Genomic DNA, 112,369 nt, shown 5'->3' on the forward strand with positions numbered 1-112,369 from the left:
AAACACGCACCCATGGCGGATCATAGCAATGGTGACGGTGGAGAAGAAGGGGTTGATCGTCCGGAGGACGAGGGAGGACCCACGGAGGCCATTACAGGAGATCAGGCGCAGGCGGAGACGACTGCTGGTACTGGCACGACAACCACAGGCGGCGGCGATGGAGTTCAGGGCCGCGAAGAGGAGGCGGTTGGCGATGAGAATCGTCGCGCGACGCAGTCAGACCGTCACGCGACAGTGGAGGTCGGGGCCGCGAGCCCTGGAGTCGTGCAATTGGACCCGAGTGAGGCCGTGAGTGGCTCGGTAGTAGTTGGCGGCACTCTCGAGGGTGTAAGCAGTGGAGGTACCGAGGGTGGTGGCGATGGGCCAAGCGAGACTCCGCCAAGGGATCCGGCGAAGGGTAAGGGCGTGGCGGCCGAGGAGAAGGAAGCCACGGAGATTCCTGAGGAGGAGGTACTGTTTCGGCCGGGGGCCACGTCATCGGGCCACAGGCCGATCACGAGACAGGATCTTGCGGAGTTCCTGAGTGACGAGAGATTAGCCCGGCTTCTAGAAGAGGATCCCATGATTGGGGCTGCCGTGTTGGAGGCTCGAGAGGAGCGAAAGCGGGAGATAGCCGCTTCAGAGGCTACGGCGAGGGCCGAGAGGGCGAGGGCCGCCGAGGAGGAGGTTTTGAGGGACGCGGAGGCCGAGGAGCGGGTTGGAGCGAGGGGGCAGGGACCCAGAGTGACAGCAGTGTCAGAGGCGGAGGGCTTGACTCGTGCTCCGTTTTCAGCAGAGGGATACAGGTCACCGGTTCCACACCTGTTTGTGCCGTCAGGTTTTGCGGCATACAAGCCACGGCAAGCGGAGTACGACCCCGAGCTCGTTCTGAGAGACCCCGACACCCACATTTCGAGCAGTTGGGCTAAGGTAAATTTCTGAAAATCCCTCATTTACTTTTGTGATTGCCATTTTAATACAACGCATGCCGCTTACGTACCGAGAAACATAGGATGATCCTTTGAAGTAGATACAAATAGTGACACTATAGTTTCACGTTGGATGCCATGCATGAGACATAATAACTTGAACCAACCATCTGCTGCCAAGTTGTATTGATTACCTAGAACTTGAGAATGAAAGCCTCGCATGCTGATATATTTCCTGTTGCTTGTTTCCGTGTCTAATGCAGGATAGAGCGAGACAGAGGGACATCCGGGGTTTCGGAGGCGCCTGTAGCTCCTTGGCGTTGTACCAGGGTTTGCCGGAGAGGGTGAGGCAATTGGTGGATATGGCAGGCTTTGGGGAGTTCATACAGACCTTGACCCGGGCCAGAAACGACCACGCGATCTTGGTTGCGCTTGCAGAGAGATGGAGAGATGCCACCAACACTTTCCACCTACCGCTCGGGGAGATGACAGTGACGCCTACTGACTTCGCGGCGATTACTGGTTTGAGGGTTGGAGGCGACCCTATCCCGTTTGACTCGGGCATTCAGGAGGACGAGGCGGCCCTGGAGTGGTTCTTGGGAGAGGTGCCCAAGGTTGAGGAGGGGATGGCGAGATATGGGCAGTTTACCCGGTACCTTGCAAAGGAGGTGGCGACAGAGCAAGAGGCGGAGCAGATGGCTCGGGCTTACTTGCTGTACCTTTTTGGTGCCACCCTGTATCCAAACAGGCGAAGCAAGGTCCACCTATCGTACCTGCCTGCACTGAGGGATCTGAGGACGGCCTCACGTTTTGACTGGGGAGGAGCTGCGCTTGGCGCGGCCTATGGTTTCATGGGAGACTCGTCGAGGACCGAGATGAGCACAGCTGAATACTGGCGGATTTGGGAGGTATGATCAAAATTGAGTAAAGCACATTTTCCATTATGTACTTATCTGTTTGAATACATAAACTGCTTAAATATATTCCTGCATTGTACTAATGATTTGAACCTTGATAACTGCGCAGCTCTGGGCCTATGAAGTTCTGAACATGTGCCGTCCAGTGACAAAGAGCCTGGACCTGGGGATCCTCCCACGTGCTCATATCTGGAGCAAAAAGAATATGGGAGAGAAAAGAGGGCGAGGCGACCTGAACGGCTTCAGGGTATACCTAGACGAACTCCGACCCTCACAGGTATGACACGACTTCATCAAATATAAATATGCGTCCCCTATATTGCTTTAATGCTGTCGCTGACCGACGTTTGCATTGCTTGCTTGCGCAGGTAGAGTGGGATCCTTGGAAAGTGGCAGAGTCAGAGCCTGAGTACTTGGCCAGGAGCAGGGCCGTGACGGCGAGCAGAGTGCTGCTGGAGTCGGCTTTTGGTTGGCAGTGGTACTTGGGTGACCGAGTGACACGCCAGTCGCTTGGCCACGCAGGGTTCCAGGTGCCCGGACCGCTTCCACCACGGGCCTCACACACAGGGGAGTACACGTTGGCCGAGCTAGAGATCCTCACACGGCCCGACACTGACTTGACACGCTATCTGCGTCCCGGCATGGACTACGCAGTTTACCAGAGAGAGCGCTTGGCGGGGCCGTTGAGAGTACGAGAGTTCAGGGAGGTCCGGAGTCAGGCCCGGGGAGCTGCTGAGGAGAGGAGGGCCGTCGCTGCGAGGCAGAGCAGTGGCGAGAGTCACGCGAGGCGGGGTCCGAGTGGACCTGTGAGAGGTGGGCCACCAGAGTTGACATGGCGTATAGCCGTGGTGGATTCTCAGGGCAATCCGGCCGAGCTACACCTAGTTCCTGCCAAAGTTGAGCCAGCGCCCGTCACTGTGTCGGTAAGGCATTGTACCCTTCATTATTGTACTTCCATAAAGCCTTGAGATATTGTTCCATTACTTATGCTCAAGTTATTCTTGCAGGTGCCCAATGAGTGGGCGAACGAGGCCGTTCGGCGTATGCTTGCACTGGAGAACGTGATAAGGCGGGCGGCAAGTGGCCTGCCTTTGGACTTGCACTATCCATCACCGGCAGCTCAGAGATCTCAGGTATATACCCTTCAGAGAAACGATACATTCCTGCATTCGATACTTGACATATGCATGCTTTGCTCGATACATAATGTACTTTAATTGCCGTCAACTTTGAAATAGATTGTACCTGCTTGCAAACATACAACATATAGAATGTATACTAAATGTGCAAAATTTTTACAATGTAGACACAGGGACAGGCGGCTCCTAGGAGGAAGAGCGCGAGAGAGCCTCCACAGAAGAAGCTAGCAAGCAGGACTCCCGCTCCTCCACCTACTACTAGACCACAGACGCGGGGCGTACAGCCACCCGTCGCGAGTGAGGAGGCGGCCCGAGAGGCTGTGGCGCGCGCAGAGGAGAGGTATCAGTTGAAGATGCGCTAGAGGCCCTCGCAAGATGAGCCGGTCCGCAAGAAGCGGCTGATCCTGCCCGAGGATTCCGAGGAAGAAGAGGAGGAGGAGGGAGAAGAAGAAGAGGAGGACGAGGAGGCGCCTGACAGCAGTGGTTCAGACGACTCGGCCGATGACCCTGGTTTTAGACAAGATCCTAGAGAGGGAGACGACGACGACGACGACGACGGGGATGGTGACTGGTTCGGGGAGGACTGAGGGCTACTAAGAAGCTTCACTTGTCTCTCCGCATCTTTGATTTTTGCTTTTGGGCCTGCGTGTCCGCGTAGATAGATGAAAGGCCGGAGTGCCTTAGTTGATACATGATACATGTTTTTGGGGCCTGGGTGCCTTTTTGATTTGATGGGCGAGTATGCCCGAGCTGACATGATGACTTTTGACCGGCCGAAGCGCCGCATGCACAGTAGTATTCCTTGTTTCGACATGGATAGATATGGATTAGCTATAAAATTTGCATTTTCAGTTCATTTTACTCTTGCAATGATCTTAGAATAAATAAACGCTTGCCACTAATACCATGCTTGCATTGATAATGTACCGAGACTGTTCACAAACGCACACACACGCACACACATGATTGACTCGGAGAAAAACAAAAATGTACCCCAGGATACGGTTAGGATACGAGGATACGAAATATTGGACATTCAAAAGCCAAAACCCAGAATATTCTAACTTGGATAAAAGAACACCTTCATGAGGTCATGAATACACAAAATGACCCAAGAGAGCCGAGGGACTCGAGGAATACCTCCCGAAATGCAAAATTGCCCAAAATCCTTACGAAGGACACAAAAGGGACACGAGATGGGAAAACAAGACTCTATTATGCCCCGGACTGAAACCGACACCTCCGTACAGTCACAAAAGGTCACCATGACCTGTACGGCCTGAGAGAAAAGGACACGACCCTCCGGAACGAGTTTCGACCTTCCGAAACACACATTTGGCCTTGAAACGAGCCACCGAGGGTTCAAAAACCTCGTTAAACGTGATATCTCGAACCCGATGCTTGGATATGGTTGCATATGCTCACATTGACTTTCCGGAACCACAAAAGTTGCAAAAGTACCCTTGGAATAGGATGCGACCAAAATTGGACAGTAGCTGGTGAAATCTGTCAAAATGCAAGCTGAACCATCGCGCGAGGGAGTGAGAATGTCGCGCGATGGTGTGGATGGTGCTCTCTCGCGCGATGGACTGAGACCATCGCGCGATGGTTGGGCCGTGTCAGGCCACCTTTATTTGACCATCACAGACTTTTGGACGTCCAAGCCTCGTCATCAACCTTTAACTGCTCAGAGTACTTCAGGGGGGGGCAATGCAGAGATGCCCTCACTTTGGAGAAGAAAACGCCACATGGCATGGACGTTTATACTGGGAAGAGACGACACTCTATGCATTCTGCCTATAAAGAGGCCAATATTCTGCAAATGAAAGGCATTCCTCCCATAGTTTGAAAGTCCCACAAGGAAGCAGAATGGCAAATAATCTTCCGGCCTTGATTAGCCCTTGGCTCACGGCCTTTGTCGCTGGAGATTGGTTGTCATTTCGGTTTCACGGGCTGGCCGCATTCCGTTTCCTTCGCAATGTGAGGGTCCGTCCAGAGTTTCTGAGGGCAGCCCTACAATTCTGGGACCCAGAGGTTCACGTATTCAGGTTTGGGATTAACGAGCTGTGCCCAACCGTGGAGGAATTCCAAGCATACCTCCAAGGAGTTGCCTCGAGCGTGATTGTCGTGCCGCCTTATAGGAAGAGCATGTCAAAGCTGTTACAGTCAAGTCTTGATATTACTAGAGGGGCGGCCGAAAGTTTGCTAACTGGAGGGCAAATCAACATCATGCGCCTAATGGAGTGGTATGGGCCAGAAGGGGACGTAGAGAACATAACCGCGCAGGCTTGACGTCGATTTGCCCTGGCAATTGGCGTGCTGGCTGCTTATTTACTGGTGTCTCCAAATGGGCAAGTCAACCCCATGTTGGTGAGCGTCGCCGCTCAAATGGGTGCTCGGAGAAATGTGGTACCACTGGTTCTGGCAGAGACACTCATAGGTTTGGATTTGGTTTCTTCAGGCCAAACAGACGTGTTCGGCGGTAGTCCACTACTACTACAGGTTAGCTAAGTTCTCACTCAGCTCTCCTTTTTTCGGCTTTCACACGTTCTGTTTTTACCTCATCTCTCAGCTAAGGCTATATCGAAGCTCCTTACTTGTCTTTTCTCTCAAGCTTTATGTGACTTCTCACTTGTTTTTCCACTCATGCAGCTCTGGTTATCTGACAAATTGGGATTGCTCACAGCACCGGAAGCAAATTGGCCTCATCTGCCCGGCTGAATGCACCAACGGGGTATGATCTATCCGGAAATGTCTGTGAACCAATGGTGCGCATTTATGAGAGAAATGCGGCCGAACGAGGTCACATGGCAGCATGAAGCTTTAAACATTCCGGACATGGCGCTGAGTTCTGCAGGGTTCGAGAGAGTAGTGATAGCTGGGCTGACCGCTTTCACATTCTACATCCCCGGACGCATCCTTCGTCAGCTAGGAATGAGCCAAGGACTCCACCGAGCTGGGACTGAAGATTTCCAAGTCCCTGCTTTCACTGCCCAGAATCTGAGAGGGTATGAGCACGACTGGGGCCTGCGGCAACTCATAGGAGCTGACCCAGACTTCAGCACGGAACTTACGCACCGATATCAAACATGGCTAAGAAGGGAAATCGCAAGCAGGCAAAACAACAATTGACTTCTGACGAATCCTGATGATCTAGAATAAACCGTGAGCCTGTTAAGGCCTCGAGCACTTTATTCTATTTTTATGCTTTAATCTTTTTAAGACTGCTCAGCCTGTGTAATAGAAGTTATAATTTGAATAAAGATGAAAGTTCGAGAGTTGTCCCCTTTTGATCCAAGTGTTGAACCGCCGTGTCCCCCAAGTATCGGGTCGATTCCTGGTAATGGGAAACCATGGATCAAGTTGAAGGATTGTGACCGAATCTCACGGAGAGATTGCCTACGTATCCCTTTTCAGGGAATCAGGTCAGCACGTAGTTCCAGCCAAGGTTCACTCGAGTATTTTAACTCTCCTTTTGCGCTCTAAATTTTGCCTAGTGCTGCCACTTCGGGTTTTCAGCCTAGCGAGCTTTGATTGATGCCTATTTATTTTTGCCTAAACCGCCTTCTCAGGTTTTCGGTCTAGCAGGCTTGCTCTAATTTTTGCTTGGAACCGCCCACCCTTGTGGTTTTCGGCCCAACGAGCTTCTCTCAGGGATAGTATCGTTTGAGTTGATCCAGGTTAACCAGAGAGCTGAATTCGTTGCCGTCAAGATCAATGAGCTGAGCTGCTCCCCCAGAAAGGATGGTTTTGATGATGTAAGGTCCGGAACGTTTGGGCCGAAACTTGCCACGGGGGTCAAAAACTGGTGCCCGAATCTCTTTCGTAACCATGTCCCCTTCGACCAAGTCTCTAGACTTCACTTTTTTGTTGAACGCCCGGGCAATTCTCCGCTGATACCCCTGAACGTGATACAGGGCCCGAAGCCTCCTTTCATCAAAAAGCATGAGTTCAACGAATCTCCCACTGAGCCATTCAGATTCCGAAAGTTCCGATTCTACCATAATCCTTTAAGATGGCACCTCAAGCTCTATAGGGAGAACTGCTTCCATCCCGTAGACCAAGGAATAGGGGGTTGCCCCCGTTGATGTTCGAATCGATGTTCGATAACCCCAAAGAGCTAAAGGCAGTTGCTCGTGCCAGTCCCTGGCGGACTCTGCAGACTTCTTGATGATTGTCTCGACATTTTTGTTGGCCGCTTCAACCGCACCATTTGTTTGGGGACGATAGACCGTTGAGTGATGGACTTGGATCTTGAATTCTTCGAAGAGCTCCAGGACCCTGCCTTTGAAATGACTCCCATTGTCTGATACGAACGCTTGCGGAACCCCATATCGGTAGATGATGTTTTTCCTGATGAAGTGAGCGACTTGAACAGCCGTTAGGCTCTTATAAGATTCGGCCTCCACCCATTTGGTAAAATAATCTATGGCCACGAGGATGAACCTATGACCATTTGATGCGGACGGTCTAACCATGCCGATGACGTCGATACCCCACACAGAGAAAGGCCAAGGCGAAGCCATGCCAAATAGGTTAGAGGGTGGAATATGCATTAGATTAGCATGAATTTGGCATTTGTGACATCGCCGCACATAATCTACACACTGAGATTCCAAGGTAGACCAGAAATAACCCTGGCGCAAGATTTTCCTAGCCAGCATGACGCCGCTCATGTGAGGGCCACAGACCCCCTCGTGGATCTCTTCCATGATTCTGACGGCCTCGGCCCCGTTGACACGGAGCTTGTGCATTCCGCAATGAGACCTTCTATATAACTTTCCTCCACAAATGATGTACTGGGCGGCTATCCTTCGCAATGCAGTCTGATCCTTCTTGGAGGCCTCAGCCGGATACGTGCCATTCTCGACGAAGTTCCATATGTCATGGTACCAGGGTAGGCCATCATCGACATCATCGATGGCGTTGACATATTGATAAGCGGGGCGGTCCCGTTGTTCGATTAAGACTGGGCGGAGTTTGACCCCGAAGGGTAGTTCGACCATGGAAGCCAAGGTTGCGAGGGCATCGGCAAACTGGTTCTTCAAGCGGGTGATGTGGGTGAAAGTCACTTTGTTAAAGCGAGGAATTAGCCCCTCCAAATCTTGATGATAAGGTTTCAACCCCTCTTCACGCACCTTCCAGTCCCCATTGGCTTGAGATACAACGAGATTGGAGTCCCCGATGACTTCGAGTCGTTCAACGCCGAGCGTGAGTGCAGCCTCCATACCCACGATACAGGCCTCATATTCAGCTTGGTTGTTTGTAACATCGAAGTTAAGTTTGAATGCAAGCGGAATATGAGAACCATCGGGGGCGATTAGCAAGACCCCGATCCCAAATCCTTTCTGATTGGCCGCCCCATCGAAGTACAGAGTCCAGACGTCCTCGACAACTGTTAGCACCTCCTCATCTGGGAACACGAAATCTGCATCTTCCGGTCCATCCACAGGGTGATCAGCCAAAAACTCAGCGATGGCTCGCCCCTTTACCGACTTCCTCGTGACGTATTCGAGGTCGAATTCTGCCAGAAGAAGCAACCAGCGTGCTAACTTACCAGTGAGAGCCGGTTTCTCAAACAGATACTTGAGTGGATCCATTCGAGAAATCAATTTCACTGGGTAAGCCAGCATGTAGTGTCTCAACTTCTTAGAAGCCCAAACCAAAGCCTAACATGTTTTTTCCAAGGCGGTGTAGCGCTCTTCAGACCCAACCATTTTCTTACTCAAGTAATAAACGGACTTCTCAACTCCCTGGTCACCCTCTTGAGCTAGCAAGCATCCCATGGATGTAGAACTCACAGATAAGTATAGAATCAAGGGCTTTCCGGGCACCGGCGGCATCAAGACAGGCGGGTTTTGCAGATAGTTCTGAATGGACATGAAGGCAGCCTGACATTTGTCCGACCATACGAACGGGGTGTCCTTCTTAAGTAGACGAAACATCGGCTCGCAAGTTAAGGTTAACTTGGCGATGAATCTGCTGATGAACTGAACCTTCCCTAAAAAGCTTCGCACTCCCTTTTCAGTCTCTGGTGGCTTCATTTCAAGTACCGCTTTGATCTTGGATGGATCGACCTCAATCCCACGCGAAGTGATCATGAAACCGAGCATCTTACCTGCTGTGACCCCAAAGGTGCATTTCTGTGGATTGAGACGCATGCGGAACTTTTGGAGCCTCTCGAAAAACTTCCTCAATACAGGAACATGCCCTTCCCGAGTTTTTGACTTAGCAATCATGTCGTCCACGTAGACCTCAACTTCTTTGTGCATCATGTCGTGCAGAATGGTCGTAGCGGCTCTCTGGTAGGTGGGACCAGCATTTTTCAAACCAAACGGCATGACCAAGTAACAATAAGTCCCCCATTCAGTGATGAAAGTCGTCTTCTCACGGTCTTCTGGCGCCATAAGAATCTGGTTATATCCGGAGAAACCATCCATGAACGAAAGCAGGGCATGGCCCGCCGTATTAGCAACCAGTACATCGATATGAGGCAGGGGAAAATCGTCCTTGGGGCTTGCCTTGTTCAAATCCCTGAAGTCCACGCACACTCGAATTTGCCCATTCTTTTTAGGAACTGGAACAATGTTGGCAACCCACGTAGGGTATTGAGAAACCATGAGAAAACCGGCGTCGATCTGCTTAGTGACCTCTTCCTTGATCCTCTGCACCCAATCTGGCCTCATCCGCCTCAACTTCTGCTTCACAGGTTTGGCATTTGGTAGTAAGGGGATTCGATGCTCCACTATTTCTGGGTCGATGCCGGGCATGTCTTGATGAGACCACGCGAAGATGTCACTGAATTCTGAGAGCAGCTCTTTGAAATCGTGATGTTCCTCTGGAGATAAAGTGGAGCCCACCTGAACCATTCGGGGATCATTCTCGTCGTTCAAGTTTATTAAAACTATTTCTTCTTTTAACGGCTGAGCATGCCTTTCGTCTTCCCTTTCGATGAGGGCACAGATTTCCTTGGGAATGTCCCCATCGAAATCTATCCCTTCATCGTCGGGGTCGACACAGTTTATATAAAGATCATTCAAGTAGTCAGAAGAGGATTCCTTCATTTCATAAGGCCCTGCAGGGTCGCCAAGTACAAGGGAATCAAACTCAAAGTAAAAGCCATGACGTGGAGGGCCAAGAGGCACAAATTCCGACTCAGAGCTAGACTTAGACTCAGACGACTCAACAGACTCAGTGTCAGACTCTGATACATCATCAATGCAAGTAAGGCGTGGTTTGAAAATGCAATTTTTAAGGCTACCCTTTGCTTCTGTGATGAGGGAGAGGGGATCCTTGAGGTCATCGGAACCGAGCATGAACACCTCGGCCTCTTCAGCTTCCTTGGCCAAACCCACCTGGGAGAATTCATAAAATAACTGCTCCAAGCTCCCTTGATCAAAAGACATTAGCCAATCAGTCTTCGGCTTAGGCTGGCTAAGCTTCCTTTTGAACTCCGCCCTTGCTGGCTCTTCATCACTAGAGGACCAAGTGTCATCAGCGAAAACCTCAAACCCAGGCAGCAAATCCCCAGTGACTGAATCGATAAAAGGCTCAGGCTGTCCGATGTAGACGTCATTCCCCACTTTGCGCACAAAGTAGCTGTCGGGTTCACCATAGAGAGATCGCGGTTTTCCCATGCATTTCCTTCTTTTGGCATCCTTGGTAGAGGAATAGTACCCCAAACCAAAGCGGCCCTCGCAGGAAGGAAAGGCAGGGAACTCCGGGATCCCTTGTTGGTGAATCCCAAGACCAAGACCAGGCAAATAGGACATCCTCCTCATGATGTCTAAGGCGACAGAGCTTATGATGAAGTCCCCATCCACGTTGATAGCCAAAATCGAACCAGAAGTGTCGAAAGAGAAACCCCCGAGATCAACGTCTTCCTCGCCGTGTGCAATCCCCAAAACAGGCGTGCCATCTTCCTTAAGCGGGCGAATGCCCGGGTCCCCGCAAATAGTCAAAGTTCCAGTAGGCAGTCCCAACATAACCTTTTGGTGAAGAGTAGACGGTACAGCCATGATGTCAGATCGGTGAAGCCACGGCCTTCCCAGCAGAAGATTAAAGGTGGCGGGGATGTCGACCACATGGAACTCAACATCCATCTCAAATCCTTCAGTGTCAAGTTTGAGCACGAGCGTGCCTTCGACCACACGACGAGTGCTGTCGTATGCCTTAACAGCCAGATTGGAAGGTGCAAAGTCTTTCTTGGCTAGTCCCAAGCGGTAAGCCACCCTTAATGGGCAAACATTGATCGCCGATCCGTTGTCGATCAAAACAGTTGGAATCCAGAGTCCCTTACACTTAACAGTGATGTGCAAGGGGCGATTGTGATCAACCCCTTCAATTGGTAGATCCTTGTCAGTGAAGACCACGGTGTGCTTCGAAGTAGGCGGGAGAATTATGGATATCATGGCTTCAGGCGTGACATCGGGTTGGATCTCAAGGCGAGAGAGAGTATGGCAAAACTTTTGACGATGCTCGCGGGAGGAACAGATTAGTCCCCAGAGTGATATAGCAGCAGGAATCCGCTCTAGCTGCCTCTGAATCATGTCATCATTCGGGGAGCTAGGAGGTGCCTCAAACGGTGCAGACCTTGAGAATGCAGAAGGTTCGTTCCTTTTGTTAGAAGAATTGGACGAGCTCCCAGCCTGAAGATTGGAAGGCTGAAAAATTCATCCACTCCTCGTAACATTGTGAACGTTCTCTAAAGAGGGTATCGCTTGAAGGTCTTGACGGTCATCCCAAAGATCAGCAGGGACCTCCCCCAATTTGCGTTTTCCTTTGTCAGAAGGCAGTGGGGCTACAGGTGCTTCCATGCCTAGATCGAGGTCTTGAGCTGAATCGTTCCACAGCAGCGACTCCCAGAAATCTGGCTCCTTAACAGCTACAGCCTCCCCAATGGGCTCCGTGTTAGCAATAAACGGGACGTCCCAGAGTCCCCCATCGGCAAGAGAGCGGTTGACAGTCCAGACCTCGGACCCAACTTGGATATTAACTACATCATCAACATCCCAGAGGTCTGCTGGTGGAACCAGGTCCGTAACCATAATGCTGTGATCTTCCTCGGTCGGATAAGGCGGTGTGGGGCGCGAGAGTTCCTCGCTAATGATGTAGAATGTAGGGTCGTACTCAGTGTTAGTTACAGAGCCAACCAGCCTGTCAAGAGTAGAAGGGAGAAAGCATTCCCCCAATACGCGAGTTTCCTCCTGAACGAGACCCTCCTCTATGAATTGAATCTCGTGATCGGGCAGAGCATATCCTTGAAGAGGATTAAGGTCGAACTCTAATGGAAACTGCCACGCGGGCTCGGGATCCCAATAGTACTCCTCTTCAGGCAGAACGGGCTCAGGCTGTTGAAAAAGCATGTTCAAAGAGAATCCATCCAAAGGGTCCAGCATGCCTGCCTCATAATTAGCCATCCAGGCGTCATACCAAGCATGGTTAAATGGGACATATTCGGGGTTCTGGGGGAAACCGTCCATCTCTAGCTCCGTCCATTCATTGATTATGGGGGCTGCATAATCATCATTATCGGCGATAGCCCATCCTACTGCTTGCATATCAACCTGCCGTTCCGGTAGAAAAGGGACAGCAGACCTAAAGCGGCTTATCAAATTCGGAGAGGAGTTTGGATCCGTCACATCGAAATACGGATTGTCCAAGGAAGAAGCAGAGTTGAGCTGCACGGAAGGAATGGACTGGTGAAACAGTTCGCTGATGGAGGCATTGAACACGAACGTTCCATTTTGCAGGCGTGCGAGAGGCACATCGGGATTGGACGACTGTCCCTCTTCAAGATGGATGTAGGAAATCTCGGCTTCGGGCTGAGAAGGGATAGGCACGACCGGCCTGGGTTGGTTTGTTGAGGTTATATGGTCAGTGGGGTTGAATATAGTGGAGCTAGGGTTGATATGAGTGGAGCTGATGGATATTTGGTTGATGCGGGGAGCAGCATTGTGCTTTGGCAGGGAGTTGGAAAGGATGTTTGGTTTTTGGGTTGGTGGAGGTGGAGCATGGAGAGTTCCTTCATCTATGAGATCCTGGATCGCATGTCGGAGGCGGAAACAGGAGTCCGTAAGATGTCCAACCCCTTGGTGGTAGGCACAATAAAGGTTAGCTTTGAAGTTGGGTGAAGGGTTCTTAGGCAGAGGAGTCGGGTCAAGGGGTTTCAGATGCCCTGACTGGATTAACTTTTCCATGACAGATGACAGTGGAGCTTCAAACGCAGAGAAACTGCGGGACTGACCGCGGGGCCGGTTATTTTGTGGGGTTTGCACCTGGTTAATCTCAGCGACGCGATTGGTTGTATTGGAAGAGGAAGCATTAGCGCCGCTAGTTGCTGTGTTGGAAGATGTCCCACTGCCAAACAACGCATTGGTGTTTCCTGAGTAGACCCGAGGCTTTGGTTTCGAAGGGTTAGAAGACTCCCCTCTTGACAGGATCCCGCTTTGTAGCCCATCCTCGATGGCCAACCCAGATTCGAAGAAAGTATCGAAGTTGGAGGAAGCTTGGACAAGAACCAAATGCCTAGCATAATCAAGCTGAAGATTGCGAGAGATGATTCGGAGCTGATCTCTCTCACTCGGGCGATCGGTCATCTGAGCAGCCTTCGTCCTCCATCTTTTGACAAAATCCGCAAAGGATTCCTTAGCTTCCATTTTCGTGGACTCAAGCTCTCGGGTTGTCATTTTGAGCTGGGAGTTGTAACTATACTGCGAAATAAACGCAGCACCGATATCCTCCCACGTCCTTCTTTTAGCGATGTTGAGCGACAAAAACCAGTGAAAAGCGGGTCCTGAGAGAGTCTGAGGGAATAGCTGTGACATGGCTTCGGGTTCAACAGCCAAGAGTTTCATGGCGGCATGGTAGCCGTAGAGATGAGTCTTCGGGTCGCCACTCCCATCAAACTTGGCGAGATCAGGCATTTTGAACTTGTCGGGGAGCTTAGCATTAGGATACAAGCAGAGGCGATCTAAATCAATTCCCCCGGCGCTGATCTTTTCAGATTTGGACACAGATTCCTCCAGCTTGACGATCTTTGCCATGAGAGCAGTCATGTTAGGATCCAGAACGGGTCTTGCCACAGCGAGATTCAGATTCGCAGCCTCCGGGTGAGCCTCTCTCGGGTTGGGCTGAATTATGATCCGCCCCGCATGGTTAGGGTCTTCAACAAAAATCGGTTCCGCATGGTCGTCCTCATCGACCTCGCCTCCCACTTCTGCAACTGGCGGAAGACGAGTGTTGATAAGGTCATTGAGCCTAGTGAGATTTGCATCGGTCTGAGCACCCCTTTGCTGCATGATGGTGATGCTGTTCTGGATGTTCATGAGCATGGTTTCGAGACTCAATGGTTGCGGATGATCTGCCATAATGGGGGTCCCGGATGAGCTTGACGAGGATGGGGAGGTTGGTGACGCCGGAGATTCAATTTCCTGGAGAACTGACGGTGATCCTGATCGCAAAGCGGCCAAAAGGGAACACGGAGAGTCTTCCGTTGTGACTGACTGAGCTTGCAACCTTACTAGCCTTTGAACGGAATTCTGATGCAGACGTTCCTAAGTGGGTTTGGCTTTCTGCCTCGATACTTTCCTTGGCGGCGCAATGGTTCAGAATCCTGCTTTGCTTTGCTGCTGTAAGAAAGGGTTCGATAAGGGCCCTGTAGCAACCTTACTCTAAGCAAAAGACTTTAAAGTGATAAAGCAGCCATCGTCGTCAGTGTCGCCCTTAGACTCTAAGACTACAGACGAGTCTGTCTCATGATGTTCGGACACTGCCAAAATCCTCGGATTTCTTTTTGAGAGCGTGTCCTCATTTGAATCGAATAATACTAAGAGATGTCAAAAATAGCCTAAGCCTCTGACTTTTCCGTTCTTGAAGTTTCAACTTTGAACTTGGAATAACTCGGGGTGAATGACGTGGCACCTTAACCGGGGCGGCGTAGGCAGCACAGTGCCATAGCCTGAGCGGTGTACGTGCTGTGCACGATAACCAGGGTGGTGTGAGCATCACGGCATTCTCTTCGTCGTTCCTTGTTTTCTGTTTGAGACTTCAATCGGGATATGGCCAAGGACTTAGAAAGTTTTGATTTCCCAAAGTCTTGTTGATCCTAGGACTTTTGAAAATCTAACAACATGCACCACGAAGATGCATGACTCTTCATCGGACCTAGCAGCGTCCTAATAAACATAAGACAGACTCGAAAGAGAGACAACCTAGAAGCCGCCCTAAATATGCCCCTACGCAAAACGGTATGTATGTACAGTGCATGCAATAGGGAAAGCAGTAACACGTAGACAGTATATGGGGGTTAGATGCAAGTAGATCTTACCCTGCAGATACCTGTCCTAGTTTGGAGAGTTCTAGTGCTTTGTATATGCAAATGCTGGTTTTGGCTTGTAACGGGTTCCTCGGACTAGAGCCAAGATATACCTCCCACTGCCCGCGTAATCGCAGAGCAACAGTCGAACGGTAGAATGACTCATCATCGTCGAAGGTTGTTGGTCATTCGGGGTCCCCGGGCTCCGGTAAACCGTGCCGGATTGCCAAAACGATCCAACGGGGCTTATCCCACATCGATGCAAATGAAGATGCTAAAGAAGTTGATTAATGAAAATAGAATCGCAAATTCGCAAACGCCTTTTTCAAATTTGGCTCACTTTATTTAGTCAATGCTTAGAAGAAACTACACGAGAGAATGATCGGAAAAGTCCCAGATTGGATTGGCCGGACACGAGGTCCCGTTAAATCACCATTCCAACCTTCGGCAGCGCGAAGCTCACCGTTTTGACAAACTTTTGTGGGATCGTTCTTCAAGTGTATTGAAATCTAAACATAGACCAATATTGGTTCGATCCCCAGCAGAGTCGCCACTGTGGGCATGCGTGCCCGTTTTCGAAATTTTCGGATTCCGAGACGCGAGGCAAGGGGGCCCGGGTCGAGGGAGCGCGAGCAGGGAAGCAAGCGCTCGCAAAATACAGAGTCGCCACTCGGGTTTTGAAGGTTCGACACCCGAGGAACCGTATTTCGAAGCACTTGCCGCGCTGTTTGATTTGAAAAAGTTAAGGAACTGATCCGTCATAACCATATCTGGGTTCGGGAGCCAGGTTACGAGAGGGGAAGGGTTTTATGGCACCCCTCTCGCCCAATCCGGAGATCGGTCTCTACTTAGGCATTTGCGAAAGATGTTTGTTTGCGATTCTGTTTCATTAATCAATTTTTAGCCATTTAGGGCGGGGGAACAGTTTAAGGGGATTAAAACTGTAACATGTTTGCAGGATGTGATAAGATATGGCATGGGTTAGTGAGATGACAAGCAATAAATGGAATGAAGTTCAAAACGTTGATCATATATCAAAACAGCGCTGTGTATGATTTTGGCACAAACGAACAGCCAGCTTGCATGCGTGAGTTCATCCGCATGCAAGCAAACCATCGCGCGACATAACCATATACTCGCGCGAGTATTGACGCTTTACCAATAGTTTGAATTTCACCCCCTTCTGGGCTCTGGAAGGACCAGTGCTCACCCAGGTGCAAACCAAGCAGTTTATGGGTACTTGAAAGTAAACAATATTACAGCCAACGGATGAAAATATTATGAAAATGCAACCCCTAAACAGTGGGGGTGTCTAAACAGAGGTCAAGGCCAGGTTGCTCATGCAAGGGCAGTCCCTGAAAGACAGAGAACCATCGCGCGACAGAGTGAGACAGCCGCGCGATTGTTCAGACTGGACTTCCAGGAATTGCTTTGCATACTTAGGGCTCTGAGACACATTCAGGGGCATCCTAAGAGCATTCCAAACCAAAAGGAGCTTTAAACTAAGCTAAAGAATGATTTTCAACATGCAAAACAGTGAGCTGATACTTTTTGAAAGACTTGAAAAATGAACAAAAAACACAACAAGTAACTCAAAGACCAGGATCCCTTCCCCACGTGGTCCAATCTCATGCAGACAGAATTGTCGCGCGAGCATACGGGACCATCGCGCGAGGGTTTCCCAGCTAACAGTTCTTGAAACTCTGCCGGCTTTAGGGCCAGAACTGGTATCGATTACCAGCCTTGACCCTGCCAGCCCCCCTCAGGGGTTCGAACAGTGAGCAGAAAGATATTATACCTTTGCTTGAGTGTCTTGAAGATGGCTTGAATGATGAGATGGTGAGATTTGGAGGGTGATTATGTGGGAGTGAGTGGTGTGAGATGTTTGTGCTTGAGTTTGCCTTCTTCTTTCTTGGAGAGAGCTTGGTAACCCTTTGCAAGGATGCATGGGGGGGGGGGGGGGGGGTATTTATAGAAAGAAGGGGTTAGTGGATGGCTAACCAAGGCCTTGTAACCAGCCAACAATGCTGGTTACAAATGCTTGGTGGAGGAGTGGGTGGCAAAGGTGATGGGAGAATGGGGGGTGAGGTGGTGCAAGGGGAGCCCCCCCAGAACGCTGTTCAGCCGAGAAAACGGGGTCACATAGGCCTGTAGCCCCCTGACCACCACGCAATCTGGGTGAAAATGACAGGTGTTGACCATCGCGCGATGAAGTGAGAGCATCGCGCGAGGGTCCAGCCAACCCCGCGATGGTCAATGGTCAAAGCTTTGACTTTGACCACCACCTGGCAAATGAACCATCGCGCGAGGGTTCCAGTATGTCGCGCGACATTCAAACCAAGGTCCAGGTTCTGATTAAAGGTTTTAGGGCTAAGGATGGGTTCCTCACATGCCAAACTCAAGCCATTCCAAGTTCTCGAGACTGTTTTCGACCTGATTCATCATCGGGGAATCAAGAAACCGAAGAACAAAGTAAAACGATCGGAAAGTCAGATCGGGGTGTCTACAGCTGCAAGGTCATTTCTCACAACACGATCGACTCCTTAATTGGATGATTGCAGGACGGCGGCTGACATGGTGCTGGAGAGGTGGTGGTTGTGAGCTTGGGTGGGTCAGACCAGGCCATGGAAGGAGGAGGATTGGGATTCGAGGAAAGAGGTCTTGGGTTTGGAGGAGAGAGGAAAAGAGGGTTGACTTCATGGTTGCCATTGATGATGACAATGAACGGTGATGAATAATTGTTGTTGATTTTGAAAGTCACAGACCATGAATTCCCGTCGGTACGGTAAAATAACCACGCAATTTTACCAAAAAACCCTCAAGCCCATCTCCACTACAGGACAAAATAGTATACAAAAACCGCCCAACACCACTACAGGACAAAATAGTATACAAAAAACCAGACACAGAAGGAAAACCTCAAAAGTCCGATAACCCATTAAAGTAATTCAGGAATAACCTAAATATTGTCTATGACCCACCACGTTTAAGCGTGAAATTACTGAAACACCCAAAACCAAGGACGAGTAGCTCAAGCCTGAATGGCCGAAGCCAGGGGCATTTTTGTCCAAAAATGGCAACATGTAAGCCACACTTTTGTGCAAGCTTCCTTTATAGGCACTTGTGGAAATGATAAATTGCAAGGATAAAAACAAAATAGAACCTCTGTTCCTAAAAAATAGGTATCTTGGTAGTCGATTATGATTTTTTTTTTCCCCTATCAATCAGTACGCAAATTGCCCATTATCAACATTATGCTTTGGACAGTCTAGCATTGGCCATGGGCACTTTAGTATTTTACAAATAGATGGATTGGATGAGTAAATTTAGAGTTTCATCATGAAATGTATCAAAGTTATGGTTTTTGGAGTGCATTTATAAAATAAATAAATAAAAAAAGGGAGTGTAAAAATTCTTTTTCATTGGCAAACACTACTCAATGTCACCAACTGACCGACAGCCCTTTTTTTTTACCATTTGATGCTACAGAATTGCAACATTTATTTAATTAGTGATTCAGAAATTAGATACTCCAATCCCCTGAAAACTCCCATCACCAACGCAAGCACTCACACACTTGTCTTTCGCAGCCGGAGCATAGCCGACTATAGCACCTACAGACTACCCAATGGATCCATACTGCATCTGAAATTCATACCTGAATGGAACGATACATGTCATTTCACTTAAATACCTTTATATGATGTGAAATTTTTGAATAGTTAATATCAAAGTATCTTAAAAGTTCATTTCTATTATAGCAACCTTTTAATGAAACATCAATGCAGTCCCCAAATTTTGGTAGATTCACATGACAAAACGATGCGGCCCCAATGACTAACATTTCTTGGTTGCTATTGTGGCCAAATGAAAAGGAACAAAAATAAAATAATAAACAGAACTTTTGTATCACAAAAAAACGTTACCATACCTTAATGCAACCTACATTTTGGTTGATGAAAATAACATGAGGTTAATTACTTCTTTAAAAGTAGAAAAGTTATGTTAGATGAGAAACCCTGGCTTACCCACAATTTTCAGGAAGACAAAGCTTTTGACAATTGAACCACGAGTCCCTCGTCTTTACAATTACTGTAGTGTCTCCACCTAGCAAGTCATGTTGATGAGTTTGTCTTAATATAACATGAAGAAGAAAACAATATAGGCAAGATAGATTAACAGCCCTTAGGATAGCACTTGATTCATCTACTTAGAAGCAACCAAACAAACAGGCCATGAATCTATCTCAAATCCAAACCTAAAAAGTCATATTAACCAGGACATTGCTAATCAAATCCTTTCTAGTTGTCAATCGTAGAATGGAGATGGAAAACAGAAAGAAACCAAAAAATTTAAATTGACAACCTTATATGCTTCCTATTCATAAGAAAAGGCTGGGCAAGTCAAATTAGCAAGTTAATCAAACATATTGGGCCAGACAAATTAGGTCAAGCAATCTGTCCCAATTCTCATCTCGCAGAATGCCCACATGTTTTGGTATACTATAAAGCATACCTTTAAAAATGTCCATGAAGGTTAACCATCATATGCTAAGTAAAGCACAAAGAGTTGTATTTGGATCAAGGTTTTGTCTAGGGATTTTTCTGAAAGGCAGGTAAAATTAAATAAACTATATGTGAAGCGAAATCCCATATCGCCTAGGTACCAAAGTAATATGAAGTGAGGGCACCATCACTTCAAGAGCTAGCTTTTGGGGTTGAATTCTACCCAAGATCGTGGAACATGGTATCAGAGCTAGGATTTCGAAAAACTTGTTCCCCTTAGTTTATGCCATAGTTGCACTTTGTTTCATTGTGATCTGTGTGTTCCGAATCCTTTGTTGACCTCTCCACGTGTGAGTCAGGGGTCGCACATGGGGGGAGTGTTGGACATTGTCTCACATCATTTAATTAGAGTTAGGTCTTGGGTGGCCTCACCTCTCGTGGGAAAGTCTCTGTCATCTCCGTCTCCCGAGTCAATCACTTAGCTCCTGGTCTCCTGATGTGTCCCCTCCACGTGCATCATGTGAGGGGGAGTGTTAGACTTGTCGGCTTGTCATACATCACTCATCTAAGCCACCCAGGCTTGGTTAATAAAATCTAGAAGCTACTCCACCTATTGCCAATTGATTTTGAGTTGAATACTTTAACATGGTATCAAAACTAGGGTTTCGGAGAACTTGTCCCCCCTTGTTTGTGCCATAAGTGCACCATTATTTGTTGTGATCCAAGTGTTATGAATTGTTGTTTACCTTTTCACATGCGAGTCAGGGGTTGTAACATGGTATCACAGCTAGGTACCAGGGATAGGGTGCGTGTCTTTGGCCTGCATGCGACAGGCGCTGCCAAATGAGCAAAATGCATGTGAGGGAGAGAATGTGAAGCGAAATTCCATATTGCCTGGGTACCAAAGTAATATGAAGTATATAAGCGTGGGGGCACCTTTACTTCAAGAGCTAGCTTTTAGGATTGAATTCTACCCAAGACCGTGTAACACTATATTTCATATATTTAAATAGTGGTACCTTTGCATTTTCTTTGACCTTAATAAGACACCATTTGCACGAAACTTTTGGAAAGAAGAAAAACCGATAAAAAGGAAATACACAGCTGTGTCACATTTCTTCGCTTATCTAAATCTACTTCAAAAGTATGTTGACTCTAAGAGGTTCATTATTCTCTCGCTTCAGAGCAATGCCAGGAGGGACAAATATTCAACGATAATTCTCATAAGCTGTGTTGTTCTTCAGCTTCTTGGCCAAAGCAGTCAAGAAGTCTAGCATGAAAACCCAACCCAATGAAGTCCCATTAACAATAGTCGCGCGGTTGGGCTGCACTATCACAGATTTCTCTTTCTTGATCAGCAAAGAATATCCGACCAAGCTGTAATCGTTGAAGATGGGACCCACAAAGATGTAAGCATCGACAAATTCAACAACCTCGCCGCAATAGCTGGTGCTCACAGGGTTTTGTAATGGAACATTTGAAGACCATAAAATAGAGAATGCATAAAACATAAGGGTTGACAGTACTCTTTTTGCAGTAGTCAGTGATTTGGGAATAAACTTTTGCATAAATATATTGAATAATGTGTCCACATATCTAGAAGTAGCAAGACCAGCAAATGGGTTGTTATCGTGGTGTAATGGACCTTTCAGTGATCTAAATGTTTTTGTGCAAAGCACTCAGTAAATCGTGCTCTTGCTTTATTGGCAAGGACACAATATAAGACACTCATAATGTACCGAGGATCATTTACATTCAAACTCCCATAAAAATAAGCCCAACTACAAAGAGAAGAATGTGCATTCTGGTTTCAAACCTAAACCTATATTCTTAACCAGATACCGTAACAGTAGAAATTCCAGTGCTTTTTAATCAACACTAACAATTTGTGGAGACGAACACCTACATCCATTATTCTTAGAACAACACACATGCACAAATAGACAACCTATAAAAAAGATAAGATAAGAGGCATAAGCACTTCCACTCCATTATCTAACGGAGTTTATATTCCCAACTAAAATTAGGAAAATAAGATATCCCGGTAACTCTCATCGCATAACAATCAGATATGCAAATTTGGTCCACATTCTAAATTTAAAATGAAATGATGAAACATAATTAAAGATAATTGAAGTTACTATTCACATATAATTGAAAGTTACTATTCTACCAACACTTAATTCACCCTTTCTAAAAAGGAATGACTATTACTATTCTACAGTACAAGCCAATAATTTACACCACATAAAAGAGACAGCTGGCAAGAGCACATGTTTGTTATTCTGGATTATCTGAACCACTACTTCCAGAATAGTCTTCAGTTTTGTCAGTCAAGTAATACTGTTCGAAAAGATAGCGGATATTTTGGCGACATTCTTCTAGATAAGTATCATTGAATTTTCAATTTACAAACACAAAGTAGGTTAGGATCAAAGAGAAACACAAAACACAGGATATTATTATGAAACTGACTGACTTGATTACTTGCTTCTTACAATGGAGTGAACCCTCCTTTTATAGGCATAAGGAGGGTAATACAGACACGATAAGACACTGCTCCTAGTCTTCATATTACAGACCTACAACACACCTACGTATTATGTGGTACGTATAATTGAAAGTTACTATTCACATATAATTGAAAGTTACTATTCTACCAACCAAAACCATGGGATAATACCTTTAAATAAATGGAGAAATGTGAACGGAAAGGGAAAGTAAAAAAATGACACTATAACGAAGCATGAAACAAACAAGGACTATGAATGGCAAGACAAAAGTGCGTGTATGGAACATACCATATAAATATACATACATACATACATACATACCTATATATAAACATATACGGTGGGTGTGTGTGTGTGTGTGTGTGTGAGAGAGAGAGAGAGAGAATTTGACCTTGATAATTAAGTAACCATACATCCGCACACATAAAATCTGAAGAAGAAAGTTATGAGTGCACGAAAAAACTTAAAATCCCAATTAGATGGTGGAACCAAGGAATCTTCCGGCCCTTTTTTCGTCAGATTCAATCAACAAATATGAAATTGAAATAGAAAACTTGTCCGAGTAAGGTGGATATTTAGTATTTACCAATCTATGGCCATTTGAACCTCATCCATCTTCGATCAAGGGCCAGACAACACAAAAAGATTCAAGTGAACCGAAGAAAGTCGGGAACAAAAACCCTAATATGCTTTCGGACTGTCTCTGGGTCGGGCCCCAACCGTCTGTGGGGCCAAGAAGCAAATACGTAGGGGGCAGCCTCAGTTCGTCCCAGCACTTAAGGATCTTAACCTGTCGCATGAAATCTCGCGATCAAAGCCGTCCAATCTGGGCCTTGGTTCTAGCCCACCGCATTTCTCTTTCGGTGATGCGAAACCTTCGATTCAGGGTTTGGGTCAAGGATAGCTTCGAAGTGGAGAAGAAGTGTGGCTGAAATTACTATTATGTCCAACCAGACAACACTGCACGTCATGTCACCCAATTAGGGGGTGAAATTGGAAAAACTGGGCCAAAAGTGGCAACCCATCCGATTGCCGAAGTGTTCCCTTTTTTTTATTTATTTAAGGGGAGGATATGAATTATGGAAGGAGTTTTAAGGGGAGGATACGAATTATGGAAGGACAAAATTTCTCCACATCTTTTGGTAAGATATATCTCCCAGTACTACCTGCTCACCACATAAATTATAAACAAATTTACGAGTAAGGTAAACTTCAACAATAGCTTGTTGGTAGCTCTTTGGAGAGACACTTTGTATCGTCAACCTATTGAAGAACTCCAAAACCTAAAAATGCACACAACAGGTTAAATAATTGCGTAGAGGAATTATCCGCACTCATAAAAACAAAAAAGAAAAACAAGAAAGGACCACTTCTTTTCCTTTTCAAAATACTACCTTTGGCAAGGAAAGCACTTGAGTTGCCTATATAGATACATCTAGAAGAATCAAATACCTGAAAATCTTTACAATTTCTCAAGTAATAGGACTATCATAGCAAAACTTTTACTTCAGAACGAAGAAATAAATCTCAAATTCCATATTTTTGTACCAATACAAAACTCTTTTGTGATTATCAACCATCTAGAAAAAAAAAAACCTCTCATGATTTGAATGGATTGTGTAGACCATGTTTGGGGCACTTGAAAAAACTCTCCACGAATGGCTACATAAGTAGACAACAATTCAAAATCTGTGTGCCAATAATTTAGAATGGAATGAAATATTAATTGTCTTCATTTGTGAGAGAAGAGAAAGATTGATTACATAACCCGGATACAGAACTCTTGTAACAGTCAATTACCTAGATGCTCCAGGATTGTATTCAATTGGAGGATTTCCAATCCATGTCCCTGCACTAAAAATGGTGACAACCAAGTTAATTAGTATTTGATAGTAGAGATGCTACAAAGTTAGAGCCATGCTTTTTGGGCAGACAACCTAATTAGTAATTATCATCAATCATCATATTCATCGGATGAATCTCATTGCTTTAAACTACAGGGACAACAAACTATTAGTTGCATCTAATACGGCCAACCACAGTTGATCAATTTTGAAATCTACAGACGACACAAAAATCCAACCAGTCACCAATGGAAACCCAATTTCAAAGTAAAGAAATCGCAGTAATCAATAGCAAAGTTTTCAAAGGCGAAAGCGCAAGGTGAGGCGCTTGACCCTCCATGGGGCAAGGCGTAAACCCGGGGCATTGAGACGTAAGCCTTTTGATTTTTTGTTTTTAAATAATTAAATAAATTAAAAATAACTCTAAAAAATACAAAAATTACGGATAAAATTAATAAAATCAACCAAAAAAAAAAGCAGGTCACAAAGTTAACATTGAGTCAATGATCAGTCAATGACTTCCTAATTTATTATTGCTTTATCAGTAAATGGAGAAACCCGATAAGGCTATAACATCATTTATTAGTTATTAACTTATTATTTTATTGACTTATTACTTTGTTAGTTACTAAAAAAGTAGCGCAAGTGTTCGTAGAAAACAGAGCACACTTGTTGAAAACATAGCACAACTGTTGTTTAGAAACAGACCACAGTATGGTAGAAGATGAAGATCGACTACAACAACACAACTGTGAGAGAGAGAGAGAGAGAGAGAGAGACCTAAAGTGGTAGAAGATGAAAATCGACTACAACAACACAGCTATGTGTGAGAGAGAGAGAGAGAGATAGACTTGAAGGTTGAAGATGAGGAAGAACGAAGAACCCGAAAACCCTAGGTCTGACGTCTGATGTCAACTGCTTTCTCTTGCCAGGTATTTATAGGGTTCGGTGAAATTTTAATTAAGAAACTACTGAAATTAGATTACGAAACTTTCACCCCTGAGGCGTACACTTCTTCAGTCGAGGTGTGAAAGGCGCTCGAGGCGTACGCCTAGTTGGTTCAAAGTCCAAATTTCAACGCCTCAAGGCGTTTTGGCTACACCCCGACGCCCCGGGCGGGCCTCAAAAACGCCTTTGAAAACTTTGATCAATAGGAATATCAAGGAAAGAGAAAGCCCTAGCTTTTGAGATAAATAAAAATCAAACCCCATTCTAATTTGTGTTGTTGCTGCTGCATACATATATTCGAGATGAAATCAAAAGGGAAAGTGAAGACTTGAAATTTACAGCCATCGTCAATCTGAAGCAAAAATTCTTTTGGCCTTGTTCATTTTGGGATCTCAAAACTCAAAACGATCCCCAATAAATTGTCTCTATCTACCTCTCTCCACTTATTACTCTTAAAAACCTCCCTCCAAACCCAAACCGAATAGGGCCTACCTAATTTCAATTGTTCATGAGCATTTGAAGCAAATGAGAGAGAGAGAGAGAGAAGCTGTACCAATTTGGAGTAGTTCCGAAGAGGTGTTTGAGAAGTTCCGGAGAAGATGGGTTACTTTTCTCTGATCCAGCGCCGCGAGATGGTCTGAGAGTACATTTCCTCACAAAGCACAGAAAAGGAAGGGTCTTGAGAAAGCAATCAGGCACAGAGTGATTTAGGAAAATCTGCAAAGTCCCATAAGTGAAGCACTAACCAAGACTAAGGATAAAAACGGAAAAAATGTTCGTGGTCTGGCTTGCCACTCTTCTTCCTTTATATACACCAGTGTCACTTTTCGTGCATTGCACGAATACACATGCTCAGTTTAATGCTTCGAATTTGAGTTTTTACTACGTGGTTTGTTTTGGATTGTATAGTCGCGGGAGAAATTTAGTCCCTCTTTTCTTTAAGTTTTTTTTTATGAAGTAATGGCATCACAATGAGAGTATAGAATAGATCTACATTTGCAATATTTTTCTCATATTAAGTATTAGAATTTATTGCATAAATCCAGTTATGCATATAACATTCAACAATTTGGGGAAGAAAGTGATGGCTCGACTAATGAAAGAAGGGCAGAAAGAGAGGGGGTTATGCAAAACAATGAAAGACCACAACGATGGGAAGAGTGCATTGTCTGTGCTCCACAAATTCCAAAGAGTATGGTGTGTAGGTTAATATTTCGGAGTTTGATGCTGATATGGAACCTGAAGCATTTTTGGATTGGGTAGATAGCATTGAAAGCTATTTTGATTGGAAAGATGTGCCAGCTGAAAGGAAAGTGAAATTGGTTGGGGCACAACTAAAGGGTCCAGCTTCTACGCGGTAGAAGCACTTTCAAAATGACCGAGAAATACAGGGAAAAGGAAAAATTAGAAGATGGGATAAAATGAAAGAGAAGCTGAAAGCTCAATTCTTGCCTCGAGACTGTGAATAAACTTTATATCAGAGGGTACAAAACTTAAGGCAACGAGAGAAGACCGTGAAAGAGTATACTCGAGTTCCATAGGCTATCCTTAAGAAGTAATTTGGCTGAATCAGAGAGCCAAAGGATTACCCGGTATCTAAATGGTCTTCAAACGGGCATCCAGGACCAAGTGAGCTTGCAACGACTTTACAAAGTGAGTGATGCCTATCAGCTAGCACTGACAGTTGAAGCATAATTAGCTCATAACACATCAAAGAGGCCAAGAAATGATTACCACCATGGTCCATCCAGTAGTCAATCAAATAACTCTATTTGAGGTGGGCGAACAGCAGCTCCAACGCACCTATATCAGCAAACAAGCCCTGGAAATGGGAAAGGAATCCAAACACAGCAGAGTACACACGGTCAAACCAATATCAAGTGTTATTGATGCTTCGAAGTCGGGCATAAGTCAATTGAGTGTCCGAAGAGAGCTAATGTGCTTGTTAATCTTGTCGAGGATGATGAAGCTCTTGACGAAAGTTTTGCTGGTCGTGATGATGGAAATCAATACCTCGAAGAAAATGAAGTTGATGAGGATGAGGAAGAAGGAATTGATGGTGATCTTGTTGGTGAAACACTAGTGAAGATTCCTTAAACTGGGATGAGTAAGAAGTGTGAAAATTCAAAAGAACAAATTTCATCCAATAGACAATAGGTCAAAAAACAGACTGAGTGTACAATGATAACTATAAACCTACCACAAAATGTAAAAATCATTCAACAATCCTCCCCAAACTATACAATATTAGCCACTCCCAATTCAGATATCTCAATCCCACACAAAAACCAAAAAATCGATAGAAATAAAAATAAGACTTGGGTACTTGGTTAAGGCTCGGGTGGAAGAGATTGTGTATGCAATGAAGATAATTGAAACAAAGCTAAACAAAACAAAACAAAACATGGAACCAAAAAAAACTATGAAACAAACAAAATCTAAGAAATCACCATAGCAAAAAAGGAGAGAGAGAATACAAATGAAATCCCAAACTGGGTTTAGTTTGGGAAGCAACCTCTGAAACAAATAACTGACCTGAACCATACTCATAATTGCACTGAGCAACTGTACACACATGCATATAAACATATGTGTGTGTGTGTGTATTACTGTTACACATACCTACATACACGTATGGCAAGAAAAGAAAAAAAACACAACGCCATATATGCAATTTTCCTAAAGTTAACATTGGCACCTGAATACTTAATCTTTTATGTTGTTAATGGGCCCTATTAGGTAATGACTTTAGTATAAATTCATCTTGTACATATTCTTGTTGATGGAAATTGACCTGATGGTTTTATGCGCTCTTCTAAAGCTCGAAAAGGATCTTAATAGGTTACGCTCTCCAAAGCGAAGACGAGTTCATAACTTATTTCAACTAGCTTTGATAACCAACTGGGGGTAGCTTACTTTTCAAAAAATCTTTCCCGAATCCAACCTGATCCTTGAATCCTTGAATCTTCAATCCAGGAGTTTTGTGGAAAATAAAAACCTTTATCGAATTTGAACCAATGACGCTCGCCGTATACCTACCTATTACTAGGAAAATAGGAAAAAAATTGCTAACAAAATTTAATGAAATTCAACCAAAAAATTACGAAAAATGAAGCCTTAAAAATATCTGTGGGGATTGACGAAAATTTGGTCCTCAATGGCAGTGGTTTTGGTTGGCCAAGAAAATAGTCATCATGGATTGGGTAGGATATGGGTGTAGGTATATAGTTCAGGGATCAGATAAGGTTTGTGAAAAACTCGAGTTGAGCACCCCCGTTGCATCCATAGAGAGTTAGACGCACCAGCAATATTCAAAAAATCTAAAAAATGCATGTCTACTTATAATAAACCAAAAATGCAAGAGGGTTGGGGGAGACTTGAAATAGTAAAAGAAGAAAATGAAACCATTTTAAGGATAAAAAAAAACGTTAGGCCAAAATGTTGATTACACATTTCACATTTTGTCATTAACTATTTTTTCATGTACCTTCAATGCTTTCAGTGAGCTTTTTATTCACCACCAAATACGTAGTGGTTAACATTCCAGACATATTGTATAGAAAAACATCAAACTGATCAAAGTACATAAAAAAAACATCCACCACAAAAGCTTGTCCACCATCACCAACTGTTGAACACCTCCTCCCTATACCGAACAATCTCGAGCTGGAAACATGAACCACCAAATCTCCACTGCAAGGCAATCTCTAACCCTGTCATAAGAGCACCGATCCCATCTCCGCCAACCTTTACCTTTTATCTTCCTGTCAAAAAACCTCCATTATAAACCCCACTGTAAAAGCCATCCCACAAGTCCACAGCCACGAACCCACACTACCTCCATCATGCAACAACCATCCACATAGCCACTTCCCAATGCGTAAAATGCCCAAGAACCACCAGCCACCATTCAAAAAAGAGGGATATACGAAAGGAAGAAGAAGGAGTCGTGCCACGCAACTGCCTAATTCACCAATCCTCCGCGACTCTCATATGGCCTTCCGTAAACCTCTATTGAGTGATTGAAGTAGAGTTCCTTAACCACTAAACCCTAAACAATTAATCAAGAAGAACCTTGAAACAATTTAGGCGACAAAGATGGACCCATGGTAATTAGGAATAGGATCTTAAAATAGATATTGCAGGGGCAATGAACTAAAAAATAAGTCAACCATAAAGCTTTAGTCCGATATGTTAAACTTTGTATAGTTAGGTCCACCATTGATTATATTTACTATTTAGCCCTAAGTTAGCATGATTTAGTAGACTATGCCTATAAATACAAGTCACATCAAGCGCGGACAGGTGCTTGTGCTGGAGTATGAGCGCGAAAGCGTCTTTCAAAAACCTTTTAAACAACTAAAATTCTTGAGTGCGAGGATTGAGAGCATGAGCTCAAAGCAAGGATTGAGAGCGACAACGAAAGCCACTTTGAAGGACTAACTGAGTAAGTGACTAAGATTGTACAACGCTACAGGCAAAATCATCAAAGAACGTCTAGTAGGCTAAAGGGAATTTAAATGCATAAAAAAAGGTTATATTTTGTTTCGTAACAACCTTTGCTACTTCAAAAGTTATCAAAGAGGAAGAGGAAATCAAGGTCATAAATTGTGAAGGACACAAACAACTCGCCATTGGTGTTGGATGAGTAGGGCTTCATAAAGAAAAAAGCTTCATAGTTACGTGTGTATGCACCTCTATATCTAAGCACCAAAACATGGCTAGTAGCTAAAGTAAATGACAAATCTATGTTGCAACTAAACATCCTGCAAAAGCAGGCATTCTCAGTAGCAAGTAAGAACTCAAACATGGCTAGTAGCTAAAGTAAATGACAAATCTATATTGCAACTAAACATCCTGCAAAAACAGGCATTCTCAGTAGCAAGTAAGAACTCCCCTGGTGCATCATGCTAAAGTATCCAATTCCAAAACCAATACGCTATGAATTGAGAGACCCCCAGGCTCATATACAAGCTTTGGAAGTGATATTTAACCGTTGTGGAATGAGATTTAACACTCCCCGTCACGTGCGACCCGACTCGCACGTGGAGAGGTAAACAAAGGATCCAACACATAGTGATCACAAACAAAATAAAGTGCTCTTAAGGCACAAACAAAAGGGGAATCAATCGCTAACGAAACATAGTCTTGCACAAATTCCTCCAAGAACCAAGCTATTATACCCAACCATAAGTTTATGAATCCTAACTAGTCTTTTATGCATACCAACCAATCCTTTGATAATTACGTAATTTCTCATTTGCTTAAAAGGTCGTAGATTCCATACCAAGTATATAGCTAGCAACAACTCATGAGTGGCTTATCATCCTTGCAGTCTAAAGACACCTGTAAAAGGTAATGCAATTCAAATTATACCAGCTATGCCATAATGAAGAAGAAGAAGAAACTAATACCTTGGTCATCTTGAGTACAGTAAGATCAATGATAGTCAATTCATGAGGTTTATGTCAAGTGTCATTGCCGTTGTATAAACCAATGTAATGCGGTACCCAATCCCAACGGGGACCAAACAAAAATCATAGGAACCATTGAACAAAATAATATGTACCCTATGGACAACATTCAAAACCTATACATGTTTACTATTTTCTAATTTTGATAACCAAAATTGAAAATTAGAAAGAACTACTCTCATCCAAAAGAAAATGAGAAAGAAACTTTCAAAAAAGTATGCAAATCTATAACAAAATTTAAAAGAGAAGAATCAAAAGATTCAAACAAACCAAAACTATCTATACTAGTAAAGGATCAACAAACAATTTTAACATAAAAATACTCAACAAACCACACACACACACACACACACACAAAAAAAAAAAAAACTAACTTGGCACATAGTTACAGCTGACATGGAAGAGATTGTGTATGCAATGAAGATGATGGCCACACTATGGCAAAGTTCGGTCTTAACCTATGGTGGTCAATTTGAAACATAGACGCATAAATAATTAAAAGAGAACAAAAAAAAAAAGCTAGCGGCATAGAGTGTTAGCTTTCATATTTACCCACATAGAATATGCAAAATCCCTTCCAAAAACTAAGCTAATTTCAAGGTGAAACCTACGAGTAAATATGGTCAAATCCTTTGAAGCATGAAAACGAAAACCTAAAGGCCCATCGACTCTTCAGTTTAGGGTGCCAGACATGTGTCGACAAGACACTAACACAATTTGTGTCAGGAGAAGAAGAAGAAGAGATATATTTGGCCAAAGGCTAAATAATGCAAACGGATATCATTAACTGATGGTAACTAACAAGAGAAAAATACTAGTGTTCATATGTGATTAATGTATCTTGGGCGAGTGTGAGAAACATTAAAAATACCATTTACGTTTGAAGTAAAGTATCAACAAAGGAATTCTTAAAGTAATTTGACAACATAAAAATATTTTACCTCTACCCATTTGTTTTCTTGAGATAGGTCTCTGATATGATGCAATAGCACCTTTTTGGTTTTCCTGGTCTTGATTAAATAGGAGATTTCTAATATTACACATCCGCTGACATCTAAAAACAAGGTATATCTATAATATAAAAACAAAAGCAATGGCAAAAAAGGAATGAACAAGTGATAGAAGAAATGAAACCATAACGAGGACCAAAAAGTTAACACGAAGCTAAAGCGCCTATTGGTAAGTACCATGTTAACACAAGAAGTTCTCGTTTCTCTCTCTCAACATCAAGAACAAAGAACAATTACCAGTAACAATGAACAAGACTCTCCCTCGGAACATCAAGAACAAAGAACAAACATATAGTTTATTGAAGGATAAATAGTTGTGTAAACGGAACCCAATGACCATAACACAATAAGCTCGTACCCAAAATGAGAAGCAAATAAAATCCACCAAACTAGAGAAACATTGACAAGAACAACAAAACACTTCTAGAATACTACAACTTGGATAGCAAAAGAGGCTAACAAATAGGAGAACCCACTCATTCCTTAAAATAACCCCAAAATCTTCAACAATAGACAACAATCTATAAAGCTATAGCCATGAAGCCATCCTATCTCCACAAGTCCATAGTACAAACAAAGTTAAATACATTGGAAAACAAAGGCTAAGACAAATTAAGCAGTAGACACAAGTCCATAGTGTTGTACAATTTGCAATCTAGGGACAAACCACAAGCATGAGTTATTTAAGAGCGATAAAAAAAAAATATCATTCAGTTTTTGAAGACCACTATATACAACATAATACCAGTTATTAGACCACCCATCCCTTCTTTAGGACTGAACAATATATGTGATGCACAGATGTACATATATATTTTATTTGTAAGTTGCAAATTTGAAATGTTGCAATACATCCGTCTCTCTTATGATGCCCTAATGAAAGAACCTCAAACCAAGTGAACACAAGCATGGCAATCATGAAATTTAAGAAAAGAGAAAAGGGCACATAATATACTTAGACAACTCCTATTGAATCATTAAGAAAATAGTTAAAAGCATATATGTGATTTCCTAAAGTTCAAAAACAAATAACAAAAGCAAATAATAATAATAATAATAATTACCAGCTGAATATAGCACATAGATTTGGATTACATATCACCTAATTTTGGTTTATAAGTTTGGACATCTTATCTTTGTGATTCTACAATCACACAACCACTCTTTGATTGTATTTTGGATTCCTTGTTAAACCTTTTTCCCCTTTGCTTTGTTTGGATGAAAAAGAGAAACCGAAGATTTTCAACTGAGGTATATTTCCAACTTCAATATCTTTCAGACAGATTTTAAGCCTAAAGAAAAAAAAAATACTCTTGTTTTTAGTTTCGATGCAAAGGAAGAAACAAGAAAATACGAAACTTCAACTCTAGTTCAGCTTGTTTTGTAACTTCAATAAGACCAGAGATGACACAATGTTTCTTCCTCACTTGGCCACAGCTTTTCAACTCTAATACCGTGAAAAACAAAAAAACAAAAACAAAACAAAAAAAAAACCAGAGGTGAAGGTTAACCAAAATATTTCTTATTTTGATCCAAACAAATTTGATTCCTCGTACTCTTCTTTATAATTCTGGCCCAATTTTATTGTGTGAAAGGAAAAGAAAACACCTTTTATAATGAACATGATAGTCAAAGAGCACCCACAAGATTATACTAAAAAATTAATATGACAAAAAAAGTCCATAATTAGCTAGTGTCTCTGTGAGCCCAAACTTTCAACCATATAAGAACAGCAAAAAGAAGCAAAAAAGAAAAAGAAAGATAGCTCACCTTCTGTTCTAGAGAGGGGATTATTCCTTTTGGTGATTTCATAGTGAGCCTGAGAGAAGTGCATGAGAAATGAGAACCTAAAACAAAAGACAAAATAGAGAGACCCTTTCGAACCTTGACTTCACAAAAGCAAGGAGATAGAAAGCAAGTAACCGGAGCACACGCTCCCAAATATTTGCACACCCGCTCTCACAAAAAACGATTCACCCACCAACATGCACACCCACCAATTAGGCGATTAGCAAACCCATAGTGTCACACAAATGGCAAAGGAGCCTAGAGGCAGCAGTGTCCAGGAGGGTTGTGCAGAAAGCGATCGTCGTGGTCGTGGCATGGATAGGGCTCGGAAGAGGTGGATCAGGAATGAAGAGTAGCGAGAAGAGTACAAAGAGGAGAGAGAACATTTGAGATGGAGATGTCATCGTAACAAGAAGGCTGTGCAACCTGCATTAATAAAGGCAAAATGCAAACATCATTGCAAAGATTGGGTTCAAATATGTTGGCATCACATAAGATGTTCCCTATACCTCCACCAAAAAGAATGAGGTTTAGTTATTTAAACCAGCATTAAGTAAAGATGTTACAGTAGGAAAAAAGCAAGTAATAGGAACGTGTAACCAAAGAGGAGAGAAAACAATTGTGCGAGACCTTTTAAAAGGAGAATACAAAAAACAAGTAAATACGAACACGAGTAACCAAAGAGAAGAGAAAATAATTGTGCGATACCTTTTAAAAGGAGAATAAAAAAAACAGGAGCAAGCAATCTAAAAGAAGTAATCAATTCAAAGTTCAACATGCACTGATTTTGTTTCTATGCTACTGCTTTCAAAACAGCCCTTATTATGCCATTTGGTATTAATTCTACTGTCCAAAAATTTCAAGGGGGGATTAACCGATGAAGACAACCTTTCAAAAACCTTAACGAAGTATACTAAGATTCTAGTACAAGTACCCACAGACATTGATATCAAATTAACAAACATCTTCTCCACACATGACCTCTTCAATATATGCATCAAAATATGCACCACTTGTAGAACAACTTTAAATTAGGATATGTAACAGCATTTTGTATGATAATGGATAAACTTATTTCTCGAATAATTTCTTCAATCCCTTCTTGTATGCTCACTACAAGGTCCAACGTATAGCCAACAACCTTACACGGTAATGAAGGCCAACCAACCCCAGCAGAAATAGGTAAGACACAAAGTGAACAACTAAAGTAACCTCAAGAAAACAAGCATTAAAAAAGGTCTCCACAAGAAGCTGCTAAATAAACACTAACGCATTCGGCAAAGACAAGCAGATTGGTACCGAATAATAACAGAAAACATAATCGACTAAAGAAAAAAGCACCTAAACTAAATATTCCCGAAGAACAAAGATACATCTCGGAAATTACAAAATGAAGAAAGTACCCAGCAATTCCTAATATAGCAGTAGCAGAGGCATTGTAGAGCAAGAAACAAGCAACTTTCTGTACTTTGTTTTGTGCTTTTATTCTGTAGATAGATGCATAGAAAAATTCAATCAATAAAGGACACTCAGATCATATATTCATGGAAGAGGAAGGCAATAAGCATTACAGGCAATCCATAAGTTCATGGATACCAAAAAAACCTATGCTAATAAATTGACTTCCCTCACAATTAATCGATCATAGATTCCTCACCAGGATTTCAACCAAACAACTCCTCATGAGTGACTTATCATAGATTCCTCACCAGGATTTCAACCAAACTCCTCATGAGTGACTCATCATCCATATAGTGCAATGGGACGTGCAAAAGGTAGAACATATCAAACTGGCAAGGGCTAATCAACATTATAAACTAATGAAACCGTACTTCATCCAAACTCATCCAATCAATCAACCGTTACTGAAAAGATGACAAGTTTTCCTTTCTTTTCCCATGTTTACCGCCATATGTTATTTAAAAAAAAAAAAAAGGAGAGGAGCAGTTCCAAACAATAAAGCAATACCCTCTGTTGCCAGTTGGATTATAATCAATTCAAGTGATTTCTGTCCAGTGTCATTGCCCTGTATTATCATCTCCAATGTTGTCCCAAATTAATTAGATTACTAGCAGCAAAATAAACATTATAAAACCGTGCAATCAAATGATGTGTATAAGAGGAACAATTTCGGAAACCTGTATATGTTAAAATCCATTCAGTTTTAACAACCACTGTTTTTATCACTTGGTGACTTATGTCACAAATCTGTACAACTTTGTCACAAAAATAAGGGCAAAAAGAAGACATTGATGAAACAAAACAGGAGTAAAGCTTAGAAGGAAAGTTATTCCACATTATCTATAAAAGAATCTCATTTATTCCACAATATATATAAAAAAAAAGTCATCAAGGAAAACCACGCAAAGTCAAGGGCTCCGAGGCCTTTTAAAGAAGATTTTGTTTTTCAAATTACAATGCCCCAAACGGTAAGAAGTGAAGATCCTCCAGAAGGAAAGATATCCCATAAATGTGACGTGCCCACACACAACCTAGGTATAATGGTGCATATCCTTTTCTATCATTTTTGTCAAGAAAAGCAGGGTATGAAATATAGAAGCTGTAAATAGACCCCGGGTATCCTCACAAGGGGTTCCTTGTCATACACAAAAAAAATAAAAAAACAAGTTAATTGTTCCCAAAGAATAGCAAGTTTATTTTTCAAAAGAGACACCAATATTGTCAACTACAAATTTAAAAAGGAAGAAGTCAAGAAGAATAGTGCTCCGGGGCTAACGGGTTACTTTTAGCAGGGCACAAAACTCTCTTTTGCCTCTCCTCCCCATTCCATTATGATTGATTCAATTTTTCCTTCATGAAACTAAGTCACCAATAGAAAAGGAATTGAAAAAGAAAAAGATGCAAGATTGAGAAAGGTGTCATTCATTGTGTTTGTGTGCGTTTACCGAGATTTCTTCAGTCTTTCACTTTCCCCCCTTTCGGCATTATCCAATACGAACCGGTGGAGAGTGTGGGCAAGGGGACAATGGTTTTGTGTAGGGTGTGGATGAGGTGTTGCTGACAGGGGCTGGGGAGGGGCCTTAGGCCCTTGGCTGAGGCAGGGGAGGCAAGAAAGTGATGCAAACCAAATCAAATGATAAATTTCATAAGAGAGAGAAATCCCTGAAAGGAGGGATACAAATATTCTTTAATCAATACATCAAACAACTACCTAATGAAAACTCAAGACTCCAATTTATAGACTCAACAAACCCTACTAATATTAAAGACATTAAAATGACAAAAATACCCTCAAATTGTTCTCCCAAAAAATATTTTTAGGAGCGTAAGCACCATCTTTTTCAATATGATTCTGGTGTTACACTGATTCTTCAAACAGTCGAATAATGCTAGATATGATGTTCATCGCTTGAAAAGCACATAATTTAAGTATGATGCAAAATGTCCGAAAAATGAATATACAAGCTTTGATGCATAATCAAACTATGCTGAAAACAGGCTTAAGAGAAGAACGGTAGCCAATGGCCATAGCTCATTTACGTCAGAAGTTAATAGGAGTAGGAGTAGATAAGAGAATTATGTCCCAAATAGTAGTAGATACTTTTAATTGAAGGCAAAGAGTTTCTCTCCTTTCTCTCTTCTTTTTCCCCTTTTTTTGTGTGCTTCAATTAATCATCAACAATAACAAAAATATATGTCGCAATTATTCAGGAAATGGATGTCAAAAGATTAAGTTAAGATTGCAAGGGATTAGATAGGTCCATCAACAAGGTCCAAATATTAAAAGCACAAAGGCTACATTGACAAAAACTAACCGCAGCAAGGTGAATTATCGTCAATTGTCATGTAGTAAAACATCGAATCAGGAAGGGCTACACACCAAATACTGGAGTACAATACTCACCTTGTTCATTCTAAGATTCTTAAACGCTTTTTTTTTTTTTTTTTGATAGGCAATTCTTCATTAAACGTTGAACACATAAAAAGCAAAAAAAAAGTAGATAATAGACCAAATCTTTTTCATGGGAGGAAAAGTGAAAAATAAGTAAAGAGTAACAATGAATTCGAGCAATGGAAAAATCTTGAAAAACAAAACATAAAATGGTGAGGGAAAGAAAACACAAAATTAAGATGTACATGTATCCAAACAAACATAAAATCGTGAGGGAAAAAAACCACACAAAATTAACATGAACATGTATCCAAACAAATCATACCGAAGATAAATACAATACTTTCCTGGTTGGGAAGGGACTTCTTTTCGCTTTCGTTCCCTATGGTACGGAGTGGGAAAGAAGGAAGCATCAATTGGAACAACCCGTTCCACAATTCCTTGCGTCGTAGAATCGTTTTTGTTTTTTTCCATATTTTATTAGTAAATAGAGACTTGTTAGTAAATAGAAACTTATTAGTAAATTGGAACCCTGTCAATAGTTCTAAAGCTAATAGGGCTACTGGGAAACCATATATTTGCACCTATAATTGCAACAAGCGAAACCATTCTACGTAATTTCTTAATATGACCCAATTATAACTTCCCAGAATATACCCATTAGTTACTCTTCTTAATCACTAGACATAAATATATTTTCTTTTCTTTGGCTCCCTATGAAATGAGGAAAATCTAGTAACTTTTGGAGATTTATGCTCCTTCGTAATTTCTACACAACTTTCCCGAGCTCAGACAGCAATAGAAAATAGCAGCCCATCTTAGAACAAGACACGTATTAGGAGCTAGAAAGATCTTACTCCGTCCATCAAATTATGGTGAAAAGCATCCAGAAAATTTAGGAGTTTCAATCCACTACCCAGTTACGCTTGCAATTGATTGTAGCAGTGCCTTTACCCTGAAGAATAAAAGTAAGTTAAGCAACATAAATCATAGTTTTGAAATATTAGGCACTGACCCTTCATTTCCATGTTGCAGTGTAGTGGTATATACTACCTCAATCCCAAAATTTTAGTCCTTGTGAAATACCAACTTTTTAGGAGACATGTATTTAATGCACTTTTAAGTCAAAAGGTATTTTTACTAAAAACAACGGACACATTTGAAGCCAAAAAAAGGAGAGGCAATTTTGGAGTTTATATATCAAAGGGTCGAAATAGAGAGACAATTTGAAGTTTAATGGCACTTCTTCCCAAAAGTACTTGAGAGATGTAATCATCATGCCCAATAAGACCTACTAATGATAAACAAAAGACCTCTGATAATGTTAACCCAATCATGCTCGGATCACTATTAGAACTAACACTTCTGCAGTTACCAACTTCACCAATATCCCCTCAGCCAAAAGCCTGTAAAAACATCGTAGGAGCATGTTGAATTACCTGCAGAAAAAATTCTTGTTGCTATTTCCTTAACAAACAAAGGATATACTTGAATGTCTCCATTGATCTGGTGTTTTCCTTCTATTGTGCTAGACACGAATGGATTCTCTTCCTGCCATTTCCTTCTTGTTATTCATACATATGCCAGTAGTGGTACCAGCAACTTTTGTCTCAATAGATAGCTCTTCTCCCAAAAATCAGCCTCATTGACAGAAACTGCTTTGTTAGCATAAAAGAATATCTATAAAAAAGGAGAATATTGAAGTGATCTGAGAAGGAAAAACATTAACAAAAAGAATTCTAGGAGCAGAACTGTTGATGGTACTAGTTCGAGGGCCAAACACATGTTCAGGTACAAACAGATACTAACGATGCAGAGATGTAAAACTCCTATACTCAATTTAGCATGCATAGATGACCACAAAGAATTTCCTCAATTACCCTACAACAAAAGAGTTACTTCAATCATACAACAAACCAAAGACAGGTTCAGGCCCTTAAATAGGATACAAAATCTCAGCAGCCACAGAGAATGAAAACAAAAAGGTATACAGAAAAACAGATGCATAAGCAGGAGATCCTTACTACGTGAGAAAGCTGAATGCTAGAATTAAAAAGACAAAAATATCTTCTCTCTACACCTCAACCATGGAAGACTCCTTGGCCTATATTAGGTAACTTACAATTTCTCAAACAGTGAAAAATTTTGCAAGCTAACTGCAGAAACCTTGATAAAGAACTTGCCAAACCCTAGCAAGTTGGAAAAGTTTCACCGTCGGAGTTGCATATATTCCAAAGCTACATCTCATAATCTCTACTCCAAAAACAAGAAAGTTCGCAAAGAGAATTCAAAGACCTCGCTAAAGCACTAAAAATGGGAATTACAAAAAAAATATTTAAACAATGAGTCAAATATACCTTAAGCCAAGCTGAAACAGAGCATGAAAATGCCCTCAAAGTAGCTGACAGTAACCTGACAATTGTCTCCACCTTAATGACTACCACTCCTACCCATCTTAAACATGATGCCATTAATTGATTGATAGCATCAGAAATAGCCTTGTAGATCCATATCATCGGAAATATAGCAGGATATTCGTCATTATACAAACATGATCACCAATAGAAACATAAACACGCATAATCGATAGCAGCAACTTCGCATCAAAAATAGGAACACATCAGTATCGGTTGATATCACCACCAAACAGTTCAAGCAGCCAAATAGAAACCAATTGAAAGGACCATGTGAAAACGATAAGAATGGGAAGTAAGCATACACAAAGAACCACAGAGACCAAAAAAAGCCCTAATTTCTAACAAACAATGCAGAATCGAATAGAGCAAAAAAGTTCTAATTTCTAATAAACAATGCAAAATCACAAACCCCAAAAATCAAACCCTCAAAACGCTTAATCGTACCTATATGTCAGTCAAATACCTAACATTTTTGTTTTCGAGCTGGCTAGGATTGTGCATGTCGAAAGCATCTCACTCTCAAACTAGTCTGTGTTTCTTTCTTCATTTTGTTTTGATAAAATGCTATGGTTCAACCTGATGGTTGATGGCAAGAGAGAGGGAGAGAGAGAGAGGAACAAACCTGGTGCTCACGATTGAAACCCTAAAATAACCATAACTGATCCACTAGCTAGCAACACCAGTTCGCATGAAATGATTACGAGATCTGGCACCTAAGATTTTGGTGGAACGGATTAGAATTTTCAGCAACCCGGAACCAAATTAGAAGTATTTGGCATAAATCCTCTGAGCGGGAGAGTGAAAAATTTTGGACACCTTTTTTTCCTCCTTTGGAACGCTACTGAAAGGTAAAGTAAACGCTATAGAAGAAGGGGGGGGGGGGGGGGGTGTTTAAGTGAAACACTGTTGAAGTGGAAAACAAACGCACGGAAGCCTACCTATTATAGCGTAGACGGAAAAACGTTATAAAGTTATTCTATAGTAGGCCTTATTTGTTGTGGTGAAAGGTTCGCCAAACATTTTTAACTTAAAAAATTCAACGAACCACACAAAAACTAACGTGGGTACATAGTTAGAGCTCACATGGAAGAGATTGTGCACGCAATGAACATGATGGAAACAACTAAGTCATAGGCATTAAGAATAAAAACAACAAAATCCTAATAAACAGTACGAACTTTGAAGCGTGAAAAGCTAAAATCAAAAGTCATATTTACATCGACTCTTCAGTTTAGGGTGTTGTACCCAACTCGACATGACATTGACACGATTTGTGTTGGACACTAGTTGATGTTCGGGAGGAGAAGAAGAAGAAGAGATACATTTGGCCAAAGGCTAAATGGTGCAACACATATCAATAACTGATGGTAGCAAACAAGAAAAATCCTAGCGGTATATAAGTGATTAAATGTATCATGGCGAGTATTAGAAACATTGAAAGTACCATTTACATTCTCACGTGGCCAATTTTTTAGCCGCACCCTTATATCCTATAATAATTAACAAAATTAGCGAGTCCAACATCTAGACAGTTGTCTAGTCCGACACCCGTATCCAAGTGCGGGTAACAAAGCTAAAGGCATAGATTTTATCATAACAGACAAATGTGAACTGAAAAAAACATAAAAATAACAAAGTAGGGAATATAAAATTAGAGGCAGCATAGGCCAATTCTTTACAAAACCTATATAGAAATATTTAATCAGGAAAAACATATTCCAACAATAGGAAACAGATATAGGAAACAAACCTGAGAACACAAATATCATTTGGAAGAAGGAATTGCAAGTCATCAAGTAGGAAGAAAGTGACAATGAGATAAATGCAAGAGGAGTGTTCCAACTCCTGATCCAACTGCTAAGTAATACTATTATGCTGGTTTCCTATTTCGCAAAGTAAACATACTATTATGCTGGTTTACTATTTAATATGTTTACTATTTCGCAAAGTAAACATATTCGAGGAAGAAAATAAATAATACTATTATGCTGGTTTTTGTAAGATGGTTTTTGTAAGATCAAACTGCTGATCCAACTCCTGCCAAAGCAAAAGTGGGCCATGCTTCCACATTTATTGCTATCACAGCAGAACCTATTCCAAAAACCCCAAATATGCAATCCTTAGTTCTGAATTAACAAATACTTTCGAAGTAAAGTATCAACAGAAAAAAAAGCTGAAAGTATTTGACATCATAAAAAAAGATATTTTACCTGTACACATTTGTTTTCTTCATATAGGTCTTTAATATGATAGTGGATTACATCACCCCGATTCGCACCCAGTTTTCTCTCTCGGACATGGAGAAAACTCCAAGGATTAACCCCTTTTGACGACTTTGCACCTTTTTGGTTTTCCTGATCTTCATCATACAAAATGAGCTTTTTAAAATTACACATGGTATCTAGAAATGAGTTATATCGATAATATAACAATAAAAGCAAGGGCAAAAAGGCATGAACAAGTGATAGAAGAATAAAAACCATAATGAGGACCAAAAAACATAACTTGAAGTTAAAAAGCGCCTATTGGCAAGAGACCTTAACAGAAAGAAGTTCTTCTTTCTTTGTCAACATAAAGAACAAAGAACAATCATCAGTAAGAATTAACAAAAACATCGTAGCAAAGTACTACCTGAAAAATTATAGTTGGTTCACGATAGTTGCCCAATCCTTTCAGCCACATCATGTGATTCCTAATGCCGACAGCCTCTCTTGCTTCCAACTTGCTCAAGACCTTTTAGCAAGCATGGCAACTCTAACTTATATAGGAAAAATTACATCCTTTCAAAGGAGATCTATGTTCAACAGTGGGCCCAACCTGATAGAAAACAATAATGAAGACAAATATTTACTAATCAAGCTACCTAGAGATCACAAAATTCAACACTTGGAAAAAAATATATGGATAACTGAAGAGAAAGATCAGTTTAGTCCTCGGTTTTCTTTGACCATCACAACCAAAGCAATGAAGCAGTAAGATAAACATTGTTGCCAACTAACCTAGCTATGTTATAGATACCGTATACACACATAAAGAGACAAATAAATACATGCAACATGATCAACTCAAACATCTATGGGCAATTCTGGTTGCTGCTACTGTAGAAAGTCCTTCACTCTCCTCCGAAATCGCAGTGTGGACTCGATCTTCAAAGGACAATGAAAAATCAAATAATTAAAAATCAGGTTTTATCACACAGCTTTAAAGGCCTAAAAGTTGTACATAATTCAACTTGTTGGCTTTTCACTTGGGATGCTATTGCTACAACTTATATTCTACCAAGCAATAAACTCATCTCCATTTCCCAGCAAAAGTGAGAAAGAAAAACACATTCCACATGGACCAAAGAGAGACATAGAATCCTAAAAACCAAAAAACTTTGAAATAAAACTCCAATATATTATCAGCATTCCCTGAATGGAATTCTATTTCATGGCACAAAGGGAAAAAATGAGTGACGAAACACAATCAAAGAGCCGAAGATGTGACTATCAATTCAAATTAGCCAACACAGAACAAAGAGGCTGCTCCAGTTCCCTTCATCATTGAACAAACTAATTTTATTCTACACCATTAAAACCAAAAAGAAAATCTTATTTACAGAGCCTCTGTAGCTCAATCTCAGCCATCCAAAAGTGTTTTGGACGATCCAAATTAAAAACAATCTATTAGCGGTAATAGATATCTATTACCGGTCAAAATTTAAAAACAAATCTCAACTGAAACTGACAGGTGTGATCACGCGGCTCCATGAATAACCTATTCACGGAGCCTCCGTGAATAAGTCAATCTCAAAATCAAATATGATAGAAGAAATTGCAAAAGAAGAAAAACTTACCTAAATTAAATACCAATCATAAAGGCTTGACGTTGCTTTCGTAGCCAGCACTCTAGAAGACACCATTGGATGGTTTCCACTACAGAAGTGCCAAAAAAAAATGCTCAAAATTACAAGGGTTCTCTCTCGAAGCCCTCATTAAAGTATCTAATAACCGAAACGCAAAGAATAAAGGTGTCGGCTACCTAGATTTTTTAGGGAATATGGCAGCAATGGCCAAGGATTATTAGAAAAGCTGCTGACTATGGCTCCGTTGAGTAGTTCAAATAGTGTGATTAAAGATTACTACCGACCATTAATCTATTGTTCAAACAACATATAGATAAAAGTGACTTTGCCAAAACAATTTTTGGCTTGTTATAGTGTCCCAAAAAAAAAAAAAAAAACACAAATGCTGCTAAGCCTGCTATACCAATTTGGTCATTTTGGTGTCATTCTGGCACAATCTCACATCTAGATATGGGAGATTTGGCAAAATCAAAGTCGGTGCCAAATTTGACGCCGCACTAAAGATGGCTTTGTAGCAAAAGATAGAAACGCGTGTACTTAGATTTTGCCAACTGCCTAGTCATGGCTTTGGCAACCTAAATGACTCGTGAGTGGACTTGCTTTAAGTGTGATATTTCTAATTGACTGGTCCAAATGAATAACAAAAGCTGGCAAAAGTGAGGTTTTAGAGGGGTCAAGTGACTTCAAGCAATACTTCGTCTGGAATAAATCTGCGTTTTGATGCTAACAAAAAGGTCTTGACCTAGCACAATCACAAGTGTTATCCAACGGTTCCAACCCTAGGGTTGTCACGTGAGTTAGTCTCTCAAGAATTAGCCTCTCCATAAAAGTGGGGTAAGGCTGCCTTGTGTACTGGTTTGGCCTTGTAATCCATATGCATGGACACAAGCTCCATTCACTGTGCCCCTTTTTAGTTCCACACGAAGTCAAGAAACTCAGACATACCTAGGATTAGGATTGCCTCTCACCACTTTCTGCAGCTTCTGCTCATATTTACGCCATCAATAGCGGTCATCAAGAAAATCAACCTCACTCTTAGTTTGAACAACTACACGTGGTTCACGAATTGGTTTAACTACTGATGTGATATCAGAACCGATACTGTCAAACTTCCTGAGAAAAAATTTGGACAGTTCAATCGAAGTTAGTACAAGGACAATTTTTTTTTTTTTTTCTAATACAAGGACAGTTGAACACAGCTATTAACACATAGACAAACACTCTACAGCCTCACTTACACATCATCATCTCCTCTTTGAAAATGGGTCATCATCATCAACCCTATCGTTTGTGCTATTCAATTGGGGAGCTGCACCTTCGACAATATCATCATTTGTTCCAAGAGCAGATAGCTTAGGGGTCCCATCTGGTTCAATGTGAGAATATATCTGAGCACTTACGCCAGATTAGTCTTCAAAGAACCAACAAGGAATCACTTCAGTACACAATAAATTTTTAAAACAGAGAAAACACAGGAAAGTCTTTTTATTTACCTTCTTCAGCTGTTAAAGATGAAACCTTATCAATTTTCTCTTGGTTGGACATAATAGCACCCACAGAAGATCGACGGGCAGGTTGAGGTTTAGGATGATAATGTGTACCCTTCACAATCTCCTTGATTTGCCCATCGAAAGAGCGTTTGAAAATCTTCTTCACCTCACAGTTAGGATGTGTACATTTGCAATAGCTTCGTGGAAATTCACATCCTTTGACAAGTTTCTGCCCATATTTACGCCAGTTATATCCATCATCAGATGACCTATCAGCAGAGACTCGAGGCCCCATATATCTTTATGATTAGATTGTGATGCTTGTTCCCCTGAATTTAGGGGCAATCCCTCCTTAAACTCATCTTAATCAACTCCAGCAGGTGCCGTCGATGTTTGTTGAAGCATACATATGAACCGGTGTATTTTAACTTCTTTTGAGGATGATGCCATCGCACTTTTCACAGAAGTAAGTGATGCAAATGGTTGAGATTGGCATTGAGCTTGAAATTGTCACAGGTGTATGTAGCGTAGCTTCACTTGTCATGCCTGTAGTCTGTAAGAAAAATGTAAAGCAACGAGTACACTGTGCCAAAAATCAGTTCAAGGATAGTCACAGACGCATCAAACTAAAACCTACAAATATATATAGTCATGATTCTTCTTTTGATTAAAACTAAGGCATTTTATTTATCTTTCTATTAAAAACACAAAAGGTAGTCATCAAAGAAACATGCAGTATTAGCTGTCAGGATAAGCTGTATACAGGAAAACACTCATTATGCAGCACTTGTGCCTTTGTAACAAGCATTCTAGTACTCTAAATAGATCTGAAATATAATTTCACTGCAGCATCTTAATTCTAAATGTGGCCTTGGAATGCACAAAATGAATGCCAACCTAAAAATATCTAAGTTTCTGTGAACGAATTATTAACAAAACACATGGGTTACGAAAGGACAAAAGTACCTGTTGACAAAAGTTTCATGGGTTTTAATATCCAGAAAATAGATGAATGGTCTAAATCCTATATTGAAGAAGAAACTTGGAAACAATATTTCATTTCTTGCTTAGTCCATAGTCAAACGAAAGAAATAGATTTTTGTCCTTAATTTCTTCCCTTTTCTAAAAAAACGCTTTCACTTTGTTCTCTCGTCTTTTTTTCACTTACTATGTACTCCGTATGCCTTATATCTCTTCCACTCCAAAAACCCAAACAGTGTTATGCTCATGGGTATCACCGTATCACACACATGATTCAACGTGTTTCTCACGGGGACCTAGACCCTCAAAAGTCTAAAACAAAATAAGGCTTCTGTTAAATTACACAAGCATCCAAAAAGAAAATGTCCAACAAAATAAGAATATGGAGAAACTTATAGATCTCCTTAAACTTCTCGTTCAATACCTAATTGGCTAATTCCCGTTCTTGCCCTAGTGTTTGCGCTGCTTATACCCCCTACAAGATCAATGCGATATCATAAATAATCAATGATGAGAAAAGTAACAAATGACAGTCCCCATTAACAGATAATATTGAACGAGACTTCATTCTAGGTCAACAGGAAAACAGCTCTTTATCCATTAACTTCGTAACTATTTCCAAAGGTAATGAAACAAGACTCTAAATCCCCAACCAAAACCCTATCATAATCTAGATGAGGAGTACATCAACAACAAAAAAAATTGGGAAGAGAATATGCACAAATCAAAAAACTGAGAAAAGGCATGTGTTCGCACAAACACACGATGCAAATTTTCAAATCTAATACCTTAGAAAATTGAAACCATTGCTTGCAGAAACATTCTAGTTCACAACTTAGAGAGAGAGAGAGAGAAATCCAAAATTTCAGCCAAAATTAACGTGAACATAGTGACCTGAGAACACGATTTTACCCAAAAAAACCTCTAACCCAACACCACAAAAGGACAAAATAGTATGTAAAAAAGAGGACACAAAGGAAAAACCTCGAAAGTCCTAAAACCCATTAAAGCAATCTGTAAATAACCTAAATAATGGCTATGGCCCACCACTCTAAAGAGGGAAATTACTAAAACGCCGAGAACCAAGAAGAGTTGGATTAAGCCCCCTAGTTTCCAAACTAAGGGGTCATCCGGCCATGCCAAAGTGTAAGTCACAACTTGGAAAGGTATTCCTTTATAGGCGCTTGTGGATGTTACTTACCTCATCCCCAAATCAAAATTCCAGATTCCTGAGTGTTAAAACAGATCTCCCGTTTCTTCCGCTCTCAAGGAATCCAATTTTCATTTGTTTTCGTATAAAAGGCTTGTCAATTTGTTCACAAAAATGACAAGCAGCTATTAACACCACCAATAATGAAACAGAATGTGAACGAAATCATGATCAAGCTGCGTAGAAAGCAACTTTGCTTTAGTACTGCAAATCAGTGTCTCATGTAGCAGTTATTAAAAAGGTCCAAAGAGTCGACAACAATCAGTGAAGTTATTTTTCATGTTTAACAAACAGGAACAGTGTTACTGAAGCGAAACAGCTACCCTGATTGCAGCCTGCAACGGGATGTGACACTAACATACTACAAAGCCAGCAAATATATTCTACAAAGACCATCCTTGATTACCACACAGAACAAGAAGACGAAAACAAAAAAAATCAAAATAGGTGAGAATGCGTAGATCTAAATACCAATCCTCATTCTTTTTACCAGGATCTCTTAGCATTTTGAAATGTTTTTCTTTTTCCAACATTTCAGTAAGTAGGAGCGAAGACCCAAAAAACGGCTTTCCTTCACATTTCAACATTCCTTTCCTTTTCCTTTTCCCCTACCCGGCGGCTACCCCTACCCCACCAAATTCGAGTTCTTAGCAATGTCTACCTAATTTATGTCTCAGGTTTTGAAGGCACTGTTGGCAATGTTCGAGCTCTCAAGGGACACAATTTTGAAGACACTGTTGGCAATATTTGAACTCTCAAGGGATACTTCTTAGCTCCATACCATGATGCCCACTTAGGAAAAAGGAAAAATCATTACAAAAGCTCACAGAAGGATACCTAGAATGTTATTTACAGTAATATGAACTCGTTCTGCGCATTTTAGGTTAAGATGAGCACCCCTTCCAGCACTGCACCGGTAATGATCCTGAAAATTAGCAATATATCCACTCTTTATTCAAAATTTTAATCCAAATTAAAAATAGTAAATCCAAAGTAAAAAAAGTTAAGAAAACATCCAAAAACCTTTCACCGATTCTTCAACCCTAAACAGCACCGAATAATAGTTGCAATCGCATTTTAGGTTAAGATGAGCACCCCTTCCAGCACCGTACCGGTAATGATCCTGAAAATTAGCAACACATCCACTCCTGATTCAAAATTTTAATCCAAATTAAAAATAGTAAAGAAAACATCCAAAAACCTTTCACCGATTCTTCAACCCAAAACAATACCGAATAATAGTTCCATTGCAACAACAAACATAGTAAAGGATGTAATTATTTGGAGCAAAAATCCTCATAATTACTACAAATTGCAATAAATGAGAATTAATATCGTCACAACTTAGAAATCATAAAAGTATAGAAAACAGAGCATAGGGATTTCAGAGCTCAGTGGTGAAGATCTCATGTGATAATATGGAATATCCCATATTATTACCATTGAAAATCTGTTATACAAACTCAAGTATAAAGTACAGCAACCACATGCCATCATCTAACAAACACTAGCAACCGAAACAGAGCACATGCACAACGAACACAAGTTAACAGGCCACCATCTCTAAAAAAACACACGAAGCACATGCATACATAAAATCACAACTACAAACAAGTTACAGAACCACAATAGCAACTGCCACGCCAGTTTCTCAAAAAAGACAACTGATTGTTTACATTATTCTTTCTTTTTAGAAGTGGAGTTTTTGCGCAAAGAAATCCACAGGTCCTTCTATAGTGCAACCTCGAAAAATCCCTTTCAGCTTTGACAAAAGAACTAATTTTGTCTGGTAGGAACGAAAAACCCAAATACCCTACAAGAGTTATTCGGTGGCAAAAATGATTGAAACAAAGCAATAATTTTTTCTTCTTTTAGCGCTGCATTTTTCATGTCAAAACAACAACGGACACTCAACAAAGGAGCAGACCTAAATCCCTTGCCCAAATGTCCCCCAACAAAGAAAACAATTATTTGTACACTCTAACGCAAACACCACCCAACAAAGGCATAAACACCAAGCTGATCATTACCTTAACGCACGCATAACGCAACAGAATAGCTTGGGAGCCTTGACGAAAGCAGAAGAGAAGCTTGCCACCATTGGCAAGGCAACATTATAGCAGCTTAGCGTGAGCTGAGAATACAACAGATGATGTTCACTCAACATAGCAGATAATGAAAAAAAAAAGTGTCCTCCTGAATTAGAGACCCAATCGATCACTCAAAGTGATATGCAAAAAGAACAAACAGGAAAATCTCTCACATACATACTCGCACCCCACAAACAAGAGTCCATAAAAGATCATAAAAATTGAATAAAAAACAAAATAGAACAAATATATGACACACTTCCAAAGCTACTTCTGCAAGGGTCCACAAGCAATCCCAAGTCCCAAGCCAAATCAATCATGTCAGTTGCAGTAGAGTACCTAACACATGCATAGATACATCAACAATTTCCATACACATACAGATCGTAGGAAAAAAGATATTACACTTCAAAAATATTTTTACTGAGCTAAACCTACATCAAAGATATTAAAATGAAAGAAGCACAACATAACAGAATAATGAAACCAGATACATTGCTACATTGCTTGCAACTTAAACTCATTCAGCTTCCAACAAGTGAGCATATGAGAATTTTAAATGACCATAAGGCCTAGATTGGTGGAAATAACTTTATCACCTCAACAACTTCCTATGAGCACATCTCTTTAGTACTCCAATTATTCATCAAAGGATTGATATCCTATCGTATCAGCATCATAATGCAATGAGTTCAAGCCTCCATGGTAGAAGTTAGAACGGAAGAGTCAAGAAAGGACAGTTTCACAAGATCATATGTGAATACAACCATTCAAGATATTAGAAAAACCTCATAAATTATTTTGATATCTGAAGTAATCTTCCCAAGGACCCAAAATGGCAACAAAAAAAAAAATTTGTTCAGAGAATTGGAATCAGCTCCAGGAATTTAAGCAAGGGCTGCCATCAAATTGAAGGTTAACTTAAATGCTAAATTCCAACATAAGCTTAAACATCAAAGTCGATGAATACTTTGAGAAATAAATTTTTAGACAAACAATCGACTTCCAACAGTAAAACTTGCCATTATGGTAAAGTGGGATCACTTTAAGCAATGCAATGGAAACCAAGATGCAAGTGAAATGAATCTGATTGCAAGCATATCTATCTCAGTCAAACGTGAAGAATCCAAATTTGCAGCTATAAAATAAAATTTGAGGATCACTAACTGATGATCCAAATGCAAACAAACTCAAATTCTTGTTGGGTTACAGCATAATCCATTTGAAACACAAGGAGAGTGATGATTACATAGAAGAACTCCCTTCCCTCAGATCATAAAAAATGCCTCACCTATTGCTGGAGCTCCACCTACCAAACACAACAAAACAGCCCCACAAAAACAAATTAAGAAACCAGAAAATAATCAGAAATCATGTAGTTGTCACTGCAAGAGAATCACAAGGCGAGACCCAGTACTGAACAGGCCAAAAACCCAATATGAGAAGAAGGAATAAAACCCCATAGAAAATCAGAGCCCCGACAAAAATTCAAAAAGAACCATAATAAATAATGTTAAAAAAAAGCCAAAAAACATATAGGGATTCGTTAAAACTCCAAAAAAAAAAAAAAAAAAAAAAGAGGCAATACGTCCATAAGTTAACGGATAGGCAGATTCATATGTGCATGTGGGCGTATAAAATGTAGGGTGAGGTTGAGATCTACTTGAATCAGGCCAAGGACCTTGACTCCGTCATGGCTGCAATGAGCCCCGCCAATAAACGAGTCTGTCCTCAGAACTTGATTTTAACCCTGCAAAATTAATCATCACAGCTTCTTTGAACAACAGTTGTTAATGGGTTCATGGTCCAGCTTGCTGTTCCTAACGATGGAGAGAGAAATATCATGAACAAGAAACCAGAAGCCAAGCAAAAAGGGTTGGATATGATCCAAACCCCATTCTCTCTCCTCAAATACAAGTATACATACACATGTGTATATATAAATATCGATCTAAACAGGCTTTACCTATTCAACTCTTCTAGAGAGTTGAGATCGATAAGTTGAATCATCATAGCATCCAAAACGTAAGCAAGAAAGAGCTGGGTGGGCGGCCATGGTGCAGTGAAGAATCGCAGATGGACAAGAGAGGGAGAGCGAGGGGGGAGGGGGGGGGGCATATTGCTTTCTCCAAGGCCTACTACATGGCTAGACGGGAACCACAAGGAAAATATACAGCTGAAATGAGAACTCATATAAGGCTGAGATGAGAACCCAACACAAGAAGTCCAATGACAATTACGGACAACCGGCCAAGAAAACATCGCCAACAATTGAGGGGCAAAATCGTCCAAATATGGCAAGCCATCTAATTGCCAAAGTGTTTCTTTTTATATATGGTTATATGCCAATTTCGAAATCATATGAGATCAATATACATGCCAATTTCAAATATCCTCTTTAAAACTTTCAAGGAAGGGAAAAAAGCTAAATTTTAGTCTAAAGACTCTAAACAACAAAAAAAAGAAATACAACGAACCGATCTAATGGAGACAACCATTTACCTAAGATTACCAACTAGTCAACGGGAAAAGAAAAAAATGCAGCTTAAAAATATACCATTGAAAACTTCCAAGTTTGAAGCAAGCCCTATACCTGGGTTTTCTTCCTTCTATTATCCTTGGCTTGCCTCACCCATCCTCCCCACCATTTTTCTCATTAAATAAGAAAGACAACAAATGAGCATCAGGTGAAAGAGAAGCAACTCAATTATGATGGACAAAGCGCAAGATAAAAGAGACAACGAAAGAGGTCCAATTTAGATGAGAAAATGCGGGTTTGACCCATACCATGAACTTGCAAAAGGGAAGACGTGCCTAAATTCAACACGCAAATGAGATAAAAGGTGAAGCAAGGTGAAGCGAAATAGAACACAAACTACAAGGCCTGATAAAGCTAATAGAGCATGTTAAACTCATTAAAAATAACACCCTAACAATAGTTGTTTCCGATAAGAGATTCAGAACTTTCAAAGAAAATGGTTTTCCTTCACATTTCAACGTTCCTCTCCTTTTGCTTTTCCCTTTGCCTTTCCTTTTCCCCTACCCCCACCCCCACCAAATTCGATTCTAAGCAAAGTTTACATAATTTATGTCTCAGGTTTTGAAGACATTGTTGGCAATGTTAGAACTCTCAAGAATGCTAGGTACAAAGAAAACTAACCCCAAAAGTACCCTGAAAAAAGCAATCAGTGGTTGAGAATCACATTGATGATTGGGTCATACACATCAAAGTGAATCTCAACCATTAGTTGCTCTTTTCGGGGTACTTTCGGGATAAGTTTTCTTTGTCCCTAGCATTCTTTACTCAAATGCAACTCTGTTCCTTACCCAAAAAATAACTCTGGTCCTTTAATTTCAATTTTAATCAACACCCTAAACTTACCATCTAATTACAATGCCAACCTTCTATGCATTTCCATTACATGCACCAATGGAGAGCCTATGGATCCCTTGAATGTGGCGCCCCACATTGTCGGGCCCCTTTAGGCCCCGCTTATCCGGTTCGCCAATAGGCCCAACACGAAGAGGCTCCTTTAGTCATGCCCAAGGAGGGTTGTCATGCGTTGGTTGCCCCCTCCTACCCCTTTTTCTTAGCAAAAAAAAATGATTTAAGTGCATAGGAGAAAAGTGTATTCAAACCACATTCTTCAGTTCCATTTTTGCTCCTCATCCTTTTGGAGTGGACATTGAGGCCTTAGAAATATCCTACACTCTTGAAATCTAGCAAGTGAAGAGTAGGATACATATACTACTTGGATGAACACCCACGATAAAACAAACCAACTGAATGTCATCTGAAGACCAGCAACCCTTCTTGGTTATCTTCATTGTGCTTTCAAGTTGCAGCACCTTTTGATATAGTGCATGTGCTTCAAAACTGCAAAAGCATGAGTGCCTGCCACCTCAAATGCACAGCGCCTATGGACTCAAAAATGTTGATATCTAATAAAAGATAGACTCTATGCAAAATAGTGAAATCGTAAGAGGAGGAGGCTAAACAACCATAAAGGTATCATTCCTCAGTCTAGATTCCATCCAACCAGAAAACAATGGGTGCAAGAGCTAAAAAATATCAAGATGCTAAAAGACAGACAGATTAAGAGGGGCCGGTGGGGGAAACGTCAATGTAAGGCAACAGCGAGATGCCAGCTTCAAACTTACAAGCCAGAGCTCAAATGTTAAAAATCCATGAACTTACTAAGGGAAAACCTTTATACCAGCTTGTAAAAAATGCAACACTGGTTATGTCAAACACTCCATATGTTGGATAGATAATGCTTTTAGAGCATCATACATTAGCTAGGAATTATAATGCAAAGAGAAAAACAACAGAACATGCACATTATTAGTTCTCCAATCAGGCATGGCCCCAACCCAATTTGTGCATGCCAAACAATGGCATCAAGTCTTCAGAGTCACAAACCTACACCAATCCCTATCTTCCAGCAGATTGAAATCTGTTTCAAGATGCAAACTTGCAATTGGATGCTGTTGGAAAAATTCATTACATAAAGTGCTTCTTAGCATTAGTCTTTTTAGAAATACTGTCAATAGCCTCAAGACGGATGATGATCATTGTCTCCTATCTAATGACACTTGGCTATTTGCATCAAACCACCAAACTTCATCACTTGGCAGGTATAACATGACGCTCTCTATATGCAAGATAGGTATGTCCACAGCACCTTCCAAGATAGACTGTAGTAACTAAAGCTAATTAGCCTTATACTCCCGGTAGTGTCTACACAGCTTTAAGCCCAACATTTAGCATGTTCTAGGAGAACATAGTTTCTAAGTTCGCTTACGTTTAAAGAATATGGAGGTTTATGAAAACGTACTGCCTTAGTGATTTACCTCATCTACCAAGACAAGATCAGTTACCTCACATGAAAAAATTTCTAAACAAGGTGCTCAAGAAATATTCCAGCAGATATAGCGCAAACGGTAGAAATCAATTGTAGCTTTCATTACTTGACATTTAAGTCATATGCAAATAAGATGCGTATAGAAATAGCAAGATATTACGTCATATCAGTCCACTTTGGTAAACATATTGAAAGAAGAACCATCCGAAAGAACCATACACTAAGGTATTCTTTACTAAGTCATGAAAGGTGGCAATCCATATTGAAAGAAAAAAAAGTGTCCCAAATCCCAACTTCCAATGGAACCAATCATATATGGTTATAAGAGGCAAGTGGCAAGGAAATTACTAATTAGGCAGCACACATGGGGCTCAAATAATCCAGTTGGAAGCAAGTCCAAAGAAATTCTTTTGAACCATGTTCACATGGATAGAACATATATATGGAATGAGGCAAGTAAATTAGGTTATGCACATGAGGATCATAGCATTGAGATGAAAACAAATTAAAACGAAATATTATAAATCCATCTTCACTTAAAAGCAATTTAGTTTTTTGTGGTGTTGGCCACCCACTTGGTGCTTTTAAGCTTTTTATATGAACACGTGCCTTCTGTGAAATAGTACTACAGATTGAATGAATGCATCAAAAGTATTAGTACAGTAGCCATTTATCTGAAATTTGCTACCAATTAATCCCAGTCATATTCAGTATTGAAAACCTAGTCTACTAATCAATAAAACCTGTAGTAGCCAATAAGAAAGTCAACTTAAAAACTTTGGAGCCAAATCCATTGCAATAGTTTCCCTCCATTAAAACACACACACAAAAACTTTAAACATCAAGGCAAAATAGAACTTCACAATCAAGTTACTAAAACTATCAGTACGAGTCACGACATGATAATTCACTATGAATACACGTACTTTCAGTATAACTGAATGAAAAAATCTAGGAAAAAGGTATCGGTATCCGGCATCGAAACAAAATCAACTCTGGTAAAAAATGGAAGCATCGAGCATCTTTTTTTCCGTCAAACAATGCATTAGTCACACATTCTGATTTGAAATTAGACTCTTTTACCTCGTATTTTCATTGTTTCATTTCACAACATATTTTTTATAGTAAAAACTATATGTATGCATTAAGCTAATTACATTTGAAAAAGAAAACAGGACTCACAATTCCAAATGGTGAAAAGTCAACACAAATGAAGAACAATACCATTTAAAGATCCAAAATCTAGGACATAAAGCAAAAGAAAACAAGGAAACAATAAACATGGAAATAGTTTTCAATTTTTAATATTCAAGTAAGATTAAAATTTATAACAAAGATTAGACCAACCTCCATCATCAATGTAAAAGTTTGTGTACTTTCTTTTTGTTCATCTCATTCAAAGCCTCAAGAACTTCCCTCTCGGTCATGGCAATTGTATGTGACAAAGTTACAAAGCATGCTTCTCGGTCATGGCAATGTATACTTAAATATGCCACTCTGTGAGCTTTATATAATGCACATCAATCCATGCCAGTCCAGACCACTAGCATGATAGAAGAATTCATTTGATCAGGTCACAAGTAACTGAAACCAAAAATCACATATTCCCCTGGTTTGGACCCTTTTAGAAGCCCCTAACCATTCATAAGAAATCATTAATAAACGATGCAAACAACCATACTTCTTTTCCACAATCTCGTGTTGCAAAGAGCTATTAAAAGCCTCTATAATTGCCGCAAGAGCCTTCTCTCTCGTGGAACCCCTCTGACAACAAAAATTTTTAAAAAAAGAAGACAACATTTGTGGCAATTAAGACATGCATTTGTGGAATTTTGATTTGGAAAGATGTAAAAAAATTAAAACAAATCACAGCACTATTGATGTTTGCTATGTGTGAGTCTGAGAGATAGGCAGCACAGTAAAATGCTTCATCAAGTTTAAATGTCTTGCTTCGTAAACCAGATCATGGACCAATCACATGCAACATGTTTCTTTGAAACTTAATTGGCTAACTCCACCACATTAGTGCTTTACACCATAACCACAACAATTCAACCTAAAAGAACGTATTTTCATATTTTTAAATGAAACCCAACATCATAAAAGCATAAAGTATGGGTAACTCTTAAATCGTACCTTTTTTGTGCTAGAACCAGTCAATGAAAGGAAAATAACACTAACTGACTGCATTAGGGCCGCTAAGTTGCATTCTCTTGCTTCATCCATTTCAGCTCAACCATCAGATCACATTGGCATAGAAGATTGAATGTTGGGTTATGTTCTAATGCATCGTTCAGAAGTTTATTGCCAATAGTTGTAGATTTTAGAAACCAAACCAATTCAGTGACCTCATCCCTAAGGCGTTCATAACACTGCGGATGTTCATTGTTAACAGATGACTCCGATTGTGGTGTTTTCTTCACTGCCGTAACAGGAATGGGGGATGCATGTGATTCTTCTACCCATTCAATATTATAGCTTGCAGCAATGGCCATGAATGTGCTTTTACTTTTTAACTTTGTCCTCTTGATTTGAATTTTCCTAGTAGGCTTAGATATTAGGGTAAATTCATAAAACAAAAACCAATCACATAACAACAAAAAATACCGTGAAAGTGTATGAGGGAGGAGAGAGAATTGACTCAAATGCGTTCATTGTAACCCAGGAAGTCCAAAGTTGAGTTGTATCGAGCGGAGACGGGCGGCGGGAGACGAATGCGAAAAACCCTAGCCTCTTCGGATGGCAGAGTTGTAGGATTTTGAGGGACACAAGGCCTGCAATACATATATTCGGTTGTTCACTGTCAAAATCAACGAAATGAGCAGAAAATATGAATGCACACACATAAGGGTACATGCAGTGATTTCAAAATATAGATATGCACACACATACAGAGAGCGAAAGACTGAGAGAGTGCCCGAGGAAGAACACTAGAGCTCTTGATTGGAGGTCGTTTAGGTTTCGAGTTGAGAACGAAGGCCACAAGTAAACACTAAACAATTCACAATCAAAACGAAAAAAATCAAGAAGGACTATTTAGTGAACTATAATTCTTTCATAGCAAAACGACATGTATGGAAATACGTGTTTATATCTACATGTATGTAGAGACTGTAGAGACAGAGACCCTATGAAATCTCGCATATCTACCCTGTAACGTAAGGGTCTGACCCGTTGGAACCTACTAGCCTTCCTAAACAGTACATATGCATTCCTAAATTAAACACATACGCATCTTTGTCATACAAAAAAATCCGCAACAGACTGACAAGTCCACGTCAAATCAAAGAGAGAACGTTAACCCTTACGGATTCGGGCGACATTGGGGTCCTCGAACTGAATCTCGTCAGCGGCCAGCAAGATCAGGTCGATGTTGGTCTCCCGGGTGAGCGACGGCGGAACGGAGCTGGCGATGCCAATCGGCGCCCTCTCGTGGCCGCCGCGGCCGTCGTGCCGGAGCTTCTCCCTCCGCAGCGTCGCCCGCACCACCCACTCCCAGTTTTTGGAGGGCCTCACCATCTCCGAACCCCCAGAATTTCGCACCCGGGAAAAATGGTTAGATTTTCTCGAAACCCTAACTCCTGTCCGAATACAAAACGGTAAGATTTTCTGGAAACCCTGTGGGGCTTTGAGAGATTTTATCGTACAGTTGACGTTCACCGAGGAGAGAGAAAGAGAGAGGAGCGAGGGGAGAAGAGAGAGAGAGGGGTCGATGGTGTTGTCGAAGGAGGGGTCGCCGTGGACGTAAGGGCGGCCGGCCGGAGAGATAACGACGGGGGTCTCTCTCTAGATACTCTTTTGTTTCTCTGAAGTCTGAATAGCAGCGATGAGCATGTGGGTTTGGGTAGTACAGTATATACACTTATTTATATATTTATATACTGTATATTATTGTGAGTTATTATTTGAAAATCTTGAGGTTGTTAAGGAATCTTTTGAGATCTTTTCGTATCAAAAGGAGTAAATGATTTTTGAAATAGAACGTTGGATTTGTGGAGTCATTTTTCCCTTATTTATTAAGTACTTCCGAAGCAAGAAAGCTAAATTTGCAATAAAGAAAATTTAGGAAAGAAAAATACATACTCGGTAAAAATCCACTCATTGGCAGTAAATCATCTTTAGAGATAAGTGTTATTAGGTCATCCACGGTAGTATAATCAAAAATGAATAATTAAAAATTGACAAATCAGTTTTTGATTATTCACTTAAGAGGTTGCTAAGTTTAACAATGTTGAGTTTCACGATGGTCACTTCTAGTCCATAACCAAAATAAGGGGTCTACTACAATTTCACTCTCTCTCCCCCTCTGTTTTCCGCCATTCACTTCCCTACATTTACGGGGTTTTTTTTAGCAAAAATTTATTGATTCCCTCTTTTAATTTTGGGGAAAAATCGGTGACTTTCTTCCCTTCTATTATAAAATTTTTTTGAGGGAAAAAATAGAAACGAGAAAGAAGAGTGAAATATCTTAATCCGGCGATGATGGGTTGAATTGTAGATGATCGAAGATATAAGATTCACTTTTGGAGGGAAAGAAAGAGAAATAGTTTTATGAGTGAAGAAGATATAGAGTCGGCGAAGAAGAGAAGAAGAAAATATCAATTGAAACACTCGTGTATACAATTTTTGAAACTAGTTAACTTATGTGGTATGGGGTCATTTGATAATTGAAAAAGGTTGCTAGTTTTGATTATCCAAAATCCAAAATTTGATTATTTCCAAGGATGTTGCTAAGTTTGATAATACAAGTCATTTTTTGCACCAACATTTTTTATTTTAAAAACAATTGACTTTTGATTATACCACGGTGGATGGCCTTACAATAGAAGTCAATATATGGTCTTTGTTGCAGCGTAATTTAAGGAAATATTGTTACAGCTAGAGTTAAAAAAAAAAAAACGGAATTGAAAGCGTATTCCCAAAACACAAACGTAATTTTTTTTTTTTATTGGCGACAACCCTAATTTAGAGATGGCAATTCAACCCATCTTGCCCCGATTGGGACTGGTTTTTTGTTTAAAATTTGGGTATCAGATTAGGGAAAGATTGAAGTAAGTCGATCGGGTCGGATATGCATTACCTCGTCCTGAAATTGATTTATGCATAATTTTTTTTATTCTTGTATTTTTTTCCTTACAAATTAAATACCACATGAAATCCATTTTTTCAATTTCTCAAAAATGGAAAATATTGGATCGAGCACCTAAACATATTGGATTAAGCTGATTTTTTACAGGCCCACTCGATTTTTTTTTAAAATTATTGAATGGCTCAAATTATTCACATGGGGTCGGAGTGGGCCCCACATAGCATGCAGCAGCCGGCCACCGCATTTTGGTGTGGTGGCTAACCGGCTATAACATGACTGTAATCCAACCCAAGTTAATTTTTATTTTTAATAATTTCACAGAAAAAAAATTTGAACTACTCTAAAAAACTTAACACCACGACCCCCTAAAACATTAAGCGGGATCACACACACTCTCTTTCTTTCAATTCTAAACTCGATCAAAATGAACCCGTTGAGTCAAGGAAAACCTTATTTTACCTCTTCTTTTTTTTGAATATTATTTTACCTCATTCAAATCCTTCAATTACAGACTACATTAATTTTTTTTAGAGAAGTGCTAGCCGTACCGACCAATTTCAAACCGAAACCGTACCGACGGCCGCTCCGGGCTGTCTCCGGCCACCGGACGGCCGATCCAAGCCGTTCAAAAATTCTAAAAAAAAAAACCGAGTGGCCCTAAGCGAGAATAAACGGCATCCGATGTGTGTAGGGTGGTTAGATCGAGTACCCTATTTTTCGCGTATACATATATACACGAGTATACACGAAAAATAGGGTACTCGATCTAACCACCCTACACACATCGGATGCCGTTTATTCCCGCGTAGGGCCACTCGGTTTTTTTTTTTAGAATTTTTGAACGGCTCGGATCGGCCGTCCGGTGGCCGGAGACAGCCCGGAGCGGCCGTCGGTACGGTTTCGGTTTGAAATTGGTCGGTACGGCTAGGATTTCTGTTTTTTTTAAAGAAAAATTACCGACCAAATTGGTTCTCTTCTCTCCATTCAATTAGGGTTTTGTCTAGTTTCATTTGTTTTCTATTAAAAAAAAATGGGGTTTTGTTTACATTGAAGGTGAATTAGACTTATTAATTGCTTTCCCCTAAGAAATTGGGGACTTTGTCTTGGTTTTTTTAGTTTTCCCTAGATAATAAAATAAAAGACAATGGGCTTTGTTTTTTATTTACATGAAAGTCAATCGACATTTAATTTCGATGTTCAGATTAGCTAGGGGTATGAATTAGGCACAATTTTGCAAAACTAGAAGCTATTATACGAAGTCAAAAGAGCAGCATAAGATGAAGAGATCTTCATAAGTGGGTTTTGAATTGAAGAAGGGAAAAGTTTTCGGTGGGATATTTTTTTCACGTTCAGTGGGGTTCAAAAAGCGAGAAGGAATAGAGGAGAGAGAGTACTAGCAGATTTTGAGAGACAATTTGTTGACAGAGGATGCCAATCTTTATTTTAGATCCCGTTCCGCTTAACTTTTATCACTTTCAGCACTTTTTGTCCTTATTCAAAAAAAATTCGCGTTTGTTAATTTTACAAATTATTGATTCTTCTAGTCGAAAAAGTGAAAAAGTGAAAAAAAAATCAAGGCCAATTCTTTTCTGGGCATTCAAGACATCAACGCCACACTGACCATACTAAACTTTCTTGCTTACTCAGAGATTACTCTCACGGTCTCACCGATGGAACATTGATACGGCTAAAAGATTTGAATAAGAGGTGGCACTTTTCGATGAAAGTCAACAATTAAATGATACACATAGGTTGTAATAATACGAAGGGAAATTGTATAATAAAATTATCCTTTGTCTTGAGGTTTTTTTTTTTTTTTTCATTTTTGTAAAGAACAAAGGCTTCATTCAACTATTTACGGTCTTTACATAAAAATCGTTGAGATATTATTAATTATATGATTCGAATCATTTATCTTTTCAATTGCTATTTTTTCATTGTGGGTGCATATGTAAAATTAAGTTGTTTGAGTACTGATAAGTACCAAATGGACTTTTATTAATGTAAAATAATTTCATTTTTCGGAAACCTGGGGTGGCATGTGCTACATCCAACCCCCCATACCTCCGCACCTGTTAACATACTTGGTGAGAAAAAAAATAGAGAAGAGATTCTCATGTTTAGATAAATTAGTGACAAATGTGTGAAATACAATAGTTATTTTGTTTCTCACCCTTTCTTCAAAAAATGATGAGATTTGGTGAGAACCATAACCCTTTCTTTTCTCATCAAATCACACAATCGAAATGGGCCCTAAAAGAGAATACAATATCAACATTGAGCATTGAATCCGTTTTAAAGATCTTTTATGTATTTTGATATAGATAAAGCGTTTGTTTGTAACTTATGAAAAAGTATGTATGGCAATAGGGCGGGGCGGAGTTGGATTTAGCGTCCACCAAATCCAATCTATATCGGATCGGACGGAGCGGGAGAAATCAGGGAGATGCCGGGGTCGAAGAATAATCGGGTCCCCATTCACTGTAATAATTTGAGAATACAATACCAGCATTGAGCATTGAATACGTTTTAAAGCGTTTGTTTGTAACTTATGAAAAAAGTATGGATGGAAATAGGGCAGGGCGAAGTTGGATTTAACGTTCCCCAAATCCATTCTATATTGGATCGGAGTCGGAGCGGGAGAAATCGGGGAGGTGCAGGGGTCGGAGAATAATCGGGTCTCCATTCACTATAATAATTTCACTGCTTTTGTTCTTTTTAAAGTATTTTGACAATAAAATAAGATATTGATGATTGATGAGAGTTTTAAAAAATAGAAATAAAGAAACAAAGACATAAACTAGTGTTTTATTAATTGGTATATTGCTTTTATTATATCAAAACAATGAAACTTATTTAGACATATACATACAAAAATATAAGAGTGTTGCTACAGGTACCGAAATTGGGGGACCGAAATCGGACCGACGGCCGCCGGCGGGCCGTCTCCGGCCACCGGACGGCCGATCCGAGCCGTCCAAAAATTCTAAAAAAAAAAACCGAGGGGGCCCACGCGGGAATCAACGTCATCCGAGGTGTGTAGGGTGCTTGATCGGAGCACCCCTTTTCGTGTGTATATGTAACCGGCGGCCGTCGGTCCGATTTCGGTCCCCCAATTTCGGTACCTGTAGCATTTTTGAAAATATAAATATCTATAATCAGAGTCGGATCTGGTTAAAACAAGGCGGGAGAAGCAAATGTCATCCCTGCCCCATTTGCTTATCAAATTGGGGAACTCGCCCGGGTCAGGAATGTCGGAGGCGGGGACGGGTCACAGGTAATTGCCATCCCTACAGAAAAAGAACTGTTCCAAAAAAAATTTGTTAAAAAAAAAAAACTTATGACAAAAAAAGGAAAGGTAGAGAAATTTATTTTCTCCTACTTGGTTTTAGAGGAACGAAAGAGAAAAACAATATGCGGATCAAAAAAAAAAAAAAAAGAGAAAAACAATAAAATAAATAAGCGCATTAATTTTTTTTTCTACGCTCTCCTTAAAGTTTTTTCTTTTTTTCCTTTTTTCCCCCCAAATTAGAATTTAATTTCAAACCAGTTGACAATTAACACACTCCAAAACCAATTCCTGACGTCCAAAATCCAATAGAAAAACCCTAAACACAAACACCACCCCCCCCCCCCCCCCCCCCCCCCCCATTTCCGTCGACAACAACCCAAAAAATCCCGATGTCGAACGATCGCGCCGGCGACGGGAAGGACAACGACAAGGACAGGGCCGTCGCGAAGACGGCGGGGTTTGTGGTATTTTCCGGCATCGCAATGAGTATCCTCAAAGCCCTAAACCCTCTCAACAAGCCCAACCTCCAATGCACCCACAACAACACCAACAACGGCGATCAAACCGAACCGGTCGGCGGCGATTCGACTCAGACGGATCATAAACACCAGTCTTTCTCTCTCCAAGAACCCACCATCAAGGTAAACCCCATTTCAAACTCACCCATCAATGACATATTAAGTGTATTTGGATGTTTAAGAAGTTCTCTTTTTCTGTTCTTTTTTGGGTTAAACTATTTCAAACTCGTCCATCAAATTTTACTTTTCTAGTTCCGACGAGAGTAACCGTGGAAGTTAAAACCATCGGAAATAAAATTTGTATGACGGATGCATGGCCAACTTACGCACACCTCGAGTCCCCGAATTCTGGGGTCTAAAGTTAACGATTGAGCAAACACTTCCAGTGGCCCCAAGGTTGGCCTCTGTGGTATTGAACATGCGACCTCATGGAAGACAACTATACAAACACACACTTGTTTTCTCATGTCCACTCGGTCAAACCCTTGGGGTTCTATAAAGAATCCATTTTGGGGGAAAATCACTAATATTTATACGTGTGTATGTATAACTAAGCTTTTGGCTAATTTATGGTCAGTCTATTGTTTCACATTTGATTGTGATTTTTATACTTTTTCGATTCATCTAACGGAGGCGAACCAAAAAGTGGAAACAATTAACTAGAAGCTGCAGAAGTTTGTCTGGGTTTTTAGACTTGCTTTTTGGGCATTTCAAACACAGCCTTGTATATTTATTGAGCTTGGGGTCTTTGTTTGTTTTGGTAGAAACCCATTACTTCTGTGGAGCAAAATGTGCCGGGATCATTGCTGAGGAAGGTGGAGATTGTAAAGGGAGATACCCTTTGGGGCCTTTCTAGAAAATATGGGGTATAACTCCTTTACTTTATTTCTTTCTACTAATGTATATTTGGAAGATTGGCTGTTTGATTAAACAAAATATAAGAGGTAATTTATTGGGACCAGTGGACATCTGGGATCCTTATCATGAAGGATATGAAACCAATCTTATTAATTTGTTATTTGAATTATCATGAAACAGCTCTCATACTCACTTCTTCTTTTTTTTTGAACAGTGAAAAAAGGAAATTTATTAATCTTTGGAATGAAATTAAAGACCAAAAGGCAACAAGGAAAAAAGCAACAAGTGCCTATCCGAGACCTAATCCCTTGATGGGCAAGATGCTAACCAAGGAGATACCCCAAGGGCCAAAGCCCAGCACCTAAGAGGCCTAAAAGCCCAGATAAAACAATAAGCACGAGTGGGACGCAGCCCAAACACCCAAAAAAGGCCTGAAAGACCGAATGCACATATAAGCCCAAAAAACCAATACCCTAGCCCAACTACAGCCGCACTCCCCAGCCGCTGACCAAAACCCGCCAGCCAGCCACAACCCCAGGCATCCACAACCCAACCAGAAATTCACCAGCACACCCAACCGCACTGGGAGAAACAAAACACACCAGATCCGAAAACAGGAGAGCTATGCCACCGCGAAACTCTCATACTCACTATTGACATTTTGTTGCACATTATAAAATTTGAATTCTCGTTTTATTATAGTGTTCAAATTCATTGGTTCCATTTCCATAAATATCCAAATTAGGCCTTAGTGTTCTGATGTTTGCTTTTGGGTACTAGTTTGAATGTGGTATAGTGTTCAAATTCATTGGTTCCATTTCTATAAATATCCAAATTAGGCCTTAGTGTTCTGATGTTTGCTTTTGGGTACTAGTTTGAATGTTGTTTAATTATCTTTCTTTTATTTTTTTCTCATTCTGGCGGATTTAGGTATCTATCGAGGCAATTAAAGAAGCTAATGGGCTTACAGGGGACACTATCTATGCTGGCAAGAAACTTATTATACCCTGATGTGACATATTTGTACTTGTTGTTTGTCTGTAATTTTTTCTTGATGTTAGGCTGTCAGATTAGGTCTTATGAGGGGTAAAAAAGACTTTGTCGGATTTGGAATATTGCTTTTTTTCAACCCACTGTGTTGTCCTCGAACTCATATGATGTGGCAAAGGAAATTTGTGAACAGAGAAATGGCCCTCATTTTGTCTGGCATTGAGAGCAAGGCGTGATGTGACATACGAGCCCAAACGCTTTGTTTTCTTGGACCTATGAATGGGGATATTCCTGAACGATTGTGGTCTACATCTTATTCTGAATGATTCTGTTTTTGTGTTGGTTGGAGTTTTGCACTGTTTTATAAGGAATGCACTTGAATTTCATAGGTTATCTTTGTATACCTTACACATGTTGTCATGGTATGGGTGTTCTGATTTTTCAACTTTACGTATATAGGCTGCTCGTATCACTTCTTCTTTGTTTGATCTTCCGTGTTAGTTATTTCTTTGTATTGGATATTCAAACCAAGCAACCTTATTGTTAGGACGTGTCACTCTTAATTTTAGGGGGTTTTGTCGAAGAATAGGGAGGAGTTCCCTCCTATGGATATGGGCGAGAAGGTAGGAGAAAGCAATAGAGGCCTAGAACAGAATGGAAAATATGAGATTTAGAAAGGCAGCCATCAATTTGGCCCCAAAAAAGGGACAAACAAAAGCGAGTCTTTTCCCATTGCCACTGGTGGATACGTATCCGGTCTCCGACTGCAGATTAGTAAAAGTTATGACTATGCCTGTGTATTGAAAAGGAGAATGATCAAGAACATGCGAATTGGCATTTCTGGTGTCATTAGTTCTTCTTGCTTTCACGGCTCAAGAAAGATTTTGTTATCAACCTCGAAAACTCACCTATATTTATATATCCTTATCTAGTCTATGCAGCTTCTAGTATAGCTATATGTACTGCTATATTAGTGTGAAGTTTTTCATGAGCATCTCATGTTATCATTGCTTTTGTCGGTTTGACTGCATTGCCTGTACTCCAAGTGAACATAGAGTTTATGTCCCCTCATTATCATCATCAAATGTTAGGTTGTTTGTGGTGTGTGAATACGAGTATTGCATATCAACAAAAGAGATGGTTTCATCCTTTTGTTGAGCGTTTAGTTACTTCAACATTTTGGTACAATTTCTGGATTGGATTTGTCTGATAAGAGTAGGAAACTCTACAAGTGATAACAATTCTCTTATTATTGTTATAGCGTGTACTTTGGATAGACTAGCAGTGCCGAGCAATTCTCTTACTATTGTTTTGCCGAGTAGCAAAGTTGAATAAGATGTTTTTTCTTGATATACAGTTTAGAGTTAGACCGGTTGGTTTTCCGGTTAAGTCGTGTAGCTATCTAGACATGTTTATTCTGCTAGACTCACACTTTCAGTGATGGTTCAATAGAACCAAGAATGCAGTCTGATGCATTTTGTAGCTGAAAAATATCTGGCCTGTTTTGTATTGGTTTCGAAAAGTTTTGAGGGTATTTCTTGCAGAAAGTAAAATAACTCGAGGAGTCTTGGGAATTAGGAATGTGTTTCAAGGTTGGGTATTTCCCTTTGTGCCTCTGTTGTTCTTGGTTGATTACCTACATGTTTTCCTATGTTGGTAGTTTCAGTTGCTGATTTTCCTTTTCCCTTTATGGGAAAAATTATTTGCCTTCACAGCTTTCCTTTCATTTTTATTGCAAAATCAAACTAAGGAAACCTACTGCCCTACAATTTCTCTGGCTTATCTTCTTTCTTTTTCTGCCCCAAAAGTACCAAGCACCTCCTTCAACTGATTGGCGTTCTGAAATGCGACTATGAAGAGCTTGAAGAAGCTTCCTATTCGATTTGGGTTTTGAGGGTAATGAATGGAGAAAGAGAGAATTTATTAGGGACCGTGCACAAAGATTTTGAGACCCACAACAAACTTGGGAAAATGACGGCCCATGACGTCTTTTGATAATTAATATCTGCCGAGGACATGCTAAGAACATTTGTTAATGCTGAAAATGTCCTTGGCGGGTATTAATTATTAAAACACGCCCTTAGCAGTCATTTCCCCGACAAACTTTTGAGACCCACAACAAACAAGGCCGCTGTTTCAGAATGGCTTCTTTCTTCTTTATATGTGGATATTAGAACTTGTACCGGTAGATTAAGTGACGTTCATATTTGCAAGGTGATGGCACTCCAATGCAAGAGGCTCATGCCCTTGCCCAGCGGTATCAGGATAACTCCTGGTAGGGCTATATCTGGTTTTTTCCTAATATTAATGATATGCTCGTGTAACATCCTCAAAAAAAACTTTCTATCATTAACACAAACTGATCAAGGCCACGAAACAAACCAGCTAATCCAGAAAGACAGGTGAATAGCGAATATCAGGCACCAAAACACTACCCAACTGCTAGTTGATACTACAGAAAACTTGCTCTAAACCAAAAATCCTTGAGCTCAACTTTTTTCGCTCTGATAGCAGATTCGCATGGCAATTTTGGGGATACCAACAAGAAGATTGAAAATTTAAAGTCTTCAAAGACGAAAAGCTATTGGTCTCAACATCCATTCTGGCAAGAACTACTAATAACTGGCTCAAACACGTAAACAAGCAAATAGTACAACTGAACATAGATCAGAAAGAACATTGAAAATAGTATTATCTCCCAGTCTACTAAAAAAGTCAGCACAACTTCCCAAAATTGAAAACTTCGAAGCTCAAAACAGCTTTTTGATACTCAAGACCAAATTAACCAGTAATATTCTGGGACTTGTTCAGGATCACACCCTCGTACTTGACCTGGAACCACTTCATTGCATCGTCCTTGGTGACCCTGTGCTGAATTCCAACACGCGCCTTGCACCTACGGCGACGCCCAACACGATAGCCAGGGCGCTCCAACACAACATAGAAATCCATACCATAAATGCCAGTGGAAGGATCATACCTGAAAACACAAAGATAAGAAGGCAGTGAAAAACAGGAAACCAAAAGCCAAAAGGTACCACCAAGTTCCACACACCCCAATTTTCTACCCAACGATAAACGGCTAAACGCATGTGTACTCGAAAAAACTCTTATCTGAGTAGAGTGAATTAAATTCTCACAAATATCAATCATGTCACTTAGCAAAAGAGAACTTCAAATATGCTTACGAAAACAGATGAGTTACCCGAGTAACTTAGGCATCACAAATTCTCAATACCCATCAAAGAAATATGTTAAGCATCGTTATGCAAACCATTTCCAACAGCAGGAAATTTGGGTACAGTCTATGTAAACTTATTACTAGATAAATTCAAAAAGTTTCCAGCCCACCTAACAACTTTACTAGGAGGTAAACAACTATCCAATAAACGCTTTTAAAATACATAAACCATAAACCGCCACAAAAACAGGAAGATAAATGAAAAACATCGTCATGGACGTAAAGCATATAAATAGCATTTGCATTTTCTGAGGAACCGCATTGAATAAATGAGATGTAGGTACACAGTACATGCTATTAAATGTTAGTAATAGGTAGTCCATTGACAAAGTGAAAACTGCGTAGACCTAGAACATTTCATGACCATATGATGTAGATAAAACTAGTGCATCTTTACTTTCACTTCCCCCCGGCCACATTCCGCAAAGGGTGCTATAAGCTTACAAGGATTAAACATACATTTTATTAGACAAGACAGGCAGATATTGCCCCAATATGAAACTTGAAGACGAGATTTTTTCAGCATCCGAGCCACGGATAGGCTCAAAATATAATACAACGGTTGGATGGTCTCCACATAGATATTAACTTCATTAGCGTAGAGGGATTCAAATAAACAACTTGATAACACAAACAGCACACAGAAAAATGATCTAATCTGGATACAAAGTTAGAATTTAATGGTGAGCTAGTCCAAATATGTTCAACAGGTTCTATACATCTGTATCCCTAGTAGATACACCCGAAAATAAAATGGGAAGGGTAAGCCACAAATGGCTAGTCCTCAATGTGCAAATACAGGTTAATAATAAATTAAATAGAGAACATGACCAACCCAAGATTCACCTTACAAGACATAAGACTCACAACCTCAAAATAAATAAACAAGAGACAATACAACATCCCCAGAATCAATTATCAGGTTAACCCCCTCCCCTTGTACGACAACAAAGCCATCCAGTTAACATAACCAAAAAAACTTACAGAAGCCTCATATCCGAAGATACCTGTCTTTAAATTATTCTCATATGATGAGAATGTATAAAGAAACAATGCCTTTGAAAACATCAAATAAAGTCACAGGAATTGCTATGCTTACTTAATTCCAAGATCAATGTGTTCCTGAATACCAAAGCCAAAACAGCCGGTATCACTGAAGTTCCTTCGCAGCAGCTCATATTCCTTGACCTTTAATCCACTCTCCAGAAGCTGCATTGCTTTCTCACCTCTGACGGTGACATAGCATGCAATCTTCTCATTACGCCTGATCCCAAAGGACCGAACAGTATACCTCGCTGCCAACCAGAGGGAACCACATTGAAATATCAAGGGAAGAAGTTCTAGTAACACAGAAAATTAAATGAAGAATGACCTACTGAATGGAAAGAGCAAACAATTATAGCCCATTCAAGTTAGTAGCCTATACCACATAAGCTCCAGTTTCTAGTTGACTAGCATTCAATAATACAATTCAAAAACTATAGGCAACAACAAAAGAGGATTAAGTCTTCTCTTATTTTGTTTTTACTATTCTTAAACAATAAGAATACAGATAAGCTGAACATTGTATACATTATAATGGAAACCTCTTGAGAGCATTTATTTGGATATTACATTTTCCAACCAAATAAAGAGAATACGAGCTTTTTATTCAGCAAATAATATTACAATAATTTTCGGGAAAAAAAGTATAAATAGGTGTATAGTTGCATCAACTTGATTGTTATGCAGAAGATTATTTTGCCAGGAATGTTCTACTAAGGAGAAAAAAACCAATCCGTTCGGCTCCATATTTCAAAGCACCTTGCCAAAACCAAGACTGAATCGTGCAATTTATCGATCAATTTCAGACAAAAACACTTGGGGGATTTCCCTAACAAAATTATACGTCATCCAAGTTATAACAGCTTGTTCATCACAACAACTAATGTAATAACAAAAAGAAATAAAAAGGTCACTTCAGTACAGAACAACTAATGTAATAACAACTAATGTAAATCCTACGCGCGTGATTTCCCAAATTCCCTGCGAATTGTTTTACCATTTGGAGTTCTACTATATGCTAGTTCACTTCAGTACAGAACTAGATGCGCGTCAAAAAACTGATTGTATATCTTCCAAGCACATTTGCAGTTCATTTCTTTCCAAACACGTGACAAAATTAAGTGCCAATGATCACCGGATCAAGCTGACTTTTTCCATCCATTATCTACACACAGGGACCAAAAATCGAAGGCCGATTATCCAAATGGGCCTGGATGATTATCCAATACATCTTAAAGAAAACATTACTATTTTCTTTTGATAGATGGTTTTTAGGCAACCAAACAAAACACAACATGATATTTGTGAGTAGTACCTTTGGAGAAAACAGGGGTTTGTCCACTGAGTTGCTCCAAGACCTGTGGATCAGTGTAAGACGATTAAAAACCAATTATTACTATTAACGAAAAAAATGAGGGAAATAAATTTCAACTGTTAACAGAAGTAAACCTTAGAGGCTCTTGTGAGTCGATCTCCGCTTTCACCGACAGAGATGTTGAGGACCAGCTTCTGGACCTTGATCTCTCTCATCGGGTTCGATAGCTTCTTCTCCGAGGCCTGGTTTTGGACAGATACGTATACATAAAATTAGAGCAGTGTAAAATCGTGGGGGAGAGAGAGAGAGAGAGAGAGAGAGAGAGAGAGAGAGAAACCATGGCTGTCGGTGGGTTGATGCAGCGGCGGCAGGTAGTTCGACGGGTGGGAGAAAATGAGGAAAAGGGAAGCGAAGAAACCCTAATATGGGAGAGGGACCGAGGGAGTGAACTAGGGTTTTGATCTGCTTGCTTGGTACCTAAATGACAACAATGCCCTTCTGGTTGAGTACTTTTTATCAACAAAAAAAAAAAAAAAATTACTGCTAAGAGCATCTCAACCCCTTACTCAAATTTTGACTTAAACTCAAATTTGAATAAAAATTACCCAAATCCTTCTACACTCCTTACCCAAACCTATACCAAATTTAAGCTCATATTTGGTTAGACTCAAACTCTTACTTAAATTTTTTAAGGCAAATTTCACAAATTTAAGTTTTTTTTGTAAAATGATTTTGGAACAAATAATTTTCGTGTAAAATATTTTTCAATGTTTGGTTCACAAATAAATTTACAATAACAAAACACAACAAAAGAAATAGGATAAGAGATGAAAAGGGAGGAACGAGAAGATATCTAATGATCTCTGTCTATACACTTCAGATGTATGTATACATATGCTCATGATTGATGAAAGGATAAAAACTAAAAAAAATTATATTTACAAAAGAGAATATCATGGTCATGGATACTACCAGGAGCTATAGGCCGTAGATTAATTGCCATGTTTCCCTCCCTCCCTCTCTCTTTTCATTCAAGGTTAATAACCTCTCTAGAGTTTAATTTACAAGAGTGTATGAGCGAAGAAAGCGAGAGAAAAGATCGGCGTCTTATTAAAGACATTAAAGAATGACTTGTAGGCAATTTGAGAGGAAAATATTTTCAATCATATAGGGTAAAATATTTTAATTGGGGAAATATTTTATTCCGTACATTATTTTTGCCCACCCAAATAACAAAAAATGAGTAAAATATTTTACTGAAAAACATTTTACTCATATCAAAACAAACGGGGCTTAAGAAAATCACTGTTGTTGTTGGAGAGAGGAGATATTTTGTCGAAGAAGAGATATGAAGCATAGAGCCATAGATTCTTAATATCAACTTCGCTTTCAAACCTTTGAATACCGTTAGGTGATAGAGCCACAAGTAAAAAAAGAAAGAAAAAGAAAAAGAAAAAGAAGAGGATCTCTACTTGGCCCATTTGGCTAAATAAGAGAGGAAAGTTTCATTTTATAGGCTTGCATCAGCATCTGCTTGGCTTCAAATTGCCATTGCAAACAATGCCTCGTCTTTTCCGACGTGGTACTAATATTAGGCATGGCAATCGGACCCGCTCCGCTCTGAATGCGCCCCGCCTCAAACGGGGCGGATTTTCCACCTCATTTTCGGGTATAGGGTCGTGGTTAAAATCCTAAAACCTGATTGGATTCGGGTAGGGTTCGGGGTGAAAGTACCCCACCGTGATTTTACCCGCCCAAAATGTATTTATATATAAAATTATACTTTTATCCTAATCTAATTATCATTATACTTAAAATTTTAATATTTTTACCCTAATATTATTATCATTATAGTAAAAAACTAGTAATAATCTTACCTTGATATTTCACCAACTAAACTACCACTTGATTTATAACTATTATTTTATTTTACTTTTCTCGTAACATTTTTTTTAATTTCTTACGGAGCGGGACGGGTAAACCCGTTTGAGGTACCCAAAAAATACCCGAGCAGAATCGGGGCGGGACTGGGTAATAATTTTCAGGCCGGAATCGGGGTACGCCAAAACCCTCCCCGCCCCGTTGTCATTCCTAGGTACTATTCACACGCGGCTACTGATTTCTTAATTAGTCCAAATGGAACAAGCCATGATCTTCACTTCATTCTTTTAACAGTTCTCCTAATTTTAAATGGATCAATTTTTTACTTTTTAGATTACTCTTGTCATGACGATCAATAATGCCCAAAAAATTGAAGAAAAACTAACAAATACGAAAAAAAATTGAATAAAAACAAAAAATAAGTCAATTGGCTTATTTAGTCGAACAGAGCCTTAAATAAAAATAGTTATCCTTTAAGGCTCCGTTTATTTGGACATAAAATATTTTATTTATTTTTCAGTGTTTAGTTGTTAAAATTGTCGAAAAATAATTTTTGAGGGAAAATATTTTACACCCTTGAGGTAAAATAATTTACCATGGGAAACCCGGTAAGTTGTTTTCCCTATTCCATACTGTTCTCCCACTCCGCGAGGACAACGACCGCTCCTAAGAGCATTTCCAATCCACCTCTATTTCTCCAAAATAGAGGATGTATGTGACACATTGAGTGGAGATTTTGTAATTTATTTCATTTTTTCTTCACTTTTTGTATTTTTTGGGAGAATCTTTGAGGGACCCACCGTCCTTTTTAGAGTTTGGTCCTCCAAAAGTAAATTTGGAGTACAAAATTCCTCCAAACTCTAAAAAGGACGGTGGGTTCCTCAAAAATTCTCCCAAAAAAAGTACAAAAAGTGAAGAAAAAGTGAAATAAATTACAAAATCTTCCCTTAATGTGTTACATCTATCCTCTATTTTGGATGGATTGGAGATGCTCTAACAGCGGCGCGCTACATACTACTCCTACGAAGTCGTCATTGATTGACTGCATTTGTTTACCAAATCTAAAATTAACAGAACAGATAAGACGACATTATTAATTAAATAAATCAAACCCTCAAATCCCGATTAGATTGCGTACCGATATTACCAGCCTACCCTTCTACAAACAGCCGGCGTATCACTAGCAGCCAAAATCCAAGGGCACCACCGTAATATCAACACAACCAAAGCAGACGTCAGTCATATTCTTGTTTTCTCAGACTTCCCAAGACATCGTCGTTGTAATCCGTTATACGGAAGTAACAACAACAATTTGCACACCATTTCACTTCCTCCAAATTCTCTCTCTCTCTCTCTCTCTCTTCTCTCTCTCTAACCAAAACCATGGCGGTTCGAACGGCGTTGTTGTCGAGGCGACAAGTGATGATGATGATGATGATGAGGTCGTTGGGAGCGCGATCCATGTCTTCTCCATCCTCGTGGTGGCGAAGCGTTGAGCCAGCCGCCAAAGACCCAATCCTGGGCGTGACTGAAGCTTTTCTCGCTGATCCCACCCCTACCAAAGTCAATGTCGGAGTGGTAATTAATTCACTACCTCTCTATTTTCATTTTCATAATTCAGAACCGTCAAGCTTACGCGCACCCCAACTAATCAATCCCACCATCTACTGGCGGGCTACATCCCCTATATTGTCCTCCTTAAAGGGAGAAATTATTCAATGCCCTGGGGCTGTTTTCGGAAGAGAACTCATTTTGTAGGAATTTTTCTTTGAAGATGTTTCTGTTGAAAATGGAGAAGTGATCCGGATTTTGTGATTTGAAAAACATGTTTTGTGGAACAGTTTCCAGAAATTTGTTTAGTTGACTGTTTTCTTAACTTGTTTTCTTCTTTCGTGTAGGAAAAGAACTCACTTTTTTAGGAATTGTTTTCCTCCTCCTGATTTTGGAAAAGCTATTTCTGTTGAAAAATGAATAAGTTTCTTCTGTACTTCTCTCGCTCTTTGAAATTGATCTGGGTTTGGGATTTTTGAAAGGGTGCATATCGTGATGACAACGGGAAGCCAGTGGTGCTTGAGTGTGTCAGGGAAGCAGAAAGGAGGATCGCCGGAAACAAGAACATGTGAGTGTGCCCTGTCCATTTTCGATTGCCTTTTGCTCTGTTTTGGTTGCTGAGTGTTAGATAGCTCATAGCTTAATACATGTGGTTGGGCCCATTTTCCAATAGCTTAAACTTTTGAGACAATTGGTAGCTTGACACTGAGAAAACAAATGAAAGGTCAAGAAATGTGAACTCTGAATCTGAAAGCTGAATGAATTGCTCTGATTTCTGGTTTCTTGTCAAGGGTTGTCTGCTGAATGCATTAGACAATTTGATATGTTTTAGTTTGTCTTCCTTCTGAAACTTTCTTAGCAACCAAATGGGATTTCACTTGTTCCAATCTTTGTTGCCAATTTTACATTTTGCTTTTTCATGTGCTGTATTTTGTGCGGGAAATTTGTTGTCTTTGGGTTGGGTATAGTCATGTATTCATGGGTCCTTTTCGGCTTGCAATTTGCCAATTGCTACAGTGGTCACACTTAATTCTGCCTTTTTTGTCCTGCACTCGCCAATTTGATTCTTTCTTTTGTTATGCCTTACTTTGTGTCTCTTTACGCTTTTGCTTTATGTTTCCAAGTTCCAGTTTTGCTTTTCTGGGTTGTGGATCCAGATTCCTTATGTTCTGTGACTTCTGTCTGTTTTGATTTAATTTATGGTAAGTATGTAAGTATGTATTTGTTTCGACACCAGGAGAACGTTAGTTCGGGGCTTCAGGGTGACAGTTAGTCTTTAAGTTCCACTTTTGTGATCCTGAGGCTCAATGAAGGTGCATGATAATATATCTACAGACTTTTAGGTGATATATGTTTGTGGGGGGAGACGAATTGGCCAAAAGAATACCCTCAAAGTATATCCTGGAAGTGCTAAGGTTGAACTAAATTCTCCATAATTGGTCATTTTGTGTTGAAAAAAGTCTATCTAGCAATACCATTTAAAGAAATTTACCCTCTGAAAAGTTCTCCGTAAAAATGAACGGTGTCCTGTAAGGTCTCCACTCTCCAGTTGAAGATATAAATCATGCCTTTGTTGTTCCATCTAGATCAACAAACAAAATATAAGAAAGTAGGAAGATTTCTAATGCTTTGGGTTCTCCATTGGCTTAAGCCTTAAGTATGTGTAACAAGGATAGGTTTAGAGAATCCTAGCTAGTAAGTGGTAAAAGTTGACTGCTAAGCAAAAATGGTAAAAGTTGACTAGGTCCCTATTGTCAGTAAGTGCCTATCATAAAAACCTTCACTGTACTGGTTTTGGTTAAGGTGAAGCGTTGATGCTGTTTTGGAAAAAAACAAAGACATCTGACAGGTATGCAGTTTAAAAGAAGGGGTTTGGTTTTGTGTGTGAGTGTGTGTGTGTGGTAAAACTGTAGTCAGTTGAAAGTGGTAAGTGCTAGCACAAGCTTTAACACTGTTTTTGGTCTTTAAATTGACCAAATATGCCCTTGGTTTTTTTGCAGGGAATATCTTCCCATGGGAGGGAGTTTAAAGATGATTGAGGAAACAGTGAAGCTTGCGTATGGAGAGGATTCTGATTTGATTAACGATAAGCGTATAGCGGCAGTGCAGGCTCTTTCTGGGACTGGTGCTTGCAGACTTTTTGCGGACTTTCAGAAGCGTTTTTGCCCTGATTCTCAAGTCTACATTCCAGTCCCTACCTGGTCCAAGTGAGTGTGAAGGTTTTAAGTTGATCTGTTATTTGGTGTCTTGTACGGAAAAAATGGTCAGAAAAACAGATCTATCGTTTCCTGTGGTGTATTTCTCTTCGTTTTGTTTAAGCTTCTAACATAATGTTTCCACAGTCATCATAACATCTGGAGAGATGCCCATGTCCCTCAAAGAACATACCATTATTATCATCCAGAGTCGAGAGGGTTGGATTTTTCTGCACTGATGGACGATATTAAGGTATCTAAGGAACATTAAGGCCTTCCTAGTTTAATCTCTTGCATAAATTGAGGCGCTGTCATTCTGCCCTTGCTGACTCATGTTCTACTTTCTCCATTCCTTGCTCGCTTTACCTCCATATTCTATGCATAGAATGCTCCAAATGGTTCATTCTTTCTGCTTCACGCTTGTGCTCATAATCCTACTGGAGTCGACCCTACCGAGGAGCAATGGAGAGAGATTTCCTACCAGTTCAAGGTACAGTTCTCGACAGACTTTTCTTTCTACTCTCACTTCTGTTATCCTTAAAAATTAATGTAGGCATTTTCAGGTCAAAGGTCATCTTGCATTCTTTGATATGGCATATCAAGGTTTTGCTAGTGGTGATACAGAGAGGGATGCAAAGTCTATTAGGATTTTCCTTGAGGATGGTCACTTAATTGGATGTGCTCAATCATATGCAAAAAATATGGGGCTCTATGGCCAAAGAGTTGGATGCCTCAGGTACGTCACTTTTAGCTTCTCTTCGTTTCAGTTTCCTTCGACAAAATAGTTTCCCCGAGAGATACTATTGTCCTTCGACTCCTTCCATCTTGGGTTGTGATCTGACATGGGATTGATTAATTGATGGAATCTAGCGGGATCTTTTGGTAGCTTTTTCCCCGAGTGATGTACCATTGTCCTTATGATGCAGAAGTGCCAGGGAAAATAAGACAGCCCAAGAATTTAGTGTCATGTTTGATTGGTTGACTCTTTTTATTTTACTTGATTATGATGTATGAGTAGTCAAGTCAAAGTTTGAGTTCTAGAATGTGTGTAAATTTCTTTTCTTCTTTGTTCTTTCCTGTGTTTTCTTTTGGTTCAGTATCATATCAAGATTCTTATTAGTGCGTTAGGAGTCCTTCCTTGGGCTGCAATGGTTTCACGCATTAGCGTAGATAGTAGCCAAGGGGGAGGACACTGGCGCACACTTCACCAAGAAAAAGTTACGATGAAATAATTTCCCTTCTTCAAAACTGAGCCTAGAAAATGAAGTTATGCAGATGTTGTCTCATGTGGATATGAACTCATTTGGTTCTTGATAAAATGAAACTTTTATTAGTGCCAAGATGAATGGGTGTCAAAAACTAGGAGAAGGTATACTTATTCAAAGTTCAGTGGTTCGGAAATGTAGTAAATATCAGTGATGTCTACATAGAACGACTCCTCTATGCTATCTCAAAGTTCCTTAGCATTGAACCTATTGGTTCAAGCATATGTCATCATTGAATTAAAATTCTACTGTGAGATGGCTGCGGCCTTACAAAGTGCAGAATAGGGAAGCGTATGACCCTTGAAACTGTCAGATTAACACTCTTCAAAGTGATGTGGTCAACTTTTCTAGTGTCACAATTCTTTCAACTGTGGCCAAGTAGAAATTCTACTTCTAATAATGCCTCTTCTAGTCCCCGCATATTACCATCTATTGCTCTTGGGGTAAAGACTGCATTGTTTAGCTTTTCTGAATTCATTACTTGCTTTGTCTTTGCCTGTTCAATCTAGAAGCACGAACTTTGTTGCTCTTCTTTTTTTTCCTGATGCCTTTATTTACTGAATGCAGCGTGGTCTGTGAAGATGAAAAACAGGCAATAGCTGTGAAAAGTCAGTTGCAGCAGCTTGCCAGACCCATGTACAGTAATCCACCCGTGCATGGTGCCCTCATTGTTTCAACTATACTTGATGATCCTGACCTCAAGAAGTTGTGGCTCAAGGAAGTTAAGGTACTTTACTGTTGTTGGTCAATGCTTCGGTTATATGCTTCTCAAAATCTTTGTTCCATCCAACTTAGTGACTTTGCGTAATTGGTTAATGCTTTGGTTATATTCTTCTGAAAATCTTTGTTTTATCCAACTTTAGTAACTTAATTAAATGGTTGCATTAGTCAGCCAAGTGGTCATGACACGAATACATTTTAAAGGGAAGGTATTATCTGGCTTTGGTCCATGCCGTGTGCTATGGTGATAGTAGGTTAGAGTCATGCTTTGAGGTGAAACCTCAGGTAATTTCATTGTCTATGAGACATGTCTAACAAACACGAAGCTATTTTTAGATTCACTTTTGGCTAAAATTTTCTTTTCTGTAAGAGTTCGGTGCATTGACTTCACACATGTACTCTAAGAAGGACAGTTTGTTTGGCTTACATTTCGCTTCCCCCATCTCATTTTCTCTCTCTGAAATTGAATTTGATGGGAATAATATGTAATATGTCCATAGGTTATGTTGGTACACATTCTATTAGTTTACCTGTAATTTTGCGACTTCTAAAGTGTTTGATCTGTGGAATTTTTTTATAGGGCATGGCTGATCGGATAATTGGAATGCGAACAGCTCTGCGAGAAAACCTTGAAAAGTTGGGGTCACCACTATCATGGGAGCACATAACTAAACAGGTATCTTATTTGTAAAATTCTCAACCATTTGGGTCACTACTCTATTGTCATTAGTTTATTTTTGAAGTTTACTGATTCTACTGGATACTGCAAACAGATTGGCATGTTCTGCTTTAGCGGGATGACACCTGAACAAGTTGATCGCTTGACTAGTGAATTCCATATTTACTTGACGCGCAATGGTCGTATCAGGTAAATCTGTACCTACTATCTATCTGTAGATACGTTCACATATGTATGTATTTGTGTTTCCTTTCCCGTGATTTAAAAGCTAATTGCGAATAATATGATACAGCATGGCAGGAATTACTACAGGGAATGTGGGATACTTGGCTAATGCCATCCATGAGGTGACAAAATCTACTTAGGTAGTCAATACAAGAATACATAGAGCTCAGTGTAATAATTTAAGGGTCAGCATCTTGACTATCTCGAGAATTTTTCACCTTGCTTGGATTGACATTTTGGGAGTAACTTTTAACTCTCGGCACAGTTTTCAATAAATTTTTCTCTCTATCTCTCTCCACTCATTACCACTCCAACTCTCAAAAATAACTTTCTAAAATCTAAACCAAACAAAGTGAAAAGTTTTGGTCCTTTTAATCCAACTGAGATCAGGCAGCAGTTGTGCTCGTGCTCTGCTGCTGCTTGCCCGATCAAACAAGATATGTACTTTTTGAGGGTGGTGTTATACTTAAACATGCCTTAGATTTGTAGCAATAATTTGCTCCCTCCAAAATTGTTTTTTTCCGGAGTTCGAGGGTTTCTTGTTGTATAAGAGGATTAAAATGATGTTGAGAATATTAGTTTTGTTGCCATTTTTTTAGTAAGTTGGTAATCTTGGAATTGATGGTGGAGCCCTAGTTCTTTATGTATTATTGTGGGGTAAGCATTTTTATATTTGTTCAGGGCAATTAAAACACAGATTTGCCCATTGTGAAAGCACAAGAATGGATTGGTTGTTTCAAAACCTGCAAGCGAAAAGTTCAAATTATGCCCAATTTGCTTTTCCTTACTTTTTTTCTCTCATGATAAGCAACCCCTCAAATCTGCATCAGGAGGGTGTTAAAAAGTTATGCTAAAACATACGAGAATATCGTCCCGTCCCGGGATCCCGGCGGTGTGAGAATTTCTACCAGTTCTTAGTTGCGTCTTCTTTCATGGTTTTTCACTGGCTGAATTAAACATCAAAGACAATTGGTATAGGGCCAAACTTCAGTTTTCCAAGCTTTTTCAACAACGTTTTCTTTGGATTGAACTTGAAGAAGGGTATACAAAGGGATGACAAAATGGCAGAGAAACGAAGAAATACTCTGCTTGGTTTTCTTTACTGTTTCCTAACTGCAGAAATTCCTACATAAAGCCTCAAATATACCAATGCAGCCAAAATAAACCAACAGTCTGGTTAAAATGTATATGAGACCTGCCAAGTAAATACAAGAACCCATGAGAAACAGGAAACTAACATTCAGAAGCAATTTATAACTGCGGCCGCAAGGGACTAGATAACACAAGGAGAAGCAACGCCAGATTTTAAAAAGTACAATACTACAAAAGAGCCCTTAGCTCTCCTGTTGTTCTTCAGACAACTGCCTAGCTAGACATTTGTACTCACTAGCTTTCAGAAAGCTTTGCGATCAAAACAATTTACAGCAGTGGGGAAACGAATTCCTTTTAAGCTAACATGACATAAATAGACAGAAGAATAGCCCAATTACCGGCTATGTCAAACACACGGTACCATTTTGTTGGGCAAGAAAGGGCCGGTTATGCCAAAACCCGACTATATAACCCCGCATAGGCTCCTTTTAATTGATACGCATCAACTAGCTCAAGGTTTGATTCAACTTCATGTCAATTTTTTGTTCACGTCCCAGCTGGATGCGGGAAGCTCAGACCGCTTTGTCGTCTGACATGCTCTGGTATCAGCCTGTTGATCAACTCAGGTGAAGCTCCGGTTAACTGCAGCCAGATGGGGGAATGAATGGATGAAAATCATGAACAATTACCCTATAGACATAGATAACATATTTGCATTGCAAGAAGGATGCAAATAACATCGTCCTAGAATCTGCCGGGTGGCTTGGGCTTGTTTTTTCCAATTGACTATACCATATAATTGAATGAAGAGGCCACTGTGGAACTTGCTTGAACAGAAAGAATTCTGTGTTCAAACTGAAATTATTTGAATCTACATTTCACGGAGTAACTACCACAAACTAAAAACTCCCTCAATCTTTCCTACTGTGGGTATGCAAATGACACTTTTTATCCAGAGCAAGGTCTAATCTTTACGGAGTCCCTCTCCCTAAACAGGTGGGTTGTTTGTCTTTCCAAGTTTTAGTACCAATTATATTCCCTCGGACATCATTGTGGAAGAACATAACCAACACTGGAATTGAATCCTTGCAATAGGGGGCTTGCTAGATCTTTTTAATTCAAATGACACGTCATGGCAGGTGAAGTGAGTAAAAACATAATGCGTGAGGACAGCAAACATACGACAGCTAATTACATAGTTAGGTCCCATACTTCCTGTTTAAAGTTGAAAAGAGGAGGCAAAGGGCGACCATTTGGTAGACGAGCATTGGGCTCCCGAAGCTCATCAAAAAAGGAATGCGTACATGCTTCCAACTGCAGCAAGAATAATAGCCAGTCAATGAACAGAATAGCCAATGGTAAGAGTCATGGGACCAGAATTACAGGAAGAGTAGTACAATTTGCAACAGCAATAGAAGATAACAATAGGAGATGTTTATAGTGTGTAAACTTCAATCCTCAGTGGTTTTGCTGCAATAATGTGCTACTTGGAAATAAGACTCCAAAACAAGAAGGGAAAAACAAACTTACAGCAGTGCAACGAAGACTTGGTGAGTATTGAAGGAGCCGTGAAGCAAGATCAATTGCTTCAGGAGGCATTCGTTTGTGGAAAACCTGGAACAATGAACTAAATGATCAATTTCACAAACTCAAGCCAATTAGGCAAGAACTAAGACCCAATGTACCACATAGTAGATATGAAAGTTGCACACCTTGTGCCAAGGATGTGCTTTAATCTGAGGAAACCTAAAATCCGTGTAGTTTGGGTTCATGCATCGGATTTCTTCTCGAGTTGGAGTACCAAGAACCTGTAAGAAAGTCACAGAATCTATTAAATGCTCACCAGATTAACAAAGTTGATATCCACAGAAATTCCGCTGAGACAATGAAACATCACACATTACCTTGATAATCTCTACAAGTTGGTCCACCGCACTTTCTCCAGGAAACAAGGGCTACAAGGAATTTTTGAAGAATGGGAAGTGAGAAAAAAATACAGAAAGATAACTCAGGCAGACTGCACCCAGATGCTAAGGAAGTGACAGACCTGCCCCAAAAGAAGCTCAGCAAGGACACAACCAGCTGACCAAATATCAATTGATGTTGTGTACTCTGTTGCCCCAAATATGAGTTCAGGGGCGCGGTAGTAACGAGAACATATGTACGATATGTTTGCTTCGCCCTTTACCTGATCACAATATAAATCTTGGTGAAATGAAAAGAAACAAGAATACCAAGAAAAAGGGGAAGAAAATGAAGTAAAGGAACAAACTGCCGAAAATAAGCCAGAGGACAAAGGATCATGATGGAGCATATTTTTAGCGCAGGCACAGACAGACTGAATCAAGCATGCCTCAACATATAATGCATAAAGTTAATCTACACTAGATGACTCCCCTGCTCAGCAAACTGAAACAATACAATAGCTGAGGACCTAGTTTACATGGACTTGGCTAGTACAAGTAGGTGTTAAAGTGTCTGATTACTCTGATTCATCTGCTTCACATCTCAAGGATTCGGAGACACTACAATATTCTTGTGTCCATTTATTCTATTTTCTAAAGTAAACTGTGTTCACAAGGTGCCATAGACCATTCCATGCATGATATGAAAGTTTCATATTGCCCTAGTTCTGCAATAACCTTGACTATTAAAAATGTGTTCCAGGTGTAAATCTACCAGCAAATGGCAAGACACAGGTTCCATTTACTCCCTCTGTTCCTTATCGTTGGTCCTTCCAACTTCTTGAGGGAGTAAACATTACATGCACCTCTACTTAGAAAGTGAGCATTGATTTCCCATATTGCCCAGTATTTTTCACTCTTAAGAATATTTTAATTATTTAGTAGGGCCAGTCTTCGGAAATAAACACCTTTTTACTTGATTTCAAAGAGTACTAATATTTAGGACATCCTATAATGGAATAGAGGACTAACATTAAGGTATGGAGAGAATAGTTTGCTTCAACGGTATAAAGTACTGTGTCTGACTCAGACATAGAGGCACTCCAAAGCAAAAGAGGAAAACATGGTCAAAGAACAGTAGGGGATGTTGTTTTCAAAGAACAGAAGAAATGAAACAAAACAAAGACAAGGAACCTAGAACTATTGCAGCCAGTTGAATATAAGTTATTTTTAGTTAGCAAAAGAGGAAAATTATCCTGCCAGCTTATTAAGACACCGGCCATTCATGAGAAACATATTCTAAAAACTGCCAAAACAGGCCAACCTTTTTACAGAATTTTCAATTTTTTACAAAGCTACTATAAGATCCAAAATTCTCAAAGAAAATATGAGTTCTTCAAACAAAATTTAAAAGAAAAAAGGAGGATTTAACACACATAACAACCCTATCACATTGGTTTCGATTCAAGATTGGGGAAGAAAAACAAAAGAAGAAATGCAAATATAAACATTTGTTCCCTATACTCGGGAAACCTGCCGCTGCGCCACCCTCAGACGCAAACCCGTAACTGCAATGTTATTATAAATGAAAAGGCTATATACAAAGCTAAGAAGATGTGACATCATGTACCTCTATAGTCATCAAACAATGTAGACTTGGTAACAGATACCAAAAAATGTACAAGAGAGCAAGAAGAGGACGAGCAAGCAAACTAGTCGTATACCACACCACAATTTCCCTAATAGTCATAAAAGCAAAGAACAAGCACATTAATCTCACTAGAGGCCGAAAAGCCTGTGCTTAATGTGAGCGAAAACAATCAGTACACTCAGATTTTCTCAAATTCATTAAACTAAACAATTGCATGTATGATTATAATGTCTTACAAGTGAACAGTGACCCATAGGAGAAAGAAGAAGAATAAAAAAACTCATCTCCACAGTTAAAAACATGTGGACAATCCACATGTAAAACGTTAATTGACAAGGCAATGGTTATAAGCTTACCAGAACTTTTGCACTTCCAAAGTCACAAAGCTTAACCTGGTGGGTAAGAGGATCAACCTACAGGACATAGAATACAGATTTAGATAAGACTCCAACTTAGTCAAGAACAGCAAATAAGGGATGAGTGATGAGTGATGAATGATGAATGGCGGAATTACATACCAGAAGGTTTTGAGGTTTCACATCCCTATGGCAAACCCCAGGAACAGTATGAATATAGGCCAAACCCCTAAATATCTGACAAGCAATTTAACTAACATCAAGTTCGAGGAAAATAAAAGAGAAGCAACATCAAAAACAAGAAGAAGAAGAATCTTGAACCTGATACGTATAAAGTTTGACATAGATGAGTGGCATCCTTTGATTTGCATTGGTGTAATGCTTCAGAACGCGGTACATAGTCTCCGGGACGTATTCCATGACCAAATTCAAGAATAGTTCGTCTCTACTTGTTGTAGAAAAGAAACAGTGCTTCAGAGAAACCACATTCGGGTGATCCATCAAGCGCATTAGCTGAAGCTCGCGATTTTTATAACGCCTGTCCTGCAATACCTTCTTTATGGCCACAGACTCTCCAGTTTCCAAGCATTTTGCCTGGATGAGTCACATTAATTCAATCAACCACTAAAAAGGAAACAACTACAAGATCTTAAAAAATAATAAATCCTAGACTGCAGTACCTGAAAGACAATTCCAAATGATCCTGTACCCACTACACGCTCGGCCATGTAAGTGATGGTCTGTAAGAAGGCATTATAAATTACTATTTTAGCTTTCAAAACGAAGATAATTAATCAAAACAAATAAATAACTCCTGAGTTTGGCATTCACATTTGCGATCACGCTACACAAGAAACGTTTCGATGTTGCAATGGTAAGGACTATTAACAAAAAAACACAAAAAAACAGCAACAGAACAAGAGTAAAAAAGATATTTAGCCCTTACGCGTTTAGGTTCTCCATTTTTACCCCCAATTGTAGTGGAAATGATGTGACCAGTTACTTGATCATTGCCCTCGACAACCGTAGATGTCATTTCCTGCAGTATGAACCAATTGTAGGATTATGAGATTGAAGGACAATAGCTAATCACCAATACTATAATTAGCTGCTAGGCATCAACACTTGCACATGATAACCATAATTGAGTAGATTGTTCCAGAGTTAACCAGCCTTTTTGGAGAGATGAGTTTGAAGAAGAATGCCAATGGAAAGCAATATGATATAAGCATAGCTTTCAAGAAAGCATCACATGGCACAGAGCTTGAATTTGAAACAAGAGACTGTGCAGAGAGAATCAAATGTTGCTCCCAGTTTGAAGAAAACAGTAGACAAATAAAATCAACCAAAAGGCAAAGATGGGAGGAGGAAAGTTCAAAACCATTACAGGCAGCTGGCTTCATAAAGAAATCCCTAACTGTGTGAAACTCAGAGAACAAAAAAGAGCATAGAAGATTCCAAGTATGGGATTACAAGAAGACCCAAATGAAGATCAAAAACCTAACTGATGAAATTATTGAGAGCAAGAGATCAACAACAGTACATCAACATTATATAAGCATTCAAATTACCGGATAGCATTACAAAAACACTACTAAGCTAAGAAAGCTAAATGCAACTTGAAGGTAAAAAAATGAAAAGTGAAGAAAATTAATCCCCAAGGAAAGTACACATAAAAAACGGATCCCTCCTTTCCTCCCTCTACAATTCAAAACTCCAAAGGCAAGTCGTAACCTTAGTCACATCCTTCAGTAGGACCATTCACTCGTGCTCTCAATCCTCGCTCTAGGGAATATTCTTACTTTAGGATGTTTTTGAAAGACTTTTTCACCCAAGCTCACACGCATTATGTGACTAAGATCATAACTACGCCAGCATTGAGATCAAACGCTGACCAACCCTAAATAAACGTTAAACAAGCATTTGTTTTCTCAACAGCTAGCGCCAGAAAGGCACCTCTACAAAGCTAAGAAAATTTTAAAACAAAATAGAGAAATGAAAATTTGAAACGAAACTAATTCAAGCCCTAAGCAAGGCCCGGAACAAAAACAGCTCTCTCTTTCACTCTACAGTACACAACTCAAACTCTCAAATTCAAGTCGAGAAACAACTTAAAAGCAACAACTAACAGCAGGAACAGCTTAAACAGCCACAAAACCCTCCGATCTCCGGAAAATACTCCGGACATTACTTCCGGCGGCGTCGTTCTGACTTCCGTTGACAGAAAGAGCACGAACAGACTCCGCCAACAGGAAGATCGGGGAGAAATTGAAGGGTTATAGCTAGATCGAAGACGAATTGCACAAAACTGAGCTCAAATTTGCTCCACAGAGCAAAACACAACACAGTGAGGCATATATGAAGAGCGAGAGAAAGTTGAGTTAGCAAGAGAGATAAAGATACAGAGAGAGAGAGAGAGACAGGAGAGGAGAGAGAGTAACCTTGTCAGAGTCCATGTCCGGCTGGCGGCGAGGAGGAGGAGGAGGGGCGAGGTTTGAGGGGTCAAGGTGGTGGTTGTCTGGGGGGTGGTGAGGTCCCAGTGGCAGCGAGGCCATGTGCTGAAGTACAGCTCTCTCTCTCTCTCTCTCTCTCTCTCTCTCTCCTCTTTGTGTCTCTGTAATGTTTGTTTTTTCTATGTACAATTATTTTTATATTCGGTCAGCATATGAGTGGGATTATCCGTCCAACTATAACTAATAATTGGATTAAGAAGCGGTCACATCGTCAATCTTATAAACTAGTAGTAGTATATAAAGTATAGTAGTATATAAAGTATACTTGTTTAATTCCATTAATAGACAATTAAAAATTATCCATTTTATGTGTTCCGTTTTTTGTTAATTTTTTAAAGGTTTTTAGTCGTACTATTTTACTTCTCGTATCTCATTCTTTAAGACGACAAAATATTTAGTGGGAATATGATAAGATTTTTTTTTATCTAATCGTAATAAAAAGTCAATGACGATAATAACGATTTTTTTTTGTCCAAGCACACTTGAAGATAAAAAAACAACAAACTAAAGCCTTGGCCACTTTTAAGTCATATTATTATCTTTTTTTATTTTTACCGAAATTGATAAACTTTTGCTTTTCAGAAAAAATAAGAGATCCCATTCTATATGTAAAAAAAGAAAAGAAAGAGATCTCATTTTTAAAATATAAAAAGGACAATTTGAAGTTTCCTAGTGTTTCATATGTCATTCTCCCTCTATAATGTGTTTTTCCTATCTACAACTTATTCGGTCAGTAAATAAGTGGAATATATTATCTTCTGATTCCAACTAATAATGGGATTAAGAAGTGGTCGCACCAATGTTATAAAGTATACCTGGTTAGTTCCATTGAAAAAAAATGTAAAATTATCAATATGATTGTTGTTTTTAGTTAATTTTTTAATATTTTTAGTCGTTGTTTTTACTTTTCATATCCCCTTCTTTAAGACAACAGGATATTTGATGTGAATCTGATAGAATTTTTTAACAATAATAATAATAAGTCAATATGACAATAATAAAGAATTTTTTTGTCCAAACACACTAGAAGATAAATAAAATAGAATTACGGTCCTGACCATTTAAAGTCATGTTTAGTGTCTTTTTGAAAATTTTCTGATTAATTATTATAAGTATAATTGGTTAGTTCCATTGAAAACAGTAATATATCAATTTGATTGCCGTTTTTAGTTAATTTTTAAGGTTTTTAGTCGATGTTTTACTTTTCATATCTCGTTTTTTAAGACGACAAGATATTTGATGTGAATCTGATAGGATATCTTAATAAAAAGTCAATGACAATAATAAGGAATTTTTTTGTCCAAACACACTCGAAGATAAATAAAGTAGAAACTAAAGTCCTAGTCAATTAAAATCATGTTTAGTGTCTTTTTTGGAAAATTTTCGATTGCATTTTAGGGGAGTGATTTTTGCACTCACTTTTTTTATATTCACAATTTTTTTTTTTTATAGTGTTGAAAGTATATACTTTTTCACTAAAAGACAAAAAAGAGAGTATGGATATTAAAAAAGGGAGTGTAAAAATAATTTCCCTTTTTCTATCAAAGAGATTAATAAATTTTCACTGACCTGAATTGAATTTTTTGTTTCAAAAAACTAAGCACATTTAAAAAAAATAAAACAATATAATTTTCCTAGTTATTAATGGAGTACTAGAATTCTTTCAACAACATGATTCACATTTATCTTCCTTTTGTTCTTTATCTTTAGCCAACATAATTAAATAGTCTTAACAAAAAAAAACAAAATTTCCACGAACACTAAGAAGTTTTTGGAAAATAAATGTGACTTTTAAACATTCGGAAAGAGGCCAATAATAGCTTGTTACTTTGGGTTTCCATTTAATTAAACTTTTCTTTTATCATTTTCCCTGCCCTCGATGAAATCCCCCGTAAATTCACAGGTCATGAATGCTGAACAGGACTTCTTGTTTTTGAACGTCTGCTAAACATGACTTTGACCATATCACGAATCAAACTACAGTATTAATTAACCTTTTTCATTTGAGAGCCATAGATTACTTATGACCTAGCTAGGGGCTGTTTTCGGAGCGTATTTATATTTGAACACTTCGATTGCATTCGTAGCTCCAAATTCACCTTTCCCACGGTAATATTTTGGTGATTGCATGTGGTGACCGTTATTTTTAAGCACCGTGTGACTAAATTTTCGAAATTATGGAAAAAGAATCGTGGTTGGTTGTGTCACTCCACTATGTTCTCCTCCTGTCCAACCCGATCAAAATCCGATCGACAAGTGTAATCAGAGCCGTCCATTGCGTCCGTTTTCGGGTCGGGTCGGGTCCATGGACAACCCTATTAAGTAGAGTGATATCGCTTATCTCACCTTGATGATCGGCGTAGCCGTTCGTTTTGAACTTTTTTGCAAAATTTAAGCTCAGTTGGACCCTCTCTTTCGAGTTCAAAATGAATAAAACATTCGTGTTGGTGAAATTTTATTGAGTTGCTCAACAAATGTTGACGTTATATTCTACTGTATGTATTTTTAAGAAATAGGGATAACGACATTGCCAATTATACTGTTACTAATAGTTTTATCAGGAGTAATTTGGTGGGATAGTTTCTCTCTCTCAAGAACTCGAGAAACTGTACTAAAAATCGAAAAGCAATGGCCCTACAAAAAGCAAGATGATGACTATTATTCTCTTGTCGAAGTTATCATCCTCCGTTTTGGAGCGATAATGCAAAGAAAACAACGGTATGGAGAAGGAAATTGATTTTCACACTTTCCTTTTTATAATTTATTTACACTCCTCTTTTTTTTTTTTTCACTTGAATTTACTATCTTACCATTTATTCAATACACTTCTTCACACATGCGAGGACAATATTGTAATTTCATGTAGATAAAAAACAAAAAAGGGAGTTTAAATGGCTGAAAGGTAAGTGTGGAAATTATTTTTCAATGAAGAATATAGTGAGTAACAGAATTTAATGAAAATGTTCCTTTTTGACCCATATTTTAAATGTGGTAATTAAAAGGGTGTCTTTGTCATCAAAGTCATGCATAGGTAGTAAGATCCCAGTTTGCCTGCTGGCGGGTGAAGTGCAAAATTTAGAGAATGATGTTAGCAGTGACATAGATCCTACCGACATCGATGCTTGTTTGGTTTCGGTACGACTAATACGATGATTACGATCTAGGCCCCAATCGTATTTTGATATCTCCTTTAGATGTTTGAAAAATTCGAGCGAGGTTACTATTAATAACCGGTTGAGGAGCGACGACATTTTTGAAAAGTCTAAATAGTTAGTTTGACTTCTTCCCACCTAATCGGTCTAGATACGGCTACATTTGTAATCGAAAGATTACTCTCCATAACTATTATTTTTTCATAGTTACTACAAAGTCACCGTTAGAACATATAGCGTTTATGATTTCGTAATGACTATTCAAATCTAGGCAACCTTGAGTCTGAATCCGTGGATACGACTTCAAACCAATTCCTATATATAAAAGATAGATTAAGATTTGGATAAACGTCAAAATATGAGTCCTAGTTTAGTCAATCCCTATAAGTTAAGAATGTTAAGGAAATAGAATCTCACATTGCTTGAGAGTGGAATGGGTGATCACTTAATAACATCTGTGACCTCTCCACTCATTGCCAATTGATTTTGAGATGGATATAAAGTTTCTACATGGTATCAGAGCGGGGCCCGTTCCACCCCACATTTTAAAAAAATTCACAATCCACACTCCGCAATGACAGACCAGCGAAAAGGCTGCACGATGATAGGACCCAAAAGTGGCTACACGCGGCTGCACGTGAGGGGGATGTTAAGGAAATAGAATCCCACATTGCTTGGGAGTGGAATGGGTGATCACTTAATAACATTTGAGACGTCTCCACTCATAGCCAATTGGTTTTGAGATAAATATAAAGTTTCCACAAAGAATTTGTATTGTTATTTTTTTTATTATTATTATCTCAAGGCCTTGAATTTTAACATCTCTACGGTCCGCTCGAATAGTAGCATTCATTCTTTGTAGGATAAAGGGCTTGAAGTCAACTTGAATTAAACTATATATGCATGTACATATATATGAGGCCTATGCCTAACAAAGTCAAACTTTCTCTTTTAATTTTCTCGTCTCCAAATTGAAATTCCAACTAAGGCCATCCACAGTAGCATAATCAAAAATGAATAATCAAAAGTTGACACATCAGCTTTTGATTATCCATTTAAGAGGTTGCTAAGCTTAACAATGTTGAGGTCTACAATGGTCACTTCTAGTCCATAACTAAAATAAGGGATACACTACAATTACATTCTCTCTCCCCTTGTGTTTTCCACCACTGATCACTTCCCTCCATTACACTTTTTTTTTGGCAAAAATATATCGATTTTCTCCTTTAATTTTGGGAAAAAAATTGGTGACTTCCTTCCATTTTCCTCCATTGCATTTGATGAAAGCCTTACGTTTTCCACCATTGATCACTTCCCTCCATTACATTTGGTGACTTTCATCCCTCATATTATGAATTTGGGAAAAAAATCATGTACTCAAAAAAAAAAAAAAACAGATGTGTTCTTGAATTTGTAAAAAAATGTAAGGTTCTTTATGTACTCAACCACAGGGAGAGGAACGAAAAAAGAATAAAATAAAAACGGAAAAAAAAAGTGAAATACCTTAATGCGGCGACAAATGTTTTCCACCATTGATCACTTCTCTCCATTACGATTTTTTTTGGGCAAAAATATATCGATTTTCTTTCTTAATTTTGGAGGGAAAGAAAAAGAAAGAGTTTGTGGCTGAAGAAAATGAGATATAGAGCAGGCGAAGAAAATACCATTTGAAACACGCGTGTACATAAATTTTAGAACCAGTTAACTTATGTGGTGTGAGATCCACAAATTTTGATTATTGAAAAAGGTTGCTAGTTTTGGTTATCCAAAGCCCAAAATTTGATTATTTCTAAGAATATTGTTAAGTTTGATTATACCATTGTGAGCCATCTTTTACCCCAATATTGTTAACTTTAAAAATAATTTGCTTTTGATTATGCCACTGTGGATGACCTAAGGGAAACAAACAAGCCATCCTTCTAAGTGTTTTTGAGTTGGTTCCCTCACGGAAGGTTATGGGTTTGGTCCTTGACATTTGAGAGCTTGTCTGGGTGGGAGGTTTGATGCTAAAATGGGTTCGCCATATCACCACTCAGCCAATATAGGAGTCCGTTCAGTAGCTTCTACGACGTTGAGAGGACCCCTTCCCCAAGACTGGGTTAATTTGCTGTGACCCCTCCTCTTGTGTCTATCTTCAGTTTAGATTTCTCATTGTATGTTGCTTTTCTGTCGCCCTTTTGGAGGATTAAAAAAGGAAAAAAAGAAAAAAGACCAAGGGCATGTACAACAATGTCTAGCTAAAATTGCTTGTCAAAACTCCTAAACATTATTTTACCTAGTCAATTTCCCTTAAAAGACTGTAAGAGCATCTCCATCAACCACGCCAAATTTTTAGCCATTTAAGCAAGGAAAAGTACAATTTCTCTCCTTTAACTAGCCATTCAATACATGGGTACCCAATAGCCTAAGCAAAATCAAAGCCATTTGTACCAAATCAATCCTCTCCCTCTCTCAAATCTACAACAGCAGCAACACAAAACCCAGCAAAACCCTATTTGAGGCCTTCCACAAGAAATCAAACCAAACCCAATTGATTCAACGGAGAAAACAAAACCAGTGGACAAAGAACAATGTACAACAATGTCTAGCTAAAATTGCTAGTCAAAACTCCTAAACGTTATTTTACCTAGTCAATTTCCCTTCAAAGACTGTAATAGACCAGAGCTAGCTATTTCGATTATCCTTCTTTAAAATATGTCTAATCTTCCTCATCGATATCAGCAAGAAGAAATATGGGAGACCATCGGACTTGGTTTTGAAGGAGAAATTGATTACATGGCGATTACCCAATTTCCCTAGATTGGGGAAACCCAAAATTCGCTATTGCACATAATTAATGAATCATCCGTATCTGTCTAACGAATCCTATGCATTCACCTCCAAACTGTTCATCTCCACCACGTACAAACCTACCCACTCACACACATGTTTCGTTGGCACGGTATCTTCTGTTCGACTACCCACTCCTCAAACAATGACACGTGTAGGTCACACCAAAAATCAAAAGGCTAAACTACACCCAATCTTTTTCTCTACAGTCGAACCCTTGTCGACGCAACACAATTTTCTCTCTTCAGCATAACACCTCCTCTGTCATCAATAGCATCCTCATCTTTCGCCGCCACCGGCGGCTAGCCATCACACCCTTACTTTGATCTCACCCAGCCCCCACAAGGCAAGAATCAAGAGAAACCAAAATTCTTATTTTGCATGAAATTGAAAACCTAATCACTATAACCCCGTTTTTGATTCCCCAAAACCCGAGAGTGAATCGCTAAAGATTTGGGCAGTAGAACATTACTAAAAGGATCTAATCAGGCCGGATTGATTAATATTGTTTTTTTTTTATTGAGGAAAAAAAAAATTCTAACTTACCCCTTTTAGTGTTATTTATAAAAAACAGGGGGGGGGGGGGGGGGGAGTATATATATGTGTATATTGTAGTGGGCCGAAATATCCGAAGGTTCAAAAGGGTCATAGGGGTGATGTCACTCTGGATTCATCGTTCAGTTGTCTCTGTTCATCTGTTGGTCAGAACGAATCTTGACATTTCACATCTCAAGTTTTCCGAACGATAAGCGAGGCAATGAGCGTTTTACCGAGCTTGATAAGTACAATCGGACGTTTGATACAACCTCTGCTCGGGAAATATTTCCATTTGCTCGGCGAGATCCTTTTACTCGGTAAACTCTTCATTGCTCGGGTAATCGTTCGGTACCGACTTTGTGAAATCTTCTAGAAGCTTCTGATGATATGTGACAAGTCTTCTTTGATAACTGAGGTGACCTCTCTGATTGATGTGACTTGTCTGACACTGACAAACGCGGCTCTGCAATCTCCTAGAAGCGACGTTTAATAAATGCTCCTAACATGTGACGTCATCCGAACATAACAAAACACGTGGGTTGCAGAACCAGCCTGTGCAGCACTCTACATCTTTGCCTATAAATACAAGACCACCTCCTCAAGTGAGAGGGTCGGAAAAAATTCACTATTACTCTATTTTCTCACCTAGCATACATTCTGATTAAAACTTCTCTTTCCTCCTCCACTTATTGACTTGTTCGTCGGAGATTCTTCCCGGAGGAACACCCCCCTCTGGTTCTGCATGTATACAAGATCAATTCAGCACTTTCACAATCCATAGAAGAAAGAAGAAGGTTCAACAAGGTCACGAAGAATTCAGCCCCCCCATATATATATATATATATATATATATATATATATATATATATATATATAATGTAGAGAGAAAGATCACCAAAAAAATGATTGTGCTGCAAACCAACCAGATCAATTTGGCCGGACGTTAAAAAGGGAGAAGACAGAGCTGTTTAACGAAAAGGGGGAGAATACAAAGGTGAGATTGTGTGTGGCTTAGCCTTTTGATTTTTGGTATGACCTACATGTGTCATTGTTTGAGGAGTGGGACAGAGGGTTGAGGAGTGGGACAGAAGAATGGGACAGGAAAGTCGAACAAAAGATCCCATGCCTGTTTCGTTATGTATAGCTATCCTAAGCTTTAATTACCTCCACACTTTGCAAAATTGCAATGTAACATCAAATATTGGCCACCAGTTCCAGACTTATCAGATTGAAGATAAATGCATCGGTCAAACTCAGTTGCAGAAACACCACCTAGACTGTCCACCAAACTGAGCTGTGTTTTGTATTCTCTCCCACTAGAACAAAGAATTTTTTCAAGAGTAGAAACTCTTTTGAAAGAAGAAGTTTGTATTTGCTCGATGTGTTTGAAACAAAAGACTTGAGTGCCTTTTATAAGCCAATGGGATAGACAGAGTTTAGCTTGAGGGACCAAATACAGTTGAAGGAATAGTTGGGCAATTGAATTAGAGCTGTTGGTAAGGAACATCCTTCAATGAACCTAGTAAGAATCAGCTCTCACCCAATCATATTGCTTGTATATAATTGAAGCTACTAATGTGTGCGACAATCACAATTCAGGGTGAGTTTGGATTTAAAAGTTAAGTAACTTTTTTTTTTTTTGGTCTTTATTTGAATTTTTTTGGGAGACTTAAAGAATAGTCTTCGGGTTCAACTCTTTGTAAGTTTTCATCCGACATTTTTTAAACAGTTATGTTTTCATTCTTTTAGATGGTGAATTACATATATTACCCTTTTAATATAGATATTCATACGTAGGTGTATATTTCCTTCCTAAATTAGTGGGATTCTAGTAATTATAGTTATCTAAAATCATGGATTGATTGATGGATATAAATGGGGGGAATTTTCAATTTTTAAAATCCTTAATGGATATATTCTAAACCATTCTCTCTCCTTATTTTCGTAAATTTTCAAATTCTTAATTTTCGTGAATTTTAGTAAATTGATCGTATTATATTATAAACTTATGTGAATATGGTTCGAGCAATTTCACAAAAATTCATGATTTATTTAAAAAATATGAATACACCATATTTTATTCATAAGTTATAAAAAATTGACACAAAATTAACAAATGTAATTTTTTTTGAATAAAAAAAAAAGAGTTAGTATTTGACTTATCAATCCAAATCCATCCTCCCAAGTAAGGTAGCCCATTTTCAATACAAGCTTTAGGCCCATCAAGCCTAAGCCCAACCAAAGCCCAAGTTTAATATTTAGAAATTTTGGACCCAAACCCCAAAATTAGTTCCAAACTATCCCAAACCAAACGACAGACCTATGGTCCCCATAGGCTGCGGCCCCACAAATTCTCAGTCCCGATCCCGGCCTCGTCTAGGTGTTTAGTGACGGCGAGCGCGCACATCCTCCATTAAATAAAACTTGGCCTTTTCAATTCCAAATGAGACAATTCTCATTCATCCTTGCAATGATTTTTGTTCATATTTAGGCTCACCAAAATATTCTAACAATTCTTCCATTTTTCCAACACTTGGTTCTTGTTGAGAAATTTTTACTGTGTTAGAGAAGAGGGGTTTTGGTATTATGAAACTCTATTTTTGTCCATTGAAGGAGAGGAAAGGGGGGAGAGAGATTTTCTCGCCAAGTTTATTATTTAGAAATTTTGTTGCCTTGATGGGTCAAATTTGTTCAATAAATTGCCATTAAAAAAATTGTTCAATAAATTGCCATTAAAAAAAATTGTTCAATAAATTTCAAACTTACATTAATTACGAATTTTCCAAAATAGTCAATGCGGGGTCAGGAATCAGTCAGTTGGTCCTGCCGTTGCTTCCTTGCAATAGGCTCATTGGCATACGTTTTTTTCTCCGGGAAAAACTATTTCACATAGCTTTTTGTGAATAGTGGTTTACTGAGGTGAATCATTATAACGCCTCGATTTTTCAAAGAATTTTGGAAGCATTAACCCTAAAATACACTGAATTTGATAAACTATTAGGTCCCTATTTGTCGTTATACAAAATCTACATAAAAAAAATATATACAAAAAAGAATTTAACATTTTATTTGAAAATCTTCAGAGCGACTCTAGTGTTGATACAGATCTCAAGCATCCTCGGTCTTCGCCCTTGATATTCCTCCTGTGTCAAACAGCTCCACCATTGAACCCAGCACCCTCTGGCAAATTGATCGCCGAAACAAACGATTTACCAGGATACAAACGTATCCGTGAGTGATAATTCACCCAGAAGAATAATCCCAATCCTACCAACCTCTTACTCTACAATTAGCAGATCAACAATATAGCAATTCACATGAGGTACAGAATAATAGCTCATCGCCATTTTCTTTACTATCCATTATCTTACATGAAATCTAAGAATCCTCTCCACAAGATCCTTTCCTCCCACATCCACCAACTTTAACCGTCCCATAGAATAACTCTCCCTTTATTTGTCCTGCATCAGGGTTCTAAGTGAATACTACTAAATTATGTATCTAGTCTAGATTCGCTTATAACTATAATAAAGAAACAGCTCACATGACAACTCAGCATTAGAGGTCGCACTATCTCATTGTCAGGATCTTTTACCGTCTCCCAACTCTACACACTGGGTACTTTACCATACCCCTAATCTACACACTAGAAACTATACCGTATTCAAGGATCCTTTACCGTTTTCCAAAATACTATACCCGGAGTCCTTTACCGTCCTCCACACACACACTGGGTACTGTACCGTATTTAGGATCCTTTATCGTATCCCAAATACTGTACCCGGAGTCCTTTACCGTCCTCCACACACACACTAGGTACTGTAACGTATTTAAGATCCTTTACCGTTTCCCAAAATACTGTACCCGGAGTTCTTTACCGTCCCCCCCCCCCCCCCCACACACTGGGTACTGTACCGTATTTAGGATCCTTTACCGTTTCCCAAAATACTGTACCCGGAGTCCTTTACCGTCCTCCACACACACTGGGTACTGTACCGTATTTAGGATCCTTTACCGCTTTCCAAAATACTGTACCCGGAGTCCTTTACCGTCCTCCACACACACACTGGGTACTGTACTGTATTTAGGATCCTTTACCGTTTTTCAAAATACTATACCCAAAGTCCTTTACTGTCCTCCACACACACACTGGGTACTGTACCGTATTTAGGATCTTTACCGTATCTCAAATACTGTACCTGGAGTCCTTTACCGTACTCGGGGTCTTTTACCGTTCCCCAACTCAACTAAAGGTACTTTATCGTACCAGGGTCCTTTACCGGCACCCAACATCCTCAACCAACTTTACCATTTTATCATTTACTTAATCACGTCTATTTGTTCATTACTCGAAACCACTCATGAACTCGAGTCCATTCTAGCACGTTCAACATGATACAATCAATCAACAGCTCAAACATGATACATTTCAGTGAGACAACAATATAACAATTGATATGTGTAAATAATTAAACACATAAGAGATTTGGATTGGGTCGATGGCCTTGGAGTTACTTATAATTTTTATTGAACAGTTATGTTCTTTGATTATGTTTTAAATTTGTGGTTTATATAGTCATATCGTAAGCATTAGAGTATTTTAGAAATTCGATATTCGCCTAGGATTCAGTGATTGATAACTTTATGTGACCTATGTATATGAAAACTTTAGTAGGGGTTTAAGTGTAATTTCATTAACTTAACTAATATTAGTATCACTTTAAGTAATAATTAAAAGAAAATTTGAAAGTTCTAAGTAGATCAGTAGCATTCGTTTATATTATTTTTATAATTTAGTTTACAACAAGTTACATGATTTCTTATTTTATAAGTTAGGCTACTATACTAAAAAGTTTCTAATCATTCTACTATTTTATAACTTATAAGGCGATACTTTCGTAGTCACTTGTAATGTCATCTCACCCTCTTTTCTTTTCACTATCATGGTTTCTAAGGTGTATTATTAATAAGCGAAACTCCTAAAATTAGGTCCTTGTTATACTTCTTCTTCTTAACGGTTGATAAGTTCAATTTTTTTTTTATACCAACATAGATAGATTGACTTAGGTTTTATACTGTCTATATATGCTTAAGTAAATAAATGCATTCATTATATATATATATATATATATATATATATATATATATATATATCTTTCAAGGGACTAAATTAACATTTAGTTAACATTTATAATTATCGGCATTATGTAATTAACATTTGCAAACATTCAAAGTTTGTTCACCATAACAAGACAAACATACACAATGGCGTCGTAGAAAACCATGTTTGGGGTTAACTTGCAAAAACAACAAACCATTTGGGATTAATTCAGGAAGCATACAAATTCCAGGGTTAATAGTGTAATAACAACATAAAATCTCAGAAACAAAAAAAAGCAGAATATGCATGCAGGAGGAAAAGAAAAACAGCGTGTCGGGGTTCTGTTCGGTTTCAACATAGGATTTGATTTTTATCACCACCTCTAAATATTAAAACTAACACATATAAGTACAAATATATTTTGGAGAAAAGTAGGGAAGTGATTATTCTACCTTAAATCCGGCTGAAAAAGCGGGTACTAGATTGCGGACGATTTCGGTAAATTGAAAAAGACGGCGGCGGCAACAGGGGACTCGAGGCTGATTGGAAGGTGGTTTGTGGATGTTTGGTGATGTAGTGGTTGATTGGGAACCTGAATATGATGTGCGGAGGGATTTTATGTAAAAATGTGTCTCTCTATCTCTCTCTCCCTCTCTCTCTCTCTCTCTCTCTCTATCTCTATTCTAGACTCAATAATAGAATTGGGAGTGAAAATAATATACTGGTGTTCAATTTTCGAATTTATGTGGGTATGTATAATGAGAGAGAATAAGGTAGTGAGAAGGTGAGGGGATAAGTGTGGAAGTGGTGAAATGGGGAAGGAGAGTGATACTGATAATGATAAGAGGGATAGGGGACAAGTGCCACATTTGGTGGGATTTTCTTTAATTCTAATGTACGTGGACGCGTGTATGTAAGGGGTGAGAATGTATGTGGACGCGTGTATGTATAGGATGAGAATGTATGTGGACGCGTGTACGTATAGGATGAGAGAGAAAGAAGTGGAGAGTTAGTTTGAATAGAGTTCTAGTTAGAATTTAGATAGGAAAGATAAGAGATGAATATGAATCCTTAATTCCCTGTATATCTAAAGTTTAAATATATATCTTATACAATAATGCAAATAATATCAATTGTACACATAATAATATATTTTAATTATTCAATCTAATTAATTATTGAATTAGAAATTTAACAATATAAAATTGTATTAAAAAAAATTAGGTCAAAAATCCGGATCGTTACAATTATGCTCGTTCAAAGTGTATTGGACGGTTCGGATTTTAATAAAACTTTTTTGGGAAAGAGTTACATTTTTCCCAGAAAAATTTCATTAAAATCCGGACCGTCCAATGCACAAATGAACGGCTGAGATCAAGTAGCCCTGTAATTACCTCTTTACAGCGGTTCTGTGAATAAGCCATACTCTTTTTTATGGCACGGGAACTTAAAGCTTCTTTCATGTGTACAATTTCAACTAGACCGCATTGTTGGAAGTTGTACTCCACCATAGCCTCACCGCACCCAGCTAGCAGTCCGTAGTTGGCAAGTGAACTGTTTGGTTCAATGGTCATCTAAGGTCATTACCCACCAAACAAACCATATCTTGATTTAGTGATTCTATTCGACAAGTCTAAGTCATCTTATCAGCACATTGACTAATCTTGGAGCCTATTTGATTTTAGAAGGTGCTGCTTGCTGATCATTCGTCTTTCAAAAAAGAAAAATAGCATGCATCAGCTTAAAAATGGTAATATAAAGAGGTCACCTTATGTGGCAAAGTGAATTATTAGTCGCAGTCATCTTCCAAGTGTTTTTACAGAAGTACTAGGACTTATTCTTTTCAAGGAAATTTTAGATAATATAAAAAAGTTTACGCAACAGGGTTTCCAAAAGTAGACCACGCTGTCGCAAAGGACCACGTGGGAAAGGGAGTATATAAATTCCAAATGAAATTGTAATCCATGTCTCTCTTCGCTTATATGACTGTAAAAATATAATTTGAACCGTGGTAATCCTACGCGGAAATGCATAGACTATGTTATATATACTGAAAAGAAATTGGCTGGCAGCTGACGCTTCATCCTTCCTTTTGCTTTTTTCCCTCTCTTTGTTTTTTTCACATATGGGTGATTAATGTGGGAAGTTTTTTTTTTTTTTTAAATCAAATGTGGGAAGTTGTTTGGTCACTTTTGTCATTTGAAATACTCCTTGTTCACTTCTTTCTTCCGATGAAAATCAGTAATATTTGTATTTTAAAAATAAATAGTAGAACCATTATGTACTGAAAAGCAAATCAAAATCGACTAATTAGGACGATTTCTTCTGGAGTTGGTGCCTTCCTTATACTCTTATTCATGTGGGCAGAGTTTAATTCCCATAAGCACTTATTCTCCTCCCTCAAATCTCCTAGAATAGAGTAAATTGACATTAACAAATAACAAAAAAAGAAAAAACGTTGGTGTTCCAGTCTATTCGGCTGGACACCCTAATTAAATTGAAATTGTCAATCATGTGAGGAAGACAGAAAGAAAGAAAGAGAAGAAAACATAATTCTTGAAACTTCGAGGGCTACCTGCTCTGCTAGGTCAATTTTGCTAGCATCGGGCCACAGTCCTCATCATTGAAAAAACGAGCTATACTAGGGCACAGGGCTGGGTTGGGCTTGGGCCCAGAATTTTAAAAATCGAGTGAGTCCGGGCTAATTTTTTTGCTATTTTGATGGGCTAGGACAGTGCTAGCCCGATCATTTGCTGGCTGGGCGGGGCAAATTTGTACCCCCTCCACAAGCTCCGTTCCCTTTCCCCTAGAATAGGATTTGCCTCCCGGAGGTTCAAAAATACTCCGTAAATAAAATCTGCCTTCCCACCATAGGAAGGAAAAAAAAACAGAAAAAAAATAAATCCGACTCCCCATGATCTCACCTCTTGAAGAGTTACGTCATAAAAATCTAGGCGTTTGGAACGTGTGGAAAGAAGTGGAAAGGAAAATAAAATTTCAAAAAATCCTTTCTCTTACTATTTGGTTCTTATTGCAAGAGAAAAGGAAAATTTCAAAAAAAACAAATGCAACGTCATTTTCCTTATTTCTCATTTCATTCTTAATTAGTGTCCTTTATTTCGATTTGCTGCAAACAGAGCCTTAGTTCCAAACGGAGCCCTAGTTTAGGATAAGCGCTACGAACGAACTTCGTTCTTCGCAACAAAAAGCAGAGAAGAAAGAACCCTGGTAATACAGTACTCCAGTTATCACCATCAGGCTTCTCCGACCGACCGACCGACCGACTAGAGAAGAAAGAAGAAATACTGGGGTTTGTGGGGATTCAGATTGACGAGATACACCCTACGAAAGGTAAGCCAAAACGCTCTTTCTTTCTTTCTGCCTCTAATTTCTGCGCAAAACCCTAGAAATGTCGGACCACCTTCTTCCTCAAGACGTTCTGATCGACATCTTCGCGCGACTACCCACCGAGACTCTGGTCCGACTCACCTCCGTTTGCAAGTCATGGTACTCTGTCATCGCCAGCCCCAAGTTCATCTCCGACCACCTCGATCGAAACGCCAATGACCGCCTCCTCCTCGTTCGCCACCGTACCGATAAGCCCAAGACTGATCACTACTCCCTCGCGCTTGACGGTAACAAGTCTTTCCGTCTACTCAAAGCCCTCGTTGTACCTTTCGACTCTGTGGGTTACTCTATTGTCGGCAGCGTCAATGGGGTTATCTGCCTTTCTAACGATCTCGAATATGGTTACCTGAATGATATTTTTCTGTGGAATCCCTCTATTAGGAAATTTGTTTCTTTGCCTAAATATAGTGTCACGTTTCACTCACACGGTCCATTTAGCCACTCTCTGGGCTTTGGATTTGATCCGGTCACAAACAACTTTAAGGTCGTTAGAGTAGTGCAACCCGGGCTGTGACCGGATTCCGCCTTTGGTTGAGCTGTACACGCACAAGACTGGTTGTTGGCGGTATATTAGTGAGAGAGCGCTTCCGATGATGGTTACGGAGCGATGTCGACAGGCCTATGTTAATGGTGCTGCAAATTGGATGGCATTTCATCGGGGCCCTTTTCGCAACACGATCTTGTCATTCAACATGAGTGAGGAGGTTTTTAGCGAGATATTGGTTCCAGAGAGTATTACCAACGATGATTGCAGGATGATACTTGTTGTATTTAAGGAATCTCTTTGTTTGATCCAGCAGCGTGTATATGGTGCTGAACCGCATTGTGTGGTTTGGATTATGAAGGAGTACGGTGTGCCAACTTCTTGGTCTAGACTATTCAGAATCGATCTTTCTGGAGGTTTGAGGAGGCCCCTTGGGTTGAGAGAAAACGGTGAAGTTATATTCGCGACTCATGATGGGAATTTGGTTTCCTGCGATCACCAGAGCAGACGTATTACTTATCTTGGAGTACGTGGCACATTGGGCGATGGGTACTCGCATTGGCACACATTTTACACGGATACTTATACAGAGAGCCTGGAATTGCTAAAAAGGCGCTAAAAAGGCTGGAAAGTCCTGAAAATCTTGTTGTGAAGAAGAGCAGCAGTATGGAGGAGGAGGAGGAGGGGAAGCTAAATGAAGCAGGTAGTTGATAATGTCTCACTCTACATGCGGTTTTTTTTTGTAACTTATTGAATTTTCACTTGCCAAGGGGAGTTGAAAAGAGGAAGGTAGAAAAGAAAAATATTTTGTATAGCTATGGTCAGTTTTTCAGGGTATTTCAAATGACGTAGTTGGCTTTCATATTTGCTGTAGAGTATGTATTGGAAATTGAGCCCTTTTCTCTAACTGTTTAGTGCCTTATATGGAAAGAAGCTGAGTCTCTCATATATGAGGTTTGACCCATTATTTCTCTCCTAACTTTTGGGGGGCTTTATGTTGTTCTGCATAGTTTAAGTAGACAAAACATCGACGTGTTTATTGAAGTAGCTAGGAAAGAGAAGGTTGAGAGGTTTGACCCAATATTGCTCTCCTAACTTTTGGGGGGCTTTATGTTTTTATGCATAGTTAAAGCAGACAAGCGGTTTTTGGTTGGTTTTTAATGTAAATTATCTAAAGCACATTTGTTGCCGAGCATCACATTTACTCCCCATTTCAAACATTTATTTTCACTAAGCTTTTTTGCTATAAAGGAAACAAGAGAAAACATCGACATGCTTGTTGAAGTAGCTACGAAAGAGAAGGTTGAGAGGAAGATGGATTTAATTTTTCAGCGTTATATGAATAGATAATGTTTCCAGAACTTTTACTCCATTTTACACGGATGCTTATGCAGAGCGCCTGGGAATGCTAAACATGTTGGAAAGTCCTGAAAATCCAGTTGTTAGTGGCCAGAAGAAGAAAAACAAGAACAAGAAAGAAGAACAAGAAAAAGGAGCAAGATGAATCAGGTAGTCCTTAGTGATCACTCTACATGAGCTTTTTTTTTTCATGTGTTTGAGTTTTCACTTGCCAAGGAAGGGCTTAGTTTGTTATGTCATGGAAATAGGAGAAGAAAACTATTTTGCATTAGTATGGTCAGTTTTCAGAATATTTCAAATGATGTAGTTGGCTTTCGTATTTGCCTGAGAGTATATATTGGAAATTGAGAGCAAATCACTTTTTCCCTAACTTTATACATATCTGTTTACTGCCTTATATGGAAAGAAGCAGAGTCTCTCATATATGAGGTTTGACCCATTATTTCTCTCCTAACTTTTGCTGGGCCTTATGTTTTTCTGCATAGTTTTAGTAGACTAGCGGTTTTTGGTCATTTTTTAGTGTTAATTATCTAAGCATGTTTGTTGCTAAGCATCACATTTACTCCCTATTCCAAACGTTTATTTTTATTATCTTGCTGTAAAGGAAACACGACAAAACATCGACATGTTCTTTGAAGTAGCCAGGAAAGAGGATGTTGAAGAAGATGGATTTAATTTTTCAGCGTTGTACGAAAATAGTTATCGTTTCCAGAGCTTTTACTCCATTTTACATGGATACTTATGCAGAGAGCCTGGTAATGCTAAACAAGTTGGAAAGTCCTGAAAATGCAGTTGTTAGTGGCCAGAAGAAGAAGAAAAAGAAGAACAAGAAGAAGAAGAAAGAGGAGGAGAAGGAGCAAAAGAGGAAGCAGGGAGTACATAGTGTCTCACTTTACATGAGCTTTTTTGTAACGTGTTGAGTTTTCACTTGCCAAGGAAGGGCTTAGTTTGTTAGGTCATGGAAATAGGAAAAGAAAACTAATTTGCGTTAGTATGGTCAGTTTTTAAGTAGTGGCGTTTATATTCTTGGAGAATGTGTAGGAAATTTAGAGCAAGTAACTTTTCTCTAACTTAATACATATTTCTTTTTTGGTGCCTCAAATTGGAAAGAAGGTTTATGAGGTTTGATCCATTATTTCTCTCTCGACTTGTTTTGGGGCTTTATGCTCTCCATAATTTAACCAGACGAGGTTATTTCTTGGTTTTTTAATGTTGAGAATTGAGATTATCTGAAGCGTGTTTGTTGCTGTGCATCAACATTTCAGACATTTTATTTTCACTAAGTTTTCTTGCTATGAAGAAAACACAACATAACATAGACATGCACATGCTTATTTAAGTTGCGAGGAAAGAAGCTCGAGCACATGACGTATTTAATTTTTCAGCATGATCTAAAATGGGATGAAGAACAGAATGCATCTTTGTCATGTTTCCAGAACTTACTCCTTTTCATCTCAAAATGTTTGGGAATAGCTTTTGAAACTGCTGAATCAAACTATTATCAATCTTAGGGTCCTTTTGTTTGTCAAAGATGAAAAATAAGAAGAAATAGTAGGAGAAAAGGAGCTAGTACAAACTCTTGACATGTATTTAGTTGTTTTGGTTTCTGGACAACCTTAACCTTCTTGGTTGGTGGAGACTGGGGGCTGGTTATTGACAACTCCGCAAAGTTATGGTGGCACTGAGAGGGAGGGAGGGAGTTGGAAAATGGAGTCTCTGGACTTGTCGAAGGAGCAGAGGATTATGAGTGCAATTTTGAACATTAACCCCTTCTTATTGGTTGAAATGGTGTGGATTTTATCACAAAGTGATGTCATGCTTACCATGCAATACACTTTATGGTGGGGTTCACATTATTTCAACCAATAGGAATGAGTGTAATGTTCACTCTCTTAAGTGGAGGGTGAACAAAACTCAACTCGAGGATTATTCTATGAAAGCACGAGCATGGTACGTTTTCTTGTTATTTAGCAGGTGGTTCCCTCTATTAGACCTAGGGGTGTGCAAAAAATCTGAGCCTCGACCCGACCCGAAGGGTTTCGGGCGGGGCCGAACATGTGGTTCGGTCGGGTACGGGTTCATTTTTTGAAAAAATTCAGTTTTCGGTTCGGGGCTCGGGGGTGCTGTTTTTCTTACCCGACCCGACCAAAACCCGTCCAATTCATATAGATTACTTCGGTTTTGGTCCGACCCGACCAAAAAAATCGGGCAGGAGGACAGTTATTCCCCCTCCTTCGGTTCGGGTTCGGGGCCCAAAAATTCAATACCCGACCAGTCGGGTTCGGGGCCGAACCCGACTCGTCCGACCCGTGCACACCCCTAAATTTAGACCAATTAAGTTTTATGTCTGTGTCTAGTGAGGGCCAAAAGGGGATTTTTTTTTTTCACGGTGACCTCTCTATTGTTACCACTTACCACTGATCCAAAAGTTTCGGTCTGGTCCAAGGGCCACGAAGTTGCTTGAGTGCATCATGATTTTCATTTTTGTCGATTGTTTCCTCTCTTAGTCATGTGCTCTGAATATTCAGTGTTGAGGTTGTTTCTTTTTGCTCCAACCTGCGTGAATAATATGTTGCTAGATTGTTGGCTTCAGAACCATCTGGTGTGGTGGCCGCTTTTGTGGTTGGTAGTAGATCTTTATCAATTCTATGCTGTTTGATCATGCTTGGGTGTCCATTGGAAATTATATTCTCCATTATACGTATCAATGTATGTACTTGTATTTTTTTTTTTGTTGAGGAACCATTGTACATGTATTTGATATGCCTAGCTCTTGGAAGTTGGAACTGCTAATGTATATATTTCTTCTCTTTGTAAAATGCATTTTGTCGTCTTCTAGTTATATAATACAGTATTGATGAAGGAAATCTGCTATTTGTTATTGATAAAGAAATTAAATACTCTTTTACGGCTCAATTTTCCATTGAACCAACTTTAACAGAAGGGCCATAACTACGCAACATATAGTGTACACTATTAATTAAGGTGGAAACACTATCTTCTGTACTTTGTTTCCTTCTCATGGGTAATAAGACGGGTCTTTTTTGCGTAATTTTTTTGAACAGCCTGTTGGGGAGTCAGATGCTATCTCCTGAGTCCTGACGGTGATGCCTCTGGGCATCCCCTATTTGCACTGCTTTCCAGCTTGCCATAGGCCAAATAGCTACCTTCCTTCTTAATTTCTGAACAGGCCGCCAAATATAGCTGCTCATGGATTACCTGTTGCTCCACCACTTGAGTCTACTGTTTTTATTTAGAATGAGAGAATTAGGTACATTGGCTGAAGGAGATTCGAATGACTCTTGGATCTCTATGGTATAAGATGCGATATTTCTAATACTTGGGCATTTGGAGTCGACATTTTCTAAACTAAAATTTTGTTCTCTTGAATTTATGTCTTTCCAGATTTGCGAGGTGATGCTAGCAAAGAAGGTACGTCAACAAAGATAACCATGTTAACCATGTTTTTTGGTTGGGTTGTGAATCAACTATCGAGTACTAGGGTTAATCTAAAAGCAGCCCTGATTGAGTGACAGATTAAAATGACGTGGATGGAACTGGCTTTTGAGATTGGTGCTAAGGGTTCCCTAGAGCCAGTGATTTTCTTTTCCCCCGCCAGGAAGGCAAGCCATGTTTCTTAATCCTTGTTGCATACTCTTATAAGATGCTCCAGTTGTTCCATGTTTGAATTCTCTGTAGGACAATTTCCAATTTCTAGTTGGGATGGTGCCTCTAGATGCTCTGTGTTGATCAGTGGGAAGTATACCTAGTAGAACCCTCCCCGAATAAAGCCCATGATTTTTCTCTCGAGTATCCCATAAGCAGTTCCAACCAGAGAGATACTATTCCCGGAGTTGCAATACCGTAGGCACCAGTGGTAGTGAAGTTTCCCCGGGTAAATTGAGATGGATGGCTAGGATGACGCACTACAGTCCTGTAATGCACTCCTGGACTAGAGGGGCTTGGGTTCCGGAGAAAAACACTAGAGATGACTTCAGGATTGTTTGAAAGATGTTGACAAATGTGCGACTGGGAGATTTGGTGTTCCTCAATATGTAGGAAGCAATCGAAAACTTGAGAGGATAAATTCGTCAAATTAGTAGTTTAGGGACGAAGTAGAAAAAATGTGGATACGGTAGGAGATAAAAGAAAAAAAAAGAACTCATCTTTTAACAAAGTGAGTTTTACAGCTTTTGTTGCCTTGTTGGGTCAAATTTGTTCAATAAATTGCCGTAAAAAAAATTGTTCAATAAATTTCAAACTGACATTAATTATGAATTTTCTCAAATATTCAGGCTCCATTCCGCTTTCTTTCTAAACCTTGTTTTTCAAAAAGAAGAAAATTTCAAACTCAAATATAATTGGAAAATAATTTTTTGATTTTTTTTTTGCACCGTTTAAAAGATTTGAATGAGATCTATCAAACATGATTCATATTGGTAAAAAAATTATTTGTGTAAATACATAAGTTTTGAACTTAAAATTACATTCTTTTTTAAAAAGAAGATTATAAAAGAAAGTGGAACACCCCCTCAATGGGGTCTGAGGAATCGCTATCAGTTGGTCCTGCCCTTGCTTGCTTGCAATAGCTTTTTGGATTTGGTTTCTCTGCCGGTCAGGTTTGGACTGCAAACGGTGGATTCAGGTGATCGCAACTGTCGAATTGTATTTTTAACTAGCGTATGCCCGTGCCTGAAGGCACGCCTCGAACAATCAGCGCACGGAAATAAATACTGAACTTGCGTGTAATATACAGCTCAAATAATCACCACACACAAATTAATACTAAACTTGCTTGCAATATACAAACTCGTGTCCAACAGATTCAACTATGCGATAAACAATAACGCAATATATCCATTGATAAACATCACAATCTTAATGAAAAGGAAATATGGGTAGCAAATATACAAAGAATGATTGAAGAACTCAAGAACTCACCTCAGTGGTTTCAGTGAAGTAGATTTTGGTGGTATTGAACTTCTCAAGAGAGAGAGAGAAGGGGGGGGGGGGGGGGGGGGGGGGGGGGCGGGGGTGGTGTTTCTGTAAAGAAAGTAAAGAAGAAATATGTGAAAATGATATGAACGATGTATAGAAAATTTTATTTTCAGTGATTTTCGTGATATACGTTTGACAGCTTAGAAATAGAAAAAAGAATGTTGACTTTGATTTTGGTGATCTCGGTGGTTTTGATTTCGATTTTGTACAAAGGTTATATATGACTTTGATTTTCATTTGAATAATGCCTTAATGGGTGGTTTTAAATACAATGCCTTGCTGGAAGAAAATTTATGAGAGAGAGAGAGAGAGAGAGAGAGAGAGAGAGAGAGAGAGAGAGAGAGAGAGAGAGAGAGAGAGAGAGAGAGAGAGAGAGAGAGAGAGAGAGAGAGAGAGAGATATGTAGATTAATACATTAGGAAACCTTCATTTATTCCTTAGGTTAATACATTAGAAAACTTTCATTCCTTTAATCCAACGGCTATAACCCTCACTAAATACAATTGAACGACTGTAGATGCATCTATGTTTATATGCATAGACATTTTCGATGGAAAACAGCTCTGTTTTATAATACAGATAGTCCAGATTTGTTTTGTATCTTTTTATCGGTAAAAGTTTTTTTATTACCGGTAAAAGATTCAACAAATCTAAACCATTGATTGTCAATATGAACAGTTCAGATTGAATCACATATTCTTCTCTGCAGTTGACTACAAATAAGCCGGATTTTAACTTTTTTGCGGTACAGGAAAAACTTCTTTCATGTGCACAATTTTAACTAGACCGCATTGTTGGAAGTTGGACTCCACCATAGCCCCACCACGCCTCACCGCGCCCAGCTAAAACGGTCCGCAGTTGGAAAGTAAACAGTTTGGTTCAATGAACCTACCAAACAAACCATATTTATTTAGTGATTCTTTTCGATAAGTCTAAGTCACCTTATGTACACATTGACTAATCTTGAAGCCTATTTGATTTTAGAAGGTGCTGCTTGCCGATCATTCGTCTATTAGAAAAAGAAAAATATCGTACATTAACTTAAAAATGGTTATATAAAGAGGTCACCTTATGTGGCACGCCGCACGCACATTGATTTATTAGTCGCGGTCATCTTCCACTTGTTTTTACCGAAGTAGTAGGACTTCTTCTCTTCAAGGAAAATTTTGGCAATATAAAGAGATTTACGCAACAAGATTTTTAAAAGGAAACCACGCTATCGCAAAGTACCAAGTGAGAAAGGAATTATATAAATTCCAAATGAAATTGTAATCCATGTCTTCGCATGTACTACGACAGTAAATATATTTGAACGAACCGTGGTAATCCTCTGTGGAAATGCATAGAATACTTTACACTGTACACTGTAAAGATAAAGAAAATGGCAGTTGACGCTTCATCCTTCCTTTTGCCTTTTCCCTCTCTTTGTTTTTCTTATATCAACACATGGGTGATTAATGTGGGAAGTTGTTTGGTCACTTTTGTAATTTGACATACTCCTTGTACTATTTGTATTTTAAAATAAACAGAAACATTATAAACTAAAAATCAAATCAAAATCGACTAAGGGTCGTTTGGCCTAATAAGCCAAATGACTTTTTTTTTTTTACATTATTTTAAAATTTTTTGCATTTGTCAGTTTTTTGTCATTTTTTTGTGAATTATTATTACGTTATGATGAGAGGAATCTAAAAAAGTAAAAAATAAAAATAAAAATTCAAATTTTTGAATAAAAACCAAAAAATTGGCTTATTTTTATTTTTATTAAAAAAATTTAGGTTTTGATCGTTTTTTTTTTTTACCTTTTAGATTCCTCTCGTCATAATGAAGCAATAATCCAAAAAAAAATTAACGACAAACTAACAAATGCGAAAAGAATTTGAATAAGAACAAAAAAAAAGAAGCCATTTGGCTTATTAGACCAAACAACTTGGGACGATTTCTTCTACATCTCTTTAACGTTAACGTTCCGGTCTATTCGGCTGAACACCCAAAATAAATTAAAATGGTCAATCACGTGAGGAAGAGAGAAAGAAAGAGAAGAAAAAAGACACTCTTGGTTTTGGAATTTTGAATTTGGATTTGTAAGTAATGAGTGTATAAATAAATAGAATAATGATTGAAGAAAACAAGTTTTGAAATCAGACGAAAAGTAATTACTAGTATATGGAAATAGAGGCTAATAATTGGAGAGAGAGAGCGAGAGAGAGAGAGAGAGAGAGAGAGAGAGAGAAATAAGAGTAATAATTAAATATATAAATGGAGAGAAAAATAAAATAATAGTAATTAGAATCTAAGGCCCCGTTTGATAATGGGTTTGAAGGTTGGGATGAGACTACTAATCCTATGGGAGTATTAATACTTTATTTGGTAACAAAAAAAGGTTCGGACTATTAGTCCATTGGGATGTCCAAGCCAGCGATTTGGGGGTATTAGGAATACCCTCTTGGAGATGGTATTGGTAATCCCAACTCATTCTGTCCTCATTATCAATCCCTTCTCATTATCAATCTCTTCTATCGATCTAATCCCATCATCTAATTTCATCACAAACAAATATAATATTAATAATCCCATCATCGAATCTCATCCAAAATAAACATACTCATTATCAATCCCTTCTCATTATCAATCCCAATTCTAATCTCACCTCCTTACAAATCTCATCCATCTATCACTGTTATCAAACGAGGCCTAAAACTCTTGACCGAACAAGGTCACAATTATTGAAACTTCGAGGGCTACCTGGTCGGTCAATTTTGCTAGCACGGGCCACCGTCCTCATTAAAAAAAAACAAAAAAGATTCTATATTGTCTTGGCTTTAGCTGTCTGCGTAAGTAGGTGCATGAAGGTTTCAGACAAAGTTTGAGTGTCGGGTGGGTATTACAAATTTTGTCGGCGATCACAACCGTCTAAACGTGTTTTAGATTATCCAAATTTTAGAGAGAGAAAAAAAGGAGAGAGAGTGGGGATGAGGAGAGAGAGGGAATAAATCTGGACCGTACAAATCACGTTTGGACGGTTGAAATTGCTAACAAGTACTGCCACGTAGTACCCACTCGGTACCCACAAATTTCTCGTCCGCGCGACACATATAAAATTCGAATTGAACCCATATTAACGGTAATGGCACCAAGTGTGTTATTTTATCTCCTCTGTTATTTATTTATTTATTTTACTTGGGGGCGTTTCGATTATATTATTTGTCTACAATTTCTTGCTTTTAGCAAACTTGTTCATAGTAAACTAAAACTTCTTGCTCTTATAACCTTTTGCTTTTACATATAGTTTAGTGAAAACAACTTGATTACAAATAACAATAAATAATTCACAATTTTTAGCTTGGTGGAAACGCTGCCTTAAGCCATAACTAACCTAGCCAACGAAAAAATATTGGTCTGTTGCCATGTCACGGGCTACATCATCAGGTTTCCACCGAAGTGCAAATTAAATTAAAACCCTCTCTCTAAACTATCTAGTCCCAAGTGTTGAACTTGAGACCGGAAAAAGAGGACGAACGTTATGTTAGCTGCTCCAACTACTATCTCGATGGGAGTAGTATTATTTTACCTCCTCAAAATATGTGCAATATTTCTCGTTGGACATGGAAAAAAGTACTGGCAAGAAGCGCATCTTAGCTCAAACTCAAAATATTACTCCTAGTTGCTACAATAATATAGATATGAACAATGTTATAGGAAAGAATATGTGCATTGTTTATTTTTCACCATTCTTGTAAACTTAATTTTCTTCTTCGTTTTGTGTGTTATGTCCGTTTTTTCTAAATTTTTGTTAGATTCACGTGATATTTTTTGAATTAATCATCCGTCTCGACGAGAGGAGTCTAAATAATAGTACAAAATTATGATCAGAAGCAAAAAAATGTTCAGTGAAGACAAAAAAAGTACTCCCTCCGTCCCTTTTAAAGTGTTCCGCTTCGTAATTCCAACTTATTAAGAAAATATCATTATTATATCTTTTACATCAACTTTGAGCTGTGCTATGT

General features: G+C 39.4%; 5 protein-coding genes and 1 long non-coding RNA gene across 9 annotated transcripts; 3 read left to right on the forward strand and 3 right to left on the reverse strand.

Moving 5' to 3' along the window:
- Positions 1-56,268: 56,268 nt before the first annotated feature.
- Positions 56,269-57,817, reverse strand: LOC131330093 (callose synthase 10-like). The gene is made up of 2 exons (XM_058363596.1): positions 57,418-57,817; positions 56,269-56,889 (listed from the first exon to the last, which is right to left on the reverse strand). The coding sequence occupies exons 1-2, from the start codon at positions 57,632-57,634 to the stop codon at positions 56,702-56,704; spliced, it is 405 nt and encodes a 134-aa protein (XP_058219579.1). The 5' UTR covers positions 57,635-57,817; the 3' UTR covers positions 56,269-56,701.
- A 4,843-nt stretch (positions 57,818-62,660) lies between these two features.
- Positions 62,661-65,171, forward strand: LOC131330091 (uncharacterized). Its single transcript, XM_058363594.1, has 3 exons — positions 62,661-63,137; positions 63,779-63,880; positions 64,803-65,171. The coding sequence occupies exons 1-3, from the start codon at positions 62,886-62,888 to the stop codon at positions 64,881-64,883; spliced, it is 435 nt and encodes a 144-aa protein (XP_058219577.1). The 5' UTR covers positions 62,661-62,885; the 3' UTR covers positions 64,884-65,171.
- Positions 65,172-67,412: 2,241 nt separating this feature from the next.
- LOC131330087 (large ribosomal subunit protein uL5z) lies at positions 67,413-70,953 on the reverse strand. The gene is made up of 5 exons (XM_058363591.1): positions 70,800-70,953; positions 70,597-70,704; positions 70,463-70,505; positions 69,203-69,398; positions 67,413-67,842 (listed from the first exon to the last, which is right to left on the reverse strand). The coding sequence occupies exons 1-5, from the start codon at positions 70,800-70,802 to the stop codon at positions 67,644-67,646; spliced, it is 549 nt and encodes a 182-aa protein (XP_058219574.1). The 5' UTR covers positions 70,803-70,953; the 3' UTR covers positions 67,413-67,643.
- Positions 70,954-73,657: 2,704 nt separating this feature from the next.
- Positions 73,658-79,489, forward strand: LOC131330056 (aspartate aminotransferase, mitochondrial). Of its 2 annotated transcripts, XR_009200943.1 has the most exons (11): positions 73,658-73,921; positions 74,377-74,462; positions 75,895-76,101; positions 76,237-76,342; positions 76,475-76,579; positions 76,653-76,825; positions 77,922-78,081; positions 78,655-78,750; positions 78,848-78,942; positions 79,046-79,193; positions 79,338-79,489. XR_009200943.1 is itself a non-coding variant. In XM_058363543.1 (10 exons), the coding sequence occupies exons 1-10, from the start codon at positions 73,727-73,729 to the stop codon at positions 79,116-79,118; spliced, it is 1,296 nt and encodes a 431-aa protein (XP_058219526.1). In that variant the 5' UTR covers positions 73,658-73,726; the 3' UTR covers positions 79,119-79,275. The 2 variants fall into 2 exon arrangements, 1 of the variants encoding a protein (XP_058219526.1); XM_058363543.1 differs by lacking the exon at positions 79,338-79,489 and having other exon boundaries at positions 79,046-79,275.
- Positions 79,490-80,197: 708 nt separating this feature from the next.
- Positions 80,198-86,636, reverse strand: LOC131330059 (shaggy-related protein kinase eta). The gene is made up of 12 exons (XM_058363546.1): positions 86,423-86,636; positions 84,928-85,020; positions 84,662-84,721; positions 84,303-84,575; positions 84,144-84,218; positions 83,982-84,038; positions 82,118-82,258; positions 81,975-82,025; positions 81,783-81,878; positions 81,601-81,684; positions 81,283-81,384; positions 80,198-80,712 (listed from the first exon to the last, which is right to left on the reverse strand). Exons 1-12 carry the CDS (start codon positions 86,534-86,536, stop codon positions 80,617-80,619), a joined length of 1,242 nt encoding a protein of 413 aa, XP_058219529.1. The 5' UTR covers positions 86,537-86,636; the 3' UTR covers positions 80,198-80,616.
- A 14,608-nt stretch (positions 86,637-101,244) lies between these two features.
- LOC131330102 (uncharacterized) lies at positions 101,245-104,574 on the forward strand. 3 transcript variants are annotated; one of them, XR_009200951.1, is made up of 3 exons: positions 101,245-102,708; positions 103,400-103,514; positions 104,112-104,574. It is a non-coding gene; the product is annotated as an uncharacterized LOC131330102 (long non-coding RNA). The 3 variants fall into 3 exon arrangements; XR_009200950.1 differs by having other exon boundaries at positions 101,262-102,708; positions 103,400-103,517; XR_009200949.1 differs by having other exon boundaries at positions 101,261-102,708; positions 103,400-104,574.
- Positions 104,575-112,369: the final 7,795 nt, after the last annotated feature.

Source organism: Rhododendron vialii, chromosome 6a (assembly GCF_030253575.1).
Source record: "Rhododendron vialii isolate Sample 1 chromosome 6a, ASM3025357v1".
Classification (NCBI taxonomy): domain Eukaryota; kingdom Viridiplantae; phylum Streptophyta; class Magnoliopsida; order Ericales; family Ericaceae; genus Rhododendron; species Rhododendron vialii.

Bases quoted from the DNA above. Each gene is read 5' to 3' on its own strand.
- LOC131330093 (XM_058363596.1), bottom strand. From the start codon at position 57,634: ATGGTGAGGCCCTCCAAAAACTGGGAGTGGGTGGTGCGGGCGACGCTG. The intron at 56,890-57,417 runs GTTAACGTTCTC...TATGTATTGCAG, and splicing joins TGTCGCCCGAATCCGTAAGG to GCCTTGTGTCCCTCAAAATC.
- LOC131330091 (XM_058363594.1), top strand. From the start codon at position 62,886: ATGTCGAACGATCGCGCCGGCGACGGGAAGGACAACGACAAGGACAGG. The intron at 63,138-63,778 runs GTAAACCCCATT...TTGTTTTGGTAG, and splicing joins TCCAAGAACCCACCATCAAG to AAACCCATTACTTCTGTGGA. The intron at 63,881-64,802 runs GTATAACTCCTT...TGGCGGATTTAG, and splicing joins GCCTTTCTAGAAAATATGGG to GTATCTATCGAGGCAATTAA.
- LOC131330087 (XM_058363591.1), bottom strand. The intron at 70,506-70,596 runs GTTTACTTCTGT...ACTGATCCACAG, and splicing joins GACTCACAAGAGCCTCTAAG to GTCTTGGAGCAACTCAGTGG. The intron at 67,843-69,202 runs GTAAGCATAGCA...TTGTGTTTTCAG, and splicing joins CACATTGATCTTGGAATTAA to GTATGATCCTTCCACTGGCA.
- LOC131330056 (XM_058363543.1), top strand. From the start codon at position 73,727: ATGGCGGTTCGAACGGCGTTGTTGTCGAGGCGACAAGTGATGATGATG. The intron at 76,343-76,474 runs GTATCTAAGGAA...TTCTATGCATAG, and splicing joins CACTGATGGACGATATTAAG to AATGCTCCAAATGGTTCATT. The intron at 78,943-79,045 runs GTAAATCTGTAC...AATATGATACAG, and splicing joins ACGCGCAATGGTCGTATCAG to CATGGCAGGAATTACTACAG.
- LOC131330059 (XM_058363546.1), bottom strand. From the start codon at position 86,536: ATGGCCTCGCTGCCACTGGGACCTCACCACCCCCCAGACAACCACCAC. The intron at 82,026-82,117 runs GTCTGTCACTTC...AATTCCTTGTAG, and splicing joins CTGAGCTTCTTTTGGGGCAG to CCCTTGTTTCCTGGAGAAAG. The intron at 81,385-81,600 runs GTAAGTTTGTTT...TTCTTGCTGCAG, and splicing joins CAAGTCTTCGTTGCACTGCT to TTGGAAGCATGTACGCATTC.